The sequence below is a fragment of the Eutrigla gurnardus genome (genome assembly GCF_963514095.1).
Source record: "Eutrigla gurnardus genome assembly, chromosome: 23".
In the NCBI taxonomy this organism is placed as follows: domain Eukaryota; kingdom Metazoa; phylum Chordata; class Actinopteri; order Perciformes; family Triglidae; genus Eutrigla; species Eutrigla gurnardus.
This window is the reverse complement of record NC_139934.1, coordinates 18,571,947-18,685,140: the sequence shown is the minus strand read 5'-3', so window position 1 is coordinate 18,685,140 and position 113,194 is coordinate 18,571,947. Positions and strand designations below refer to the sequence as shown.

Sequence of the window (113,194 nt, the reverse complement as noted above, 5' to 3'; positions counted from 1 at the left end):
TAAACACTTTAAACCTGCCGCTCAGCCTCTGGTCTCTCAGTCCAGGTCCACAGACAAACACAATAGAATCATCTGGCCACATGGACCCAGCCGAGACCGAGCACCTCCGCAACGCCCTGTAGGCTGATGGGCCATCACGAGCAGGCCCTCCACAAGGTCATGGAGGTGCTCCAAGGACTTACCGCCCACATCAACTCAACTCAAACTTTATTTATAGAGCACATTTTACACGACCAATGGTCGACCAAAGTGCTGTACAGTTCAGTAAAACAATAAAATACAATACAATGAGAATAATAAAAATAAATAAATAAAAATATACAAGGCAGGAGGGGGATGTTAGTGGGTCATGCTATGTAGAGTCGAGGTGAAGTCTGAACAGGTGAGTCTTGAGCCTTTTTCGGAAGATGGCAAATGACTCTGCTGTCCTGACATTAGTCGGGAGTTCGTTCCACCACTGAGGCGCCAGAACAGAGAAGAGTCTGGACTTTGCTGAGCGACATTTGTTTGATTTCAGCGATGGTGGTACCAGCCGGCCAGCTGAAGTAGAGGAGCGAATTGCTCGCTTCGGGGCGTGTGGTTTGACCAGTGTTTGAAGGTAGATGGGTGCCGTTCCATTGATGGCCCTGAAGGCCAGTGGCATCGTCTTGAATTGGATGCATGCTGCAACAGGGAGCCAGTGGAGGTCACGGAGGAGGGGGGTCACATGGGAGAATTTGGGTAGATTGAAGATAAGGTGGGCTGCACGGTGGTGTAGTGGGTAGCACTCTCGCCTCACAGCAAGAGGGTCCTGGGTTCGATTCCCGGGTCGGCCCGGGGTCCTTCTGTGTGGAGTTTGCATGTTCTCCCCGTGTAAGCGTGGGTTCTCTCCGGGTTCTCTGGCTTCCTCCCACAGTCCAAAGACATGCATGGGGATAGGTTAATTGATGACTCTAAATTGCCAGTAGGTGTGAATGTGAGCGTGAATGGTTGTTTGTCTCTATATGTCAGCCCTGTGATAGACTGGCGACCTGTCCAGGGTGAACCCTGCTTTCGCCCACTGACAGCTGGGATCGGCTCCAGCCCCCCCGTGACCCTAAATACAGGATAAGCGGTAGAAAATGGATGGATGGATGGATGAAGATAAGGCGTGCTGCAGCGTTCTTGATACGCTGCAATGGTTTAGTCGCAGAGTCTGGCCAGGAGAGAATCAGGCAGTAGTCAAGGCGGGAGATGACCAGTGCTTGGACCAGGAGTTACGTTGCATCCTTTGTGAGGAAGGTCTGAATCCTGCAGATATTGTAGAGGGCAAATCTGCAGGATCGGGCAACAGCAGTGATGTTGGGGGTGCAGGATAGTTGGTCATCGAGGATTACACCCAGGTTCCTCGCAGTTGAGGAAGGTAATAATGTGATGCCCTCGACAGTGACCGACAGGTCCATGCAAGGGCAGTCTTTCCCTGGGACATTAGACTCCTCCCTTAATACTCCTACTGTTAATATTTGCAGACGATTAAAATATCATGAGTCAACATCCTCAGGTCATGAGTTGCAATTTAAGAGTGGGAGGTAGAGCCCTCTGATCAACAGTCAGAGGAGCAACGAGGAACCACAACACATCCGTGGTGAGGAGATGAGAACAGGGGAACAATGTGAGCTCTTCGGGGCAGATGACTGAGTTACATTAAAACACTGGAGCTGATGTGTGGCTGATTCCTGAGGGATTAATAAAGTATTCTGATTCTTTCCAGGTCATTTTCCAGCTGAGGAGCAATAAGACTAAGTGAGACCTGAGCCATGTGTCCAGCTGTGATAACTGCTGTCCTGCTGTTGGTGGGCATCCTGAACACCGTGACAGCCAGACCCGACCGTAAGTAGCACATCATCACCAACACTGAACTCAACTGAAATCTGATCATTTAATCACTTCTTCTCCCACAGCCGATGTCACTCAGTGTGAAACTAATTATAAGGATCATCCATGTGGAGACGGATGGACCCGCATTAATCAGCATTACTGTGCCAAATACTTCCCGAGTAAAAAGAATTTAAAAGACGCACAGGTGATGCAAACACACACACACATTAGAAAAAAAGACAATAAATCTATCCTCATCTGTTAAATGTGCTGGTGAAGACTAACACTCACGTCAATGGGGATTTCAGGAACACTGCCACTCCTTATCTAGTGAACTGGTGTCTATCCACGATTATGCTGACAATATGAACGTGGCTTGCGTCACCCTGCGTGCCAACTCTGAGAAGCCATTTTGGATTGGAGCCCAAAGATCAGAGGTAAGCAGTGAACGCCTCATTGTGATCAGAGATCAGACCGACTGGCTGGCTTGTAAACTCACTGATGGATGAATGTGAGGAAAGGCTCTGGTGGATGACACATAGAGGAGCATGTGTGTCACTTATGTGTGCTATTGTGTTACATAACTGGTTCCACAAAGCTGGGATTCTTCTGTAAAAGGAGACACCATTGTTACGCCACAAAGCAAAGTTCTTTATTAACGGTGCGATCGCAACATATTTTTCACTCTCCTTTCTGTGATTAAGGAATCTTCTGTGTAAAAAGACCTATAGAGGAGTATGTGTGTCACCTGTGACCACTGATCCTCTCCTTTGTGGTTTTCAGTCAGGGTTTATATACACTGATGGATCTAAATTTGGCTTCACCGCATGGGCCAATGGTCAGCCAAACAACCATCATGGAGCACAGGACTGCATTGAGGTGAACCACAGAGGTAAGGAAATAAGGAGGAGCAGAAAAAAAGGTTGCAGTTCTAAGACTGGGCAGAAGCAAAAAATGGATTTATTGATCCTTAACCCGGAATAATTCAAAAGTGCTTCTAAAGAACAATGGGCATCACAAGGAGCCAGTCATGCTAATAGATTCCTTTTTAAATAGATATGACATGATTGATCACATGACTATTTGTATATGAACAACATTGTTCATAGTGAGGAACCTACTGGAAAATGACCCAACTCTGGAGTCCCCCTCAGCTGTACTCAGCAAACAGCAGACAAACACAGTTAGAGAGGAAATAAAGCAGCTGAAGTGTTGGACTTCCATTCATTTTCTCTTGTACGTTCTCCAGGCATGGGATGGTGGAATGATGAGAACTGCTCCAAGGAGAATACCTTTATGTGTGCCAAGAAGATGTAGTGATCATCACCAGCTGATGTTTGCTTCCACGTTTTGAATCAGCTGATAAGCTGTGCTGTAGGTGGACCAGTCTGTTTCATGATAACCGCTGTAAACACATCTGACATTTACTCCGATAAATGCTTCAGCATTCATGTTCCTTGTTTTATTTGTCCATGTTTGGAAATATGAGAATAGTTTATTTTAACATCATTGTGCCAGTTCTGCAAGCGATATAACAGTGAGAGTATTCTGTGTGCAAGAACCTCCCAAATCCTAATTCAGAGCACATCAATGATTGAGGGATTGCCTCCACACAACTCTCAACATGGCGCCGGCTGAGCTGGGGGGCTAGCTATGAGGGGACATTATTCAGAATGACCTTGCATACACGTACGTTTCATCTCACTTACACATATGAAATCACAGTCATTCACAAACTATACTTAAAACCACACACAAACACACACAGGAAACATTATGGGCCCTAGTTTCGTGGCGCAGCGCAGGGCTGCGCAGGGTGGGAGTGACGGGAGGTGTGCCTGCCACAGATTCAGCTTGGTGTAGCGGAAGTTTCGTGGCAAAAAGCCTAGCCGAGACTGCGCCGAAAGCTCGCCAGCTCCAACCTAGTCTACTCTTGGCGTAAGGCGCAAGGCGTAAATAAAGTCCATTCATTCAAGGCGAATCACAGCTGGCGGAGTGGAAGTTTGGCTGACCTGCGGCAGTGCGTACACGTCACCAAGACCTCACAGGCAGGTTTCCACAGTTCCAGGCACATTTAAATGCAATAAATAATCACAACAAACACTATTTAATGCAACTAATTGAATCAACACGTGAATTTATATCTACCGTAGATGACCAAATAATTGCCCGCGTGCAAATACGCGCCTGTGCTCTAATAGCCGCCGGGGTCCGACCTCATTTGGCATAATAAACGCCGGTTCAATTAAACGCCTGGGCGATTAAGTGTTTACCATAGTCTTGCACAGAAAACAAAAGTTTTTTTTTAACAGCACTTCACCGGCTCTCACCTCTTCTGTCAGTCAGCCCCTCCTCTCGCTCTCTCTCTCGCATGCAGGCGCGCGCACACACACACACAGACACACAAACACAGGCGCGCTAGACTGAGGGATATAGGGATATAGGCAAATGCGCTAATGTACAGTGTTGAAATTACCGCGATCGACCCCCCCTTCCGTTATCATTCATAACACTGCTCTGATCAGCTGCCTGTGTCGCGGTAACACAGACAAACTGTCTTTGTATTTATTGTCTGATGTCAATAAAGATGCGTCGGGGGGGGAAAAGTAGTTTTGTTCCAGTGGTGCTATGGTGCTATGGTGAGCTCCTTGTTCTTTGCATGATGGTCTGGTGCTGCTCATTGCAAAAATAAATTGTAGCCTGTTGCAAATACGCGCCTGGTTCTTATAAACGCCTGGGCTCCAAGTCGATTTAGCATATTAAACGCCCGGGCTACTAAATGGTCATCTACGGTATATAGATTGTCCCGTCACATCTGACGTCAGATCAAAGGCGGATGGCACGCGTAACGTAAACTCAGCCTCTCGGACCAAAACATCTCCCTCTCTCTCTCCTGTTTTTTATAATATCGGCATTGTTATTATTATGATACGCACGCACAGCGCGTGATGCGCGTGGTGGGAGCGGCGGCGCTGCTTCTGTCATCGGGTTGTCAAGTGACGGAACTTGCACTGAACCTCCCCTAACGCATTAAAGGTGAGGAGAGGAGCTCATTTGATTGGTGAAGATCTGAATCGGCTGTATTAATCCCAGTCCACGCCTCGTCTCCTCCTCGTCTCCCACTCACGCCTTCTTCTCCTCCATCTTTCCCACTCCCATTGCCCCAAACCCATCCGTGTTCCTGAATTTCAGCAGTCTAAAAGTTGCTCAAATGATCTCTCCTCAGAACAGGCTGTTTTTTCCAGTTGGGGAATTTCAAATACCAGGTTTGGAGACATCAATATCTTATATTAACTTGTTGAAAAAGCATAATAGGGCCCCTTTAAGTTTAGTCACATCACTGTGTTTATGTTGAAAAATCATTAATATAAACTAGTGCTGTCAACATTAACGCGTTAATCTTTGCGTTAATTATGAAACATTTAACAAATTGATTTTTTTAACGAAATTAACGCAGCTGTATTTTGTTTACTTCCCGTGGCGGCTGACGTAAGACCTATGACGACGTGTGCCGCAAAGCCATTAGCCTTAAAAAAAAAAAAAAAAAAAAAGCCGTTAGCCATTAGTTTTTAACGGAGTTCAGCATAAGATTTTTGCTGAGGCTGCGGCGTCAGCCGGGAGGGGGGGATCGTGGGGAGTGATCGCCGAGCAGTTTTTTAAAAATTATCCTGGTAATTTGTCTGCGTGAGAAACACTAGATGTGGCGTGTGCTGCTTTGTCCTCTAACAATGTAAACACACTGGTCTGTCTCAGTAACAGGCTGAATGTAAAGGAGGACTAAGCTAAATTGTTGTTCTATGGAGTGAAAAGGATTTATCATTCTGACTTCACGGCAGAATATTTCCTTGTTCTTTTTTCCATATTTGCATGTTCTATTGTGGACCTTTTTGAAATGTTCTGTTAGTGCATATAAGAAATATGCCTTTTTCAAGCTCACAGTTAATTTTGATGGCCTTGATGGTTTCTTTGGAAATCTGTAGTTCACATGAGAGAATCTGTGCTTAAAGTTAAAAAAAAGCTGCTATTTAACAATAGTATTTGAATTTAAATACTTCCTTTGTGTTGATTCTACATAAATTCCACCATTTTACATTTAAATATCCATTATAACATACTTTATTCTTAAGAAGAAAGAAAGTGATTAATTGCAATTAATTGCGATTACATTCAACAACCTGTTCATTTTATGTCAATATGACAGATTTAAATGTTTAATGAACACAATTTATCATTTTGTGTGATCAAAAAAGTTGTGTTGAACTGACATGAATTTCCAGTCAGACAAGGGTCATCTGACACTTTTTTTGTGTCTGGTGTACTCAAAACTTTCATGTTACTGTATTGCACTGAATTAAAATGATTTAGTGCAAGGGGTTTCCAATAAAATTTTAAGTTCAGTTAGCAGATTGGGGTTTACACTGAAGGTAAAGGCAAAGTGCTTAAGATGGCATATTTATGTCTAGATGATCTTATTTGGAGTGTTGATGTAGCAGCTACAATGTAAGCATAGCCTACCTCTGGTCGATCCAAACTGCATTCAGAAAAAAGCATTTTGAAAGCAGACAGACCTACCAAACCATGACTTTGGACTTTGTACAAATCAACATTATTATGTAGTTACGTCAGCAAACTTTGTATCTGTTTATTGAAATTAAATCACAGCTTAATAGTTTATTTTGGGTTCATATTGCAGTTGAAAACCAGTCGACGTATGTCTTGCCATGCACTGTGAAAACAGCTCAATTAAATTCACCGAGCACCTCTGGGTGATGTTATGAACTTAGACAGGATGCCATTCCATTACTAGGTGAAAATTCACTTTACGTTTGGTGTGATCACCCCTTAACAGTTACAATGACTTAAGGCTAATTAGCATTAGCATACATTAGAATCCTCCCTGAATACTCCTACTGATAATATTTGCAGACGATTATGTAATGTAATGTAAATGTAAAATGTAAATGATTAAAATATCATGAGTCAACATCCTCAGGTCATGAGTTGCAAGTTTAAGAGTGGGAGGTAGAGCCCTCTGATCAACAGTCAGAGGAGCAACGAGGAACCACAACACATCTGTGGTGAGGAGATGAGAACAGGGGAACAATGTGAGCTCTTCGGGGCAGATGACTGAGTTACATTAAAACACTGGAGCTGATGTGTGGCTGATTCCTGAGGGATTAATAAAGTATTCTGATTCTTTCCAGGTCATTTTCCAGCTGAGGAGCAATAAGACTAAGTGAGACCTGAGCCATGTGTCCAGCTGTGGTAACTGCTGCCCTGCTGTTGGTGGGCATCCTGAACACCGTGACAGCCAGACCCGACCGTAAGTAGCACATCATCACCAACACTGAACTCAACTGAAATCTGATCATTTAATCACTTCTTCTCCCACAGCCGATGTCACTCAGTGTGAAACTAATTATAAGGATCATCCATGTGGAGACGGATGGACCCGCATTAATCAGCATTACTGTGCCAAATACTTCCCGAGTAAAAAGAATTTCAAAGACGCACAGGTGATGCAAACACACACACACATTAGAAAAAAAGACAATAAATCTATCCTCATCTGTTAAATGTGCTGGTGAAGACTAACACTCACGTCAATGGGGATTTCAGGAACACTGCCACTCCTTATCTAGTGAACTGGTGTCTATCCACGATTATGCTGACAATATGAACGTGGCTTGCGTCACCCTGCGTGCCAACTCTGGGAAGCCAAGTTGGATTGGAGCCCAAAGATCGGAGGTAAGCAGTGAACGCCTCATTGTGATCAGAGATCAGACCGACTGGCTGGCTTGTAAACTCACTGATGGATGAATGTGAGGAAAGGCTCTGGTGGATGACACATAGAGGAGCATGTGTGTCACTTATGTGTGCTATTGTGTTACATAACTGGTTCCACAAAGCTGGGATTCTTCTGTAAAAGGAGACACCATTGTTACGCCGCAAAGCAAAGTTCTTTATTAACGGTGCGATCGCAACATATATTTCACTCTCCTTTCTGTGATTAAGGAATCTTCTGTGTAAAAAGACCTATAGAGGAGTATGTGTGTCACCTGTGACCACTGATCCTCTCCTTTGTGGTTTTCAGTCAGGGTTTATATACACTGATGGATCTAAATTTGGCTTCACCGCATGGGCCGATGGTCAGCCAGACAACCATCATGGAGCACAGGACTGCATTGAGATGAACCACGGAGGTAAGGAAATGAGGAGGAGCAGAAAAAAAGGTTGCAGTTCTAAGACTGGGCAGAAGCAAAAAATGGACTTTGATTTTAAGAAAAATCTGTAACCCGGAATAATTCAAAAGTGCTTCTAAAGAACAATGAGTATCACAAGGAGCCAGTCATGCTAATAGATTCCTTTTTAAATAAATATGACATGATTGATCACATGACTATTTGTATATGAACAACATTGTTCATAGTGAGGAACCTACAGGAAAATGACCCAACTCTGGAGTCCCCCTCAGCTGTACTCAGCAAACAGCAGACAAACACAGTTAGAGAGGAAATAAAGCAGCTGAAGTGTTGGACTTCCATTCATTTTCTCTTGTACGTTCTCCAGGCATGGGATGGTGGAATGATGAGAACTGCTCCAAGGAGAATACCTTTATGTGTGCCAAGAAGATGTAGTGATCATCACCAGCTGATGTTTGCTTCCACGTTTTGAATCAGCTGATAAGCTTAGTTACTTTCCACCACTGGATATAGTCAAAGAATAGTGTCACGACCCGAGACAGACTGAGGGACTCAAATGCACGACTCCGGGTTCTTGATGTTCAACAAAAAGTATTTATTTATTTTTCTTTCACGGAACAAACGAAAGGCGCTCTCAGGGAGGATACAAAAAAACACTAAAAAACGCTCTCAAAAGAGGTAGCAAAAACCGAACAAAAGGCGCTCTCAAAGAGGATCAAATATAACAACCTACACAAGATTCTGAACATGAGTATACCTAGACTGGGCAAACACATCCATGACATGAACAAGACGAACTGACAAAGACAAAGGGAGACGAGGACTATTTATACATGAGGGGAGTGAACACAGGTGAAGCCAATCAGGGGCGGGGCAGACACACACAGGGAGGAAGTCTGGGTCTGAAACGAGAGGGAAAAGGTGAGTACAAAAAATAAAACAGGAAGTGCTTGAACACAAAACAATGAACATGAACATGACTAACTTCAACATACTTGACGAGACATAACAAATAGCAATCGTTTAAAGGTACCATTCTTATACTTTTTTGTTTTTCATCAATTTCACACAGCTGTCAGAGGTCCAACAACACTGGATTCGATATGCATTGCCCCAAACCCATCCGTGTTGCTGAATTTCAGCTGTCTAAAAGTTGCTCAAATGAGCTCTCCTGAGAACAGGCTGTCTCTGTGTCTGCACCTTTAAATGCTAATTTATAGGTGTAGAGACCCAAGAAAACCTGTTTTTCATAATATTGGACCTTTAAAATCATATGTATTAACAGACCGTCAGCCATTATCGACCTCCGACCCCTCCAGCTGCCTCATATACACACTACCGGTCAAAAGTTTTAGAACACCCCAATTTTTCCATTTTTTTATTGAAAATTATTATTATATTACCATCTTGTTCTTTTTTTCCTGAGGTAGTTCTTGCATAGCTTGGACGTAAGTTTTGGGCCATTATCTTGCTCTAGGATCAACCCCTGACCAACTAGGTGCATAGCAGATGGTACTGCATGGCGCTGCAGAATGCTCCTCCATGTTTGACCGTTGATGTCACACACTGAGGAACCATCCTTTCGCTTACTCGACGGTGTACAAAACTCCTGCGTGATGAACCAAAGATTTCAAACTTTGATTCATCAGTGATAACACCTTCTTCCAGTCTTCAGTAGTCCATTGGCGGTGTTTCATGGCCCAGGCAAGCCTCTTCTTCTTATTCTGACGTCTTAGCAATGGCTTTCTTGCTGCAACTCGACCGTTCAAACCTGCAAGTCGAAGTCTTCTCTTCACAGTTGAAACTGAGACTTGCTTACTACGACCACTATTAAGCTGTGCTTGAAGCTGTTGTCCTGATGAGCCGCCTATCATGCAAGCTGTTGACTCTCAGAAACTTTCTCCCAGTTTCTGAGTGCCTTTTGATGGTGAAGGAAACTGTACTCACTGACACCTTGACTTTCTTCACAATTTCTCTGTAGGAAAGCCCTACATTTTTAAGTGTTATGATGGTCTGTCTCTCTTCTATCATTATTTGCCTTTTTCTTGCCATTTTTATGATAACACACTACTTTCTGCAGTACAATACTGTTCAAATGATGCTCACAAGGGTATGGTACCAAAGTGTGTTCCAATACTACTTTTTTGCAGACAGAGGGGGTTGTAAGTAATCAAGAAGAGTTGGAACACCTGTAGGAATTGGTAGCACCAACTATCAAGGCTTGATCAACCTCCATTGCTGCAGAACAGCTTTAAGTTGTTAACCCATTTCTTGTTCCCTGAAAAAGTCCATTCTGAAATGTATTTTATATTTCAGTTTTGGGTAACCTTACCTTTTTTTTTATCCTCTAGCACTTACCTTTGTACCATTTCAAACTATTCATTGGACTTGAAAGTCTTGAATTTCAATAAAAACTGGAAAAATTGGGGTGTTCTAAAACTTTTGACCGGTAGTGTGTGTGTATATATATGTACATATGTGTGTATATATATATATGTATGTGAGACCCTTTTAGTATTGCATTTTTTTTTTTTTTTTTTAACCACTTAATAAAATTGTGCTAAATATAATAATTCAAAAATAAATATATATATATATTTTTTCTTTCTCTGTTTAAGATTGACTCTGAAGAAGAAAATGACTGTTCTCCCATTACTGCCAGATCAACATTTCGCATGGCAGCGATGATGATTGTGTGGAAGTTGATGGTCCTCAGATACGTACAGACATGAGCAGTATTGGCACCACCAGGGCTGCTACCAGGTTTAGAGTAATGAGGAGTGATGAGTGTCCCAGTACTAGCAGTCATGATGGAGATGGCAAACCTGGCACTACCCCTCGTCATTGTCGTGTTATTAAATAACTACGTGAGTCCAGCTGTAAGTTTAGCGTGAATGTTTATTCCCTAACGTCTCACTCCCCGTACACAACTCCCGTCTCTCTGGCTACCTGTTCCCTAGGCTACTGTGCACCGGTGACGTCATCACTACAGACTCCATAGTTCTTAATGTACAGTCATACCACATCTCCCCTTTCTAGAATCATGGGACTGCCATTGATTAAGCAGGACCTTAGGGGGGTATTCTGCCCCTGTGGCTGGAAGGTCTGCTCCTATCTGAGCCATTCATACAGACACACAGCCATTAACCTTAGCTTGGAAAAATAAATTACAAATACAATAAAAAATTCTGTCTGTCCTCACTCTAAACTGACATTTAAATTCAAATAAAACACTTTTTCCCCTTTTTTTTGAATATCTCTGTCTTTGTAAAGTCTGTGATGAGAAAAATGTAAAAGCTTCTTCTGCACAGAGCTGCATCACACGTGCACACACACTGTCCCTCTGCAGCTGCTCTCTCAGCTCTTCCAGGTAGGTAGTGCTCGCAGGTAGGTTTTCCATTACCATGTCTACATAGATGTTAGTGTCTTCAAACAGCTCTTTGTCAGCCGGTGTTTCACCTCTCTTGACTGGCACTTGTGACAGTGTATCTGCTGTCCACAGACATTTCCCTGCCACATGAGATATGGAGTAGGAGTAGCGCATCAGACGCATTCTGAAGCGTTGGATTCGAGGAGGTAGAGCATCCAGTGCTTGAGACCCCAGGAGACTCAAGAGAGGCTTGTGAACAATCTCAAGCTGGGAGTGTTTTCCAATCAGGAAGTTGCAGAACCTTTCACAGGCCCAGGTCAGTCCCAATGCCTCCTTTTCCACTTTTGCGTATCTCTGCTCAGTTGGTGTGAGAGACCGCAACATGTAGGCTATTGGCCTCCACTCCTTGTTCCATTTTTGGAGTAGCATTCCTCCTAGCCCGTATGACGACGCGTCCGCTGAGACCTTGCATTCTCTGTTGGGATCATACATGGCTAGCACAGGTGGTGACGTCAGTGCATCCTTCAGATCTTGAAAAGCTTTGGCCTGCTCAACGCCCCCACATCAGCAGTTCTTTTAGGACAGGAGATCATGCGGAGGTTTGTCTCTCTCAGCCAGCTGTGGGATAAACTTGCCCAGCTGGTTTACCATCCCGAGAAAGGATCTTAATACACTCACTGTTGTTGGCTCCTGCATCCTCTTCACAGCCTCTGTCTTGCCTGGGTCTGGGCTGATGCAACTGGCGGAGACCACATGACCTAGGAAGCTCACCTCTGACTTTGACAGCTCACATTTCTCACTGTTTAGGGTGATGCCTGCCTTTTGGATCTTCTCCAGTGCAGCATGCAGGCGAGCGTCATGCTCCTCTTGTGTACGACCCCACACCAGCACATCATCTATGTGGCACATCACGCCCTCAAGCCCTTCTATGACCTCTGTCACCATTCTGTTCTGAAAGTGTTCAGGAGCTGATGCTATGCTGAAGGGAAGCCGCTTGAAGAAAAAGCGCCCAAAGGGTGTGATGAAAGTTGTCAGTTTCGCTGAATCTTCTGTTAGGGGAATTTGCCAGAACCCCATATTTGCATCCAGCTTACTAAAAATTCTGGCTCCAGCCAGCATTCCAAGTGTTTCCTCCACTGATGGCAGGATAAACTTCTCTCGACATACTAACTCGTTCAGTTTGGTGAGATCAACACATATACGCACAGCACCCGTCTTCTTTGGCACCACCACAATGCCAGCACACCAGTCTGTCGGCTCCTCAACTCTGCATATCACCCCGGGGTCTTTTATGCGGGACAGTTCCTGCTTGACTTTGTCCATCAGTGTCAATGGGATCCTCCTTGGTGTTTTGAGTGAGAACAGTTAAGCCCCTGGTTTCAGCTTTATGTAGTGATGTCCAAATGAAGCTTCGTGAAGCATTTTATTTATTTTCTGAGCCCAATAGATTGCACTCTCTGTTCAACAAAGGGTTGAAAGCAGGGGAAATATATCGGCCTTCAACCCTTTGTTGAATAGAGAGCGCCATCTATTGGAAAATAAAGAAAATGCTTCACGAAGCTTCATTTGGACATCACTAGCTTTATGGCATATGGCTGGCGCAATTCTCTGAGTCCGCTGCACAGTTTTGGGGTAGTTTGCTTTAATGTCTCCATAGTGACACTGTCTAGGCGTGTAACCAGTCCCAGCCTACAGCTCACAGATCTTCCCAGCAAGGCAGTGTGCAGATGGCGAACAACATATAAATCCTCCATCTCTGCTTTCTCACCTCTCCTCAGCAGCAGCCTGGCGATGCCGACAACATCAAGTGGACTCCTCCCAGGTCCCAGGAGTGGCTTTGTTGATTTTCGGAGCATTGGTGGATTGTTCTTATATATCTCCAGGAATACAGCGTGTGGCAGGACTGTGACGTCAGCACCTGTGTCGATTTTGAATGTCACACTGCTGTCATGGATGCCTATGTTGACCATCCAGGGATCACCATCTGTCGTGATGCTGCCAAGGAAGATAGCATCCTCTTCCTCTTCTTCAACCTCATGTACAGATTTTGGTGCCCTGCACACACGACTGTAATGTCCCTTTCTGCCACATGCATGACATTTACCTTCTTTTGCAGGACAATCTCTTGGTGGATGTGATGGAGAACTGACACATTTTTGACACTGCGACTGTGAAGATTTTCCTTTGCTGTACTGGGCATTGTGTGGTTTATTAGCATGCTGAGGTTTGTTTTTAGCAGGCTTGCTGTGCACTCTGACTCTATCCACAGACTTAGCATCACTTGCCTCTGCTCTAGTGTCACCTCGCAGAGAAGCTTGCTGCTTTTTCACCTCCTCACTTTGACGTGCCATCCTGACAGCTTTGTCCAAGGTGAGTTCTGCGTCCAGCTGCATGCGTTCAGACAGCCCCTTGTCCAACAGTTTAATGACGAGTCTGTCTCTGATTAGCTCGTCATGTAGCACCCCATAGGTGCAGTGTTCTGCTAGCGCATATAATGCGGTGACGAACAAATCTACTGGCTCTCCTTCTCTCTGTTTGCGCATGTTGAACTTAGCACGCTTGCAGATTACATTTTTCTTGACCACGAAGAAACTTTGAAATTCATCACGTGCCCCCTTGTAAGTGTCTCTTTCAGCAGCCGGCAGAGTAAGCCCACGTAGGATGTCATCCGCCTCGTCCCCCATGCAGTATATCAATGAGTTGACTTGATTCTCTTCCAAGCTCACGTTCAGATTGCTTGCCAGGCGAAATCTTTCAAATCTCCGGATCCATTTGTCCCACTCTTGCGGCTTTGAAAAGTCGAAGGACTCCGGTGGCTGGATATTAAACGTCGCGCACGGCCCTGGCCCCCCGGCGACTCTCTGTGCAGCCGTTGATGCTAACGTTAGCTCCCGGCTACTACCGTTAGCGTCTCCTCCGTGGCTCATCCTGTCCTTCACTTTCTTTCCTTCGCAGGTGTAAAACGATCCTTTTTTTCTTTTTCTTTCGTCGGGCTTCTTCTCTCCACACCAACTACAGGACTTCTGACACCATGTCGTGTTAATTAAATAACTACGTGAGTCCAGCTGTAAGTTGAGCGTGAATGTTTATTCCCTAACGTCTGTCACTCCCCATACACAACTCCCATCTCTCTGGCTACCTGTTCCCTAGGCTACGGTGCACCGGTGACGTCATCACTACAGACTCCATAGTTCTAAATGTACAGTTACACCACAGTCATGAAGACAGCTATGGCTCCAATCATACCACCAGCAGTAGTGGTCATGATGGAGGCTGCCTTGCAAGAGGTGATGGGAACCCTGGCACCAGTGGTGATGATGGAGGCTGCCTCGCAAGAGGTGATGGAAACCCTGGCACAACTGATCATGATGGTGACTATGCTTCATATTTGACACTCGTGGCTACTCTTCCACCTGACTCTTCAGATGATGAGGAATTAAACCAAGCTAAAATTGCCAGTATGAAGAGTCAAATGTGAGTAGCACACACACAGTATTTGAGTTTGAGAGATCAGGATAACTGTCGAGAATGATGTGATCTCATAATGGATATGAATCCTTTATCCCTTACCACATCCATGTTTTGGATTAAATGGTTGCTTACAACCAACAATTTCATACAAGTTGTTGTAAATTATGTCACATCAATGTGTGTCTGATCATTCATTTTTGATTTTGTGTTTATAGCGCAGAAAAGGTCCCGGTCCAAGATATACTGCTGGAACTGTCAAGCAAAATTAGCACAAAACGGCAGTGCAAATTTAATATAAATCGCTCTGCTGTCTGGGAGGGAGCAATGCGGGGCTCCCGAAGGGTATCCTACGACCCCAACTTGATGATCTGTGTAAAATTTCCATGATGACACTGGGAGAAATGAAGAAGTAGTTGATTTAGAAGGACCAAGAAGGGAATTCTTAAGGCTGCTGTTGGAGACTATTGCCAGGACAACCATGTTTGAGGGAAAAGAAAATGGCAAGAACTTGGCTCTTGACAGTACTGGTAATGCCTGGCTTTTCTAAAAATTCATAATGTGAGCCATTTTTGACATGCAACTTATTGTAAGTCGCTTTGGACAAAAGCGTCTGCTAAATGACCTAAATGTAAATGTAAATGTAAACTTGTAGCCATTGAACTGATTTACAGTTTATTTAATATAATACTGGAAATTAGGGGTGTCAACGTTTACAATTTTTTTCCATCCGTGTACGGGGGGCTTCTTACTGACATGTACCCGGTTACACGTTTAAATTTATGATCTCTTTCTATCGCAGTTGTGCCATATAACCACTAGAGGGTTCTGTTTCCATTCAACCGCCTCCTAATCCCATTAAATCAAAGCCATTGTGTATATATATATATATATATATATATATATATATAAAACTCCTCATCAGAGTCTTCAAAAGTTTCAGTATATTCTCCAAAAGTGTCCATTTCTGTGAGATTAAAGAAACTAGCACTGCAGGCTACTCTGCGTTTGTAGCAATGACAGCAGGTCAACAAACTATTATAGAACCGGTAACTTATAAGTGCTAGGTGATATCAGTCCGCCGTTGCCATAGCCTACTAGGAAGTATGACACGCTGCTGCTGCTGAGACATAAATCCTTAAAAATGCAAGGTTGGTTTTATTTCAAACATTCTATCAACACATATGTACATCGATAGTCTGCCATTACAATGGATTTGCCTCGGGTGCACTGTGGAGTCGGTATGAGTGTTTTTAAAAACAGAAACTTCGTTCAAACTATCAAACTAGGCAGTGTTGATCAAATATGAATCCAGATTCTGTTACTGCACTAAACATTTCCTGCCTCAAATGTTTTCAGAAACATGCTATAGTGTCTGGGATCGACTCCAGCCCCCCCGCGACCCTGAATACAGGATAAAGCGGTAGACAATGGATGGATGGATGCTATAGTGTGTTGTTTAACTGTAAAATGAGATCGTTTGTGGCCCGGCCGCCATGTTGGAAACGGCAGAGCGAAACTCAAGTCCCGCCCACTTCGCAGGACGTCTATCCAATTGATCCAACTTGAACACAGAACCGCCCACTCGCCGGTTCGTTCGGCGGTCCGTTGCTTCGACATCCGGCGCTGCCGGAGTTGGTGTGTCTGCACCTTCAGGGACCCTTTACGGGCCTGACGTGCACCTCCCAAAAATCGTAGACGCGCATCGAGGCGACGCAACACCAACGCAGCAGCATTGGCTGTGATTGGTCCGCTAACTACATCCGCTGGAGACCGCTTTTCCGGTTTCCACTCATAAACACCGCCATTTAAACTTTTAAAACTTTTATTGTTTGCACCTTGTCGCTTTTGCACAAAGAAATAAAACACTGAAAAATTGTGGATGTTTAAAGCCGGAAGGTAAACAAATAGGCTATAACGAGGCTAACGACGATATACGTCAAGAGTCTCGGTCGGTCGTTCAGTCTTTACAAAAAACATAGCGCCCTCTACCGGTGTGGCATTGAATTGCATTTCGACACGTAAACCCAACGCAGAACCATCACGGTCTCCAAGCAACTGCTTGGCCATTGAGTGATCACTACGTGGAAGCATAACCGAGGCTTAAGCCCCCTTGCCCCCTTGCGTTGTGTCAACGCGGAGCATAACTTGGGCTTTAGTGTCATGTTGTGTGTGGTTAATAATAATAATAAAAATAATAATGATGACAATAGAGGTTAGTGATGGGAATTCCGGCTCTTTGTGGAGAGCCGGCTCTTTCGGCTCCCAAGTGGCTCCTCAGATTTTTTGTTACTTAAATTAATTTATTACCAAATTATGTGTAAAATGAACTAACGTAAAAAAAAACATAAAATTTAACATATGTATAGTATTTATATGGCTTTATCAATAAACTTAACATAACACAAATACATTTTAAATAAAAAAGACGCACTGTTGGATGATTAGTTCGCATATGCCTGTGCAGGTTGTTTGTGGAGCCTGCTCGATATGAATTTTTTTTTTTTTGCAAGTGTGCACTCTGCCTTTCCGGAGTCTAACCATTTAAAATGTGTCCAAATTTTACTCCTTTTCCTGCTGTCACTCATCTTCGGTAATATGGAAAAATCCTCTTGCGCTCCTCTCGCTCTCGCCTGTCTCCCTCCTGTTCGTGTGTGCTGCTGTGTGTGCTGCATGTGAGTGTCTGTAACCCCTCCCCTCCCCCCTCTTGCTCAGTGTAGTCACACAGACGCTGCCACAGCCACACATGTTGACCAATGCGGCTTTAAAAGACAATAAAAATAAAAAATAAAATAAATCGCTCTGATCATCGTTCACTTCAAAGAGCCGGCTCTAATCCGGCTCTCGTTCGCGACCGACACATCACTAATAGAGGTTATTTATATAGATAGCCCTTATCAAAACGAGCATTTGGCCCACAGCAGTGGCGGTTGGTCAATAGAGGGCGCTAGGGCGCCGCCCCTCCCGTGAAATATTATCTACGTGTTCAACCACGAATCAATCAACCATAACAAATACAAAATGAATTATACATTTGTACATTGCGTTTTTACTCGTGCAGTGGTGTGATAGACTCTGCTGTAGGCTACATGCCACTGCCAGCAACCATTAAATACGTCCGACTTTAGGCTAGGCTTGCTATTTGCCATTGGATATAAAGCCCTCCTCCAGGTCAGGGGCACGGTAGAACTGGAGTCTATGAGAGCTAGCAAACTTTTTTACCGCGAACAAGCAGAGGCAGCTTTTCATTGGCACATGAAAAATTGATTCTAGTTCGCATCTCTGTGCGCCCAGACCAATGGCAGAGTTTTCCATATTTTTAATCTTAACGTGATTGGACAATTCATCGAATCAATCACGTCCATCAAGCAAGCATTCGCGCCACAACTGTAACTACAGAGAAGAGAAGAGATAGCTAGCGGAGACTCAATTTGTGATAGAAAGAAAGATGGCAACTGTGATGAAGGAAAACTCAATTGTGTCTCTACGTGAAACCATTTTTTCGTCGGTCAGATGTAGACAAGAAAAGGGTGAAGGACTTGGGACCCGACTGTCCGGATTTAAACATTTCGCAGCAGACTACCGATCGTGGGAGGACGTACACAAGGAGCTTCTCCTCAAATATGTATGCTAAGCGGAATTGGCTAGCTGGATGTCCAGTAAGTAATGCGTTTTTTTGTTTCCCCTGCGTGTTATTTCAAAGTCCTGGGACTGAAATGTTATGGACTACTACGGGGATGAAGGACTTAAAACATTTCACAGAAAAAGCCAAGAAACATGAATGCAGCCGGAGCCACCTTGATAGTAGCTTGAAGCTAAACTTTTTTGGAAGACTTAGCATAGCAGAGCAGCTCAACGAAGGCTACAGAATTGGCATCAGGAAGCACAACGAAGAGGTGACAAGAAATAGACACATCCTCTCAAGAATTGTAGATTGTGTGAAATTCTGCGGCGCGTTTGAGTTGGCTCTGCGTGGTCATGACGAGAGTGAGAGCTCCGATAACCCAGGGATATTCCGTGGCTTGGTGGACTTTGTTGCCTCACTTGACAATGCCTTGAAAGCGCACCTGGAGAACGCGACTGTGTTCAAGGGGACATCAAAGACGGTCCAGAATGAGCTCCTTGACTGTATGCTGTCTGTTGTGAGGGAACAGATCATCAAAGAAGCCCAGAAGAGTGATTTTCTATCAATCCAGGCAGATGAGACAATGGACATTAGCACCCAGAACCAACTTGTGCTTGTGCTTCGCTACATTGATGACAGAAACACAGTGCAGGAAAGATTTTTTGAATTCATCCCTCTGCAGTCAGCGAATGCTGAGTCCATTGCTACAGCATTGAGTGAACGTCTTGCTGGAATCCTTCCCAATGAACAGAAAGGTAAACTCATCTGCCAGGCATATGATGGAGCCAGTGTCATGAGGGGTGCCACTTCAGGTGTTCAGCAGAGAATGCAGGATGAGTATCCAAATGCCCACTACATCCACTGCTATGCACATCAACTAAACCTGATAATGCAACAGGCTACCTCTCACATTTCTAAAGTGAGAAGTTTTTTTTCTGATCTTGGTGGATTTGCAAGTTTTTTTTCAAGATCTCCGAAGCGGACCAGTGTCCTTGATGAACAAGTGGCTCACAGACTGCCAACATCCAGCAACGTGAGATGGAACTTTCACAGCCGGGCCATCAATACTGTGTTTGAGCACAGAGAAGACCTTGTTGAATGCTTCAGGAGAATTCGAAACTCAAGTGGCTTTGACGACAAAACCAACAAAGAAGCAGGAGGTTACATTAGGCTACTGGAGGATCCTGACTTCAATTTTTTCCTTCAGCTGTTCCATCACATCATGCCTCATGTGGACTTCCTCTATGCCAAGCTCCAGAAGAGAAACATAGATTCAGTTCATATCAATGGATGTATTCAGCAGTTTCAAAAGGACATACAAAACATAAGGTAAATAGTATGTCTATTATTATTATTATTATTATTATTATTGATATTATCTTCTATAATACCAGTCATAAATAGTAATAATAAGACTAATCAAAATAAGTTTTATTCACAGAGATTCGATCGAGACAATGGTGGTGGAGCAGAGCAGTGGCTCTGACCAGCCGAGGAAGCGCCGGGCTCTCGGGGAAGAAGACCACAGTAGGATTGCTGCAGAGGTGAGTCTCTGTTGTAGAAATTAGTTGTTGTCCATTTTTCAGTGCAGTCAAGTCAAGTCAGCTTTATTTATATAGCACATTTAAAAACATCAGAATTGATCCAGTCTTCTATATTAGTCCTCAAAACATTAGACACACGTACCTTTTAATGTGGTCTTTGTTTTTCCTGAATATTTGTACATTTTGCAATAGATTAGGAAATTCAGAACCATCATCCCTCCCTACTATTATGTTGTGTGGTGATTACTATTATGTTTGGTTTGCTGTGTATTCATCATGATCCCAAGTTTACGTATTTCACTTTGATTTATCATACACAACTGCCACCTAGTGGCCATTAATAGTAGCTATAAAACATTGATTGATTTTTATCTATTATCATAGCAGATTTATAGTCTTAATTAATAATATATTTTGGGTGAAGGCTTTTCAATTAAGGGAATGACGTATAAGTGTCATATTTGGAAAGGTAACTGTTGCCTGCAGTAGGCCTATGTAGGTGAAAGAACATGTCAAAATCTTTTTCTTAAAATAAAATCTCTCTCTCTCTCTGTCTGTCTGTTTGTTTAGGTGTGTGATACCATAATGGGACACACCAAGGAACGTTTCGCCTTCACAGACCACCTTATCAGTGCCACCTTGCTGCAGGCCAACAGGTTTGGAGAGTACCACAACTCATTCCCTGAAGTTGCCCTGATCTCCACCTTGAAGGCATATCCAATGCTGAATGGAAGTAAGCTGAGGACGGAGCTGAGTCTCATCTATGGCAAGGAGGAATTTAAGTCCTGTTGTGGTGCTGTGTACCTTTTTCAGTTATTTGTGGATAATAACCTGTCAGAGGTATTTTCAGAGACTGTCACACTACTGAAAATTATTATCACCACACCCATGTCCACTGCAGAGGCTGAGAGGTGTTTTTCAACACTGAAGAGAGTCAAAACCTTCCTCAGGAACACCATGACACAGGACAGGCTGAATGCCTTAGCCATCCTATCCATGGAGAAAAAGCTTGTGAATGAGATGACAGACTTTAATCAGAAGGTCATTGACAAATTTGCAAGCCTGAAAGACAGGAGGGCTAAATTTCTCTACAAGTAGTGGATACTGTCTCTCTCTTCATTGTATTAATAATTCAACAATATCCAATGTCTCTCCCTTGATTGTATTGATAGTTCAACAATGTCCAATTTCTCTCTCTTGATTCTATTGATAGTTCAACAATATCCAATTTATCTCCCTTGATTCTATTGATAGTTCAACAATATCAAATGTCTGTCTCTTATTGCATTGATAGTTTAACAATGATCTAGTTTAACCTGTGTTATGGTATAACATATGGTCTATTTTCATTAAAGTAGCCTACTTTCTGAATCTATTCTGCCCCAAAACTCTTCATTTTTGATCAATCCAATGTCTGTCTCTAACTGTATTGATAGTTTAACAATTATCTGGTGTTTAGATGGTGTAGCATGTGGTCTATTCTCATTACAGTAGCCTATATTTCTTTATCTATTTTGTCCCAAAACTCTTTATTTAAGGTCAACAATATCCAAAGTATCTCTCTAATTGTATTAATACTTGAACAATGGTCTAGTTTAGGTGGTTTTTAGAATTTGTGTGTTGTGTTCTGATTGTGAGGTGCTATTTGACCCGTCACGCGTAACTGCGCCCCCCCAACAAATTGAATCACCAGCCGCCACTGGCCCACAGCATGCTTTAAGATTTTGCCATAAAAAGAACAGAGAAAATACAATGCCAGATACACATTTCCAGATATTTACCAACAAATATAAATACAATCACGTGTTCTTTATGTATAAATCTGAACGTGGTCACAAACTACAGGAACACTATTTCTATGATTTGCTGTAAGTTCTTTGAAGGCTGCTGGAAACTGCAGCTTTCTGTTTGTACGTTTCTGTATTTCTATATTTTACAACACAGCTCTGTTCACACGTTTCTGTATTTTAGTAGATCCTTACTTATTATATGTACATCGTTTGTCTTTATTTCACACTTGCTTTGGCAATTTAAAGTATCTCATGCCAATGAAGTCACTTTGAATTTGAGACAGAGCGAGGAGGGGGGAGAGAAAGAATTTATTTCAAATATGCGAATGCTAACTATCTTTGCTCATATGAGGCAGTTAGCATTCTAACCTTCTGAAACCAGTCCTAGCTAGCAAAACCAATTTCAACACTTCCAATGATGTTGATATGTATACCTATTCTGTATTTTGATTTCAATCTGAGCCAATGGTCCAAGACTTTATAAATGAATCTGTTTATTTTCTGTTGTTGTTGCCTAACCTTACATAAGCCATGCCACCGCAGGCGTTCTCCTTCCCTTTCCCTGAAACGTGATTCTTCAAAGCTGCTTGTTTTAGGCCAAATATATAATCCCTATAGCTGTGGACTTTTTGGTTCATGCTGTCCTGGGTAAATGGTGGTAAGAGTGGTTAAAGTGAGGCTCAGTACCAAGGCCACTTTGAAAATGTGGAGCTAGTCTTAATATGTTGGCACTCAAAAATAGTTTTGGTCAGTAGGCATCACTCATACTGAAAAGTCTCAGTGTCTCCTGAAAAAGCTCACTGTCATGTCATATGTGTCACAATTAACAGGAGAATTTACAGTACTGTCAAATGTTGTCCGTTATGTTACTTAAACTCGAAGAAGTACATCTCTTTTTATTGAAATCAATACATTCCCCCAGTGCATTTGTTATTGAGCTGCCTGTGTCTAAACTACATTTCACAGCTTTTCTGGTGGTGGTTTTCCCCACCATTGCTGCCAGTCAGAGGTAAAGAACAGCAGCATTCAAGAGGCATGATGGAAGACATGTGTGTGTTCTAACAGTGGACTATCAAGCCACTTCTGATGGATCCCAGCAGTACTTGAGCCCACAGTCCAACGCTGACAGTCTGTCCATGTCTGTGTCACTCAGTGTGAAGTCAAAAAGTCTGGCATTGTCCTTTATTCGGTCTTGGTTTGAAGACTTGGGGAGCACTGGGACGCCCTGCTGCACAGCCCAGCGCAAAAGGACCTGAAGGAGAACAAAAGGATACAAAAGGACTTATTGAACAGTGGGACGGTCGTAGTTGATGGCTGGCCCCAAAAGACGGTTCATCATGTTTACCTGTGCAGGTGTGCGTTCACAGTTCTTTGCCACATCCATGACCACAGGGTCAGTGACGAGCTCTCCTTTCCCTAAAGAGGAGTACGCTTGGAAACACACTCCATACTCCTCACAAACTCTCCTCAGCTCCGTCTGGCACAGCCTTGGGTGAAACTCTACCTGCAGAAGCCACACAAAGCACCACTCCATTGGCTCTTTTATATATGATATAATATGTTATGCACCCTCCTTTCACTCTCATGCAGTCTACCTGTAGCAGTGCAGGAGGGATTTTGCAGCTCTGCATCAGTTCTCTCATGTGTGCTGGTGTGTAGTTGGACACTCCTATGGCCTTCAGCTTCCCCTGGGAATGCAGCTCCTCCAGTGTAGCCCAACTCTGAGCTCGGTTGCCTGGAATCAAATCATCATCAGTGTAACTCAAGTACAACTTGTGCAGTAAGAACATGAGGAGACAGTTTGGATCTTATCTCTTATTTAGTAGACCGTTTATTGATTGATTTGACATTTGTGTTTTACATTTCTGTAAATAAAAAGTTATGTTTCCAGTGATATTTGCATCAGAAAAATGGCTTAATCTGAATTCTTTACCTGGGTTGCATTGGTCAGCTACATCCAGACCCTGTGTGCCAGGCCAGTGGATCAGGTAGAGGTCAATGTAACCCAAGTCCAGCTGAGACAGGCTGTGGAGGGCTCCTTCCATGGCTCGTTCACCCTGATCCTTGGGGCCCAGTTTACTGCAGGGAGAAAGAGGGAGGTTGTCCAGAATTACGCTCTCAAAGTCAAAGTACGTTTCAGTGCCTCTATGTGGTCTCTGAGAAGAAATACAATCTGGGTATGAAACCAATGGTAGTGTAGGTATGCATGTTATATTCTACATCACCTGGTTATGAATACATCCTCTCTAGTTAAGCAATGTTTGGGCAACAGCTCCTTCAGAACTCGGCCCAGGTCAGCTTCGTTCCGGTAAACAGCTGCACTGTCAAAGGCCCGATAACCAGCAAGCAGCGCTGAGTCCACAGCCCGGTAGACATCTTCAAAACCCAGCAGCTTGTAGGTCCCCAAGCCCAGGAGGGGCATCTGAACCCCCGTATTTAGGAGGACAGAATGGGTGGTGGTGGAGGAGGACATCTGATCTGACAGGCACTTCTTTTTTTGGACCCTGACTGCAGTCTACCAAACTCTGTTACAGGGGGATATTGAGAGCTGAGTGAGAAATAAAAAGAGATTTTCTCTATAAGTACATACTATGTCGGGACCGGGACTGCACTCGGTGGAGAGGCGGGCGGGTTACATTGTTTTCAACAGGTTTTATATCGTCCTTTTTACAGTTGTAATGTAGCTAATGAGAACGAATGATGCTACAATGTCCGTAGCTTAAAGAACAGCGTTACAGTGCAGTTACAGTACAACTTGAAGTACAATGAGTCGACAAAAAAAACGAAGTATGATTCCACAGCATGAGAACGCCACCGTTATAATTCAGATATTCATCTCACCTATTGGGTCTTTCCGGCTGCATTCTTTTTACGTAGAGGAGAATAAACTGGCAACTAGCCGTCGCCTATTAACGTAAATACTCAAGAAAAAGTAACTGGTTAAACAAAGCAAGCGTCACACGACTTCTAACTTCTCTCTTTGAGAAGAATGTTTACAACTACTACTTCCGCCTACGCGTGGTCAGCTGACCTCGTCCCCATAGTGACGCCTGCTGTGACGCAACGGATTGAAAGAAGATCTCGCCAATCAGAGAAGGCCAAGCGACCGGAAGGCGGGAATGCACCCTGTTGAGCCTTTGACGGACGGTCGCGGTTTTAACTGTTGACGTCCTGGTGGAGGGCGACGTTAGCACGCTGGACCATTTCATGCTAGCCGTTTCCTCCAGACATTACGGTAATTTTAGAGCGCACACGCGATCGAACCGTTTCTACAAGAGTTCGTGGTAATAGCATACTGTATTTGAAATGTGCTTGTTAACCCACTAAACCCATTCGATGTTAACATACATACTGTGTTTGGTTGTGTTCTGCACCTACAGTCCATCACCTTATAAAGAGACGTGTTTGTTTGGGGATGCTGTTACCCAGACCATATGACGTCAGCCATGCCACTGCAGGCCTTCACCTTCCCTTTCCCTGAAACTCGATTCTTCAGAGCTGGTACTTTTGTTTACAAGTTCAAGATCAGAGGAGGCAGCAGCTTCAGGCAAGACACACATTGTTCTTAATAGTCTTTTTACTTGTCTGCTCGATATGTCTTCTTCCTCTACATTTTGATAATAGCCCTGGTGGTACAACATGTGTTTTTCTTGAAAGCAGAGCGAAATGGCTCAAAATCAATAAACCAAGATTGATCATATATAATATATTTCATCAGAGGAGAGGAGGTTTTGGGAGGACACTGCTTCGAACAGGAACTGGAGGTAATGATGGATACTGCTTGTGTGCTTAGTCAGCATTCACAATTGTTGTGTTCACTCATTCACACTGTTCTTTATGAACTTGTTCTCTTACTTTCCCTTCTGTTTTTCAGGAAATTATCAGAACAGTTCTAGGCAACCTGGACAGTCTCCAACCCTTCTCTAGTGCCCACTTCAATGTCTTCCCTTGTATCCTTATCATCATGTGTGTTATTGTCTGTCTACATATATTTCAATATTACTCTCCATATCAATTCTGCACATCTCTCATCACATGTCCAGCCTTCCTTCAGTGATACATAGGCAGAAGGAGAACAGTACTTTGACATCATATGTGAGATTTTGGATGCACTAACATGGAATAAGACAAACTAATATTCAGTGTTGAGAATGGTGGAGTGCTGATACTTTGTGTGTATTAGCTTTAAAATGTTACGCTGCAAAATACATATCAGATCACAATACTAATCCTATACATGCACACCTATAAAGATGCTTATTCATTAGATGGTCACTGTATTTTGTTAACTGTAACTTCCAGATAAGAAGCAGTGGGAAGAGATGTGCAAACATGGTGAGAGGGAGCTGAGAGCGTACCCGTTTAGTCTTGTCCTCTACCTGGAAAAAAACACGCAGAATGGTGAGAAAGAACACTTCGGAGCAGAAAAAAGCTTTTGTTCGGTTGGACAAGAAGAAAATGCAGTCACATGTTATTAGTATGACCGCATTTTCAGTTGTTACTCAACTGATGGTCCTCATTAGGAATGAGATGATGTTCAACACTAACGGTGACACATGTTTTAGTCATTAAGGTTGAATAAATGTGTCTATGACAACATTGACATGCCTACAGATAGCAGTAGGGCACTGTAAGGTAAGGCAACTGTATGTGGTCAACCATAAAGGACTTGATGTTTGGGTGTATTGAAGTGGGGTTACTTATCAACAGTCCGTTTGTTACCTATAGATGACAGTCGGCCTCCCTGATTTGGAGAGACCGACAGGACTAAATGGTTAATGCAACTGCATTGCTATTGCACTTTACTAGTCTTCCAACCACTCTTCACACATTCATTCACACATCTACACACCACACCTCAGTCACATGCTGATGACACAGCCTTCAAGAGCAATTTGGGGAACTGAACCCATGATCGATGGTCTCCTCAAAGCCACAAGACTCCATTGACAAAAACAGTAATTTTACCTCTGAGAACGAGGAAGTTGCTACTTCCATTTGTTCCTGTCTTTGTGTTATTTTGTGACTTTGGTGAATCCAAGCAAACCTGTCTTGTGTTGATGTCTTGTATTTATCTTGCAGAGGAAGCAAAGAAGGAAGCGGAGAAGTTGAGCCCAGTGAGTTGTTGTTCGGTTCCTCAGACAAAACAGGCGTTCTACCATCAGGCTGTCTGGTCTGATAAGGAGAATTCCAAAATACTCCAGAATGCGGTGCCAAACATGTAGTTGAAGCACTCAGATGGTGTCAATAAGAACTGAACATTAGTAAATTCACTGTTAGATTCATTGTGTTAGATCGATTGATATTAAATGATATAGCTTCATGTATCAGGTGCAGCATGTTTTATAGGAGAAAGATGTTGCACAGAAGTAACCCTCTGTTTCTTAGCCAAAGGCAAAGCGTCATAGAGGAGATTCACCACTGGAGGAGGCCATACTCAAGGATTTGCACAAGGACATGCTGGCTGAAAGCAAGGTTCCTGTGGGTGGGTGAGTGCTCTCTTTCCTACTCAACAGCTAATGTGTAACATAAGAACACAGCAGGGCAAATTCATTTATCACTGGTTGTTTTCATTATTCCTCTTCGGTGGCTCCATAGAGGTGATGTTGATAATGTGCCACTGAAGATGATGGGAGTGATGACATACACTCACACCTGTATAGGGGATATTTCATGTCACCATTATCCTGCTCAAAAGAATTAACTAATTCATGATATTATGCCTATAATCATCAAAATTTGTTTAAGTTTTACTTAAACTTACTGGCGTAATTTTGTTGAGGAACAAATGTTTTGATTGTGTCACAGATAAGACACATCTTTTATTCATGAACATTCATTTAAGTGGAAAAACAATAAGAAAAAAATCTTGAATAAGAGAATCATACATCATAAGATCTACCTGCATAAATAAAGGGTTAATTAATCAAAAACATGTATTTTTTAATCCTGTAGTTTTAAAAGCAGGCTCTATTTTTACTTGTCTACCATGAAATGTGAGCTAGCAAGTTTCCGATTATCCCAATAATAGTAATTCACCATGATCAGATTATTGTGTGTTTTTATCACAATAAACTGATCAAATCCCATATCGGCCCATCACTACACCTGTACACACACATGCATACCGGTATATGTGTGAGAAGAACATACGTTTTCGCTTTCTTAAAATAACTACACACATCCATTCTGACAACTGCCCTGTCACACACACACACATACGCTCCAGTGATTCTTGCAGTTATGAAACAGAGGAGAGGCGAACGGGCGCCACCTCAATCACACTGACAGTCAGATCAGTGGGGCGAAAATTATGATTTAAAACACACACATACACACACACACACACACACACACACACACACACACACACACCGCCTAGTTTGTAGTCAATTTATATAAACAGGGTTGTCTCATCGTTTTGAACTTGAGGAACACACACTTAGATGAACAAAGTGTGTAAACATCCTGCAAAGCAACAGAGCCTCAAGCATCATTATCAGTTCACAGGAAATCAAATTTCATAAAGCAACAATTCTCATTGAATTATATTCACCACACTGACCATCACACTTACTGTCCTCAACACAGAGGAGTTCTTTCTTCTGCTCAGGGTTGTAGACAACGCCTTCTTCATACTTCCACTCCTGTGTGTGTGTGTGTGTGTGTGTGTGTGTGTGTGTGTGTGTGTGTGTGTGTGTGTGTGTGTGTGTGTGTGTGTGTGTGTGTGTCTGTCTGTCTGTCTGTCTGTCTGTCTGTCTGTCTGTCTGTCTGTCTGTGTGTGTGTGTGTGTGTTTGTGTTTGTGTGTGCGTTTGTGTGTGTGTGTGTGTGTGTGTGTGTGTGTGTGTGTGTGTGTGTGTGTGTGTGTGTGTGTGTGAGTGTGTGTGTGTGTGTGTGAGACGTATTCTGGAAATATATTGAAAGTATACCAACATCCTACTTTTTAGTCATTTTTCATAAGAACTGTTCATGATTTATAACACATATATTTAAAATGATGGTGCTATAGTACACATTCTATACATATATTATAGGACAATGAAGAACATAGAGAGAGTAGCTTTGCTAACACAGTAAGATAAATGTCATGGATGTACGAAGGATATGAACTAGCCCATACAATATTGCATTATGTGAGTTCTTGAAGTAAACAGCTTTTCTGGACTTTGTAACTTTCTGGGACTCCTTGTGTTCACTTTTATGTTGTAAAAGCCACAGGATTTCAGTTCCGTTCACTGAGATTTGTGCTTTTTGTATTGGAAGCGTATTTTAAAAATTAATTAATTAATTGGAATAAGACAAAGGTATAATTGAGCATACAATTACTACAATAAGAATACATTATTGGTATATTTCCTTTATTAGCAAAACACTCAATAAATGTTTAATGTACTCATACAAACATTAATGGCCGTAACAGACTGAAAAATGCTTAGATCCGTGTAATTTTAGAGTAAAAAGGGAAGTTCCTCATGTATATGACAGTGTCTAGTATTATGTGGTGACCATAAACATTAATAAAGCAATAATTGTTCTGTTAATGGAAGAATTAACTTGGTTGTGTCCAACTTTCAGCAGCTTCTCTCCGCATTGTCCACATGCAAAGACAGAGGTCAAAGAAGATAACAGACATGTTGATGAGGTGATTTCTTTTCATTTATTCAGTCCATTCAGTCTTTTAATCGTCACAGCTAACTGCTCTACTGATTTGAAGTCCGTCATTTGAGTTGTTTGGAATGAACTGATTCCAACAAACTGTTTTCAGTCACACAACAGCTTTCTGTTTCTTCTCTACCACATATATCAACACACACATTTCATCATCTCCGTCTCTATTGTAGCCCCAGGCTGGCATTTGTGCCGACAGGTAGGATAAGAAGTGTGATTAAGGTTAATAATAGTATAACATGAGACACAGAAACAATGTACGTGTTTCTGTGTTAGTGTGTGTGAGAATGTGTTTCTGGTGATGCCTTTCAGATTAATTAGCAACAAAGTCCCCAAATTACCCTCCGCCCAACTCCCTTCTCATCCAGAACCTTTCATGTCATCTGATCCGCTTTTTTTTTACTCATTTTCCCCTCACATTTGCTTCAAGTGGAAAAAATGATTTAAACTAATTATGTCAGCCTATTGAGTTACTTGTTTTCAGAGAAAAAAGTGCCAATACAAGTCTACAAGCTTTAAAAAGGATTGAACAATGAAGGTGATCATTAAGTTCTCATGTCACAAACAAGTTCAAGGGAAGTGTAATCAAAAGACCAAGACCAACAAATATTGGTTCATCAAATGTCTATTTTGATTAATGAATTCCATTCAATATTGAGGTAAATGGAAGAATCCAACTGAGTGTTTCCATTCAGTGAGTGTTGCCTTATAGACTGTAAGAAGTGACACACTCATCATGACATCATCCATTGGTTGACTCTGAATGGACCATAATGTACTAAATGAACATCATGCTGGATTGAAGAAGACTTGAAACTAGAGGTTGAGACCATAAACTCATGTTTACTGAGATAATAAAGTGCTCCTATGTAACCTCACAAAATGTGAGTGTGCTAATCATAAGCAAACTGCCTTGGAGGTAGATTTAAGTTATGACTATTGTCAGTAAGTACCTTGTGAGTGACAGGTTACTACCGTTGCTACCACGTTATCATTCTACCAATGCAGCTAGCTACTAAAATGACTTTAACACTTGGCTGTAAATTTGACCTTGAATAATGAAGCTAACTTTGTTAGCAGCTTCACACCAGAATCCAGATGGATCCAGATCCAGTAAGGGTGCTGCTCTGCCGCTTGTGTTCCTCAGATCCACCCGTTGCTCCACACAGACCAAATATGGTCACTTCATATACTGGTTACAAAAATCCAAGATGGCGATGGCCAAAATGCAAAACTCAATGCTTCAAAACCGTAGTCCACAAACCAATGGGTGACGTCACGATGACTACTTGTATATGTGTTACTGTAACAAATTATTTCCTAATCTGTTCTATTTTCACTATTATTTACACTCATCTGGGTTTGGCATACCCAAAAGAACCCAGTGGGCCCTAGTTTCGTAGACCAGGCGCAGTCGGAGCGCAGCGCACCTGCGCCACGCCGACGGGTATGTCCGCCTGGACTTTGCAAGTTTCGTGCATGGTGCAGGGTCACTCCTACCCCCGCAAGTGGGAAAGAGGGAGGAGAAGAAGGCGTGAGTGGGAGACGAGGAGGAGACGAGGCGTGGACTGGGATTAATACAGCCGATTCAGATCTTCACCAATCAAATGAGCTCCTCTCCTCACCTTTAATGCGCCAGGCGAGGTGCAGTGCAAGTTTCATCACTTGACAACCCAATAGGCTTGTTCGGGATGGTCTTGACTTGACTTGACTTATCACGCAGACGAGAGCTTGAGGTGTCTGAGGGGGCGGGCTCTAAAAGAGACCGTAGCCAAACGCCGTCAAGTCGGACAACAAAGTCAACGTGACTATGGTGCTCAAGCGATAGAACACAGCAACAAACCAAAGAGGATATGTTTTATATATATATATATACACACACACACATAAGGCAACATGTGGAAGGCATTCTTTTTTTCCAGTATATTTGTATTATCATTCTATGTTTGTATTAACCAGACCTCATATAAATAGGCCGACTCACAGCACAATGCACAGAACTTTAGATCAAGCCATGACATCAAAGCGACCAAAATAAAAACGCAAATCATTAAATCATTTCACCACAAGGTGGCCGCCGAGTGCGGACCTGAACACACGTCATTGAACTTTTAACCAATGAGAACCATTCCGCTGTAGTGGAGGTGTGGACAAGCTGGTTGCAGCCGTCGTAGACCACGCTGCCAAGCGCTGCAAGAAGCGGCTCTTAAAAACTTGTTCCCGCGATGTTTTGGGTCACGTGATATGGTCGCGACCCTGTGACGTCTTTGCAGTCGGATGCTAAGTCGGACACAATTCTAGCCATCATGCATCGCTTTCAACCCACAATACATCACGTTAGGTAGCGCGCTGCAGGTGGCTATATCAAGTCCAATTCGCCTAATGACAGAAGCAGCGCCGCCGCTCCCACCACGCGCGTCACGCGCTGTGAGTAGGGCAGTGCTGAGGGGACACCAAAAATGTTATGAAAAATCATCATAGTCATAATAATTATAATGCCGATATCATATCACTATAGAAATTGTAGGCACATTTTAGGCATGTCTATCACAAAACAGGGTCAGGGCGCACAGCAGTAGACATAATAGATGAGCCGGCCGGGCCATTCATCATCATCATCGTCTTCATCATCTGCGCTCCACAGCTGCACCGGATTCCCCGTCCAACACCAGAACGGCGGGACACCGGGACCTCGCGTGCCGCTCGAGTAAGCTACAGCCGCAACTCCGGTTCCAGCTCGCGGCAAAGTTGCGCGTTTCTGGTCCAAGTTTCAGCTGTATTAATTCAGTCAGGCCTGGAACAGTGGAAACCTGCCTGTGAGGTCTTGGTGACGTGTGCGCACTGCGCACCAGTGAGCCAAACTGCCACTCCGCCAGCTGTAATTCGCCTTGCGCCAAGAGTAGACCAGGTTGGAGCTGGCGGGCTTTCGGCGCAGTCTCGGCGAGGCTTTTTGCCACGAAACTTCCGCTGCGCCAAGCTGAATCTGTGACGCCTCCCCCTGCTGCGCCGTCACACCCATCTTGGCCAGTGGCGTGTTCAGGGAGTGGCCTAGGGTGGCACGGGCCACCCCTGAAATCTGATTGGCCACCCCAAGTGCCACCCCAATATTCACGGCACTGAATGTAAACTGGAAGCTTGTTTAGAGTTGCAGTTCCTTCTCAAACCTGAGAGGCAGCAGAGATGCGCTAAAGTAGTATGTAGCCTGCAAAAAAAAAGTCCCGAAGAAGAAGAAGTTTGAGCAAACCTACACGTGAAACAAACTGTCTATGGAAGCAACACGTTTCTGGAGCGTCGTCGAGAAAGATGTGAGAAACCTACATTTCACTACACTTACTGTGCCTAGTTAAAAGCTGTAACGGTAATAAGCTAAACGTTTATCCTGTCTTGTTTTATTTCTTTTTATTGTAATTGGCACAAGGCTGTCATCATCTCATCTCATTAGCAAACACTGTTTTGACTGTCAACGATGCTAAAGCTAACATTTAGCTATTCTGTACTGCGTAACATTGTTATGTTAGACCCGTGTAACATCAATATCATTCGTGTGTATGCACAATTATCTCCTGCTCACACTTCATGCCACCCCTGCATATGTCAGTGCCCCACTGGTGCCACCCCTATCAAAAATGTCTGGACACGCCACTGATCTTGGCGCAGGCGATCCACCAAACTGCAAAACTGACCGTGCGTAAGGCTGCGCTGGTCGAAACTTGCATTACGCCAGCTCTGCCACCCTGCGCCACCCTGTGCTGCGCCACGAAACTAGGGCCCAAAATCTCCACTGAAGAACAACCCAGTATCTCTAACCCAGCATGTTGGACAGGTCCGCCACTTCACAGCCCGGGCTTTCATTCCTTCATTCATCTCCTGCATCCTCTCTGAGCTGGTATTTGCTATTTGCATGTCACCCATGTTGACTTTATCAACGAGGTTGAGCTTATCACTGAACTTCTCAGTATCACTGAAGGTAATCATGCCATGGTGCATAGAGAGAGAGGTTGCAGGGAGAACAGTTGTGATGTTTATCTTGCTAGCCAGAACATTCAAGTATTATCAACTTGTGTTTGCCACAGAGCTCGTTACCAAATATGTGGTTTCATGTGGACTGTCGGGGGTTCTCCAGCTCAGGGAATGTGGCTAATTGAGGACTTAAATGTAGATTTTTTTGTTTTGTTTTGTTTTTTGCAGAGGACAAATAAGCTGAAAGACATCATCACCTGTTATTTCTTGGATTAATGACTCATACAGTGTTCTACATCTGCAGTTTATTTCTGAAGGAAAACCTCCAGCTGTCCTCTTACAACCTGCAGTCTGATTCAGGATACATCCTGGGATCCAAACAAAAAATAGTTTTTCAAAGTCAAGTTGTTTGGTTTTATGGCCCAGTATCGGTGGGCTTGAGTATGTCAGAGGGCTTTATAGACCCACAACAGTCTCTCGGGAGCCTCATGGTAAAACTCATTGAAAAACCCAAACCATCGGTTACCTCAGGAGACTCTCATTCTTGCTGTTCCAGTAAGTAAGACATGTTGCTTCACCCTGTGGAATCCCACCACAAGAGAACAAAGGACATCCATTTTATGTCTTTGGCAACACTACAAGTCATCTGAGCTGTGATGATCTGGCAGTTTGTGACCTTTGTGACATGCCCCCAAAGTATGCAAACTGCTGCAAATGTCCAAAAAAATAATGTAAGAGTCTATTAAAAGGATGTCTTTACCCGTTGAAGTTTGGACAGTGAGGTTGCTAAGCTGGCTTACTTCTGTTCAAGACAACGAGGAGCAGCAGAGCCAGGCGTTCCCAGTATACCCATCATGAGAGTCCACCCAAACCAACAAGATCTTCAGAGCCGACCCCGTCCTTCCTCCTGCAGCCACAAATGGAAAACCCAGGCAGACTGTGTGTGTGTGTGTGTGTGTGTGTGTGTGTGTGTGTGTGTGTGTGTGTGTGTGTGTGTGTGTGTGTGTGTGAGGTCTCCCATCCAGTTTATTTATTAGTCCAGTATGTCAACTGGCAGCTGAGACGTCCATTATTATTTTTGGTGTGTTTTTATGCATCTCTTTGCAGCGTGTGTGGTGAAGCTGTGTGTGTTCTTACTGTTGTGGCAGTGCGTTGATGTAAAACATATCTAGTTTTCCTCTGTGTCACAGCAGCGGTCCCCCTTAAGTTTGAAACGAGGGGGAGGGGAGAGGGACGTACAGACGCTAACACACTCCAGGAGGAAGACGTTAAAGAAACAGCTCTATTGTCAGATTTTTTAAAAATAAGTTCACTTTTTTTGTGCAGGTAGAAAACGTGGAGAAGAAAGAGTGAAAGGTCTGTAGAAAAGGGGAAACGGATTGAGACTCCCTCAGCTCTCTAATTGTGGGCGTGTCCACAGCTATAAGTGCCTCGGCTCTTACCTGTGTTACTTCTATCCCTGCATGAGACCCGCTCACACACACCTGTCATCCGACATCCACCTGCCCTGAGCGTCACCAGCTGCTCTCTGCTCCACCACCTAAGGTAAGTCCTCTTTACGCCTGGAAGGAAATGTATGGTGTGTTGGTGGAATAGAAATCTTTAAATGCTTCTTCTATGACTTTTCATCTTATAGGATTCACTATTCTTTACAATAGAATTCTACTTAGATTAAGTTTGGGTAAATACACCTTTAATGCTTTAATGTATCCTTATGTTTATTTGCATTCTTATTTTGAAGACTCTTTACATGTAAGTTAATATTCATTTTGTAAAATGCTCATATTATGAAATTGTACCTGTTATATGCATAAGTTTGGCTAAACGTGGCTATTAAAAACTCCACACTACTTTTACTTTTATGACAATATACATATTAAAAACAGCATTATAGTTATTTAGATGATGGACTACAGAGATCCTCGTTTAAAATAAAGAAGGCATCATACTGAACAACACCAGGCAGTGACAGACGTTGGTCAGTGGGATTATTAGAATATGTGTTGAGCACCTGAGCACAAATAATGGGATGCTACTTTTAAACAACTCTTTCTATTGAATTCTTCTCTATGGGCATTGTTCACTATTAAGTAGAATTATTACAAGTCTCAGCAAAATGTATCTATATGACATCGTCGTTTTATAGTTTTTATATCCAATAAAACTGTAGGTCAGCACCTGAAAACTGAAACAATTTGAGACAAAAGACATTACATTGAAATATATATATATATATATATATATATATATATATATATGCCCCCCCGGCACTTCTGGGTGTAGCATATTACATCCCACTTTCCAAACCTTCAGGCATGGAAACCCCACAGCGGAGGAAACATTCAGGCATTTCTCCATTTAACCAGCTGACACAGGGTTAATGGCTCACACACACTCACACACAGTCCTGACCCGCTCATGTGTTTGGAGCAGCGGGTTAATGGCATCCCCAGGGCCGCTCCACTGTCACCACAGAAACTATTCCCAACGCTCCATTCGGGGCTAAGCGGAGCTGGAAAGAGCTGCCAGTTTAGAGGGCAAGGGTCAGGATCACCACATTCCCAGGAAAACATGACTTTATTGTTTACACACGTGTTGGAGTGTGTGTGTGTGTGTGTGGGGGGGGGGGGGGGGGGGGGGGGGGGCAGCATGCATGTTGGCACATCCAGCATAGGTACTGTATGCATTCATGCTTGTGATGGAGGAGAATTAAAGAAGGATACATGTGTCAGCAGGTCGCTGTTCAATGAGGCAGGCTGAAAAGATAAAGGCCTTCTTGTTTTCATTCACATCAGCTGTTACTCAACGAGTGACACGCAGGTAGACCTGCAGGAGGGGAAATCACCTCGCTGGTGAAGTCAGGGCTCTGAGCAACGCTTGGATGTGAGGGGGAAGTTCAGCAGGAGGCAACCACCTTCATCCAACACTCTGCAGACAGTTGAGCTTCTTTCACATGGTGTTTAGATGAGAGGGAAGGACCTGTGATGTTGTCCCAGTCTGGGATTCATAAGTCATTCTATTCTATGTAGCCACGCAAAGGCTTCACTTCAGTGCAGTTCAACCAAAAAGAGCGGTTCTTTGAACAAACTGTAGGTTTTTCTACAGTTTTAAAAGGTTGAAAATGAAGACGTTGAAGTTGATGATTTTTGTGATAAAAAGCTCACAAACAGTTAGATTTCAGATGTCCTCTCGGTTTCTTCCATTCGGTTGGACGTGATTGTTTGGTCCCTCCAGGCTGCCGTCCAGATGTCGCTGTGCATGTCCTCACATCTCTGCCTGCTGGTCCTGCTGGTGATGTCACTGCTGCTGCTCTTCTCTCCTATTGGTTGGAGCCACGATGGCCTGACCCCAGGGTGTCACCTGCACTGTAAGTAACACATACAGCTTTAGGAATCCATTTATGTGCAGATTTTCAGGAAGTGACCCTCGCTCGCCCCTCCGTCCTCTCTCTCCCCTCTCCAGCCTTCAACGTCACCATCCGCAGCGACCGTCGCGGCACCTGTAAGGGTACCCACCTGGTGTACGCCTGCGTGGGCTACTGTGAGTCCAGCGCCTTCCCCTCCAGATACTCTGTGCTGGTCGCCTCCAACTTCACCCACAACATCACCTCCGCTTCCAGATGCTGCACCATTAGCAAGGATGCTAAGGTGAGAGCTAAAGAAAAGAGGGGGCTTAACTACAGCCTGTAGTTGTCCGCATGTTATTCATGTCCTCTGCCTTGACCTCCCTCAGGTCAAAGTCCGCCTGGACTGCCCTCGTGGTCGTCACCATGACGAAATAGAGATCCTGACGGCGAAGGCGTGCCGCTGTGACATGTGCCGCAAGTCCCGCTACTGACGCGTTGAGACCGTCGGCCCCGAGCTACACTGCTGAGTCTCCATGATGCACCAGTTACTTTCCTCTTCTCTCTTTGTTCACTTGATTGTTGAAAACAATCCAAGCCCACTGAAAACAAGTCAGCGTTTCCTCCATTTGTGTTCTGGAAGGATGAAAGGAAGGCGGACAGACAGGAACGGTCTCTGCAGCGCTGCAATGTGACTGCCTGGATGAGTTGACCTTCTAGTAACGGCTGCTGGGGGTCACTGCCATTTAGATTCAATCCCACGTTTTTATGTCTGTAAGCATTTGTGAGTGTTTTTGACGCCTGCGTGTGTAAAATGTGATGAAAGGGAGGTTTTCCTAGAAAACTGGATGTTTTTTAAAGACCATCTGTCACTCAACCTGAACCTGTTTACATGGCTTTCACCCTAAACACACTCACTAACCTCACCTGAATGAAACATGACACTACAGTTAAATCATCTCATTTGTATTTTTTTTATTTTCAAGTAGATATATTGTCAGTCTTTGCAATCAACATAAAACTCACGTAAACGAATAGTCCCATTCTTTACAACAACCACTAAACACAGACCAAAGAATGTACAACATTTATTTATATTTATGAATTTGAACTAAAGGACATTTTGTAAATAATATCTATTGATGAACCAAATAATGTTGGAAATGCAATGAAAAGAGAGAAAATGCACTGTATAGTTTGTGATGAAATTGTATTTCAATACATTTCTGTTCTTCAACTATAATTAGATTGTCTTCTTACTTTCATGAACACTCAACACTTAAGGGGAAATGATATGGATTCATTCACTAAGCGTGAACATAAACATGACATGTTACATGTAATGATTTCCATATATATGCATTACAGTGAAACACAGTAACCCGGGAGGACCAGGACAGGAGGCGGGGCCTCTCTGACTTTCTCTCTGTGCTGCTGAGCCAAAGTTTAAGATTGAGTCAAATGATAACAAACTTTTAATAGAGAAATGGTTTTGTTTTCAGTGAAATAAAAATGGGGGATTGTGATGTGCAGGATATTGAAGAAGCAGAACAAAACCCCTCCAGCTGAGAGTTCTCCGTTAGTCAGACCAAGAATCATTCATTCATTCATCAATACAGACCCGTTCACTTCTTAGCAAGTTTCCTGCTTTGACCACATTTAGGCTTATTATTTGTACCAAATTATAAAGTAATATTACAAGTACCTAATTATTTTGATGGCAATAAATTAGTATGACCTTTAATTCCTAATCTTAAGCATTCAAGGTCAATGGCTATATCACGTCAGCCATTTCACAAGAGTTTTGCAACTTAATGAAAAATGAAGATTATGGATGGTCTCTCCATACAATGTGTATGTATTATTTAAACTTCAAGCAAACAGAGAATTAGTTAAGCTCACAGTAAAGATGTCTTCTTTTTTTACATGTTTGAAGACTAAACTTTTCAGTTTAGCCATTTTTTAAATAGATAATGAATTGTTGAAAGCTTTATTGCCAATACTTAGATCCACAAAGAAGACTACTTCAGAGCCGGGAACTGTGACATAACTCATCACCCATCCATACGTTCAGTAGACACAATCCAGCCAAACCAGCCGCAAAACACTCAACAACCATGAATGAGAGCATGACGTCACAGTTGCATCATCTCAATGATTTGTATTGAACAATAACAGTAAATACACTGTCAACCTTTGCAGTCGGCATAAAGCTCACATACAACTACATCCATTATTGGAGAACATTTTTAAGTTAAAATACCTCCTCATTTCTATTTTACTGGTGAATATTTCCAAATTATAAAATTATAATATTTTATTTAACACACACACACACACACACACACACACACACACACACACAAACACTTATTTTGATACTTCCTCTGTTACAGACAGACATATAGTTTAGTTCCTAGATGTCAGATATCACACTGAAAGTCAGATTCCATCATTTTATTGAATCACATCAGTAAAAGTGTTGATAGCATGGATGTCTGAAGGCCATCAGAAGGTCTCACACTCAGTGTCCTGTGTGGAGCAGACGGCACAGTGGCAGTGCAGAGCCATGGGGTAGTGGTAGAGGGGGGAGACGTGGGGCTGGCAGCCCGGCAGCCGGGCGCTCATGTGCCGGGTCCCACCGTACGTACACACTCGGTGGTGCCGCTGGATGTAGGGCGGCTCAGGCACAGGTTTCTGCAGGGTTCACACACACAGGGTTTCATATGCGCTGTGACGACACATTGTTTTCCCATACACCAGCAAAGACTATTGGCAGTGAATGCAACACGAGTCTGAGATCTCTACATTTAGCAGAGAATGTGTTGGAGACAAAGGTCCGCGTCCTCGCTCTTCCCTGAGTATTCAACTACATCTTACTGTGTTCTGAGGATGGATGCTGTTGGAAGTCCACTTGAGACCTTGAGTTTAGCTTTTTATCATCAAAATGAGCAACTTCCATGTGCTGAGGAGGACCATGGGATGCTGTTGAAAGCCCTGGTCCAGTAAGTGGACTTTAAACTTGATGACGGCCCCTGTAGCATGTGGCTGAGTTAGCTCCGTTGTTGCTGATTCAGAGCTCTTTCTCCTCTAAAGGCTTTAAATCTAACATTTCCTGGAAACGTGTTTTTTCAATTAAGTGAAAGGTTAAATTTGAATCCCTGCAAACTAGAATGAGTTCAGTAAAAGTCCAAAAACCCTCCCTGCTTGGAAGGATTTAAGCACTTCTTACGACTATGACATATGGGTCAGAGCCGGGAACTGGTCTCTGGTTTGGGTTCAGTCCTGGGTCATTAATCATTTACATTTACAGTTCCAGTATTATGGAAGTGTTCAGAAATAGCAACAGAAAAGAGAGACTGCTACATTGGCTGAATTTAACTGATGTTACGTGACAGTGTGTGTGTGTGTGTGTGTAGGCTATGTGTGTGTGTGTGTGTGTGTGTGTGTGTAGGCTATGTGTGTGTGTGTGTGTGTGTGTGTGTGTGTGTGTGTGTGTGTGTGTGTGTGTGTGTGTGTGTGTGTGTATGTGTGTGTGAACATTACCTCCCAGGTGTGACATCGCCCCCAGCAGGCTTCTGTGGTGATGCGCAGTCCTTTACAGCCCGGCTTTTGGGCCACAAAAGAGAACTCCCGCACGGCACAGCCCCGGAAACCATTAACTGTGGTTATCATAGCAACGCACACGTCGACTGCCCCAGCAACCAGGAGGAGGACAGAGAGGGACATGGGATGGAGATGCATGCTGGGAAAGAGTAACATCACTCTATTATTATAATCTGTATATCCTCAACTACAGGTGACCTTCTACCTGAAACTATAATAAAGATGACATTTATGACGTGTATACAGACTCAAATATTCTTCAAAAATCAAATAGATGATGAATTCCTGAAGGTTTTATTGCCAGTATGTTATATAACATGATCCTCAAAGAAAACTGATTTTCAGTCAAATGTTGCATTCACTATGACTCACAACTCACTCTAGTGTTTATTATGGTTACTGCAGCCAATAGTATGATTTTAAATAAAAACACAAATATTTCATAACTAATGATTAATTAATAACTTAGCTAAAATATCTATATCTATACTCAAAATAAACAAAACATTTCAATTCCGTTTTAAGCAACGAACCTGACATCTTTCACTTCCACACATAAAAAGCTGTTTTCATTTTACTGCACACATCTGCTTAATCACTCTTCAAGCCACAAATTCAACTGTGCTCTAACAACTGGACTTCACCAGAATGCTTCATTTCTATGAAGCAATACAAATTCTTTCTGCATGAACAGAATGATGAGACATTAGCACACTGCTTTGACTGTGAAAACAATAACTCCACATTCTCCACTAACCTAAAGCCCTTCAAAGTATCTCTATAAGGAAATATTAGTCAAATGAACATTGCATTACTTAATAGAGGATCAAAAAAGACTTCTCACCTTTGCAGTTGAAAATCTCTGAGAGATTTGAGCAGCTGGACTCTGCCTGAACAACAACCAGTAAATGGAACCAATCTGTCCTTGTTGTTGTTTTTAGATGGCCATTAGGGCGGACGGACACTCTGACATCATAGCAATTACAATGAAATACCATGAGAGACCCGAAGCCAGAAATAACGGAGACTCCCTGGAAAATCCTGATGCTTGTCTGTGTTTTGTTAACCTCAGCCTGTATCTGTCTATGTGAGTGTGTGCAGTTCTTTATCCGACTTGCTCTCAGGGATGTGAGGCTACTCAACACTGACCGCAACAAAGGACTGGGACTACAAATACAAACCACCTTAGAACCATGAAACTCATTTAAAACCTTTGACACAATACACTGTAATTAGACAAAAGTTTATTTTGCACTGACTTTAAAAAGACCTGTCAATTTTAATGTTGAGTGATTAAACCACAACTCATCAGAGTAATTGTCTCCAGTTGGGTTTTAGCCCATGTACTGGGGGGGGGTGGGGGTAACGGTAGTTCCATTCGGTACGCCCTGTGATCCTGAAACTAGCTGTGTCTACAACTCACACACATGCAAAAGAAATTCAGGACTCAAGTTTTACCCAGAAAGGTTTGGCAGTGCACCAGTTATTGTTAGCTGTAGCATGCTAGTTGGTTGGTTGGACAGGTTAATGAAGCTCAATGGACCACGACATTGACAGTAGGTTACAGCCCAGTTCAGGAATTTGCAACAGGTCTTAAACAGAGTTGCACAGTGGTTCCTTCACACAATGGACTATTCACACCTATGAAACCCCTCAGATGAGATCCTGCCAGCGGCTAGAAGAAGAGAAGAAAGTAGTCAGCTGCCTACAACAACTGGAAAAGGATCAAGTCCTCGACAAGCTGCTGTATTACTCCCGATACCGAGGGGAAGGCATCCTGTGCATGCATGGTCTTCCCAAATCACACAAGGAGGACGCCCCACTCAGACCCATCTGCAGCAGTATTCATTCAGTGATATATATAACATTGCCGGGCACCTGGCAACCATTCTGGCCCCGTCATGTCAGGAACTCACAGGATTGTGCCAACAAGGTTAGAAAAGTCAAATTGGACCCAGATGAAACCGTGGTCTCTTATTTCATTTCACATCATAGGTAGCCTACATCAGGGCTCCAGACACAAACATTTTCACTGCACCCTATGTCACCGCAACAATTCACATATTATACCTTTTCTTTACAGTTACCATATACACTGGTCATTTAATTAACGACACCGGCTCGCAGTCAGATGAGACAGGACCAGCGTCTTACTGTGCGAGGGGAGACAGGTGGTGAAGTGGCTAACTCCGCCCAGCACCTGTCTGAAGGGAAAACGATCTACAGTTCTCTTCATTTCAGCTGCTCAAGGAGGAGAAGGATACAGTTTCACATGTATTAGATTAAGGCTTCTACACTCTGCCCGATTTATTTTTCCCACAAACATTCAGTGAAGAAGAGACCGGGGTCAGAGCCTCTGATTGGCTCAGACTGTGGTCATTCTTCCTCTCTGTATGACGAAAGAGTGTAAGTGCAAGCCCTCCCGGAACCCAGAGAGATTGAAAGCTCTGATATTTGAAAGAAATTGATTTGACATGAGAGAGACCCCTGGGGCGATTTGAAATCTCCCCCAAAGAGGCGGGACCATTTGAAGCATTACTTTAGTCTGATTGGACAATGATATTTTTGGCAGATTAAACGTCTAGAACACTGATAACGACTGTTGTGGTGATAGAATTGGTTAGAAAAAACCCCCCTCCTTTTCCCTGTTGGTAGTGCGTCGCCAAAATTGCCCCAATACACAAACCGCCCCAGCCTTAAGGACAATATACACCGTACACAAATGTTTAAATTCTGGCCAAGGACAACAGATGGTTTGAGAGACGAGTTAAAGAAGACAGAGATTCACAGAGTGATTCCGGCTCCACTAGTCCACATGCCGAAGTGTCCTTGGCCAAGATACTGAACCCCAAATTGCCCCTGAAGGCTGTGCCATCAGCATGTGAATGTGTGTGAATGGGTAAATGTAGACTGAAGGATGTGTAAAGCGCTTTGAGTGGTCGAAAGACTAGAAGCGCTGAAGAAATGCAGAGCAATTTTGTCAACCTGGAATGACCATTTCTCAACAGGCGGTTTAAGGATTTCTGCCACATCCAATACCGTACTCAGATCACACCCTCGACAAATCCGCGACCATCCACACTCGGACTCGGGACTGGGGGACCAGGACTCACATGCCTCTCACAGTATTAACGACCCTACAAGGCGTTAAATGCATTTGAAGTAAGTCTGAATTTGATGTCAATTTTTATGACAACTCAAGGAACTTGATTTTGCAAGGAACTTTGCAAATGAATGAAAACGAATGGTTGTCTGAAATGGTTGAAATGTATATCGGAACTGTGGATTTTAAAACGGTTAGCAACAATTAAAAAAAAAATGGTGGAGCTATAACATTCATGTAATTTGTTTTGCCAAACAGCATTGACATATCACCAGTAAGTCTAATGCTGGTCCACTATTTTCTCTCCTTTAGTCTCTGGTTTGGTCTCCACCAACTATAAATATCTAGATGTTTAACTGTTTCACTAGCTAGGTGCTAACTGTACCTGCTTTGATGTTAGGCAGGTAGTGCATGATGGGTTTATTAGAGCTTTTACACTGAAAACAGCTGCTTCCCTTGGCATTGGCAAAAAAAAAACAAGAAAAATATTATGGAAGAGGATAAAAACAGCCCGTGTCACATTACAAATTGTCTATATAAGAATAGAAATAAATTCAGCTTTCAGTCGGGTGCATTGTTGTTGATCAAAGCATCGATACAAGGAAGTGGAATTAATATCATTAAAGAGACGAAAGAAGTGACACAAAAACAGCAGACACTCGGAGTGTTTTCTCAAAGTGAAGTTTCATTTTTAGCACATAATTTTTTTTCCATTCTACACCACTCTGTAATGTTACGTACCTCTCTACATTCAAACCCCCCAACGCTGCGTTGGTCCCCAAAATATACATCTTCTTCTGCATCGTCTCCTCTAGCTTTTTTTTCAACACAACAAACACAGACCATTGGGCAGACAGTGCAAATCTAGAAATTCAGTGAAATTGCTACTTTAATGCAGTTTGTAGGTTTTGATAACATTATATTCTCACTCTGTTACTGTTGCTCTGACTTATTGCCATTCTATCATGTCTAACACTACATATTCCCTCTGTCTTTCTCCTCCTCTGCTTTCATTGAACCCATTCACATCACCCCTCTGATTTCAAGCGTTTGTTTCGACTTGGCCACAAGTCAACATCATCGAGCCACAGAGAGGAAACGTGACAGTGCTGAATGATGTCAGCTTGATGTCTGTCTGCGAGGCGAACACTCTCTCTTCTCTCACTTCCAGAGTACTTCCAGAGTACAGAATTCTAGAATACGTAATATGACTTTTGATCAAAAGTGAGAATTCCGGAAAACAGTGGGACTCAGCTGACTAACTGACAATAACAATCAAGATGGTTTGTGGGTAATCTAGCCAAAAGAAAAATCATAAAATAAACTGAGCGGGTGACAATTAATTTTTTTTTGTTGTTGTTGTTGTTGTTGTTGTTGCCTGAATCAGCAAAATGTTTGAAATCCAATGAGATGGAAGGATGTTTCTTATTGTCGGCTCACCGAAACCATCAGTGGAGCATGAAATCTGCCTGACAGTAAAGAGCATTGTAGAACTTAGAGAAGAGAGGTTATGCTGTGTTCACACCAAACCTGTAGTGAATTTTTCCCCATGGCATGATTGTATACAAAGTCAATGCAAATATGCAAATAGACACAAATAGACGGAATTACAAGATACAGTGAATCCAGCTTGGTTCAATTCACCTTATGGGTGATATCATTTGGTTTTCCCGACTTTACAACATGAACAAAGCAGCATTAGTGGTGATTTCAGCCATGATGGATGGAACCTGGTTGGTGTCTACTTGGAGGTAAGCTCCGCCTCCTCTCTGGAGCGTCTAGCGCGAGTGACATGTATAAATAAACACAAATACGTTGCACGAGTAACAAAAGTAAGACAGAAATTCACTTTGTGTTTGGTGTGAACATGACGTTTGTCAATGGTTCCCAATTTGGGGGTTTGGCCCTTTAAGGGTTCCTGAGATAAATCAGAACAGTCACAAGAAATTAAAATGGGCAGAATTTTATTCTTTTAGATTTTCCTCAAATGTTTTGCTCTTTTGTATTTTGAGTGAATTGTATTTTTGAGGTTGAGCATCTAATTTAAGCGCGCGCTTTTCTTGCCAAATACTGGAGAGTTATAGGATCAATCAAAACTATTTGAGGAGTAAAAACACTCTTTGGTTAAACTGCTTGCAGCTAATTTTCACACAAAGGTCAAAGGGGTTTGTTTGTTCTGGGGGATTGGGAACCACTAGCACATGTGTAATTCTAGCTGTGTCCCGATTCATTCATTCATCCAGTTCATTCATTTTGCACCGGTGACGATTGGATTCTCCTCAACATGGCGCCTGTGAGTGGATCAGCAGCAGGAGATGAAGCAGAATACACTCTGAGCCTGAAATATATCGTGAAGCAGATTCAAATAGGATCTCAGGCTCCATTTTTAATCGGGTAAGGTTATTTACCTCTTCTACGCTCTTTCTTGTCAAACGCAACGGTTCGGCCTTCACAGTCTTCAGGTCGCTGAATTGGGACACAGCTGACACAACTATAATAGTACTTTGCTCAGTTGTCATGGAGATGGCTCAGGAGCCATCATGTGATGATACATTCAGTCACTTAGTGACTAAGGCATATCCAGGACAACCAAGTGACGCCACCTCCTGATGAAGACCATGATGACCATACTGTTTCCAAACTCAACAACTCACTTCCTTGGACTAACTTGGTGATATTTGGATTGACTGACACTGCATTTGAAGTTATAACCTGGATGTTGGATGCAAATTAAATGAAATGTGAAGCTGCTTGAATATTTGAAAGCTGCAAGCTCTTTTGTTGAAAGAAGCCACGTCAGATTAGGCGTGGCTGCAGCTTGAAAGCACCATAACAAGCCAAACCAACTTAAAGCATTGTGAAACATCTGGAACAGAGCCAGGTGCAAGACGCACGACTTTAGCTGGAAATGCTAAATCATTAACAGCTCAATAAAACGTGAAATGACAATCAGAGAGCCGCAACTCAAATGGATTTCAATACCTTGTTGACTCAGGCGTGATTCGAAAAGCTGCTGGTCTGAAAGGTTTTTGAATGTTTGGTGATGAAGCCAGGTAGCTTCAAAAAACAATCAATCCATTTTTTACGATACATTCGGATTCAAACCCTGTCTCTCAGGAAGGAGAGAAGGAGAGAGAGAAAAAAAGAACCAAAGAGAAGCATTTTCTCTCATTCTCTATCACTCTGTCTACACACATCTCCTGCTCACCGATTCACTCACTGGATACACACTAACACACACACACACACACACACACACACACACACAACCTGACCGTCATCATCAAATACAAAATAAATAGCATCAATATCAGTTTTCCACAAAATGAGCAAAATCGTACAAAAACCATGAAAGAAAAACAACATAATTACAAAGCAAAAGAATTGTTCATTAAATAAATATACACAGAAAGTACCTTTAAGACAATGTGAATATCGAGGACGCAACAGGAGAAAAAACAAGAGTGGGGGTAAACATTTGAGTGTGACACCCACTTCCTGTTTAACCCCCTAAAAACACACATATTATCCTGAAAGAATGAAAATATTGCTAAAGTATTTTTTCAGTTTTCCCCCTCTCTTTATCCCATCACTCTGATCTGACAAGAACAAACAGATTTTTTCAGGTCTGCTGATCCTAAAGCAACAGACACTCCAGGTTCAGAAATCCAACTGGATCACTGGGTTTTTCTTTTGGTCTGAAACACCTGTGGTGCGCTTCATCTGTCCTCCAGTAACCTGTGTGTTGGGTGGGGTTTACTAGTCTCCTTGGATAGATTTTTGGTTCGAAACTGGGGGTTCGGAAACGAGCAAATAAGTCAATTTGTTCAACTTTTAACCCCCAAAAAAAGATCACTGTGTGCCTCATCAACATTAAAGGAACCCTGTGAGTTTCTGACCACGAGCACTATGGAGTCATGTTTTTATGAGCAGGTCCCCATTATGGTTGTATTCCGCACAAGGGTTCACATGTAATCATGTGCTATTCCAATGGTCACCTATTGGTGGCGGTTTGTGCAATGAAACTGAGCAATATGCCAACAAAGGCAGTAAAATGGTAAACATGGCTGTAAACAATGCAAGAGTTCAAATATTTTTGTAAAAATTGGCTTTTTCTGAGGAATGAAATGCATTTAACACGAGCCTCCAGGCCACACAGCGGGCCTCAGTCATGAAACGTGATCGGACCTGTTGGCCGAGGGACATTACATGTGTTTCAGAGCTACCAACATCTCCTGCTGCCTCTGTGCGCTGAGATTTCACAATAAGCAGATGGGTTTAAAACATGTAAACATGACAAAAGATTAGAAATATATAACACAATCAGCCAAATGAGTGGACAATTTGCATATTTAAACTTCTGATTAGGTTTCTTAAAAAATGTGAATGGGTTGATTTAATGGATTTAATATCCTACGTGTTGGATAATCATAATTCACAACATTTTAAACCATATTCTTTTGACTTCTCAGATGGATCTTTCATCAGAGGACACGGCGCTGACGGCATCAGTCACCTCCCTCCGTCCCTGTCTCACCACTACTATCAGAAGAACATTATCTCTGTCCTCAGCTCCACGTTTTATTGAATTGATATGGCGCTGTTGTAAAGTAGGAGTGTGCCTTGTGTGTTCCTCCTCAGCCACCGACCTGTTAGACTTGCTGTTGTTTCATATAGTATTTGAGTGCCAGATTTCTGAGTGGGAAAGCTTTTCTCTGCCTCTTTCTTTGCTTGCGTCATGTCAACAGGTCGACGGGTGCACCTCCCCATAGTAACCATCACCTCCTTATATGGTGCTGCAAGGGCAGAGTTTCTGATAATTGGTGACCAGCATGAGCGAGCTGTCGGTTTACGATTGATTGGCATTCATGAACATCCTCACGCTACGATGATATCATAGTTGATTTGTGTGTAAATGTCCTCCCAGATGAACGTTTCAGGAATGAGTCCCAGTGTGTTGTGGTGAGGGAAGCTGAATGTAAATCTATGTGTTCTTGTTTACTAGAAAGCTCCACAGGGCACCTTTAAACAAACACAATAAGGCAGAATCTTGAAACATGGAATGTTTGGGGATTTTAACGAAATACCCCTTTTGAAATACAGCCAACACACCAATAACAACCCAGATTTCAAAATAAAATAAAAACAGCCACCACCAATCCAGTTCATTCCTCCCCTTTTTAAGGTCTGTTAAAGGGGAAGTCCGCTGAATTTCAGCACCCACATTATGGCCTCTTACAGTTTACATGTGATGTGAATTCCGAATTCCAGCTGGCCTTCCCCCTCACGGTGTCTGCTACACTAGTGTTTCTCCCATTATACACTACAGAAATATCCAGACATATGTATATATATAAAAACATTATCATCATCGTCATCATCAGTAGTACTTAGAGTAGAGTAGAGTAGTAGTAGTAGAGTAACAAGTAAGAAGAAGGAACAGTATTGTACTTTATATCATTATCATCATCTTCATCAGTGGCTATTTAACCTTGAGAGACTTCAGGCTTGTCCGACAGAATGGGAATAATTAGCGCCAGAACCAGTTTGTGTGTGTGTGTGTGTGTGTGTTAAAAAAAAACTACTATTTAAATATTTTGAAGCATCAATTGAGTGTGAGTATGTGAGATTTGTTTGACCTGTGTTCTCATATTTACAGTAAATATGTACCTGCGTCAGTGTGTGTGTGTGTGTGTGTGTGTCTGGTTTGTGTGGCACATTGTTGTGTGAAATTGCTTCTTTTGTTTATGAATGCATTGTGCTATCCACACATGAAATAAGCATCTCTGACCAAAAGGTAAATACGAGGCCAGAGTACAGACTCTGACTGAGAGAAAGAGAAATCCCATCTCTGATTTTGAGGCTGATTTGAAGCAGGCCAGCTACCAAGTTTGGATACTGACCTGCAGTTTAATAAACCAGCCATAGTCTGCACTTTTGGACAATATTCATCTTCTGATCTGCAACATGATGAGTGTACAGCAGTTTCACACAGCTCTGTCAGAAAACAAGGTGCCATTTTACCTCGGATCACTGAGTTGCCACATTCTCACTGATACGAGATAAAAAGTGGATTTGTTTTGTACCTTTTCTCTCCCAACATTTTCACCATCAACCTCACATCTTCTCCCTGTTCCCTAACCCCCGTGCTATCCCATCTTTGTGGAGCAGCACCTAGGTGGCGCTCTCCCCGGCTCCGGAGGAGGAAGAAGAGGCCCCGCTAGGTTTGGTCTCGGGCTGGTCGGAGTGAGCCATCTGTGGGGACGAAGGCGGGTCCCCTCGCTCGCCTCGCTCCTGGAGGTTGCGCTGGTTCCTGGCAGCATCAGTGAGAATCTGCATGCGGCGGTCCTGGTGCTCCTCCAGGCCTCGCCAGAGATCGGCACGCTCCCGCTCTCGTTTCAGCTCCCTAGAGAGGCAGGAAGGGGGGGGAGAGAGAAACGCTGTTAGACCCCAGTAACAGGTTTCAACTGACATAAGAAACACAACATTTCCACAAAAGTTCCCAGAAGTGATTTAGTAGAGCAGACCGTATATCAAAGACATACTGTAGAATGGAATAACCGGCGTGTCCCATTGTAACATTCTGTAGCTCGAACAACAGGTATGTCAGATAATTTGGTTTATTTCAAGACAGGGACAATGCACAACAAGAAAATATGCATTATGCCAGGTTGTAGCAAATTGCAGTTTTCCACCTGTAGTCCCTACAGGGCAGGGTGATGGAATAGTAGCCTATAAATTAGTAGAGAAAGGAAAAGATGAATAAAAGAACAAACAAAACGGAACCAAGCTGTGTGAGCTGTTGGAAGACGAGCTTGCTGATGCATCGCAGACGAATTCCAAATATGAAGCAGGCTAAACGTCTGGATTAGCTGGGGGTCTGTCGAGACATGTTGAGGGGGAACCATGAAGAGGAGGGCTTGCTGCTAACTTTGTGTGCTGTGTTGCACATGAATTAAACACAGTGTCAGATTGGGGAAACAGCGGTGTGTGGCGCTTTAGTCAACAAGCGTGACAACATCAACAAGCACAACTTTGTTTGGTGACATCGGGGAAGAAAAGTCTTTTATTGTAAAAACCACAACCCGACTACGAGACGGGACATTGTGTGGTTTGAACAGATCAAATGACTCAGACAGTTGTGTTGTGTGAACTTCAGGTGCTATTAGTAATTTGAGCATAAACGAAATAATCAGATCGATGGGACTTTCTGGCCTTTTTGTCTTCAGGTAGCATTTCTGACATAAACCACTATACAGATATCAAGCTGGGCTCCAGCCCCCCGGGACCCTGAATACAGGATGAGTAGTAGTCTTCAAAACAGAATAAAGATCTATGATCCTGATCGTGGTTTTAAAGTGGGGAACAAATATGAGGGATTCTGAAAATCTATTGTAAATGAAAACAAATGGCCTAAACTTTTGGATAAAGTCAGGAAATAGCCTCCTGCCCTCGTCATGATAAGTTAGATTGAGGCTGCTATAAAAACCAAGTGAGCGTGCACGTAACCATAGTAACTCACTCTCCTACTTGTGGAGAGTAGAGAACTAAGGATCATAGATATAGAAAAGGATCATAGATATAGAAAAGGATCATAGATATAGGAAAGGATCATAGATATAGAAAAGGATCATAGATATAGAAAAGACGTTGTTATGTTATATTTCAATGTCCCTGCGATAAAAAATGGGAGATTTATTGTGGTAAAATTATTTTTTCCCTGCAGGTTTTACATTAGTAGGTTGAGTGTCGGGCTGGATTTGGCCCGTGGGCCGCCAGTAGAATAGGTCTTCTCCTATGTTCTTAATGTAGACAAGAGATGCAGCCTTGAAACAATCTATCACATCAGGTTGATGGGTTAATAGAAGAGTAAAGTTACAACTCTTCAATGTATCAATGTCATTCAAACATGCAAAAGGAAACATTCAACATGCAGTTTTAGGGGGGGCACTGAAGGTACCTTCATGGTTAAATCCAACAACACAGAGCATGTCAGGCAGTCAGCTTTACAGGGGTAATAATAATAAGCATAGAGCCAGGCTGGTTAAACAGGGCCTGACTAACTCCCTCATCAACTCATAGACATGACACTGATATTAATATTCACTTCTGAACAATGTTGAACTCCTCCTATATGTTTTGTGTATGAACAATACCAAGTATCTAGAGTATGCAACAGGGTATGAATGAGTGGAATCATGATGTGACCATGTTGAACAGATTACCTCAGCAGTGCATACTTGCAATTTCACATGGAATGTTATGGATAATGGAACAAATACTGACGACTAATGACTTAAGAGCCATCTATTTCTCCCTGTTCTTGTCACTGTTGTATCCAGTGACACAAGCCCACACACACATGCACACACACGCACAGACACAGAGAGAGAGAGAGAGAGAGAGAGAGAGAGAGAGAGAGAGAGAGAGAGAGGGTGAGTCATACTCACTTCTGCTTCTCCACTTTGTAGGAGGCAGTGAGTTCATCAAACAACTTGCTGTTCATCTCCATGAAGGTCTTCAGCACATTGTAGATAAGAGACACGATGGTCCTGAAGAGACAAAGTGAAAAGATGATGAAGCCCCATGGCATTATGGGTCAGCTGATAGAGGTTTGAAAAGTGTGTGTTTTGGGGAGAAATGAACCCACTGACAACGGAACATGTTGCCTGGACTATCGAGCCAACTATCTATGAGGAACATGTGTTCCTCATAGATAGTTGGCTCGAATGCTAATCGTTTAGCTTCTTACTTTTTGTGTTGTTGTATTGGAATCATAGACTGGAAATGAGAAGTGGACGTAGTAAACATTTATCTATATATATATATATATATACATATATATATATATTAGTTATGTGTGTGTTTGTGTGTGTATTTGAGTGTGTGTGTGTGTGTCACTGACTGGTTCCAGTGCTCCTTGGAGACTCTGTAGAGGGTGGCGAATACCAGCGGCAGGATGACTTGACAGTTCTCCTCGATCAGACTGAGGATATACTCATTGTTCCAGAAGTAAAGAGCCCGCTCCGCTACCTACATCAGACACACAGGGTTATCCATAGTCCTTTATAAAGAGGACTCTATAGAGGACTATGTAGAAGTCTAGAGGAACATGTAGAGGACTATGTAGAAGTCTAGAGGAACATGTAGAGGACTATGTACAAGTCTAGAGGAACATCTGAGGACTATGTAGAAGACTAGAGGACTATGTATGAGACTAGAGGAACATGTAGAGGACTATGTCGAAGACTAGAAGACTATGTAGAGGACTATGTAGAGGACTAGGGGAACATGTAGAGGACTATGTAGAAGACTATAGGAACATGTAGAGGACTATGTAGAGGACTAGAGGACCATGTAGAAGACTAGAGGAACATGTGGAGGACTATGTAGAGGACTAGAGGAATATGTAGAGGACTATGTAGAGGACTAGAGGAACATGTAGAGGACTAGAGGAACATGTAGAGGACTAGAGGACCATGTAGAGGACTAGAGGAACATGTAGAAGACTAGAGGAACATGTGGAGGACTATGTAGAGGAATAGAGGAACATGTGGAGGACTAGAGGAACATGTAGAGGACTAGAGGAACCTGTAGAGGACTAGAGGAACATGTAGAGGACTATGTAGAGGACTAGAGGAACATGTAGAGGACTAGAGGAACATGTAGAGGACTAGAGGAACCTGTAGAGGACTAGAGGAACATGTAGAGGACTATGTAGAGGACTAGAGGAACATGTGGAGGACTAGAGGAACATGTAGAGGACTAGAGGAACCTGTAGAGGACTAGAGGAACATGTAGAGGACTATGTAGAGGACTAGAGGAACATGTAGAGGAATATGTAGAGGACTAGAGGAACATGTAGAGGACTAGAGGAACATGTAGAGGGCTAGAGGACCATGTAGAGGACTATGTAGAGGACTAGAGGAACATGTAGAGGACTAGAGGAACATGTAGAGGGCTAGAGGACCATGTAGAGGACTAGAGGAACATGTAGAGGACTATGTAGAGGACTAGAGGAACATGTAGAGGACTATGTAGAGGACTAGAGGAACATGTAGAGGGCTAGAGGACCATGTAGAGGACTAGAGGAACATGTAGAGGACTATGTAGAGGACTAGAGGAACATGTAGAGGACTATGTAGAGGACTAGAGGAACATGTAGAGGACTATGTAGAGGACTAGAGGAACATGTAGAGGACTAGAGGAACATGTAGAGGGCTAGAGGACCATGTAGAGGAACATATCGAAGTATAGAGGCTGATTTGGTGTAATTTAAGTTCCCCTGGTAACCAATGATTCAGCGTATATGTCTTTCCAAGGCTTTTATTGTCAAAGGTAAAGCAGGAGCAGTAAAAGTTGCCATTGTCAATGTGGCAACGATAACCGTATTTAACCAAATTTATAAATAAATAAATTGTACTATTATAAAAAGTACTTTGAGACCATTTGTGTTACGATGCTCTACTCACATTAAATATATTTTTTTCATAGATTTATCTCAATCATATGACGGTGTATTAAAGACATTTTAGGTTAAAAAACATTTTAAAAAACAGAGATGGGGAGGGGGCAATATTCTGAGAAAACTTTAGAAATTAAAAAAAAACTTCATAAAAAAAATCATACATTTTCGAGAAAATAACTCACTTGCCGTGTATGTCTGCAGTGGATGACCTGATCAAATTATACTTTGCAGTCGGATTTAGCAACAAGTAAACAGTCCTGACGTTAGCTCTGAAACACCGGATTCTCACCAGCATCCAGACTTCTAAGAGACGCTGCCGTGAATTGCATTGTCCATGTTTAAATAAATACAATTACAAATTGGGCCAATCAGGCAAAAACAACGTACTGATCTGGACGAGGTGATGCCATTGGTGCATCAGGAACTACAAAGCATCTATGCAAGGATATCGCTGGTTGTCGATGGCTAGTTTGAATCCACTATATAATCTCACTATACATTCAGACAGCAAGTTTACCTGGAAGTGAGGGCTGGAGATACAGGCTGCAATCTGTTTGAAGAGGGGCTCCTGGACCCGGATGAACTGAGATGGCTCGATCACATCCAGGATCTCCTCAATCTCCCCCAGGAACATCACCTGAACACGCAGACACACACATTCATCATCCATGCATGGAAGACAGAACACACATTCATACGACTCCCAGAAGTGTACATTGAGACGCTTCAAGGAACATCTCGCTATATAGAATCCTACAAGAAACAGCAGCGTCGTATTATTGTCTCACCTCTTTCTGTGTGCAGGTTTTTGGCCAGTATTTGAGCAGCCCTCTGATTATCTGGGGAGAAAATATGAAGCACATTAATACAAAAAAACTGTACAACCATTAAGCTGCAGGGTAGCTGGCTGGCAGCCATCTCCATCAACTCATATTCATACTCTGGCCTGTGCATTAAGAAATATGTCATTAACATTGTACTGAGTGGGAGTTTGACTGTACTGATGCTGCAGATGAAGAACTCAACTTCAGACCGGATGAGTTTACGTTGGTGGACAACTTACAGGACTGACATTGATTGGAATATTTGATAGTAATGTGATGAATTCAGATTGTTAGTACTTATTATTATTAGTCTAATTTTGGAAGTTTTATCCATCATTTCAATCAGTTATGATACAATTGTACACACAATTGTAAATGCACAGATTGTAAACATTGGTGATGAGTCAGTATTTTAGATAGATGTTTGAAAACAGACAATTTGGATACAAATTTGTTTTCCAAGTTATTTATTCCAGTAACTCCTGCTGACCTGGGGGTTCATTCATTTAAAAGCAGTAATATTTGGAAACAAACATATAAATAAATATATTGACATATTATCATCTTATAATATTGACATAGCAAACAAGCTTGCAAAAAGTAGCTTACTTACTCACCAGACACAGAGCATTCATTAGAAGTCATGTTTCTGATTATGTGGAAAATGCAAGACAAATATAATTGAGGGAGAAAAGGAGCTCTTTATCTGCTTAATGCTTCACTATGTTCATGTGGTTTGGTGCTGAGCAGGTAGTGGACAATGGCTTTATCAAACCGTTTCACTAAAAAACCCCTTCGTGCTGATCCCGGAAGGGTTCATGGGAGCAGTGAGAGCGAACCAAAACACTTCAATGGAACCAAATGTTACAGAAGCTGTGTCCCAGATCAGTGGCCGCATCCTCCCGAGGCTACATTGAAGACTGCATGAGTCACAACGGTTGAAAATGCAACCCAGAAATGCAGCCATCTTGGATTCAGAGGATCCCATTATTGGATCCTTCACTACCTAACCATATCCTTAGAATCATAGTGACGATTGAATTTGAATCAACTTGGAATTATTATTGGCAACCCCAGCAGGTTGCTTGGTGATGGGAGCGGCAAAGGTGACGCAAACAGGAAATGATCTGCAGGCCAGACTGTTTGGTGGTCTTCAAAGGATGCGTCCTCCGAAGGACGCGGCCACTGAATTGGGACACTATGTCTATGCTTGCTACCTAGCAATGCTGGCTCTACACTTGATGCTGAGAAATAATCTAAGATCATAACCTAGCTAGTAAACCCGTTCCTTTATTATGTAAACAATGTGTTAGTAGGAAGACATGTTCACATTGGACAGACCCACCCTGACTCCAGTGCAGTAAAGCACAGACCTCTGTCTTCAAAGGAGCCGGTCGCCCATGAAGGACGCATCCTCTGAAAGACTCATCCTCTGAAGGATGCATCCTCTGAATTGGGAGATGATTGGAGCTACAGACTGTCTGTAGGTTTGTCAGTACCTGCCATACCTTCTACAAGTAGACATGTGAGCCAACATTGCAGCTTTGAGATGACACATCTGACTTCTTCGCAGCCATGTCACCACGGTTCCACATCAGAGCGGTTCACTGAGTGGATGGCAGTGAAGGCCAAACTACAGTGAACTAATGAATCATCCTTTACATTTGATCACCAGGTATGTTGTAGTGGGTACAATAATGAAACACAGTCTTACGTATTCAGTCACTGTAGCATCTTTCTCCATAAACTGCACCACACAGTAGGCCAGCTGTAAGGAGAGAGGAGACATGATTAAAACACACACACACACACACACACACACACACACACACACACACACACACACACACACACACACACACTCCCTGCAGAGGGATCTTAACACTCATCCCTCAGGATTACAAGCTGCTAAAGATCGGAAAGACAAGTTTTCGAGCGTGTCTCCTTCTACATCAGCTCTTATAGGGTTTGCAATCATTTCCTATTATTCAGCGATTGTGTGCATACATGTGTGTGTGTTTTGCGGTTGCCCCCTCCACCCAGTCCTGTTGCTGTGGCGAGTGGGCGTCGTGGCGACGGAGACTGTGTGTGCGTGTGTTTACTTCGGAAGGAGTGATGTCACACACAAAGTCCCTTAAGGGCAATGTGAGATAGAGTTTAGACCTCTTGTCTCTGCCTCTCTCTGTCTTTTTACTTTTGTCCTATTTATACCTTCAACTTGTCAGATTATGACTCTGCTGCTCAATTTGACCACTTTTCCATAAGTACGCTCAATAAACACAACCTCTACTATAGTTATGTTATAGTTACGGTAAAGGTGGTGGACTGTCCCAATACTTATGGTTCTTCTCTTTTTGTAGGACAATCGCTCTACATTGTCTGTCTCTCTGCCTGTCTGGCTTTCACATCTTCAACAGCTTTCATCTTTTAATCCCTTTTCCTCCTCATGGTTCACCTTTCTTGTTTTGTCTTTGTCTCTCCTCTCGCTTCATCTCTTACGTTACTGTCCCTCACTCTCGCACCAAAACATGGTAACGGGAGCAGGAGGGGGAAATGCCCCGGTGGAAGCAGGGACGGATCAAAAGAAAAGAGGTGGATTAAAATGAAGGTGCTGATCGGTCAAACTGTTTAAAGTATTAGTGAGACAGTAGAGAAGCTGCTTGGGGTAAATATGATGTTGGATTCAGTTGTCAGGTCAGGCTTTGTGGATGGAGGAAGCCGTTGTTAGGCTAAGGATTATGGACACTGTAGTTTTTTAAGGAGGTTTTACCAACATTCATCTGACAAGGTGACAGGTCAAATAAAGGTCTATCGCTAATGTTGTCACAACCTACACATCAAACACTAGTCAGTAGAGCCCACTGTCAAAACTCACCCTAACTCTAACCCGCCATCACTGCAGAAAAGTCAATCCCATTTAAGTGTTCCGTTATTACAATGTTGACAACAAAAGTGTAGAAGTCCAAACAAGCAGCAGGGCTATACAAGACGGGCTTCTTCACAAAAATAGTTTTAATTTCAGTTCACTTTTAAAATCAATCGGATATGATCTTAAAATGTAAAAGCATTATACGATGTGTGTGTGTGTGTGTGTGTGTGTGTGTGTGTGTGTGTGTGTGTGAATGGGTGAACGTTGACATGGAGTGAAGTAAAGCGCTTCGAGTGTCAGAAGACAAGATGATATGTAAATGCAGGTCCATTCAGCATCAGGATAAAAATGAGAAGGATGCTGAGGAAGCTTTAAGATGAATCCAAGGTGCTGCTGTGATCTGGGTCACTCCTGTCCAGTCACACACACACACACCTACCGAGCACAAAGCCGCCATCCACTAGCCTGTTTCCTGTGTGTGCTTGAGCGTGTGAATTAATGTATGTGAAGGGAGAGAGATGGGGAGAAGAAATGTAGGACACGGTGACGCTGAGACCCAGAATACACTCTCACACACACCTCTGCACAAAACTGAGCCTTGTGCAGTATCTAATAATGTGCAGCTCAAACAAACACACACATACATACACACACACACACACACACACACACACACACACACACAATCAACTGGCTGACATCTGTGTAATGAAAAATTACGATCACCAAAGAAACCAAAAAGCACAGTGGAATTGAAAGGGCTCTCTACAGGATTATCTGTGACCCAACTCCGCCCCCTAGTGGTTCCCCTGACACATTGCAGGAACATGAATGAACACGTTGAGACGTTCATGGTTGATTGTCAAGCTAAGCTCCTCTTTAGCATTGAAGAAGAGAAAGTCCAAGCAGTTTGAATCTATGATATTTGGGGGAACAGCATGTGTACAATACATACATGGTTCATTTCTAGTTATATTTGCAGTCCGGGAACTCCAGGAATTCATTTCTTTGTTTCAACTTTTTGTTTTGCAAAAGTAAATTACTTTATGTAAGGATGTAGGAAAATCATATACTAAAGGATTTGGAACCAAGTTGCTTTATTTGTGATTAATTCCTCTACAATCAATGTGAACATGTGTTATTATTAATACTGATTTATGTGCAAAGACCATTCAAACTTCAAAGATAATTAAGATGGGGGCTTTAACTCAGGAGGTAGAGCGGGTTGGCTGGCAACCGCAAGATTGCCGGTTCGATCCCCGGCTCCTCCTAGCTGAGTGCCTGGTGTCCCTGAGCAAGACGCCTCACCTGACGAGCTGGCTGTCGCCTTGCGTGGTTGACTCCGCCGTTGGTGTGTGAATGTCAGTCATTACTGTAAAGCACTTTGGATTAAAGCGCTATATAAATGAGGACCATTTACCAGGATTATGAGTTATGTCTGCTTTCTGAATTTTGAAGTTGAACAAGTTGAGATGTTTTGAGTGAGATTTACCCGTTCATACACATTCACACACACACATTCATACACATTCACACACACACATTCATACACATTCACACACACACATTCACACACACACATTCATACACATTCACACACACACATTCATACACATTCACACACACACATTCATACACATTCACACACACACATTCACACACACACATTCATACACATTCACACACACACATTCACACACATTCACACACACACATTCATACACACACATTCATACACATTCACACACACACATTCATACACATTCACACACACACATTCACACACACACATTCATACACATTCACACACACACATTCATACACATTCACACACACACATTCACACACACACATTCATACACATTCACACACACACATTCATACACATTCACACACACACACATTCACACACATTCACACACACACATTCACACACACACATTCATACACATTCACACACACACATTCATACACATTCACACACACACATTCACACACACACATTCATACACATTCACACACACACATTCATACACATTCACACACACACACATTCACACACATTCACACACACACATTCACACACACACATTCATACACATTCACACACACACATTCATACACATTCACACACACACACATTCATACACATTCACACACACACACATTCATACACATTCACACACACACATTCACACACACACATTCATACATACACATTCACACACACACATTCATACACATTCACACACACACATTCACACACACACATTCATACACATTCACACACACACACATTCACACACACACATTCATACACATTCACACACACACATTCACGCACACACATTCATACACATTCACACACACATTCATACACATTCATACACATTCACACATTCACACACACAAACATACACACATGCATACACATTCATACACATTCACACATTCACACACATTCATACACATTCACACACACACACATTCACACACACATTCACACCCGATGGCTCAGCCTTTGGGGCGATTTGGGGTTCAGGACACTGGCATGCAGACTGATTAGAGGAGGACTCGCTCTCATCCCGAGGTTAGGACTGTTTGCCCAAAGTGCATGTGGGTAATTCAGACTGTATGAGGAGTTTTTAAAGGTTTGTTAGCTATTAAAGAAAGCTGACGGTGCTGCAGCGTGCAGGACTATACCACTGACCTGTGCATGGAAGATTGAAAGGGACTTTGCCGTGTGCAGCGGGATGAGAACCCGAACCAGGAACTGTTTGTGTTCAGCCTTCAGTGGCAGAGCGAAGCCATTTATGATGCTGGAGGAGAAGAAAGGACAGTTACATACTCACATATCTGTTACTTTAAACAACACGTTCTTCCAAAAAAGAAGATGATGTTTTTGGCATTTTAACTTCATAGACAGCGGTGAAATTGACATGTATTTACATTAAATCATCAGATATTCCAAAGAGAAAAATAAATATAGTGTACAAACAAAAGGATCACAGGAGCGCTGCTGGTGTCCCTCAAACTACCGGTGCTCTTGCTAAGGGTAACTTAACAAAAAGGAAAAAAGCACAGGCACTGAGGTGAAAAAGTTAAAAACTCTTTATTTTAGTGGGTAATTTTTTTTTTTAAAACACCAACGCGTGTCAGCTTGCGCCTTCCTCAGGGTGTATATATATATAGTGTGTTGCAAATGTAGCGTGGTAGCGATGCCGTGGTATCAACTCCGATGGTAGCAACCTGTCAATCAGGTAAGCCCCGCCCCCTAAAGCATCCCCTGCTTTCTGGTCTGGTGGACTCTAAATGGACAATAATGTACTAAATGAACATCATGCTGGATTGAAGAAGACTTGGAACTAGAGATTGAGACCATAAACTCATGTTTACAATGTTTACTGAGATAATACATCAAGAGAGAAGTAGAACAATTTCTCATAGACTTCTATACAACCAGAGAGGAGTAGCCCCCTGGTGGCCAGATAATGCAAGTTAAAGACACTTCAGTGTTCCGGTTGCTGCCTGGTGGGAACTAAACTTGGAAAGTCTGACTCATTCATCTTTTGTGTGTCTCTGTCTCAGTCAGTCTACCTGTCTTCCTTCATTTTCATTCCTTCAATAATATCTCCTCCTACTGATCCTCTTTTTTTTATTTCTTCCTCTCTCTCTTTCTGTACAATGAATACTCACTCGTCCATCTCTCTCTCTCTCTCTCTCTCTCTCTCTCTCTCTCTCTCTCTCTCTCTCTTTCTCTCTCTGTGGAAGGAGCTATAAATACCTCTGTTACCACCAACATGAATACAAACCTCTCTCTCCTCGCTTGCTCTCCCTCCTCCTTCTTCTGACTCACTCATCCCTCCATCCCTCACTCCCTCCCTCGTTTCTCACCTTCAACTCATCCTCTCCTCTAACCCCCTTTACGATTAACCAATTAGAAGTCATCATCCACCTTTAATTCCACTTAGGTGTTTGGGTTCCAGATGGAATGTATTTTTAGTAATAGTTAATACAATAATCAATAATATAAAGTCATAAAATCAACTAACATTTTGAAAATCACTCCAGTCTCCTTGCAAATATTTTCAACTCTCTTTACTTTCTTCTGTTTAACTTTATTTATTTTAGTGTTGAATAATGAATGACAAAGACAGAGTGTACTAGCCCACATTGTCCTTCATACATAAATTCATATTTATTGACTCCAATACTGATTTGTTTGTTTGTTTACTGATTCTTCCATCTCTCTGTGTCTCAGTCTTGAACAAATGAAGGTCATGTGTAGCTTCTTTGAAAGTAAGAGTTTTTCTATGTACATATATCTACATCTCTCCTTTTATCTACATTAGCATAACAAGGCTACTTACTAGTTAGCTGGCTCATTACCTTTACAAAGCTAACGGCTTTAATGTCAACAGACATTTGATGTTTCTCACAGAAAGAACCGTAACTGTGAGACGAGCAGATCTTTAATGCTGTTAACACTCTGTTTCCACATACACATTCACTCATTCACACAAACCCACACATTCACTCATTTACACAAACCCACACATTCACTCATTTACACACACATACACACACACATACACATTCACTCATTCACACAAACCCACACATTCACTCATTTACACAAACCCACACATTCACTCATTTACACACACATACACATTCACACAAACACACATTCACTCATTCACACAAACACACACATTCACTCATTCACACAAACCCACACATTCACTCATTTACACACACATACACACACATACACATTCACTCATTCACACAAACACACATTCACTCATTTACACACATACACACACATAAGCATTCACTTATTAATATAAACACATTCACTCATTCACACACACACACACACACACATTCACTCATTCACACACATACACACACATTCACGCACATACACACACATTCACTCATTCACACACGTACACATTCACTCATTCACACACACACACACACACATACACACACATTCACTCATTCACACACACACACACACATACACATTCACTCATTAACATATACACATTCACTCATTCACACACACACATACACACATTCACTCATTAACATATACACACATACATACATACACATTCACTCATTCACACACATACATACAAACATACATACATATTGTACATACACATACATAAACATACACATACATATACATACATACGCATACACTCATGTGTGTATTATTTCTGTCTTTTACTTTCTATAATTATTCTTGTATGCTGCAACCAACACATTTCTCCAATAAGGATCAATTAAGGTGAAGAACGCTGTGCTGTGAGCTTGGATTCAAAATGAAAGCCAGTACAGCGACGCTGGGTAAATGTTCTTGAGAGAATGACAAACCAGGTGTGTAGCCTAATACTCCTATTCCTATGATTTCACGTGTTTATGTTCTATATTAAATCTTTAATGTTAATGTTTCTGTGGAACGGAAATATGCTGAAACGTAGCCATGTACATGTATTTCTGTGTGCCACGTTATTTCTCCCGTCCACCTTAACGAAGGGAACTTCATTCAGCTGTGAGTAGGACTACAGACAGAGGCTCTCCGTGACAGAGTGGGAGGGGCTATGTTTGGAAAAGGTCCCTGGAAGGACGAATTGGGACACAATCAATGCTCACTAAATAGCAAATGCTAAAACTGGCTCTACACTTGATAGTTATTATCTGAGATCATAACCTAGCCTAGCTAGTTAGCCTGTTCATTTATGGTTTGATCAAATGAGATAGATGATGTAAACAATGTGTTCGGAGGAATCTTTTTTTCTTTTTTTTTCTCTTACTGGCTTCAGAGACAAACTCTACAAACTGCTGAGTCATTTTCTCATTTCTTCCCCCCCCAGACAGATTTTGTGATTTTAACATAACGTACATCCTCTAATACTGGCCTGTTTTGTATTACAGGCCGGTCTCTAACATTGGCCGGTCTCGCTGTCGGCGGAGGAAAATAACGTCCGGTCTCTAATGGAGGCCGGGGCAAGTGTCCACAGGCAGCGTTATTTCCACGCTTCCCATTCATTGTCAGCCTGCAATGACTTCCCGTCGCGGAGATTTTGGCTGAAGCTATATTAGAGGATTTACGGTATGTAAGAAGCCCTGCAATGCATGCAGAGACGGTGCGCCGCCGCCTTCCGCAAGCTCTCGAAAATCTTTTAAACTGACCGTTGTCGATCTAAAATAAAGACAGATTCAGCAACTGCATAGCTTATTTCTCACGTAAAATGTTTTCAGAAACACATTTCGGTGAATTACTGTCGTAAAATAAGAGAAAGTTTCCGAACGAGCCGCCATGTTGGTCTGTTTGAAATCCGGGAGCAGACAGGACAGCTGTGAAAGTGATCGTCCAATCAGGTGCAGCCATGAAGTGTGTGCGTGATTGTATGAAGGAGAGCGCCTGTCAATCATCCTCCTAGTGGCAGCCCACCGAGTGTGCAATACTGGCAAGCGGTAAACGTTGTTTACCGTCATATGGCAGCTGCGGAGCACCTAGTATTTTATAGGTTCAAATAGACACAAAATATCGTTTTTATTAATTCTACTGGTAGTCCGTTTTGCTCAAATAGAAATAGGGGCCTGTCTCTAATTCTGGCCTTCTTCCAATAAAGGCCTAGGCAGCGATGCGCTTGAGTAAATAAAGGCCCGAGCCTATATTAGAGGATTTACGGTATGTAAATTCATGAAGCTGTGATAATGAACACGTGTGTCTGCGCGGTTGTGGGTACGAACCTGCCGAGGATTTCCAGCAGCTCCGCGACTCCGTTGAAGTGCTCAGTTTCATAGATGAACCTGAAGAGCAGACAAACAGAGTAGTTAGTTCCTGGTTGGGCAGTTAGAGGGTGATGGTGGCTGTGCATGGCTGCTCTGACTGTTAGTGGAATGATTTAATTCTGAACGTAACAGCTGTGCCAGGACTCCAAACATACTGTTAAGAAGCAACAGAGGAGCAGAGAACACAAGGTAGGAAATGAGCAAGAGGATATTCTGGTCTTATCAGGGTGTTGTGGTTGTTACTCCCAAATAACACACTCCAGAGTCTGACCCTGGCTGCTGTGGGCTGTATGGGGTGATCTTAACTCAATACCTGAGTGTTTCTTCACCACGTATGGAATTAATGGAATTGTGAGCGTGTGCACTAGTGTGCTGACTGTGTGTTGTTGAGTGAGTTGTTCATTGGGAGGGTGCTGCCCCAACCAGCGGACTGGTGTGTGTGGCCCCTTGTCTCACACTGCAGCCTTGGGCCCCCAAGAGACAGGACCAACACCAGAGACTGTCAGACCACCACAAATGACTCTGGGTTGGGGTTTTAATTAGTTGTAGTAGAATAAACATTTTTGAAATGGATTATTTATTTTTACTCTGCTCACCACTGATTTTGATATAAGAACCTGTGTAGCATTTGTTACGTGGAGGCTTCTTTTAACCCCTAGGTGGCGTTGTTGCTTTTAAGCATGTTAACTAATCCTTATTTGAATCTTAATTTGTTTGTAACCTGTCACAGTTGGGGGTCTGTGTTCTGTTTCCTTCTCTTGCAGGACATTAACAGCTGATGAGCCACACCTAAGCCTGATGTGGTTCCAGGTCTCTGACCAGAGGACCTTGAACCCCTCTTCTCTCAGGCTCCTGTTTTATGGTTCAGACACATGCACACGACACTTCATGTCAATGAGGGGTTTTCCTGCTTGAATTAATTCTAAATCAAATAAAAATGTCGTTGACTTTCCACATTTGTTTGGTTCATTTTGATTAATTGGAGGAGTAAATGTATCTATTTATTACTTTTCACTCATCTAGTCTCATTTGAGTTGCAGCCTCTGAGCCGGGCTGTAACACAAGTAAAAGGGATTAGAAGGACTGCAAATCTTATACGTTAAATTACAAAATGGATAATAGTTCCCTGGCATTCCTACCTTTCCTAAGGAACGCATGAATATGATATCTGGAACAAAACGGTTGCCAAGAGTTTGTCTACATCGTACTTTAGCTGTCAAAATGTCCAACAATTAACTGAGAAGGAAGCTGATTGTGTTGAAGCACTGCTGTGCTTTAATGACATTACAAACACAACAATTGAGTGAATGATTGTAGATAACAGTGTATTAGTCAGAGCTGTTTGGCCAATTACAGACTTACCAACAACAACGTGTCCAAAATAACTCGCTATAAAGTGAGTTCTCCATGTTGTCGTGCTGTCTGGATGTTTTGTGAGAATTATCATACCCTATGCAGTGGACTCAAAATATCCCACAATGCATCTTGAAAAGTAGTGTACAACCGATGGTCACTAACATGCATTGCTCTGACGGAACAATGAGAGGAGAGAGAATCATGTGATTAAAGCAAATCCAAGGAAATATATTTAATGTGATGAGAACATCACAACCAGTAATAAATTACTTTGAATGTATTTACAAATTTGGGAACATGTGCTAATTGCCTCCATGAGGCAGCGTTTACCATTTATTCTTACCTTCCACAATAGATAAGAATGAAAGATATAGATTTATAAGACAATCATGTATTTAAATACAAAACAAGGTCTATGTATTATGGATGGTCCACCAGCCGGCATTGGTCTCTAGTCCTCTATATAGTCCTCTACATAGTCCTATAAAGGTCCTCTACATAGTCCTTTATATTGTCTGCTACATAGTCCTTTATATGGTCATCTCTATAGTCCTTTATATGGTCCTCTATATAGTCCTTTATATAGTCCTCTACATAGTCCTTTATATAGTCCTCTACATAGTCCTTTATATGGTCCTTTACATAGTCCTTTATATGGTCCTCTACATAGTCTTTTATATGGTCCTCTACATAGTCCTTTATATGGTCCTCTATATAGTTGTTTATATGGTCCTCTACATAGTCCTTTATATTGTCCGCTACATAGTCCTTTATATTGTCCGCTACATAATCCTTTATATGGTCCTCTCTATAGTCCTTTATATGGTCCACTACATAGTCCTTTATATGGTCCTCTATATAGTCCATTATATGGTCCGCTACATAGTCCTTTATATTGTCCGCTACCTAGTCCTTTATATGGTCCTCTCTATAGCCCTTTATATGGTCCACTACATAGTCCTTTATATGGTCCTCTATATAGTCCTTTATATGGTCCTCTACATAGTCTTTTATATGGTCCTCTACATAGTCCTTTAGATGGTCCTCTATGTAGTCCTTTATATGGTCCTCTACATAGTCCTTTATATGGTCCTCTATATAGTCCTTTATATGGTCCTCTACATAGTCCTTTATATGGTCCTCTACATAGTCCTTTATATGGTTCTTTACATAGTCCTTTATATGGTCCTCTCTATAGCCCTTTATATGGTCCGCTACATAGTCCTTTATATGGTCCACTATATAGTCCTTTATATGGTCCTTTACATAGTCCTTTATATGGTCCTCTATATAGTCCTTTATATGGTCCTCGTATGGTATATCGTTCGCTCCATAGTTCTCTATATAATGGCTCTACAGTCCTATCCAGTCTTTTATATGGAATAAATAAATAAATGAGGAAGTGATTTTGGACACAACCATTGTTGTGTTTTTTGGTTCTTCCTATACTGATGACTCGGATTGTGAAACACAAATGTTCCTGTTTTGTGCACCGAGCTAAAACAATGCGGAGGTCATGAACGCAGCTTTCTCCCTGCGATGCTCTCTGTTGGCTAATGCTTGATTTATTGATGGTAAAATGCTATAAATAGCAAGCAGTGTTCAATCCTGTGTATTGGATTAGTGGACGGCAGCTCTACCTGAGGAAGATGTTGTTGATCTGTTTGCGGATGTATGCTCGGAGGCCCAGTAGTTTTCCATAGACACGGTGCAGGATGGTCTTTAGGTACTCCCTCTCCCTGGGGTCCTCACTGTCAAACAGCTCCAGGAGCTGCACACATGACATCATTACACACACATACAGGAGGCTGGTATTCTCATTGTTGTGGGGACCTTATCTGATTCTGCATGTATTCTCTAGCCTGCTCACTCTTTCAGCCAAACCTGAAACTTCACTCTAAGCATACAGAACGATCATAATCATCTCTGGAGTATTTCTGTCTGAAAACATGTCATGCTGGTATGCTTACCACCAGGCAAAATAAATATTACATTAAGATTTTTTTAATCATCAACTTCTAAAATCAAACAGGATATGAACATGAAAGTTTAACGACAAGATCTGTGATAGGATTTTTGTCAATTTTTCATGTCCCAACATAGATAACTAAAGTAGAGAGCATCCCAGCATTCGACTAGCTTCTGTAATAGCTGCTGCTTCAAAGAAAAGCTTCATTATTTATAGCCTTCCATTTATCGGGATTCATCTGAGAGCTTTGGATTAGGAGAGAGAGGATTACCTGCAAGACAAACTTCTGGTCCACGTAGCGTTTTGCCATGGAGGGCTGGAAGTCTGGGCTCTCCAGGAAACGCAGAAAGAACTCGTACACCAGCTAACAGATGCACAAACAGCAAGACGTTACACATCATCAACCTTCTGCATCTGTCTCTAAAGGAATAGAAGGGCATTTTAGGAATTACAATTTTTTTTGCTATGTTAGATGAGAAGATGGATGATGGACCTGTACACTAAGGCCAGAAGCCGGTTAGCTTACTTACTGCTAGCTTTAGAAAGAGCCAGACTAGCCTTTTCTGCTATTTCAACTTAAAACTAGTACTTATCATTGTGTAGCATCTTACCCTAGCTATCTTTGTTGTATACCATCAGTGGGTTAACCTAACATTTGGAGTGCTTAAAACTTGTTATCTTGACATCCTTACTGTACGGACAGCCCTAAATGTAATTGTAAATGAGACGAGACAATCCTAATCTCCATGTTGTGATTGTGGCTGATAAATCAAACCTATTTGGGCACAAGTTTAGCTTTAAATAGCACATTTAATGTGTCTAAAGCTGTGTTCCTCAAGCTCAGAAAAAGTATGTTTATGTGCAGATAAATGCTGAACGCTGCATTAAAAGCAACACCTGGGAGGAATGTGTGCATTGTGGCATTTTCCGCATTCCCAAATATAGTATATCATATATAGCAGGGACCATTATTCACAGCACTTCCTGACACGTCATCGTGTTTCACTTTAAAAACAAAGTAAGTAAATTGTAACAATTCAAAAAGTCATCACATTTTGCAGAATGTATCTTGTCATTTACTTCTGGAGGGAAAAGTGCATGAAATGATGTCAGGCATCAGCTGTCAGCGATGTACCTGCAGATGCGGCCAGGAGGCTTCAAGTGTTGGCTCGTCTTCCTCGGGGTCGAACTCTGGATTCTCGCTGGGGGGGAGAGTCCGGAAGATATTTACCGAGATCTGGAGAACCGGAAAAAAAGGAGAGTTCAGATGAAAATGGATGAGAGGTAAAAGTACACTGAAAGGGGAAAGAGGTGTAGAGGTAGAAAGACATTCGTGTTAATGTTCGGTATAACCTTGACAGAATACGTAATATGAGTCTGATAAAACAACAGCTGTGACAGAAACATTCTCTGACTCACTGCTTGACTTCATCACACTGACAGTTCAACATGAGGCTCATCACAGATTTCACACCAACAACTCTCAGGATGGATCCAGCATGAAGAGCTGCTCTTAATAAACAATGTCAATCATTGAAATGTTAAGTTTGAGAAGAGTCCTCAACTAACAGGACAGTTGAGTGGGTTAACATCCACTACAGCAGGCTATTGTTAGCCATGTGTGATGCTGATGCAACCCGACTGCTCACAAAGTCGTGATATATCCAACAAATGCATTTCCATTAGCCGTTTAGCACATAAATGACAAAAAGCAAACATGGTAAATCCCAACACCCTAATTCAGCATGATTTTATTTTTGTTCTTTTCTTCTCTCCAACATTAATAAAACTTCTCACTGCAGGAGGATACATGACCATGGAAACCTTTTCCTCATGTATTACATGTATTTTGTTGCACGTAGTTATGAGGACGTCACCCATTGGTTTGTGGACTACGGTTTTGAAGCCTGGAGTTTTAGATTTTGGCCGTCGCCATCTTGGAATTTTTGCAATCAGAGAAGGAATTGACCATATTTGGACTGTTGAGGAGCGAGGGGTGGATCTGATGAACACAAGCAGCAGAGCAGCACCCTTACTGGATCTGGATCCATGTGGATTCTCGTGTAAAGCTGCTAACAAAGTTAGCTTCATCATTCAAGGTCAACTTTACAACTAAGTGTTAAAATAATCTTAGTAGCTAACTGCATTGGTAGCGACCTGTCAATCACAAGGCAGCCCCGCCCCCTAAAGCATCCCCTGCTTTCTGGTCTGTTGGACTCTAAATGGACCATAATGTACTAAATGAACATCATGCTGGATTAAAGAAGACTTGAAACTAGAGATTGAGACCATAAACTCATGTTTACAATGTTTACTGAGATAATACATCAAGACAGAAGGAGGACCATTTTCTCATAGACTTCTATACAACCAGAGAGGAGTCGCCCCCTGATGGTTAGCAGAGAGAATACAAGTTTAAGGCACTTAAGCCTTGGTTGCACTTTTCAAAAGGTTGGTGTCTGGCTCTAACCTTTGAACTTATTAGCAACTTTTTTTTTATTATTTAAGTTGGGTTTTTTTAACCTTGTGGCCTTTGCCCACTTCCCTTCCCCATCCTCTTTCCTATCACAGATATAGTGACTCTATATCCTCTGCTCTCTTTACCTCTGTTCCTCTGAGCAGCCGATTGCTACTTAGCAACCTTTGCAAATGTTCTCCTTCTCCTTACCTTTCCTCCCTTTATCTATCAGTCTCAGTTCCTGTCTCCTCTCACCACATTTCTTTATAACAGTTGGTGACCTGTGGAAATGTTCTGGCTTTCTAAATTTAATTTACTGAACGACATTGATCATTGTCTGTCCCTGCTCAAATTGTCATGATCTTATGTTTACGTTGGTGAGGTTTTCTGCCTCCTGTGTTTTGCCTGACTTCCTGTGTTTGTCCTTTTCCCACCTGTGTTGTTTCAGTCTCATCAGAGTCATCCCAGCTGAAGTTATCCGTGACCCGGTTGCACAAAAGCATGTCTCATATGTTATGGAATAAGTTACCATGGAGATTGATCGTGTGGAGCTAGCCTGCTCCAGACCTGACTAACAGCCAGGATCTATCGATCTGATCTGTATCTCAGTCACTTGGTTGGGAAACCAACGTGTATTCCACTGCTCGTTACAAATTACCATCCAGGAAGTAGCCTGGTGTCATTATTTAAACATTGTGACCATTATTTTACATTCAATCAGACTATATGCATACATTTTTATTAAATTCTACAGATTGTCATGGTAACGGTTATAATTGTGTTCATGAACCTTCGCCTTCTGATCGCCTTCTGGTTTGTATTTCAACTTTTTCTTTCCCTGTGAGTTTTTTCTTTTTTTTGTTTGTTTCACTTGCATGCATCCTTTTTGCATTTTATCCACCATAACATGACTGCTCATTACTTCATGATACATTTACTCCTCATTCCTAGCGTTCTTTTCCAGCCCCCTCCTACCATCTTTATAGCCTCTGGGTACAAGGGCTCTATGAGGACTCCTCTGCTCGTGGCCACGCTCTCCACCAGCTCGTTGAGCGCTGCACGTTTGATCTCCTTCCCCTTCAGGTCAGCCACGCAGTCCAGGAAGTCAAAGAGCACGCAGCACTGCTGCAGCTTCTTACAGAACAGGTCGTGTAACTCTGCCACTGGGGCGTCTGGATGGTGGAGAGGCAGGAAGGAAGAAACAGAGAGCGAGAGAGAGAGAGAGAGAGAGAGAGAGAGAGAGAGAGAGAAGAGAGAGAGAGAGAGAGAGAGACATACATGTTAGACAGTTTAAAGGACAAGAAATAGACCGATGCAGCTCAGCGAATTAAGTGGCGCTCCTTTGTGTTTGGTAGTGAAGGCTTTGACAAAGCTGGAGTGTTGTATGTACAGAGATGTATTCTACAGAGTGGACATTCTCTCTAATGTAATGAGGGAAAGAGAGCTGACTTACTCTACAACCACTCACACACCGTCCTCCAGAGGGCTGTGTTGCATCTCAGTCCTATTACCTGTCAGAGTGCTTCTCCACACCTGTTCGTCACAATGAAATACCTGCTGCCAGCCGTCACACTCAAACATCCCACCTCGTTAAGAAAACCACCTTTTTCACAGATGTAGAGAGAGAGAGGCTGATAGATTTACAGGTTTCCGTGGTTCTTTTTCTGAGTGATCAAATGATTGATGACATAATAGCTGTGAACAATAAGATTTACATTTAGGTAAATTATATGAAAATTCATATAAAATCTAAAAAAACAGATCATATTTCCAAAAGTTTTTGAAGGATTTCCAACAATGTTGCAGACCGTATATGTACACTCACCGGCCACTTTATTAGGTACACCTTGCTAGTACTGGGTTGGAACCCCTTTTGCCTTCAGAACTGCCTTAATTCTCCTTCGTAGAATATAGATTCAACAAGGTACTGGAAACATTCCTCAGAGAGTTTGGTCCATATTGACATGATAGCATCACGCAGTTGCTGCAGATTTGTCGGCTGCACATCCATGATGCGAATCTCCCGTTCCACCACATCCCAAAGGTGCTCTATTGGATTGAGATCTGGTGACTGTGAAAGCCATTTGAGTACAGGGAACTCATTGTCATGTTCAAGAAACCAGTCTGAGATGATTTGCGCTTTATGACATGGTGCGTTATCCTGTTGGAAGTAGCCATCAGAAGATGGGTACACTGTGGTCATAAAGGGATGGACATGGTCAGCAACAATACTCAGGTAGGCTGTGGCGTTGACACAATGCTCAATTGGTACTAATGAGCCCCACCCGGTGTGGTCTTCTGCTGCTGTAGCCCATCCACCTCAAGGTTCGACGTGTTGTGCGTTCAGAGATGCTCTTCTGCATACCTCGGTTGTAACGAGTGGTTATTTGAGTTACTGTTGCCTTTCTATCAGCTCGAACCAGTCTGGCCATTCTCCTCTGACCTCTGGCATCAACAAGGCATTTGCGCCCACAGAACTGCCGCTCACTGGATATTTTCTCTTTTTCGGACCATTCTCTGTAAAACCTAGAGATGGTTGTGCGTGAAAATCCCAGTAGATCAGCAGTTTCTGAAATACTCAGACCAGCCCGTCTGGCACCAACAACCATGCCACGTTCAAAGTCACTTAAATCACCTTTCTTCCCCATTCTGATGCTCGGTTTGAACTGCAGCAGATCGTCTTGACCATGTCTACATGCCTTAATGCACTGAGTTGCTGCCATGTGATTGGCTGATTAGAAATGTGCGTTAACGAGCAGTTGGTCAGGTGTACCTAATAAAGTGGCCGGTGAGTGTATATTCATGTCATAATCGCTGACAAGTAAGAGAAAGGGAGCTGGAAAGACAAACTGAATGGATGTTATGTTACAGTTTTTCTCAATTGTTTACACACAAATACTGGTACTTGAGACACAATGACCACAACATGTAACTCATGCACCAACACCCTGAACTAGCTCTGCTAAACTGCAAGCACAATTCCTGCTTTACACTCAAATTGCAAAAACACACTTTTTTCAAAACACTACACACAATTCTCTGCATTTGGCACAAATTTTCATGGAGAAAATCTCTTGTTTTCACAAGGAACACACTGCCATTCAAAATTCTAAAGTTAATTTCCCTACTATGCACACTGACTCATCACATGGGCAAACACCTGCAACACAGTTTTACAATTTGCAATCAGAGCGTTAGCATAAAAGTGCAACAGGTGAGCTCTTCTGTTTTGGAGCAATGGATGCCAACATTGGCAACAGAGGCAGAGCCAGAGGAGTGAGAGTACGAGGAGGAGCCTAGCATGGATTTGCCATGCTAGGCGATATTTCCCCCGCTGCTTGGCCATCGCTTTCATTGCCTGTGATGTTGATGAGGTGCTGTGGCCAGACCTCTGAGAGGATGTGGGATAGTTGTTGTTTTGTTTTGTTTTTGTAACTGTATACAGTAAATTCTTCTGGTTTTGTATGTAGACCACTGTATATGCAACTTTGTGTTGGTTGGGATGAAAACTGTATACATTACAGTATTCTTGTGGGAAAAATAAAAGATATAAAAACAATATCCTAAAATATTTTACAACACATTTATGTGTACTGTCTGTAGTGAGTGTAACACTGAACAAAAAAAGGCCTAAGTCATTATGGTAAATGGAGAAGAAGTGTTCATCGTGTTTTACATTGAGCACATCAGTGTTCAACTGGTTCTTATAAATGTCTATTCATATGATGGTTTGTGTGTGTCATTTGAAAACAAAATACCATTTTGAGAAGAAATAACATTGTTTTGAATGTAAAGTTTCATTTTGCAGGAGAATTGAGGGGTTTTGCCCTGTGTGTGTTTTTTGATTTGTGTGTAGAGTTCTGAGAGTATGAGGCATGCGTTCAGAAAATGTGTGTAAACAATCCAGAAAAACTGTAATGTAGGTACATCAGTGGAGCACCTGGGATCGAGAACTTGATTTTTAAATTCAACATAATCTGACTAAATCTGACAATCTGTGTAGGTGTCCACCCTATGTATATAAGAAGTCGACGTGGTCAACCCTCCTGAGATATTACATCAAGAGAAACATTTTCTCTGAGACTTCTATACGATCAGAGAGGAGGCACTCCCTGGTGGCCAGCAGAGAAAGTGCAAGTTTAAGGTACTGTAGCCTTGGCTTCACTTTTCAGAACCGGGCGTTGCTGTCTGGTTTGCACCCAATGGTGGAGTCAGGGAGTAGTTAGTGACTGCCATGGCTACAATGGATTCACGCTTCAACACATAGAAGAGTGCTCTCACTCACCCTGTTCAAGGGTTTGGCCTCCGCTCCACTTGCAATTCTTCTCTTTTTTCACATTTAGGTAGAGGTGGGATTCAAAAGTATGAGGACAAAGAAAAGCTGAAGTTGACTTAATAAGTTACAGCTGCAACATTTAATGCAATCCAATACAAGAATACAACTATCTACATTAGAAAATGTGCTTAGTTGCATTACAGTTTTTCACAATTTCTAAAACCCAAGACCTGGTTCCTGTAGCACAAAAACCCAAACCTTTTCGTCATTCCCAGAAGCACACACAGATTTCCCATAACCAAAAACACAATTCACCTGTTTCCACATGTCTCAATATTCAAAACTCTTTCTGCAAAACCTTACACAAAAGTGGCCAAATAAATCATTCATGTGTTCATTCAGCAAACACATGCTCTCAATATAATTAACTCAAATTATCATAAACTAAACTCAGAGATCACACCCTTCTCCAGGTGAAAACACTCAAAATTGTTAACACACCAATCAGAATTGGGGGTCAATAAATAAATGCTCAGCAAAGTCCAGACTCTTCTCGCTCAGCAAAGTCCAGACTCTTCTCTGTTCTGGCGCCTCAGTAGTGGAACGAACTCCTGACTAATGTCAGGACAGCAGAGTAATTTGCCATCTTCCGAAAAAGGCTCAAGACTCACCTGTTCAGACTTCACCTCGACTCTACATAGCATGACCCACTAACACACACCTCCCCCCCCCCAAAAAAAAAAAAAACACCCTTACCTATAGCACTCTGATCATAGCACTGTTGCTCTTAAGGTACTACTTTACTCAGATGAGGATCTAACACTTGTTCTATATTTAGCTCTTACTTTATCGGCAATGATATGTTGTGGTTTCTTTGTTTCCTTCTTTTGACAAATGTACTTATTGTAAGTCGCTTTGGACAAAAGTGTCTGCTAAATGACCTAAATGTAAATGTAAAGCCTGAAGGCATGTTCATGTCCTCTGGAACAATGGATCCAAACCATGCAGAGGTTGAGAGACAACAGAGAGGACGGGGACGAGGATGATGACGAGGAAGAGGAAGAGGAAGAGGGAGAGGGAGAGGAAGAGGAAGAGAGAGAGGAAGAGGGAGAGGACAACAAAGACAAGTGATATCTGATGAAATCCGTGCCACTGTCGTTCATCATGTGGTTGTACATGGGAGGACAATGAAAGAAGCTGGCCAGCTAGTCCAGCCAAACTTAAGCCGTTTCACAGTTGCATCCATTGTCCGTACCTTCAGGAGGGAAAACAGGTAATTTGCCTCATTGTCACTGTACGTACATGTATTGTATCACAGCACATGCACAGTAATGTTGTAGTACATATAGACTGAATATTCACTTTATGCTGTGTAGTTTTTACTATACTGTACCACAATACACCAAAGGTCAGTAATGGTCAAATTTCATTTTTGCAGAACTGAGAGGCAGCCATCTATTGGAGGCAGGCGGCGATTGCTCACTGCTGAGCAGGAGACTGCCTTGGTAAATATGGTGATTGCCAATAATGCCATCACTTTGAGGGAGATTCAAACCCGCATTATTGAAGACCAGGCAATATTTCAAGGGACTAACAGCATAAGCCTTTCCACCATTGACCGGGTAATACAGCGGAACCACATAAGGACGAAGCAACTTTACGCGTGCCTTTTGAGAGGAATTCCGACAGGGTTAAGGAGCAACGATTCCAATATGTGCAGGTAATTGCTATACTGTACAGAAATGCTATAGTATGTAAAGACCCCTCTTTCATTCCAATACACACAGTACTGTGTTTGTAAAATGCAAGTAAAATGTGTGTTTTTTGACTCCTGCAGACAATCTTTGATATGGATGCAATGGCTGACCCTCATGAATACATCTTTATCGATGAGGCAGGGTTCAATCCCACAAAAAGGCACAAAAGGGGCCGCAACATCATTGGACAGCGTGCAATCACACAAGTTCCGGGCCAGAGGGGAGGCAACATCACCATGTGTGCAGCCATTAGCAATCGTGGCATCCTCCACCGCCATGCCATACTGGGTCCATACAACACTGCACTACTCCTTCAGTTTCTAGATCAGCTGCACAATAACATTCTCCAACAGGGAGGGGAGCCAGGGCAACCAGAGCAAGCCCAATATGTTGTCACTTGGGATAACGTGAGCTTCCATCGGGCTGCTCTGGTTCGCACCTGGTTCAATGACCACCCCAGGTTCAGGGTCCTTTTTCTGCCAGCATACTCCCCTTTTCTGAATCCAATAGAGGAATTTTTCTCAGCATGGCGGTGGAGAGTCTATGACCGCAACCCATACACACAGCACAATCTCCTGGAGGCAATGGTGAATGCCTGTGAGGATATTTCTCTGGAATCTATCCAGGGTTGGATCCGACACACAAGGGGATATTTCCCACGCTGCCTGGCGAGAGAAGACATTTTGGGCCCTAGTTTCGTGGCGCAGCGCAGGGCGGCGCAGGGTGGCGCAGCCGGCGCAATGCAAGTTTCGACCCGCGCAGCCTTGCGCACCGTCAGTTTGGCAGTTTGGTGGATCACCTGCGCCAAGATGGGTGTGGCGGCGCAGCAGGGGGAGGCGTCACAGATTCAGCTTGGCGTAGCGGAAGTTTCGTGGCAAAAAGCCTCGCCGATACTGTGCTGAAAGCTCGCCAGCTCCAACCTGGTCTACTTTCGGCGCAAGGCGTAAATAAAGTCCATTCATTCAATGCGAATCACAGCTGGCGGAGTGGAAGTTTGGCTGACTGCGCACAGTGCGCACACGTCACCGAGACCTCACAGGCAGGTTTCCACAGTTCCAGGCACATTTAAATGCAATAAATAATCACAACAAACACTATTTAATGCAACTAATTGATTCAACACGTGAATTTATATCTATATAGATTGTCCTGTCACATCTGACGTCAGATCAAAGGCGGATGGCACGCGTAACGGAAACTCAGCCTCTCGGACCAAAACATCTCCCTCTCTCTCTCCTGTTTTTTATAATATCGGCATTGTTATTATTATGATAGCGCGCACAGCGTGTGATGCGCGTGGTGGGAGCGGCGGCGCTGCTTCTGTCATCGGGTTGTCAAGTGACGGAATTTGCACTGAACCTCCCCTAACGCATTAAAGGAGAGGAGAGGAGCTCATTTGATTGGTGAAGATCTGAATCGGCTGTATTAATCCCAGTCCATGCCTCGTCTCCTCCTCGTCTCCCACTCACGCCTTCTTCTCCTCCCTCTTTCCCACTTGCACCGGTGGGCGAGACGGGATGTGTGCCTGCGCGAGCCTGCGCGGTGCACGAAACTTGCAAAGTCCAGGCGGACACACCCCGTCGGCGCGGCGCAGGTGCGCTGAAAGCTGACTGCGCCTGGTCTACGAAACTAGGGCCCAATGTGTGAAGTTGATGAAATACTATGGTCTGACCCTGACCTGAGACGAGATCATTCTGATGTTGATGCCGATGCTGATGAACCTGTATATGTGCTCAATATGGAAATACTGTAAATAAACCCTATTCTTGACATTTTGTGTTGAATTAATCCCTCCTGTGTGTAACAAACACTCATGTAAGCAATCGAGAAAAACTGTAATCCACAGATGTACTGGTTACAGCAAATAATCTCCCTGTGAGAAGAAACAATACAGCCCTACCAATGACTGGGAAGCAGTCTAGACTAACGGAGGATGATCCAAGACTCACAAGCACACACACACACACACACACAATACCAGGAACAGATTGGATTTAACCCTTCTTAACCCCTAGACCCCCCCCCCCCCCCTAGGGGTAGGGGGTTTGACTGGAGCTCTTCCAGCCCCAGACCCCTCACCTCTTGTGAGCACCCCATGACCATCTGCTCCCTCTGGCACAAAGCTGCATAACAATAGACGAACATGGTTTTACACAGAGATTCCGTCATAATCACAGAAAACAGAGCAATAGTGTCTCCATTCACAGAAGCATCCCGGCTTCGTGGAACCAGAGAGGCCATGGTGTGGAACACGTTACAGGTGTGGCAATTTCTGGTTTCACCGCTTTGGTTCGGTGTACGGGGATAAACCGGTTTAATTTATGCAAACCAGTTGAGCGGCATTTGTCCTTCTGACACTTTCTGGAAAATTAAAAATATCAGTACGCAATTGGATAGTCCTACAACCAATCAGAGCAACTTTCCGGGTGTCGTACTTTGCAGAGCGACACGAAATCTCTAGACAGGAAAACAGGAAACCAGGAAACCCGTGCATCATCGCTGCTTCGGTTTGCACTTTTATTTTCTATGGCTGTGCAGAAGCGGAATGGCATCAAGCGAATTTTGCAGGTTGTGCAAAAGTAGCATGAAAGTGGGTGGAAGTATCAAACACGCGATCGATTTGTTTGATAAACGAAAGAGTGTTTACACAACTGCTGCTTCGCGTCGCTTATGTTTCGTCACCGTCACGTCACCGGCCAATAGCGTGCCAGGAGAGAATGGCCGTTTCTGATTGGAGCCAAAGATTCTGGCAATGTAACAGCGAAAGTAAGCCTGAGGGTGTCCAGCCTAAACCAACGACACATTTCTGTTTAGTTTACCAAGCTAGTGATTACGTTCGTAACAGCAGCAACTAGTGGCTTTGCTTCCTCGGGTAATGTAGGCTGACCGGCTAGCTAGCCAGCTAGCGTGATATTGCTAATAACAACGTTAGCATGCCACTTTCTGACTGCCGTTCGCTCACTAAACGTTACCAACTACCAACGTAACATAACATCTGTGTTCGCAGCGTCGTGGACACGTTTGTGATTAAACCACTGTTCTCTGTGTTTGTAGAGCTGTCGGACATCGGCGATATTGAACGGAGGTCCAACCTGCAGATGACTAAACATCAAACACCAGTGGCGGCTGGCCCATAGGGGGCGCTGGGGCTCCGCCCCACCAGCTGTAGAGGGGATATTTTTTGCGTTTTGTTTTTTTAATCAATGTCAGTTTTACTTAATAGTGTGTGTGTGGGTGTGCCTACATGCAATTTAAATCATTTAAACAACATTTCCACCAACTGACACTCATTAAACAGTGAATTTCCACTGACAAACAGTGTATCATTCTCTCATGGGGCGCTCGGCAAAGCGCCCCTGACTTGCAGCTAAATAGCCAATCCGGTTATGGTTGCTAGGTGAAAATGATGAATAATTGGCCTATCAACGCCGCAAAATTTAATGCCTGTGGGGCGCTGGAAATGTAGCCCCAACTGCTACGTAAAATGCGTGAACGTTTAGGATTGCTAGAGCTACGTGAGGAGCCAGCGAACGTTTTTTTCGTAGTGCGACTCCCAGACTCTGTCCGGACTCCGGAGGGAAAAAAATACGACGACGAGGAAGAGATGATGGCGATGGCGATGGAGGTAACAACTGGAGTTCAAGAGCAGCAGCTTTCACCAAATTCGGTGAAATCATTATTAATGTACCCTTTTGCGAGACGGAGGAAAAACTTCTGGTTAAGGAGCTGGGACCCGACAAGCCTGAAATCAACATTTCCCAGCAAACCAAGGAGAAAGATAAGTTGTACAAACTGAGTTTTTGTCGGAGCTGGTTCGACCGTAAGACGTGGCTGGCAGGTTGTGAAGCAACCAACGCACTTTTCTGTTTCCCCTGTATCCTCATCAGAAGCGACAAATTTGATTCGACTTGGACAAAGACTGGACTAACTGATTTAAAGCACCTTTCCGAACGGATCAAGAAGCATGAGAGATCAAAAGTTCACATGGAAAACTGCGTTAAGCTAGCTGTGTTCGGAAAGATTAGCATAGCAACGCAGCTAGATGACGGGCACCGCATTGCTGTAAGAAGGCACAATGAAGAGGTAGATAAAAACTGCAATATTTTATCTAAGATCATCAATTGTGTGAAATTTTGTGGTGCTTTTGAATTGGCAATGCGGGGACATGATGAAAGGGATTCCTCACACAACGCCGGAATATTCAGAGGTTTAGTCGACTTAATGGCATCCATTGATCGGGACCTGAGGGAGCACCTTGAACATGCGACCGTATTTAAAGGCACCTCGAAGACAGTTCAGAACGAGCTCCTGGACTGTATGCTGATTTCAACAGTAGGGTCATTGAAAAATTTGCCTCTCAAAAAGAAAGACGAGCGAAATTCTTGTACAAATAAAACCGAGAGAGAGACAAACACACACACACAGAGAAACAGAGACACAGAGGAACAGAGAACCACAGAGACACACAGAGGAAGAGAGAGAGAAACAGAGACACAGAGGACGAGAAAGAGAGAGAGACACAGAGGAACAAAGTGTCTTTTAAGTTTATTTTACATTCAATGGGCAATATGTAATAATATTATAGTATTATATGTAATAGTAATATAGTTGTGGAGACTGCTTTGTTGTTTCTCTCAGGCTGTGACATGCAATGACACATTTTGCTGCTTCTATGGCACTGATGCTGTTTTCTCCAAGTAAATGTTGCATTTTTTCTTGATTAGAGAGGGTATTAATTTCATCAGTTTATGTTTAATTTTTGAACTTGGTTCTCAATTCTTTGTATATGTCACATCTTAATAGGAAATGTTTTGTTTCATTATCTCCATATAATAATTCAACCCACACTCATTCACTCATTCACTCACACACTGTTGATTTGTATAGATTCAGCTGAAATCATACCCTTGTTGTGAATTTATCCCTTGATTGTATTGTATAGTATTTGATAGTATAAAGTCTAATATAGCTGTTAGTTGTTACTTTTTCTGTGAAACTGTGAAATTAAATTATTATTGTGGAACTGTAGTAATTTTCCGACTGTTCATTTGAATGCTTATGCTAGATTAGGCAGGGAAATCTGTTGGCACACCAGCCCCACCAAAAAAAATTTTCACCAGCCGCCACTGTCAAACACTCTGATCTATTGATCACACACTGTTCTACACTTTAAAAAATGTTGTGATTTTAGTGTTTTGTGTATTTTATTGTTATTGTATTATTTACCAAAAATAAACACTTTTTCTGAAGAGACATGTCTGCTATGCTTGAAATTAGCGCTGCGGGGAAACCTCAGACGTATACAGTGACGTAATGACGTGGTTCTCTGGGCTCTCTAGCCGGTGGAAACGCAAACAGGTTCTCGGACGGTTCGCAAGTTGAACCAACTGCGAACCAGCACGGCACCGGCCCGGCTCTTGAACTATGGTTCGCGTTGGTGGAAAAGTGGTACCAGTTAACAACAAGTTATTTAGCTGTGGTGCTCGGCATGGATGTCCGTATTTTTCCCCAAAAAATACGCGGACAAGAAGTGAGGACGCGAACGGGAGCGAGCAGGAAGCAGCGATATTTACTTCTACTGGAAACGTCAGCACCGAAGTCAACAGTAACACTGGAGTAAACATTCATGCTAGGAGAGGTAGCTCCCTAGCTGCTGTAGCTACCTCTTCTAGTATGAGTTCAATGTTCAGGTTGACATCAGTGCTTCTGTTTCCAGTAGAAGTGAAGCTGTATGGTGCTATCTGCATGCCACAACCCTTGTTGCTGGTCTTCTTGAATAAATGCTCGAGTTGCATAAATGGACACAGCACTACACTATTTTGTTTGTTTTTTAGATTTTGGGATGAACTGCCCCTTTTTAGTAAGAGGAAAATTACTTCTCCGCACTGTAGCAATGTCACGAAGCCATTGTTCTGCCTGAAGCAAATAAAATGTAGGTTGAAAAACTTTGCCCCCCTGAAAAAATGCAATGCCCCCCCCTAATTTTTTTTCTGCAGCCGGGTCTGACTGTCCTTTCCCTGGACGTGTGTGTTGTCTTGTATCACTCGTTCCTGTTTTTTTTCTGAGTCGTATTAGATTTTGAAGGACCAACTATAACGGCCTCTTGCTCCAGAGGGAATATAGCTGTCCTTCCACCTGCATGTGGCAGCCTTGAAATTCTACAAAAAGTAGATGTGGAGCTCCCAAAAATATTCATACAGTACAATACATACAGTGATGAACTTTACACATGTCTATTGAAACAGCTGCATATAGTGTAGTACAGTAAATTTGCAATTACAAAAATACAGTAGTATACTGACTGTTCTCTTCTCTGAATGTCTTACTATGGTGGACACAGAAATTCGGCTAAATTGGGTTGCACTCTAAGTCCTGCTTCCCTCATTGTCAGTCCGTGGACAAGAACATGGCCAATGACTGCTGCTCGAAGTAGAAAAAGGTGAAATCAATTTTGAGTGGTTGTGTTTAATCAATGACATGTGTTCTCTATTTGTATATGTATTTGGTGACATGTGCATTAGAGCGCAGAATGTGTTTAGAGTTCTGCTGAAAAGTTGAAGTGAGATCTGCAAATTGTGTTTTACCATGTGAGATGGTTTCAGGTATTGCCAACAGAGTGCACAATTAGCTAAATGAGTTCAGGCAACTGTAAACTTTGTTCTGCCAATGGGTTTTAGTTGCTGTGCATCTTCATACTTGCAAGTTCATACTTGTTTCCAAGTATTTGTCACAGAAAACGTGTGAAAAGTTTGAGAGAGAACTATTGATACTTACTTCACTTTGAGAACAGATGTGAGTCTAAATCTTCAAGGCAACCACCTGACTCTTCATCGCTCCTCCACCACTCTCCACCTCTAACTCCTGACACCCCACCTCTTTTCCCTTCTGAACCTTTCTATCTCTTAGGCCTTTTGCTGTCCACTCCCTGCTGTTCTCCTCCTGCCAACAGAATCCATTTCTTACACTCGATTTTTAATGGAGTTTAATTGTATGAAGACGTGCTGTGCTGGGACAGAGGGGGAAAGTACAGAGCGAGGTGAAAAGAAAAGAATGTATGTGGAGAAACAGTGAGATAGGAGGTGAGAAAAAGAAAGCTAGATGAAGTGAATGAAGATATGTGGTGAGAAAGCGTTGGAGAGAAAGAAGAGAAAAGAAAATGAAAGAGAACAAACAGGAAACATGTCGGGAGACAGAGAATGTTCTTATTTTATGGCAAAGCTGTGCTACTGTCTATGACCATGTCTGCATACATACTGCAGTGTAATAGTGAGTGAGTTTTCCTCATTGCTGTGCTATTATTAGGCTGACAGGTCGCTGCAGACCCATTCATTCACAGGAGCTTCAGCATCATGTCAGTGCAGTGATGAGGCTCTTAACTAAGATCTGCATCACCACAAGTGAGTCATTGAGGAGCTATGGTCCTGTTTCTAAATTGGTGTATCAAGCCTGGCTGTGACTTTAAAATCCCAAACATTAAATACATGTCATTAAGTTTGACTTCCTTATTTATTCATTTATTGACTCAGAAAGCACCTTGAGATTAAAACTCCTACTTTCAAGATGGCATACCATAACCAAACTTACCTAGCCACAATTATCCATCCATCCATCCATCCATCCATTGTCTACCGCTTGTCCTGTATTCAGGGTCACGGGGGGGCTGGAGCCGATCCCAGCTATCATTGGCCGAAGGCAGGGTACACCCTGGACAGGACGCCAGTCTATCGCAGGGCCCGAAGTACTGACCAGGCCCGACCCTGCTTAGCTTCCGAGATCAGACGAGATTGGGCGTGTTCAGGGTGGTATGGCCATAAGCCAGCCACAATTATAAAATGTTAAAACAGTCAGTAAGGAAAGCAATTCTACTTCTCGTTTTCTTATTTTATAAAGAGTAAGCTATTGAAATCCTGTCTCTTATTCCCCTTCAGTTATTACCTGAATAACTTACAGCTCTATGTTTTTCCCTTTAAAGCTACACTAATCAATATCTCTATATAAGCAATGGATCAAATGGCTGTATGATGTGAAAGAGGTCACTCATAGTGACAGAAACACCAGGAATATAGCTGGACAGAGATAGCTTTAGAATGGGATCATGTCAGTGCTGCATTCCCAGCTTGTACCAACGAGCCAAACAGGCAGAACTCAATCACACAAACCTCCTTATGTCTAGCTAACACTTCATGGGACCTTCTACAGCAGAAGCCATTAATAGAAGATGACATTACTTTGGCAACCGATCATTTGCTGTGTAGGTGTTGATTCTGGTGAGGAGTACATGAAAAGTGTACATACAAGGTTGGGCATCTGAAGCAAAGAAACTGTTTTTAACGGGGGGACTGGGGGTCCTCCTCCAGGACAGTAATGTCATGTCCTGCATTTAATGTGGTTTGATACTTGTATCTGCCTATAGCAGAAAAATAAATATGAGTACATTTTGTAAACTGTTGGCTACTGTCAGATCCCATATTTGAAAATATAAAAAATATGAAAGAGATTCCATAATTGGGAGGATTTGGAATGCAAATGCAATAGATTAGTTTTGATGTTATCCAATCAATGAGTTAAGTGGAGAGGACAACTGTAGTCAAAGTACACTCTCCATTTAACAACATCTTCCAATAATATCCTAATATAATAATATAATAGTGTCTATGCCTGAAAAAATCGTAAAAAAAAAATACAGCAGCTCGTGCCTGTTATCGCGCCTCGGCAGCCTGTTGTCCGTGTCCGTGGAAACACGCAACTTTGCCGCGAGCTGGAACCGGAGTTGGGGCTGCAGCTGGTCTGAGCGGCCGGCAAGGTCCCGGTGTCCCGCCGTTCTGGTGTTGGACGGGGAATCCGGTGCAGCTGTGGAGCGCAGATGATGAAGACGGTGATGATGATGATGAATGGCCCGGCCAGCTTGCTATTATGTCTGCTGTGCGCCCTGACCCTGTTTTGTGATAGACATGCCTAAAATGTGCCTACAATTTCTATACTGATATAATATCGGCATTTATTTTGACTATACGCACGCACAGCGTGTGATGAGTGGGAGCAGCGGCGCTGCTTCTGTCATTGGGTTGTCAAGTGACGAAACTTGCACTGAACTTCCCCTAACGCATTAAAGGTGAGGAGAGGAGCTCATTTGATTGGTGAAGATCTGAATCGGCTGTATTAATCCCAGTACACGCCTCGTCTCCTCCTCGTCTCCCACTCACGCCTTCTTCTCCTCCCTCTTTCCCACTTGCGCGGGTGGGAGTGATGGGAGGTGTGCCTGCGCTAGCCTGCGCGGTGCACGAAACTTCGGCGGCGTGGCGCAGGTGCGCTACACGCTGACTGCGCCTGGTCTACGAAACTAGGGCCCATAAACTCATGTTTATAATATTTACTAAGCTAGTAAATTAAGTGAAAATTAGGCTGATTTTCTCAAAGACTTCTTTACAATCACACTTCTTGCCCCCTGATCCCAGTAGAGAGAAAGCAAGCTCAGGGCACTTCAGCCTTGGCTTCACTTTTCAGAACCAGAGGTTTCTGCCTGACAGCCCCACTCAGGCAGTCTCAAAAGACAGATCTGTGGCTACACATGAAATACTTGTTTTTGGTCTTTTCATGGCATCTGTTGACAGTAAGGAAATAAAGGCTCAACTCCAGACAGAAAAGACGGCATGTGATATCGATAAGATAGAGGGTGGGTTTGGTGAAAGGACCATATGCATATATATATATATGTGTGTGTGTGTGTGTGTGTGTGTGTGTGTGTGTGTGTGTGTGTGTGTGTGTGTGTGTGTGTGTGTGTGTGTGTAAGAATGAGCAGCATGGAATACAATCCAAACACACACAGCTGCACATATCTAAATATAGTCCTGCTGGTGAGAGGGGGAGGAGGGGAGAAAACAGGAGGGAGGAGAGCAGTACAGGGTTAAAAGATGACATCATCCCCTTCATCCTCCTCCTGCTATTCTCTCTCATCTTTCCATCGCTATGGTACATCCATTCTTTTCCTCCCTCCACCTTTCCCTTCGTCTACTCCACCCATCAATCTCTCCAAGGCTTAATTTTTTTCTCAGGCGAGCAAGTACAGCTCTCGTCTTTAAATAACAGCTATTCTGTTTTGGGTTGAATGAGAACGAGAGGAGGACAGCTTCTGTTTTAGCCACCACCCAAGCCGCCTCTGCACCTCTGTCATCAAACACACACACACACACACACACACTCACACACACACACACACACACACACTCAATGCACAGATGCAGTGACGGAAGAGAGGAAGAGAAGATGGGAGGGAGGGGGAGACAGAGGCAGGAGGGGATTGAGGCAGATATAAAGAGGCAGGTATAAATAGTAGAAGGGAGCTATCACAAGTGAGACACCGTGCAGTGTAAAAGTCAGTATGGATATCACCTTAAGCGCTTTAAGTGACACTTTCAATCCATCTCTTAGTGATCTAACCCCCTTAAGCACTTAAACATGTACAATACATGATCCTGCTTCTAAACAGCCTGATTGTAAAGGAGAAATGAGGAGGATCATTGACTCCGCCCTCCTCCCGTCGGCCTCTTCAGATTCTCAAGAAGACTGAAGGATAAACACTGCTGAGAACAGGACAGGACAAAACATACTCCTGCTTTAAACTGGAGCAGAAATACTAGGAAGTGGTCACTTGGCGATGGTACTGAGAAAAGGTAATGAAAGTGGCTGGGTATTAGCATATAGCATGTCAATAGAGTTGTATTAGTAGGCTGTTCGTGGCCTGAAATTCTTTGATTTTTATCTGTCACTTCCTCTGCCTGAGATCTCACCAAATTATCAATAGATTGTCATTAAATATTGGTCTTGGACCAACAATTCCCATTTTGACATTTATCTAGATCTGCAACAAAACAGAGATCAGCTGGGCGCGCAGTTGGCGGAGTGGTTTAAGCGCATACCATGTACGAACGTACATACGCAGCCGACCCCGGTTCGAATCCCGGCCGGAGGGCTGCATGTCACATCCCCTCTCTCTCCTCATGTTTCCGATCTATCCACTGCTAATAAAGGGCGTCTATGCCTCAAAAAAATCTTTAAAAAAAACAAAAAAAAAACAGAGATCGGCTTCCAAACTTTACCGAATGTTTTCAGGGTCAAAAACTCACAACAAACATCTCATCTAAAATGACTAGGATGGTGTTTTTGTGTGGCGATGTCTTTCTTAACTTGTCTCTTAACATGACGACCCAGTTGATAACTATCACCAACACTGCAGCCTCAACTCTATGCAGAGTTTTAGTGTGTTTGAGAATCCTTTTAACCGCCGGTTCAGAAAAGTGAAGTCAAGGCTGATGTGCCCAACTTGCCTTCTCTCACCTGGTGACTCCTCTGGTTGCAAAACAGTCTGATTGTCTATGAGAAAAAAAGCGTAAACAGTTTATGGTCTCAATCTCTAGTTTCAAGTCTTCTTCAATCCAGCATGAGGTTCATTTAGTACATTATGGTCCATTTAGAGTCCACCAGACCAGAAAGCAGGGGATGCTTTAGGGGGCGGGCCTTACCTGCTGATTGACAGGTCGCTACCACACTACCAATGCAGTTAGCTCCTAAGATGACTTTAACACTTAGCTGTAAAGTTGACCTTGAATTATGTAGAGCAGAGAAGTGAGATCCAACCGTGATGACTTGAAACACATGGAGACACATTCTAACCGGATCACTCCAGACCAGTGTTGGGTATAGTTACTTTGGAAAGTAGTTAATTAGGTTACAACGTTACCATCAATTAAAAGTAATCAGTTACGTTACAGCATTACCTGTGAGTAAAAGTAACGCATTAGAGTACTCATGCGTTACCAAAAATTAAAAGCCGTTTGCAGCGCCTCGCACATGCTGCAACTTAACTGACACACACAGCCTCCTTTAAATGCACCGAGAAGTTGTGACAATGATGAATAATGTCAGTCATCCAACCAAATTAACTCTGCAGGATAACAATAAAGACAGTTAGCAATATGCCACATAGCGCTTTATTAATTAATTTATTTTTTTTGATCACACAACATATGAATCAAAATTCACACCTACCCAGCCCAGGTAGCCTATATATGAGCACCAAACAAGATTAGGTAACTCCTGAATTTTTTTAACCCGAATGCAGTTATGAAAGTGCATAAAGTGCGCTTACTTGTAAACACAATCTGAGGTAAACAGGTAGCAGATTCAGATCCATTTAGAAATGAACGACCAGTCAACGATCTAACAGACATTTTAACAGCTTTAACAGAACGAGACTCCACGGGTGCGCTTGGAGGGTGGTGGGGTATTGAAGCGCTGACACAGGTAACATAGGTCAGCAGCAGGGCACAGACGCATCACAGCGCTGCGCCTCCGCTGACACATCCGCAGGTGGCACACTACTGTCTGACAAAAAGCAGGCTGCAGTCGGGATTTTCCTTACTGTATCCGGAGAAATTCTTAAAATAACGGATTACTTTTTTTTTAAAATAACGAAGTTACTGATTGCTTGACGCACAAAACTAACGCGTTACATTACACGAAAAAAGTAATTAGAGTACTCTAACGCGTTACTTTGTAACATGAACATAGACATGAAGCTAACTCATTTAAAGTGCTTAAAACCTTTGATTCTTTTATTACTATGGCTGTGCTGATAAAGAATATTTTAAAATTCACATCCATAAAGAATAGTGCTGTCAAAATTAACGCGTTAATCTTTGCGTTAATTATGAAATATTTAACGCGTTAATTTTTTTTAACGAAATTAACGCAGCTGTGTTTTGTTTACTTCCCGTGGCGGCTGAAGTAAGACCTATGACGAGTTCAGCGTAAGACTGGCTGAGGCTGCGGCGTCAGGGATCGTGGCGAGTGATCGCCGAGCAGTTTTTTTTAATTATCCCGGTAATTTGTCTGCGTGAGAAACACTAGATGTGGCGTGTGCTGCTTTGTCCTCTGACAATGTAAACAGACTGGTCTGTCTCAGTAATGGGCTGAATGTAAAGGAGGACTAAGCTGAATTGTTGTTCTATGGAGTGTGACGGCCCCTGTATGTATGTGTGACTAAGGCTACGTTCACACCGCAGGTCTTAATGCACAATTCCGATTTATGGCTCAAATCCGATTTTTTGTTTGGCTGTTCACATTACCTCTTTAAATGCGGCCTGTCTACGGATTGCTGTGTGAACAGCTCACGCTCCTGAAGTGACCCGCATGCGCAGTTGATCATTGATGACATCACGCCACAGCGGTGTTTACGGAAGCGAACATGGCAACGGCAACCGGTAACGTGGGACTGTATGGCTTCATGCTAAAAACAGTGTGTGGCGGCAGCCGGCAAATTTGCTTCGCTGCTGTCCTCCATGTTTGTTTTGGCTCCCGCCCCCTTTTCAATCAACTTTATTTGTCATTAATTTACAAAACAGTGCAGCGCGGGTCAGAATGACGTCAAAGTCGCATTAAATGCGACCTGGCTGTTCAGACTGCGGTCGCATTCAAAAAAATCCGATACGTATCCGATTCAGTACCACATTTAAATGGCTACGTTCACACCGCGGTTACAAGTGACCTGAATCTGATTTTTTCGCTCATATGTGACCCATATCTGATTTGCTTTTGACAATGCGAACAGCACAAGTCGCATTGAATCTGACATTTTCTAATCAGATTCAGGCCACATTTAAATGTGGTACTGAATCGGATACGTATCGGATTTTTTTGAATGCGACCGCAGTCTGAACAGCCAGGTCGCATTTAATGCGACTTTGACGTCATTCTGACCCGCGCTGCACTGTTTTTGTAAATGAATGACAAATATCATTAAAATGTGAATTTTCTTTCTCCTCTTCCTCCTTCGTGCAATCACCCGCTCACAAATTTGCCGGCTGCCGCCACACACTGTTTTTAGCATGAAGCCATACAGTCCCACGTTACCGGTTACCGGTTGCCATGTTCGCTTCCGTAAACACCGCTGTGGCGTGATGTCATCAATGATCAACTGCGCATGCGGGTCACTTCAGGAGCATGAGCTGTTCACACAGCAATCCGTAGACAGGCCGCATTTAAAGAGGTAATGTGAACAGCCAAACAAAAAATCGGATTTGAGCCATAAATCGGAATTGTGCATTAAGACCTGCGGTGTGAACGTAGCCAATGTGGCCTGAATCTGATTAGAAAATGTCAGATTCAATGCGACTTGTGCTGTTCACATTGTCAAAAGCAAATCAGATATGGGTCACATATGAGCGAAAAAATCAGATTCAGGTCACTTGTAACCGCGGTGTGAACGTAGCCATTTAAATGTGGTACTGAATCGGATACGTATCGGATTTTTTTGAATGCGACCGCAGTCTGAACAGCCAGGTCGCATTTAATGCGACTTTGACGTCATTCTGACCCGCGCTGCACTGTTTTGTAAATTAATGACAAATAAAGTTGATTGAAAAGGGGGCGGGAGCCAAAACAAACATGGAGGACAGCAGCGAAGCAAATTTGCCGGCTGCCGCCACACACTGTTTTTAGCATGAAGCCATACAGTCCCACGTTACCGGTTGCCGTTGCCATGTTCGCTTCCGTAAACACCGCTGTGGCGTGATGTCATCAATGATCAACTGCGCATGCGGGTCACTTCAGGAGCGTGAGCTGTTCACACAGCAATCCGTAGACAGGCCGCATTTAAAGAGGTAATGTGAACAGCCAAACAAAAAATCGGATTTGAGCCATAAATCGGAATTGTGCATTAAGACCTGCGGTGTGAACGTAGCCTTTGAGGCAGGACCTGATTGCTGGGATTGGGAGCACCTGGAATCAGTGCTCCTACAGGATAAAAGGCCCAGCTTCTTACCAGTTTGCCCTCTCACTCAGACGCTGACCACATGGGCACCTTTTGGGTTTTTATCTTTTGTTTAGTTTACTGCACACCACACATCACATCACCATATTCATGCACCCACATGCACACTACTGATAATACAGATTGAAACACACCTCATTCTTTTGTGACTACTTTTTAAGTTAAAATAAAACATGGAATTGCAGTTTTGTTGTCCTTTTCGGTTTTGTTTGTCATGGCCTAGAGCCAGGTTCGTGACAGGAGTGAAAAGGATTTATCATTCTGACTTCACAGCAGAATATTTCCTTGTTCTTTTTTCCATATTTGCATGTTCTATTGTGGACCTTTTTGAAATGTTCTGTTAGTGCATATAAGAAATATGCCTTTTTCAAGCTGACAGTTAATTTTGATGGCCTTGATGGTTTCTTTGGAAATCTGTAGTTCACATGAGAGAATCTGTGTTTACAGTTAAAAAAAGCTGCTATTTAACAATAGTATTTGAATTTAAATACTTCCTTTGTGTTGATTCTACATAAATTCCATCATTTTACATTTAAATATCCATTATAACATACTTTATTCTTAAGAAGAAAGAAAGCGATTAATTTCGATTAATTGTGATTAATTGCGATTAATAACGGCAAATTGTGCAATTAATTAGTTAATTTTTTTAATCGATTGACAGCACTAAGAATAATTAATATGTCTGTCATAGGGACAATCTTATAGATTATAAGCCCAAACTCTGTATCCTCTCAGCTTTAGTAAGCCTTTCATCATCTTAAGCTGTTTTGGCTAAATGGCTATCACATACATTTAACAAATAGCTGGTGAACATAGCGGAGCATGCTATGCTGCTAAATAGCTAGATCTTGCTCAATAATTTGTTGAGACCAACACAGAAGAGAGTGAATATTGGACTGACAAAACCATGAGTCCAAATAAATGCTGATGTTGCCCAATGTCTGCTGGGCCTGTAAAACCTGTACAACCTGGAGCAAGCCTGATTTCTTATCAGCCATCAGCTAATTGAAGTGTTGGTGTTTCATACATGTGGAAATACAAATGAAAAAAATGAAAACATGTTGACCTTGAGCTGCATTGACCATTTTTTGTCAAAGATGACGATGTGGAGGATGAAGATTGAATTACTAATGCTACGGGATACTTGCAGGGTCAAAATCTATTTCACCTCAAATTGCAAGAACGATGTCCTTGGAAGTTTGTCCAGAGAGAGTTTTTAAGTAATTGTCAATGATCTCTCAATTTTTTATGCTAAAACATTCTCATATAAGACAAGATATTGTACTGTAAAGACAGAATCTCCTATCCGTCCTATTAAGGAGCTTCACAAACAGAGTTTTATTCCAAATTACCATCTGAAAATGATCAGTGATTGAAGTCAAATTCATCACTGGGAAAGTGACAGCTGCTTTATCTGGAGAACTTTGCTCAAATCAGCTTTGTAATTTAATGGCAGTTGGTTTCAAATCATGGTCTTTCTGTGCTGGATTCAAGGGATGCAGACAGAAAAGTCCCATTCTGTCTTTAACAACGGCAGTGAGAAAAGACTAAGTCCTGGCAAAGGATGAAGCGATGCCCATCTTTAAATAATTCAACGGAATTAATAATACACATTTCCACAACACACTTATAATACACATTTCCACAACACACTTATACAACACATTTCCACGACACAGCATAATGAACGGAGACCAGCTGGGTATTACATGCTGCGATCATGTCTTTACACTTATACTTTACTTGCTTTTGATTACCTTTATCACTGTCAATAAATTACTGGACCTCTTTTTATACGAAAGCTCAAATTGTCCTTGAGTGCTGAGTGACTTTCAGAAATAAGAAATCAATGTTTGGAGACAGTAACATCAGGAATCCTCCTCCACATTTGATGAGCAGCTTTGTGACCACTTGTTGCATAATAGTTGATGATTCCACGCTGCTGCAATGAACAGAATAAAAACAACCTCTCGTGTTCTTGTTGTTGAATATGTCTGAGCATATTTCTTTAAAACTGGTGATCCAGTATTTGATTTTCTTTGTTGACTTAGCTTTGCTATACCTCAGACCCACAGCAGCATATTTAATAGCAAACACCCATCAAGGTGAAACTAAGCGCTTATTTGCGAACACATCAGCATTTGCTTTAAGACACAACTCTTCTTCAGTGACACAGCAGCGCTTGTGAGGATTGCATCGCTGGCCATTTCATTACATCCTCTCCTGCAATATCCTCTCTCTTTCTTTTCTTTTTTATCTCACCATCTCTCCTCCTCCCACTCTTCCTCCTCCACCTGTCAACTTAATGTTCAGTCATTTCCTCTTTCCTCATTCACTCACCCGCCTCACTTTCTCCCCCCACTCTCCCTCTTAATTGATCTCAGACTGTCACAGAGCAAAACTTACTCCATGCCTTCTGCAACCCAATACCAGGCCCCAGAGACATGGAGAGAGTGAGAAAGAGTGAGTGTGAGAAAGAGTGAGAGAGTCATTGAATCTCCCACATACAAGCTGTGTGAGAAGGTGAATGTTTTACAGTAAAAAGCACATTTAAAACAGAGCATTATTAAAACGTGGACAAACTAAAAGGAAAACGAACGCAAACATTGCAAGTTAACAAATTACCTAAATCATGTGATCTTATGTTGCATGTTGCATAGGCAATATTTCATTTTGTGTCATCAAGTACAGTACCTCATCATGGCCTGAAGAAACAGCAGAAATCACAGCGAAGCAGGAAAACACAGCTGAAAGGTCAGAAGCAGCTACTGTAAGTGAGTCTGCAGGATGCTGTAGTTACAACACCAGTTTTCTCTGTTGGCGTCATCACACATCAGAATCAGAATCCGAATCAGAAAGGAGTTTATTGCCAAGTATGTTTTCACATACAAGGAATTTGCCTTGGTGTTCAGTGTGAACGATATTTACAAAGAATAACCTTTTTCTGGAGGGCCTTCGTCTAAAAACAAATTCATGACCCCCCCTCTATGAAATCAGTTTTCATTTTCCAGATTCCGTTTTATTTTTTCCCAAAATCGATGTTTTCAGTGAACATTTTCCACCCACTCGTGCTGTGGGTATTGGCCGATACTAGAGCCCGACCGATATATCGGCGAGCTGATATTATCAGCCGATATTAGACATTTTCCAAACTATCGGTATCGGCATTTATAATGGCTGATAAATAAATATTTTAAAAATAAAATAAAAACGGACGAAACATATAGAACTTAACATAATTGGTCTCCAGTCTTGTTTGAAGTTATATTTATGAAGCTTACCAAGTCTTTAAATACTTTGTGTGTGGTTGTTGTTATTATGTTTTTGTTCAAAGTTTTATATCTTAAGTTTGTATTTTTATACATTTTATTTTTCAGAACTTTAATATATTTTGATGTCCCTCTGTTCCGTTGTGACAATAAAATAAACAAGTTTATTTTTAAACTGCATTATCATATTATTTTAGTGAAGACTCATAAATAACTACAAATAGCTAATGTTAGGGAGTGACTTCAGCGTCAAAAATCAAGACAACTGTCAATCCTTTTTTTGTACAGAAAGCTTGTCTCCCCTCCCGTAAGATACCGGTCCTGTCTCATTGTCTCCCCTCCCGTAAGATACCGGTCCTGTCTCACTGTCTCCCCTCGCACCGTAAGATACCGGTCCTGTCTCACTGTCTCCCCTACTGTAAAATACCAGTCCTGTCTCACTGTCTCCCCTCCCGTAAGATACCGGTCCCGTCTCACTGTCTCCCCTCCCGTAAGATACCGGCCCTGTCTCACTGTCTCCCCCCCCCCGTAAGATACCAGTCCTGTCTCACTGTCTCCCCTCTCGGGTGTAGTGTTAAGGGGATAGTTCGGAATTTTGGACATAAGACCTATTTTCCAACTCAGCCGGTGTGTTCGAGACGTCTGGAGACGTTTTCAAGACATTTCATTCAGTTCTTCTAGTTGCCGAGTTCGCTTATGCTATGGCTAGCGCAAGTCAATCGTTCTAGTTAGTATGGCATTAAAAACAGTCTTGCCCACTCCACAGTGCACCCGGGGCAAATCAATTAAAACACTAGACTGTCGATGTACATATATGTGTTGATAGAATAATATTTGAAACAAAACTAACCTCGCATCGCATGAATCATCCATTTTTTGAGGGACTAGTTTCTCAGCAGCAGCGGAATTTTACTTTGCTCTGTTGGACTAAAAACTCTAAGACACGCTGCTCGGAATCCAGCCGGTAAATACACACCTGAACACCGCCGATTTGTCGGCCGTTAAGCCCCCAAGGCTGTCTGAAAAGCCCTTGGAGCTCACTCAAACACCGGGCAGCACATGGTCCCGCAAACCCACAATTACGCACCGCGAACCCGAATCTCTGCTCCGTCCGGAGAACCGTAAACCCTCGGACGCGTTGCGGGGGATTCCCTCCTGGCACCACCAGTCTCCGTTTGTTCAGTCCCGGCTCTCAGCTCCAGCGGGGGCTATCTCGGTCTCCACAGACGCTCGTTCACGTTCTGCCCTTTGAGCATCCCTCTCGCGCAATTCTTCCTCTGTATATTCAGGCTCGTACAGGTACGGTTGGGTTTGGGTGGAAAAAAACTCCTCATCAGAGTCTTCAAAAGTTTCAGTATATTCTCCAAAAATGGCCATTTCTGTGAGATTGAAGAAACTAGCACTGCAGGCTACTCTGCGTCTGTAGCAATGACAGCAGGTAAACCAAATATTATAGAACCGGTAACTTATAAGTGCTAGGTGATATCAGTCCGGTGCTGCCATAGCCTACTAGGAAGTATGACATGCTGCTGAGACATACATCCTTAAAAATGCAAGGTTGGTTTTATTTCGAACATTCTATCAACACGATGTACATCGATAGTCTGCCGTTACAATTGATTTGCCCCGGGTGCACTGTGGAGTCGGTATGAGTGTTTTATGCCATGCTAACTAGAACGATTGACTTGCGCTAGCCATAGCATAAGCGAACTCGGCAACTAGAAGAACTGAATTAAATTTCTTGAAAACGTCTCCAGACGTCTCGAACACACCGGCTGAGTTGGAAAATAATTTCAAAATTCAGAACTATCCCTTTAAGAACCGGGCGGTCCGGTCGGGCGTAGTTTTAAGAACCGGTGGTTTGATCCGGTCTCCAGTTCTCCGCGGGCGGGTAAACATTGTGCAGTACGGCCAGAGCCAGGATGGGAACGCTGCCTTTACTGTCGGAGTGTCATCGTTCAGAATAATTAAAAAGCACCAGAAACACAACCGGTACCGGGACAGGTGCATTGTGGGCCGACCTGCCGACATCTGAGCCAGAAGCATCCAGTTGTTAACGCTAGTTCACCAAGCGTCGCCGACACCAGGTATCGTAAACATTGATGTTAGCTGATTTAATGTACTGGCATAATGTATTTGTAGTGATGTGATTATTATTTTTTATCCGATTAATCGATGGAATAATCGGTAGATTACTCGATTACAAAAAGATTCGATAGCTGCAGCTCTACATGTATTGAAGAAACATTCTAGTAGTTCTAATTCCTTGTCATTCAGAGACCATGAACATGGGCATCCATCCATTCATCCATTTTCTACCGCTTATCCTGTATTCAGGGTCGCGGGGGGGCTGGAGCCGATCCCAGCTATCATTGGGCGAAGGCAGGGTAATATACCACCCACATTTTAAGGTCTAACCCTAAAGTCACCGTGTCTAAAGTCAGCACATCTGTGGATCCACTCGCCCCTATTTAAGTTTCAGAACGTTTCTGGTGTGAGATTCTGTTTGTAGTTGCTAGGGCTTTGACTTTAGCCCAAAAATCATATTCGAAGTTCGTTTGTTTATTAATATTGATATTCGAATATATTCGAATATTTATTAATAATATTTTGACCATTAAATGCCTTCAGTAAGACCTATATGATATGGTATGGTATGGTACTTAAGTTGTATATGTTTTGTCCACCAGAGGGCAGTGTATCAGTCAACGTCAATAGGCAGGCAATGATGTTTTCAGAACCTTTATTTATTTAGGTCAGACATAAACTGTGTATGCATTCGGTTTCATCAAAAATAAAGTCAAATAAGCCAGTCAGGCTAAACTGAAAAGACAAAATAAAGGTAGGCCTAAAAACAAAACCCCATCCTACCAGCCATTAACGGCCCATTAACAAATTGTTTTGCTCACATAAAGATCTGGCTGGCTGCAGTTTATTTGGCTACAGACTTTTTTAAGTTATTCGCCAAAAATACCAGGTGATTCACATGTTCAGACATTATCGGGGCCGTAAGTGCCGACTGTTCGGCGGGGTTTGTTTGCCTATTTACGGGCAGTATTCTGGGAGGCGCGTCTTAGGCCGCGTTCAGACTGCAGGCAAATCCGATTCAAATCTGATTCCTTCTCATATCCGATTTTTAGGGCTGACTGTCCACACTGTTTTAGCAAGTGTCCAAATCGCATTTGGCTCTGTTCAGACTGGGCCACATCAAGTGACCCATCTGACTGGTTGCTGTAGCAACGACGTCGGAGCGGAGGCGTGTATTGTGTGACCTCATGTAATAGCGACGAGAAAAACAACAAACAAGATGGAGGCAGCTCACATGAGTATATTGTCATTTTGTTTCTTCCTCTGTCCAAGGACTGATGTTTTCGGCCTCTTCCGACTGCTCCATACCGGTAACGTAGCTCCACAACTTGAAACAGGCGGGTGGTTTGGCGCATTGGGTCAGGTCTGGCGTCGCGTAGAGTGACCTCACGGACAGTCAAATCCGATCTGAGTGTTTGGAGCTGTTCAGCCTGAGACGCATCTGTCCAAATGCGATCTGAAACTACCTCCCGGAGGTGGTTTCGATCCGTTTCGCAAAAATCGGATTTCATGTGACTTGGGACTGTTCAGACTTCAAAAGAGTCATCCGGTTCCAATCTGGATGGGCTAAAAATCGGATTTCTGCTGGCAGTCTGAACGCGGCCTTAGAGTCTGCAAAATTGGCGCAAACCAGGACGCTAACATCGCCTATAGGAGCCCAGATGACCAATGATAGCCTTGCTAATGAGCTCGCGATTCACACAACTTCACCAGGCGTGAAAAAGCCTCGGAATCTGAATTGAAAACAACGTTCAAGCAAAGACATTTACAAAAAATAATGCCCATAACAGGTTCGAAAATTAAGGGCTGCCTAATATTCGTTCGAATATATACATATTTTTTGATATTCGAATTATAGTCGAATAACGAAGTTCGGAGTCAAAGCCCTAGTCGTTGCTCATCACACGGATCGGTCTCGACTCATTCTTATGTTGATTAAACTCAGAAAGAAGTTATACACAGTAGATCCCTACAGATAATAAAACCAGCTCTAAACATCCCTAAAGATAATAAAACTAGCTCTAAACAGCCCTACAGATAATAAAACCAGCTCTAAACCATCCCTACATATAATAAAACCAGCTCTAAACCATCCCTACATATAATAAAACCAGCTCTAAACATCCCTACAGATAATAAAACAAGCTCTAAACATCCCTAAAGATAATAAAACCAGCTCTAAACAGCCCTACAGATAATAAAACCAGCTCTAAACATCCCTACAGATAATAAAACCAGCTCTAAACAGCCCTACAGATAATAAAACCAGCTCTAAACATCCCTAAAGACAATAAAACCAGCTCTAAACATCCCTACAGATAATAAAACCAGCTCTAAACATCCCTACAGATAATAAAACCAGCTCTAAACATCCCTAAAGACAATAAAACCAGCTCTAAACATCCCTAAAGATAATAAAACCAGCTCTAAACATCCCTACAGATAATAAAACCAGCTCTAAACCATCCCTACAGATTGTTTTTCTTCATTTAATCGCTTACTTCACAGTCTTTTTTAAGGCATATTCCCTCGCTATATTTCATGAAATGATCTTCAAGATTTCATAACAAGTCTGATGTCTTCCTTCTAATCCCATCATTGTTAGCAATGAAAATGGCCCAGAGTATGAAATACCAGCAGCAGTGTATTTTTGTTCTTTCACAGACAGCATGAGAGCATTTTAAATGCATTTCCTATCATTCCATCAAAACAGAAGACTTGCAAAAGCACACTGTGACCTGTTAAACAGCATCCAGCAGGCTGATAGCAGCATGGCATAAATGTTCAGATGCAAAACAATAGAGAAGAAGAAGAAGAAGAAGAAGAAGAAGAAGAAGAAGAAGAAGAAGAAGAAGAAGAAGAAGAAGAAGAAGAAGAAGAAGAAGAAGAGAGACTCATTGCTGGTCTGCAGTAGGACTCACTCTGTGAGCACATAAACTATTGGTTAGCATTATAACTTTACCTAAAATGTCAAACAACTGGGGCTGTTAAAAGATTAAACATTGTAATATACCATTTGTAAATATACCTGAATAATTCCTGCGTTCTCTGTATGTTGTTGTGTGAACAGAAAGATAAATGACAGAATTTGTATATGAACCAGCATGTGAAGCCTCGACAAATAGAGATGAACCGATACCACTTTTTATCAGACTGAGTACAAATACTTCAATGTAGTACTGATATGAGTACTTAATACTACCATAACAGTTCTAATAATAACTTAAAACATTCAACAGTGTTTTGCTGATAGAAACAGAGCAGAGTTTGCAGTAGATGTTAATAATTGAACCTGCTGTCAGGTACACAGATAAATAAATCTGAAAGATACAAAGCTGAGACACAGCTGCAGGACACGGGCTCACTCGTCTGTCTGTTAGCTTCATGCTGCAGCTGATAAATGATGTTTAACATGTTGTTGTTCGTCTCCATGGTGACAGGTTACGTCACGCTGCTGCAGAGGTGTCGCTGCCAACACATCACAATACTTTGATGACGCTGGTGTTTATTGATTTGTCTTTGTTTTCTATATTCTAACTTCCCAGATCCATTCTCTCGGAAATGGAATTCTTTCATAAAATATTACAATTCCATATCAACCTTATCCTTGCCCCCCCCCCCCGCTCCACCTCTTTTAGTTAACTTATTAATTTACTCATCTTTATCTTATTCCGCCACTAATTCATTGATCTCACTTGATTAGATTTGTATTTATTTAATTTGTCTTTTCTTTTTCTTATGCAATTAGCTTCTATTTCCCATTAATGCAGAGCAGTTTTTCACTGTTCCTGATACCTTTTAGTTTGCACTCTGAAGGGTGTCTGCATGAAACAGCTGTCAATGACACGACGTGAGTGATTTCCTATGAATGTGTTTTCTTTGCTGTTTTGAGGATTCCGTATCGACGAGCACACCGGAGCTGAGCATGCTGATTCATTTTCAAACAGCAATTAGACGTGCTGCGCTCCTGCTTTCAAGTTGGTGTGGGAGATAATAATAAACAACTAGGCATCCATTTTTGATGAGAAGAAACCCAACACCACATTTGACTGTAAGAAACAGCTGTAATGAAAACAAAAACAATTCAATTGGAGGATTTAATTTTCTCTGCTTCGTCTGCTGCTGTTTTACAGATCAGATGATCGCCTGATAACATTAATTTTTTGATTCAACTTGGACAACACAACTAGAGCCTCTTGTGTTCAGAAATAGTTTTCGTATGATCATCTTGTGACTTCCAAATACTGATACATGTTTGCTAATGCCCCCCTGGTAAATTGTGAAGGTGTCTTTTGTCTTGCATCTCTTGGCAGCGCGGCCCTATACCAGTGACGGTAGCACAAATACAATATGAGCTCAGTAAGTGTGCAGCAGTGAAGGCTGCAGAGTGCCGCCAGGCTGAAAGGAGCATAAAGTGCGTTTGGTGTTTCCTCTCTGAGCTCCTGCTGAGGAAGCTGCTGGCAGCAACACTGTTCACCACCATCTCAAGCTAACCCAGACAGTGATCCCATGATCCCCTGATACACACCAGCTTTTACTTGGTACCATTTTATCCTCAGCAGGCTCAGCAGACCATCACTGACCTACAGCAACCACACATGGTATCACCATAATTAGCCATACAGAAAGTATTTCTTCCACTTCACATGTGCAGTGATGATGCTCCTACTAGGAATGCCGTTTCTCTCCTTGCTCATCAAATTGTTTATCCCTAAAGGTTTTTTTTTTTCCGTTTCCGCAGATACAGTCACAGTGTGTGCTGTTCACCTGGATGACTCATAGTAAGCCAAAGGTCTGGTGGGCTAGCAAAGAGGAGCACATGCTGATTGTGGTGTATGCCGAGTGCATATATAACACGTGTTTCATAATACAGATAAGACAGATGTGTTTCATGGAGAAGGCAGCAGCAGAGCCGACAATGAAGAGGGATTTGAGAAACAACATGCAGTTTGTCAAGGTCAAAAGCAAAGTGTATGTAGCACTGCCGTGTTGCCTGCAGCATCCTATACTGATAGACGGAGACAAATACAGAAAACCCTCCCTGCATTTGTGCAAGTTGCTAATGTCAATCATAAGTCTGATTATCTGCTGAGTAGATGTGGGCAGGTATGTGACCTGACCTAGCAAGCAGCAGCACAACATCCATGTGCAGGAGGCCTGAATGTGAGGGAGTCTGTAGCCCCGGGAGAGCATGGCAGCGGGGGGGGGGACAGCACAGAGCTAACAGCCTGTCTCTGGTTGGACAGACAGCTCCTGTGAAACCTTGTGGACCATCTCAATAATCTAGCAGCATTCATGCCTTTCAAACCAAATCTTTGTTGACCAGTCCAGTTGAGCACAAATGGAAACAGTAAGGAGATGAAGCCATTTAGCTCTACTGGGCTACCAGAACCACTCAGACTTTACTGGACACCATCAAGTGTTGTATTATTTAAAGTGAAACAGAAGTTAGAGTGCCTTTAGCTTCTGGAATGTGACACATTCCCCAATGAAATACATTATGTGAACGGTGTACAGTTACGTCTACGTTACTCGCACGATTTTGACTGCTGGATCATTTGTGTTTATTCACATCATTCGCTCTAGACATCCAATACAGCAAAGACTACTGTACCTCGCTCCTGGCTGGCCTCCCTGGAGGGCCCTATGATTTGATGATGCAGAAAACGTGGATGCAATCTGACAATGAAAATGGAATCAACTGGAATTTGTCAAAATCTGGATACAATTTATAAAGTTTTTGTCACCGCACCTCAGCTGAAAGAAAATTAAATAAACACGTTGCCGAGACTGTGTTTTAGTGTCATAAACGGGACACACCACTTCATCCAGCGTCTCTTCACTGTCTGTTTCACCGAGGGGCGGGGCTTGGGGGGGGGGGGGGGTTTAAAAGTGGGTGGTATATTATGACTCCTCCATAAATGATTGCACATACACTTACATATTTATGCATTATGTGTATGGTCTCTGAATGAGAAGACATTTACTGAAGAAAACAACTAGAACGTTTCTTCAGTAAATGTATTTAAATTTCTTAATTTTGATTCATCAACCACATGATTGACACCATTTGATTGAAAAACAATGCTCTGAAACTGTAAAACACAGAATTTAGAAAAAATCAAACGGGAAACATGGAATTTGGGAAAAAATCAAACGGAATCTGGACTAAATTAAAACGGAGTTCATAGGGCCCTAACGCTGCCTCCGCAGTCAAACCTCTTCAGCGTATCCAGAACGCGGCAACACGACTTGTATTCAACCTGCCGAAATTCTCCCAATGGAACCACCCGACCTACGCCCCAGCTAGGCACTCCTCTCAACCATCTCGGCTGGTAAATGTAAATATAGGACTAAGGTCATGAAGATCCACTCGAAAACCAGCAACTCCATCAGCATACACAACAAAGCACATACTTGGACCCCACCAGAGGGACAGACGCGACCTAAGGAGCAGGATCAATAAGGTTAGGTAGTGTTTCACATGCTCTGGAAGATCTGGAGCTCGAAACACATCTCAATCAACACCAAAATATGCATGTTCAACTCCAACGTGAAACAAGTGTTCTGTATGGATCAGAGACATGGAGAACAACAAACGTTCGAGAACACCTGCCTCCACAGAATACTGAACAACAAGCAATGTAGACCTGTGGAACAGAACCAACCAGGATCCCGCTGACTCACACATTCTGAGGAGAAAGTGGAGTTGGATTGGACACACCCTCAGAACACCTCTCACAAACATCAACCGACAAGCCCTGAAATGCAACCCATGAGGGGTTGCCCCAAGAACAGCTGGAGAAGAGGTGTCCAGGCAGAACTGTCTAGGAGTGGGCTCAGCTGGGGAGATCTAGAAAGAACCAACAACAACCTAGAGGAGCAAAGGGCTTAAGTCAAGTAAGTCACTCGCTCTAGATGCAGTAGAGAGAAGGCAGGGCTTCCCTCCACGTAGACCCCAACAAGGTTTCATCCATCCAAGTCCCAGATAGCTCAGGAAACCAAACGCCGTCCTCCTAATATCATGCAGAGGTGCTCATGGGCTGGTTTACCAGCTGGATGAACCCAAAATAAACTATTTAGTTGGGATTTGATAGCAATAACTAGATCAAAAGGATGTTGAAGTAACTCTATAATGATGGTGATCAGTAAAAAGTGTCTGCTGAGTCTGGTGGATGGGTGCTAGGCAGAACAACAGGGGGAGAATCTCAACACTGATCCTCATTCGTGTTGCCTTTTTTTGACACCCTGCATGAATTTGCATATTTTCAGGTTTATGCATTTACTTGTATGCAATAGGACAACACAAAAACATGTAGAGTGATTACGGAGGAAGCCCCGGTGCCTCTGATGACTCAATCATCATCTCATTTGGGGGTACTTCCATTAAAGCCCCATTTAGACATTCATGGGGAAAAAGAGAAACCTGTTGAAAAGGATTGCTGTTAAAAAAAAGTGATCAGTCCCTCTGAGAATAAACACTGAAAGAGGAGGAGGCAGGGTTGGCTTTCATCAGAAGGCTGCTGTAACTCCAAACTCACCATGCATTCTGTTTGAAACAAGTATCTCCACAGGTATGGACGTATGTGTCCCCTGCAGTACACTGAAGTTCAGCACTGGTCCTGGAGCAGCGTTCAGGGAGGGCTGAGTGCTGTTGCATGTGTTTTCTGCAGGCCGGTGGCCAAACATGACTCAGTGTAAAACGGATTAACGGGAGTCCGTATCCTTCACCCTTCATCCGTGGGTTCATTGGCTGCCTTGACTGTCCCTGCTGCTCTTCTATTGGTCGGTTCAGAATGCGTCTATTAGCGGAGCAGACCGTGTCATGTACTCACACTACAAACGATACAAAGGCTGATATGTTTCACACACTTCTGATGACACTTTGTATTTTCATTAATACAAGCTAGGAAGCAGTTTGGACTGAAATTGTTCCAAAGTAGAGGTTATTTCTTTTTCTGACATTATATCTCAAAAACTCTCCAAACTCGCAACATTGTAGCTGTGCTGAAAATATTATTTTTAGCTTGTTGTCTATAATACAATATGAAATATCATTCTGCAAAATCCTGACATTCACCCATGTTTTCTTACGTGAAATCCTACGTACTCTCAAAAGCATACTTACGCACATTTGAGTGCTCACGTGTGTACAAAATAATAGTATTTTGCAATTTCTTCGATTCTACATTTTTATTATACTGTAGGATTTACATTACAATAATATTTGTATGATTTATGATCTTTATTTATTATGTGACAGGTGACTGACAGGCTGCAGGTTAGAAACAACTTCCTCCACTTCAGAGCGACTGACCTTCTCTTACGTCTTTAGATTTATGTTTTTTGCATTCTTCACTTCGATCTCAACCTTTCTTCGTGTGTGATCCTGTGTGTGCATACGGCCCTGCAGTCTCATGCCCTTTTATGGCCACTGGTGGGGCGTTAACATAATAATAATAATAAAACTGGCAACTAATGAAGACATGCGCTCCATCATGATGAGAACGTGGGCGCGAACATTTCAGCGGTTTAAGATTCTTAGGATCTTTCTTAAGAACAAATTTAAGAAAGAACGTAGGAAGATATTGGTGTTTGAGATGGATCTTCTTCACTCTTATATGACTTTTATATATCTTTCTGTGTCTATTATGTTTCATATTCAGCCTGAAACTGTGAGCACGAATGAAACTTGAAGTGAAAGAGATGTGCCGTTGTTAACAGGATGAGTAGGTCAAAGTAAGGATGGGAATGTGATTCCCTGGAGGGAAAAACACCCACACGTCTGTCTACACTTGGCCTACATACTGGCCGCCACACCAGGCTTTTCTCCTGCGCCGCTGCTGCAGGATCTTACTACCAGTTCCTCCTGGGATCCAGAAACAGTGCCGCAGCGGTGCAGCAGCCATGTGATAGCTGGGACTCCTGTCTATGAAGGCACGTATGCACAGAGATGTCTGCACTGAAGCTACTGTAAAGACGCAATGAAACCCTCGTCACAGGCCTGGGAGGAAGTCCAAGCTGGTAAAATAGAAACACAAGCATGCATGCAGCCATCTTTAAAAGCTGAAAGCTCTTCTCTTCATAGAGGGCTAATGGGAGGAGATGGGGGTAACCTTATAAAGAGGGGTCACACAGGTCACAAAGAGGCACGCAAAGTGAGGAAGGGGCGTACAAGAATAGATGAGGAAGCATATATAAAAAATGGAAGACATGTGTAGGGATAGGTCTTGTTTACTGTGTGAACCATAAGAAAAGGTACACAAATACTGATCTGGACGTTACTGTGTACGCACATGTACTCACTGTCCAAACAGGAAATCTAGCAGGGAAATATCTCTGAAAGGTTCAACTCTCACTGTGTGGGGAAAAAGACGGGAGCACATGAATAGAAGAGCTTACGCTTAAGTTTGCTAACATTGGCTCACGATTAGCCACTAAAAGCTACTGGGCATACCAGACCACCACATGAGGCCGTTTCTTATTAATAGGGATGCGCCGATACCGATACCAGCATCGTGTATCGGTCTGATACTGTGCGTGTACTTGTACTCATAATCATAAAGGTGCTCCGATACTTGCTAATGTCGGGGCTAACTGCTACATTCACAGCTGTAACGCCTTTAAAGTATGAACTAGAACAGACCATCTTTCTCCATCATGTTATCACCAATGAGGACGTTTTCATCATATATCTGCTCTTTTTTGCCCACATGCTGTTGTTTACTCGAGCTAACTACTATTTTGATAATGGTTTCATGTGTAATTATTGTACTTGTTTTTTTTTATTAATTTTTTAATAATTTTAGGTCAGACAATGCCCAACCCAAGTCCCCAGAGTCCAAGGTGACATCTTTAAATTGTGTTTCTGTCTGAGATTCATCTAATGAAGCGATGGAGATGAGCAGTGGTCAGTCCAGGAGGAAGGCCTCGTAATGGAGAGATGCTTCTACCATTTCCCATTTCTGGCGGAGACAGGCGATATCTGAAGCCTTAATGAGTGTGTAAGTGGTCCACATGAAGCTCAGTGACTCTGCAGACATGTTGGAGCACACAATCTTCTTCAAAACAAACTTTCATCATCGACTAGATTAAGTCGCAAAATTGTAATCTTATAACGTAACAGAGTTCATTGCTGTTAATATTACTACTGTAAAATGCATCTGCATTTATGGACGAGCATTAATATAGCACTTTTCTAGCTAACTAGCTACTCAAGGCACTTCACACTACATTCAGTCACTTTTACCCGTTCACACACATGGCAGAGGAGCCACCTGCACATCAGGATCTAACTCATTCATACACATTCACACGCCGATGGTGCAGCATCGGGGGCAATTTGGGGGTTCAGTTACTTGCCCAAGGACACTTCAGCATGCAGACTGGAGGAGCCGGGATTCGAGGACAACTCGCTCCTCTCTGTGCAACAGCCTCCCCCAATGTTAATATTACTATTACTGTAAATATTACTACTACTTTTAATATTACTACTAATGTTAACATTATCACTAGTGTTAATATAACTACTACTGTTAATATTACCACTACTGTAAATATTACTACTATTGTTAATATTACTACTACTGTTAATATTACTATTACTGTAAATATTACTACTACTTTTAATATTACTACGAATGTTAACATTATCACTAGTGTTAATATAACTACTACTGTTAATATTACTACTACTGTAAATATTACTACTATTGTTAATATTACTACTACTTTTAATATTACTACTGTTAATATAACTACTGTTAATATTACTATTGTTAATATTATCACTGTTTATACTGTTAAATACTAGTGTTAATATTACTACTAGTGTTGATATTACTGCTGTTAATATTACTACTACTGTTAATATTACTACTACTGCATAACTTCTACTGTTAATACTATTACTGTTAGTATTCCTTCTATACTATTACTGTTCATATTACTAGTACTATTAATGCTAATACTACTGTTAATATTACTACTACTACTACTACTACGACCACCAAGATACGCCCCAGATATCTGGCTTAAGTCTGTTAAGGCAGTTTGTCCACTATGTGGCGCTGTAACGCTTTGCTCCAGGTGATGTTGCGTGTCCTAGTCCTGCTCAATGTGTAAAGTCTCCGGAGATAACTTTTGTTATATGACACAATCAATAACATTTTATTGAATTTGATGTTATTTAATTGACAAATGATGAATTATTCTAATAAGAACTGAATATTCCAACAATAGTTCGTTTAAATGAATTCCAACGCTCCTTTCAGACAATACATTAAAGTTAGAAAGGACGACAGAGGACAACACTGGACACCTACCACTACAACATATAATGCATCTCGAGACCTTTCCACGACACTGATCAATGTGAAGCCCGTAGATGGCCTTCACTCTCAAGTCGAGGTGTTGAAGACACAGGAAGTGAAGACAGGATCTCACTCGAACATAGCGTCACATGGCTGCTACGGTAAAGTGCCTCACCTTTGAGCAGGGGCAGCGGGGTGAGCTCCACCTGGGAGCTCTGGTAGCGGAACTGGGACGAGCTGTGGGACCTCCTCTGCCGGGCTCGGCGCATCGACCTCCGCGGGAAGCCGTCCACCTTCTCCGCGGACGGCACCGAGAAGCTGGTGGTCGGCGAGGACGGGCTGGACGGAGGCAGCTTGGTCGTCTCCATGATGTCTGCAGATGGCGTGGTGGTGGTGGTGCGTGCGTGCGTGCCTTTGCGCGTGTGAGTGCGTAAAGTGGTGCTTGAGAGAGTGAATGGAGGTGAGGATGGAGGTCAGGATGGAGGAGTGGGTGGCTTTCTGAATAACAGATGGATTATCAATTGATCACAATGAATAGACGCTCCGGGATGGAGGAGAGAGGAGGAGAGGGGGAGATAAAGGGAGGGGAGAAGGTGCAGAGGCGGAGGAGAGGTGAGGAGAACTATTTTCTGGATGCCCAGTCCCGTGTTTCTATCAGAGCCGGATTGGGAATGTCAGCAGCAGCGGCAGCATCCCTGATTCTTCCGTTCTTCACGCCCAGATGAAAGCTCGCTGGTGTATCATCCCCGTGGAGGAGCAGCCTCAGACAGGCGCGTCTCCTCTCACACGCCTCTCTGCTGCTGTGCTGGCGTCACACACAGACAAACCATCAGCCTCGGTTTGCTTAGCCTATTTATTTCTACAGCTGATCACACAGCAGCTCCTTATGCAATAAACACCTCCTGCTTATCCCGCTCAGAAACACACAGCTCCGTTGATTCTCCTCGATGACGCTCCTTATCAATATTATCAGTGATCGGTCCTGGCGGTGGATGATGATATCAAAAAAGCATCAATCTGGGCCCACCTCGGCTGCCGCATCACTGTTGTCCTTCTCGCTCGGTTTTACCGGATCCTCTTTCGACCGTTCAAACGGCCGCACCTGCCTGTTTGGATTGTGTTCTCTCTCGGAGGTGGATGATGTTGTTTAGTCGCGGTTTACCTCTCCCTTCTGCCGTCCCAGAGCCGTGTTGGGGCGGGAAACAAACGCTCCCTCACCGCGCCGACATGTGCAAGTCCTCCGCCAGCGACCGATGAAACACCGAGCCCCGCTGCTGCGCTCGACCTCCGAGGAGGAGAAGAAGACGGAGAACACGGAGAAAAGCGCCTCCTGCTAACCCGCGGAGGAAACACCGAAGGCCCGTGTTATACAATAGCACCCTGTCCGTGTCTGTCACACTGACGCGGTCTGCTCCTGTCCCCCTTCTCGGTTCCCGTTATCCGGTCGTCCTACAGCGCCTCGCCGAGCTGCGTCAAGAACGCACGCAGCGAGTCAGGAATACACAGGAAATAAGGCACTGATACTTTCAAAATAAAATACGCGATAGAGAAAATAAAAGTGTGTAAATTGGTTTGACATCAAGTTCAAGAGCAGGCCTACTGTGCAGCTCCCTCTCTGGGTAACTCTTTCTAACGTTAAAATGAATAAACGTAGGCCTACTAATGGCTGTAGTACAGGGAACATTGGACTTTTCAGAGCATAGACTATTAGAAGTGGACGTAGTCATCTTGACATTGTCACCCATTGGTTTATGAATTATGATATTCGAGTTCAGCATTTTGGCCAATGCCATCTTGGAATTTTTGCAACCAGTGAAAGGAAGTGTCCATATTTGGACTGTGGAGGGGCTATGCATGGTGATGAAACACAGAGCAGCACCCTTACTGGATCTGGATCCATCTGGATTCTGGTGTGAGGCTGTTAACAAAGTTAACTTTATAATTGGAGGTCAACTTTACACTTCACGTCATCTTAGTGTTAACTAACACTGAATCTAGATTGATTTTTTTAAATGCAGGCAAACCACAGTATCTAAGCATTGTAAACTGAAAGAAACCATGATAGGGCCCACATTCAGACCTGCAGTGTGAGATTTACTGACATATTAGATTTCTTAAGAACTGAAGGAAAACACTTCTTTTGAAGTGAGGCTTGCAAGTAGACATCAAACAAAGGAGGTGGAAGTCTGGCACACCATCTTTTCATTTAGAATGCCAGAGGCAGCGTTTCAGCTGCATCAGCAAGATGGATCCAAATGCTGATCTACGGTTCAAACTGAACCGATTGCATTAGAGTTCCTCAAGAATTTGATTCTGCATCTAATTGCATTGAACAGTACATCAGCTGGCTGCTCAGTGGTGTAGTGGCCTCACAGCCAGAGGGTCCCGGGTTCAATTCCCGGGTTCCTTCTGTGGTTTGCACGTTCTCCCTGGGTTCTCCGGCTTCCTCCCACAGTCCAAAGACCTGTCTGTCTCTACATGTCAGTCCTGTGATAGACTGGTTACCTGTCTCTCTCTACACGTCAGTCCTGTGATAGACTGGTTACCTGTCTCTCTCTACACGTCAGTCCTGTGATAGACTGGTTACCTGTCTCTCTCTACACGTCAGTCCTGTGATAGACTGGTTACCTGTCTGTCTCTACATGTCGGCCCTGTGATAGCCTGGCTCCCCTCAGCATTCACACAGAAGGGGTCCAGAGCATCAGTGATGAAAAAGAAATATAATTTAGTGTATTTCAAATATATTCACATTTTCAATATTACAAAAAACACGAACAAAGAAATGTACTATCTGAAATTATACTGATAGTATTTGTACACTTTCTATAACTATGTTAATGGAAAATATACTTTAAGTGAAAGTTACATACTTAACTTTAACTATGTTAACGTTTTTGAATTAATGAATTGGAATAAGCCAGAAGTATTATATATTGCTTATATATTAGAAAGACTCTCAACGGATGTTTAATGTAACCTACTCTTAACGCAAACAAAGCTAATTTTAATTTCAGTAATCAAGCATGTATAATAGTAGACACACAGCCATGTACCTACGATACGTTTTAGCAAAAAAGTACATCGATACACTTCAAAATGTGCTTTTCTCCTATTTAAACAATCATGAACACATCTGAAGTATACCGATATGTAGTGCGTCTGTAAGTAGGCCTACACTCAAGTATGCTATATGAATATACTAAGTATATATATTTTCACCAGGGTGAACAGAGAAAGAGCCAGGGCTTTTGTTTAAAATATTTTGCTTCGAAAATAAGTTCAGCATTTCTCTTTCTATTCAAAATAGATACTCATCTCATTCACCCACCATTTCTGATTTTCTCCATATTCCTGCTAACATTTACACTGGTATTATTTCACTTGCTCAAGTGACGAAACTCACCAGGTTGGCTACAGTGTATATCGTATTTTTAATTAAAAACAATGTTCACAACAACGGTATTGTCCAACAAGTTGGAGACAGAAAATAGCTTTTTATAAAGACAACAGGTCAGAACATCTTTTTGTCTTGCTGATCAATTTATTTTGAGTTTCAGACATTTAAATTCATTTTCCCATGTTTCAGTGGGAACATGAAATATTTTATTTTGAAAGCTGTGACCGGATGCTCACTCTGACAGTTTGGTTCAGCCTAAAGATGGTGCAAGGAGAGAGAGGACCGATGCTCCTCACTGCGGATGACGCTATAGGATGGAGTTATTTATTTATTTGTCTTTATTTATGTGGCTTGGCTTTGCCTCTTGAAGCCGGTTAATTTTAAACACATGCGTCATTAGTGCCAAACCTCTGGCTGCGCTCTCATCTCTTATGAAAGATGCCCTCCCTCTCTCAGTGTTTCTGCCTCGTTCCGTTTCTTTTTCTTATTCTCCCATTTCCCCTCGCGTCCTATGTGAGGTGAGCGGATAAACGCGCTTTACTGCGCGGATACACGCGCTTCTAGCAGGTCTCAGGATCAAGTCCCATCCATTGTTCATGCCTTCACTTGTTCTCTCTCTCTCTCACACGCACGCGCTCGCTCGCGCACCGACTCAAAAGCGCAATTCTCCACGCGCCTGCAAGTCAATGTAGCTCGTGTGCCGTGAACACCCTCCAGCTTTATGATCTTGTATTCACGAGGATAAGGGCGTGCGTAACCCCACGCGCCTGCGCCCTTTGCCTCCCCTTCTCCTCTGTTGTGTCGCAGATGAGGTCAACCGGTTGCCTTCTGGGAAAAATACCTAGGGGACCGGCAATCCGGTCAAGTGTCTGGGAGCGCGGCTGCTCTCAGTTTACTGATATTCAAACATTATCAGCTTATTTATCAACCATCTTGTAAAGTCTGGTAACATGTGTCTTCATTCTGATAACACACATGTCAGTTATTAACTAAACTAAATGAGCTCTCTGAGACTGTTCCGCAGTAATGACAGTGAAATGTAAAATGGGCTTCTTAATATATAATCAAATATAATATGTCCCCGGACTTCAAAAATGTATTCAGTCACCTACTCCAAGTATCATAATATTAAAGTAATGTAACTTCATTAGGGACTGTACTTCATTAGGGACTGTTCGCTATTTATTTTAACACCACGAGCACGAAATGCAAGGACGCCGTTTTTGACTTTTTCACCCTGGGACCTGGTTTCAAAAACGCCGGATCCATGTGGACGGTCGGTCCGAACATGCAGGACTTTTCCGTGTGGACGCGGCCTTATTGTTTCCCAGCTTTCTTCCTTTTTTATGTGGTAGTTATGCACATTTAACTCAAATGTACTTACTGACATGCTATTCACGCTGCCCTTTAGCTTCAATCAAACTGCTATTAAACGTATTCCGTCTGAAAACATTCACTCCAGGCATGATGGATATGACATGGAGCATTTTTTTATTTTGAATCGTGATGTGTGGTGCTCAAGATGATTTTAACATGTAGCTGTAAAGGTGACCTTGAATAATGAAGCTAACTTTGTTAGCAGCTTCAAACCAGAATCCACATGGATCAGATCCAGTAAGGGTGCTGCTCTGCTGCTTGTGTTCATCAGATCCACCCATCACCAAATAGGGTACTCGTCGCAAGATGTGAAACTCAAGGTTTTATAATCATAGTCCACAATTCACTGGGTGACATCACAATGACTACCATCCATTTCAATTCTAATATATAGTCCATGATTTGTCACACCAAGTTATGTACAAATAAAATGTTTTAGTCAAAGTTATTACAGGGGGGGGCATGACTGTCAGGATGTAATGGCGGTCCATCCAACTGTTGTTCAGACATTCAAAACAAAAGCATGACAACCTGATGGTGGTACTAAAAAGGTCAGGGGATCACCTGTATCATTTGGGTCCGCCGAGGTGGTCGGGCAGACATGGCAC

General features: G+C 42.7%; 5 protein-coding genes across 11 annotated transcripts; 2 read left to right on the top strand and 3 right to left on the bottom strand.

Moving 5' to 3' along the window:
- Positions 1 to 21,746: 21,746 nt before the first annotated feature.
- LOC311009507 (putative oxidoreductase YtbE) lies at positions 21,747 to 24,832 on the bottom strand. 2 transcript variants are annotated; one of them, XM_084003735.1, is made up of 6 exons: positions 24,678 to 24,832; positions 24,062 to 24,361; positions 23,770 to 23,915; positions 23,432 to 23,571; positions 23,182 to 23,340; positions 21,747 to 23,088 (listed from the first exon to the last, which is right to left on the bottom strand). In XM_084003735.1, the coding sequence occupies exons 2-6, from the start codon at positions 24,307 to 24,309 to the stop codon at positions 22,909 to 22,911; spliced, it is 873 nt and encodes a 290-aa protein (XP_083859861.1). In that variant the 5' UTR covers positions 24,310 to 24,361; positions 24,678 to 24,832; the 3' UTR covers positions 21,747 to 22,908. The 2 variants fall into 2 exon arrangements, with proteins under 2 accessions (XP_083859861.1, XP_083859860.1); XM_084003734.1 differs by having other exon boundaries at positions 24,062 to 24,384; positions 24,678 to 24,829.
- Positions 24,833 to 24,938: 106 nt separating this feature from the next.
- Positions 24,939 to 34,914, top strand: majin (membrane anchored junction protein). Of its 5 annotated transcripts, none has more exons than XM_084003458.1 (9): positions 24,939 to 25,071; positions 25,217 to 25,383; positions 25,555 to 25,600; positions 25,711 to 25,786; positions 26,139 to 26,237; positions 26,919 to 26,953; positions 27,225 to 27,321; positions 29,413 to 29,479; positions 34,792 to 34,914. In XM_084003458.1, the coding sequence occupies exons 2-9, from the start codon at positions 25,271 to 25,273 to the stop codon at positions 34,793 to 34,795; spliced, it is 537 nt and encodes a 178-aa protein (XP_083859584.1). In that variant the 5' UTR covers positions 24,939 to 25,071; positions 25,217 to 25,270; the 3' UTR covers positions 34,796 to 34,914. The 5 variants fall into 5 exon arrangements, with proteins under 5 accessions (XP_083859584.1, XP_083859583.1, XP_083859582.1 ...); XM_084003457.1 differs by having other exon boundaries at positions 27,225 to 27,325; XM_084003456.1 differs by lacking the exon at positions 34,792 to 34,914 and having other exon boundaries at positions 27,225 to 27,325; positions 29,416 to 29,974.
- gpha2 (glycoprotein hormone subunit alpha 2) lies at positions 34,870 to 38,011 on the top strand. Its single transcript, XM_084003459.1, has 4 exons — positions 34,870 to 35,010; positions 36,700 to 36,832; positions 36,928 to 37,112; positions 37,198 to 38,011. The coding sequence occupies exons 2-4, from the start codon at positions 36,712 to 36,714 to the stop codon at positions 37,300 to 37,302; spliced, it is 411 nt and encodes a 136-aa protein (XP_083859585.1). The 5' UTR covers positions 34,870 to 35,010; positions 36,700 to 36,711; the 3' UTR covers positions 37,303 to 38,011.
- A 1,260-nt stretch (positions 38,012 to 39,271) lies between these two features.
- LOC311009143 (glycoprotein hormone beta-5-like) lies at positions 39,272 to 41,457 on the bottom strand. Of its 2 annotated transcripts, XM_084003121.1 has the most exons (3): positions 41,259 to 41,457; positions 40,355 to 40,553; positions 39,272 to 39,505 (listed from the first exon to the last, which is right to left on the bottom strand). In XM_084003121.1, the coding sequence occupies exons 2-3, from the start codon at positions 40,550 to 40,552 to the stop codon at positions 39,317 to 39,319; spliced, it is 387 nt and encodes a 128-aa protein (XP_083859247.1). In that variant the 5' UTR covers position 40,553; positions 41,259 to 41,457; the 3' UTR covers positions 39,272 to 39,316. The 2 variants fall into 2 exon arrangements, with proteins under 2 accessions (XP_083859247.1, XP_083859246.1); XM_084003120.1 differs by lacking the exon at positions 41,259 to 41,457 and having other exon boundaries at positions 40,355 to 40,636.
- A 7,790-nt stretch (positions 41,458 to 49,247) lies between these two features.
- ppp2r5b (protein phosphatase 2, regulatory subunit B', beta) lies at positions 49,248 to 108,227 on the bottom strand. Its single transcript, XM_084003724.1, has 13 exons — positions 107,988 to 108,227; positions 71,256 to 71,452; positions 68,958 to 69,059; positions 68,094 to 68,186; positions 67,494 to 67,624; positions 64,456 to 64,515; positions 60,389 to 60,497; positions 56,524 to 56,577; positions 54,774 to 54,824; positions 54,503 to 54,622; positions 52,423 to 52,550; positions 51,968 to 52,069; positions 49,248 to 49,923 (listed from the first exon to the last, which is right to left on the bottom strand). The coding sequence occupies exons 1-13, from the start codon at positions 108,178 to 108,180 to the stop codon at positions 49,692 to 49,694; spliced, it is 1,572 nt and encodes a 523-aa protein (XP_083859850.1). The 5' UTR covers positions 108,181 to 108,227; the 3' UTR covers positions 49,248 to 49,691.
- Between the last annotated feature and the right edge of the window lie 4,967 nt (positions 108,228 to 113,194).

Bases quoted from the DNA above. Each gene is read 5' to 3' on its own strand.
- LOC311009507 (XM_084003735.1), bottom strand. From the start codon at position 24,309: ATGTCCTCCTCCACCACCACCCATTCTGTCCTCCTAAATACGGGGGTT. The intron at 23,916-24,061 runs GTGATGTAGAAT...TTCTCCCTGCAG, and splicing joins GAGGATGTATTCATAACCAG to TAAACTGGGCCCCAAGGATC. The intron at 23,572-23,769 runs GTAAAGAATTCA...ATTTGATTCCAG, and splicing joins AGCTGACCAATGCAACCCAG to GCAACCGAGCTCAGAGTTGG.
- majin (XM_084003454.1), top strand. From the start codon at position 25,271: ATGACGTCAGCCATGCCACTGCAGGCCTTCACCTTCCCTTTCCCTGAA. The intron at 26,238-26,918 runs GTGAGAAAGAAC...TTTATCTTGCAG, and splicing joins GGAAAAAAACACGCAGAATG to AGGAAGCAAAGAAGGAAGCG. The intron at 26,954-27,224 runs GTGAGTTGTTGT...TCTGTTTCTTAG, and splicing joins AAGCGGAGAAGTTGAGCCCA to CCAAAGGCAAAGCGTCATAG.
- gpha2 (XM_084003459.1), top strand. From the start codon at position 36,712: ATGTCGCTGTGCATGTCCTCACATCTCTGCCTGCTGGTCCTGCTGGTG. The intron at 36,833-36,927 runs GTAAGTAACACA...TCCCCTCTCCAG, and splicing joins CCCAGGGTGTCACCTGCACT to CCTTCAACGTCACCATCCGC. The intron at 37,113-37,197 runs GTGAGAGCTAAA...GACCTCCCTCAG, and splicing joins CCATTAGCAAGGATGCTAAG to GTCAAAGTCCGCCTGGACTG.
- LOC311009143 (XM_084003120.1), bottom strand. From the start codon at position 40,570: ATGTTACTCTTTCCCAGCATGCATCTCCATCCCATGTCCCTCTCTGTC. The intron at 39,506-40,354 runs GTAATGTTCACA...TGAACCCTGCAG, and splicing joins GGCGATGTCACACCTGGGAG to AAACCTGTGCCTGAGCCGCC.
- ppp2r5b (XM_084003724.1), bottom strand. From the start codon at position 108,180: ATGGAGACGACCAAGCTGCCTCCGTCCAGCCCGTCCTCGCCGACCACC. The intron at 60,498-64,455 runs GTTCGTACCCAC...CTTCTCCTCCAG, and splicing joins CTGCTGGAAATCCTCGGCAG to CATCATAAATGGCTTCGCTC. The intron at 54,825-56,523 runs GTAAGACTGTGT...TTTTCTCCCCAG, and splicing joins ATGCTACAGTGACTGAATAC to ATAATCAGAGGGCTGCTCAA.